The 117,222-nt window shown below is 40.4% G+C and overlaps 3 protein-coding genes and 1 pseudogene across 4 annotated transcripts; 2 read left to right on the forward strand and 2 right to left on the reverse strand.

Annotated features, from left to right (window-relative positions):
- Positions 1-559: 559 nt before the first annotated feature.
- LOC116898877 (OX-2 membrane glycoprotein-like) lies at positions 560-29,951 on the reverse strand. The gene is made up of 6 exons (XM_032900249.1): positions 29,408-29,951; positions 26,889-27,227; positions 25,952-26,251; positions 13,230-13,341; positions 11,587-11,714; positions 560-2,283 (listed from the first exon to the last, which is right to left on the reverse strand). Exons 1-6 carry the CDS (start codon positions 29,469-29,471, stop codon positions 2,222-2,224), a joined length of 1,005 nt encoding a protein of 334 aa, XP_032756140.1. The 5' UTR covers positions 29,472-29,951; the 3' UTR covers positions 560-2,221.
- Positions 29,952-30,069: 118 nt separating this feature from the next.
- Positions 30,070-31,592, reverse strand: LOC116898303 (annotated as a pseudogene).
- A 422-nt stretch (positions 31,593-32,014) lies between these two features.
- Slc9c1 (solute carrier family 9 member C1) lies at positions 32,015-103,349 on the forward strand. The gene is made up of 28 exons (XM_032899293.1): positions 32,015-32,132; positions 34,119-34,372; positions 35,368-35,468; positions 37,215-37,343; positions 38,477-38,642; positions 41,401-41,526; positions 42,862-43,023; positions 45,527-45,626; positions 46,793-46,936; positions 47,972-48,146; positions 49,325-49,406; positions 51,047-51,213; positions 52,805-52,930; positions 62,227-62,324; positions 64,391-64,510; positions 67,219-67,414; positions 68,873-69,058; positions 77,315-77,464; positions 78,826-78,877; positions 80,187-80,335; positions 83,730-83,855; positions 84,992-85,090; positions 88,596-88,778; positions 95,134-95,265; positions 95,383-95,568; positions 97,454-97,580; positions 101,524-101,576; positions 103,155-103,349. The coding sequence occupies exons 2-28, from the start codon at positions 34,225-34,227 to the stop codon at positions 103,215-103,217; spliced, it is 3,546 nt and encodes a 1,181-aa protein (XP_032755184.1). The 5' UTR covers positions 32,015-32,132; positions 34,119-34,224; the 3' UTR covers positions 103,218-103,349.
- Positions 103,350-108,278: 4,929 nt separating this feature from the next.
- Gcsam (germinal center associated signaling and motility) lies at positions 108,279-116,831 on the forward strand. 2 transcript variants are annotated; one of them, XM_032899294.1, is made up of 6 exons: positions 108,285-108,348; positions 110,821-110,889; positions 112,755-112,811; positions 113,713-113,759; positions 114,987-115,015; positions 115,880-116,831. In XM_032899294.1, the coding sequence occupies exons 1-6, from the start codon at positions 108,320-108,322 to the stop codon at positions 116,195-116,197; spliced, it is 549 nt and encodes a 182-aa protein (XP_032755185.1). In that variant the 5' UTR covers positions 108,285-108,319; the 3' UTR covers positions 116,198-116,831. The 2 variants fall into 2 exon arrangements, with proteins under 2 accessions (XP_032755186.1, XP_032755185.1); XM_032899295.1 differs by lacking the exon at positions 110,821-110,889 and having other exon boundaries at positions 108,279-108,348.
- Positions 116,832-117,222: the final 391 nt, after the last annotated feature.

The raw sequence follows: 117,222 nt of genomic DNA on the forward strand, positions 1-117,222 counted from the left end.
GACAATTAAGAATAGCATCACACTAAGACAGGGAAGATAGAGCCTCTCAATTTCCTCTGTCACATAATCTACACTGCTTCATGGTCCCCTCTGCTTGATAGAATGTGGCAGCCCAAGTTGAAAGAAATATTGGAAGCACATGCATACTCACAAAAGAGTATAAAAGTCCTATGGTCATGTACTGGCTAGTTTTGTGTGTCAACTTGACACAAGCTGGAGTTATCTCAGAAAAGGAGCCTCAGTTGTGGAAATCTCTTCATGAGATCCAGCTGTAAGGCATTTTCTCAACTAGTGGTCAAGGTGGGAGGACCCAGCTCATTGTGGGAGGTGCTGTCCCTGGGCTGGTGGTCTTGGGTTCTACAAAAAAGCAAGCAAGCTAGTAAGAAACATTCCTCCATGGCCTCTGCATCAGCTCCTGCTTCCTGACCTGCTTGAATTTCAGTCCTGACTTCCTTTGGTGATGAAACAGCATGGAAGTGTAAGCTGAATCAACCCTTTCCTCTCCATCTTACTTCTTGGTCATGATATTTGTGCAGGAATAGAAACCCTGAGTAAGACAGGTCATATAATAGAAATTCTGTATTGTAAAATTTGTACCTTAGAAGTTCTATAACAAGAAAAATTGAGAGTGGCATAGTAAAAAATGAATATTGTTAGTAGATAAAACACTAAACATACATATTAAGAAGACTAGAAGATTTCTGGACTGCCAAACAAGTATTCGAGGAAAGGCATGTTATAGACCTAAGTAAAAGTGAGATTAAATTAACGGAAGAAAATTCTAAAACCTTCAAAAGAGGTATAACATATAAATCCTTGGCGCATGTAGAGTCCAAAAGAAGGCATTGGATCTCCTGGGAATTACACACGGTAACTTAGCCTGCCTGTGGGTGCTGGGAATCAAACCTGAGTCTTCTAGAAGAATATAAAATGCTCTTAACTGCTGGACCATCATTCCAGCATGAAAAAATTAATGTTTTAAAATTATTATAATCTGAATTCAGTGTTGTCTTTTATGAAAGTTTTCATCTTAGTGTATTATTTTAAAGACATTTTAAGTTGAAGGGGTCTTATATAAGGTTTATAAGTGGCAAGTACACAATTTGAACAATTGTAGAATAAAATATGTAGCCCAAACCTAAATTATTTTCTCAGATTTTGTAATAATTTTCTATTATTTTTATTGTTTAAAAACAATTTTAAATTAAAACATATTTTGATTCTATTCTTCCACTCTCTGAAGTCCATTCAGGTTCTCAACCCCCTCCTACCCAGACAACTTTAAGTTCTTTTTCAAAAAATAAACAAAAAGCCAATGCAAAACAAAATCCAAGAAAACAAAAAACAACACCCCAAGCACATCCCTACAAACGAAACAAAACAAAACAAAAACCCCCACAAACTGTAACCTAATTAAAGCATGCAGAATAACTATCAACAAAAAACAAAAGTATGGAGTCTATTATTGGTTGGTCAGTTCCTGAACATGAGGCCTCTAGAGAATGGTTGATATACCCAGGGTTACTCTATTGGAAAAACTGCTCTTCCCTTTGCCAGAAGGTGTAAATGGCAGCTTAGCATTCCCTTTTCCCCCTAATAGCTAGGCTTTCATTCACTCACTAATTCACTTTTCTCAAAATACAATAAAATAAAACAAATACTATCACTTCGAAGTTGGACAAGTAACAGAAGAAAGTGAGGTCAAGAGAAGGCACATGAATCATAAACTCATTTGTTTGCACTCAATGGAATCTCATGGAAACACTAAACTAGGAACCATAATATGTCTGCAAAGGATCTGGGGCAGATACTATGTGTAGTCTCTGTGCATGCTCCTTCAGTCTCTGAGTTCATTTGAGCTTTGCTCATGCTAATTCAGAAGGCCTTGGCAGGCGGTGGTATCACGCACCCATAATATCTCAGCACTCAAGAGGCAGAGACAGGCTTATCTCTGTGAGTGTAAGCCCAGCCTGGTCTCCAAAGAGTTCCAAGATAGCCAAGGTTACACAGAGAAACCCTGTCTCAAAAACAGAAAGAAAAAAAAAATAGAAGATCTTGTTTTGTGGTGTCCTCCTCTGTCTGCTCTGCCTCTTAGGCTCTTTCCACCTCCTCTTCTGCAGGGTTTCCTGAGCTGTGAGGAAGGAATGAGTTTGATGGAGACATTCGATTCAGCACTGAGTGTCCCAAGGTTTCCCACTCTCTGTTTAATATCTGTGAGTCTCTATAGTCGTTCCCATCCAGCGGGAGGTTGCTCTTCTGATGATGACTGTACAACACACAGATCTATAAGAACAGCAAAATATCAGTCAGAGTCATTTACCACTATGCCTCCCCCCTTTTAAGGCCTGTATTGTTTGTTGGCTTTTACCCTTGGTTATCTGGACACAGGTTGGTCACCCAACCATTGCTCAGTATGGGTTTCATCTCATGGAGTAGGCCTTAAGTCAAATCAGTTATTGGTTGATTGCTTGGACAAGTTTTGTGCCACCACTGACCTAGCATATCATGCAAGCAATACACCATTATTAAGCATTTGAGATTAATATGTATATCTTTTAGTAGCATATAGAATACCTTACTATACCAAAGATTTTAGAATGTAGGGGTGAAGACTCTATATTGGGGAATACCCTTGAATTCATTGTCACAGGAAAAGACTTTCTAAACAGAATACTATAAACATAGGCCGTAAGATCAACAATTACTAAATGAGAAAATTTTGAATTTTCACGGTGAACAATAATTTCATTTGGAGAAAGTGGCAGCCTATAGAATGGGAAAAGGTTTTTTTTTTTCTGACTATACACTAGATAGAAGACTAACACTCAAAATTTATAAGACTCTAGATATCAAAAACCAAATAGCCCAATCAAAAATTTTCTCTATATAGAGAACTCTCAATAGAGAAAAATTAAATGGCTGAGAAACAATTAAAGAAATGTTCAACATCCTGCCATCATGCAAACGCAAGTCAAAACTGCCTCGAGATTCTATCTTCCATCTGTCAGAATGGCAAGATCAATAACACGAGTGACAGTTCGGGCTGAGGAGGATGGGACTAAGAGGAACACTCATCCATTGCAGGTGGGAGGCCAAACCCACACTACCATTGTGGAAACCAATATGGCTGTTACTCGGTAAGATAGGATTCATTCCATCTCAAAATCCAACTATCCCATGCTCCTACATATACCCAAAGGATGCTTCATCTCACCACAGAGTCACTTGCTTAAATATGTCACATTACTACTCTAGTCAGAATACAGAAATTGGAAACAATATAAATGTCCCTCAACAGAAGAATATAAAAAGAAAATGTGGTACACATAAGCAATGGAGTATTACTCAGCTATTTATAAAAAATTACATTATGAAATTTTCAGGTAACTGGATGGTACTAAAAATAAACATCGCCAGTGTGGTAACCCAGACCCAGAAAGACAAATATGGTATGTATGAACTTATACGTGCATATTAGCTCTTAAAACAATGTTAACCATGCTCCAGTCCATAGAACCAGAGAGCGTATGAATAGGGTAAGGGACTGGAGAACACATAGATTTTGTTAAAAGGGGAATAAAATAGTTTTGGATTGAATGTTAAAAATAAATTGGAGATTGGGAGGGGAGATAGATTAGTGGGAGGGAATATGTGGAGAGACAGCTAAAATTGAGGGGTATTTGAGGAATAGTATGGAAAGTTAATACACTAGAAGCTTCTTAAAACATACACGTATATGAAAACGGTTTAAATGAAATCACTAAATAAGAAGGGATACAGAGACCCAACTGCTCATCTCTTGTCACCAAGCCAAGCTTCCAGTACCAGGTTTGGATTATATCTCATTGACTTGTTTGTGGGGTAGTGAAAGACACCCTGGTTCCCGGTTAAGGAGGTTTGAACCCGGGAGACCCTGAAATGTACAGTAGGAGTTCGCCTGACTCCCAGGAAATCAAGTGGGTCACTAGCCTGCAGCCCTCCATAGATTTGTGACCATCAGTCACGTAAGGGCAATGCCCCAAGCCCCTTCGCAGGTAGAGGATGTGTCCACAGGTTCAAGATACGTCTCCATTATTTTGTCTTTTTTTTTCTCCTGGAGCTGAGGACCAACCCAGGGCCTTTTGCTTGCTAGGCAAGCACTATACCCCTGAGCTAAATTCCCAACCCCCAGATCTCTATTATAATGAGGTACCTAAAGGCCTGGAGGCTTAGACAATGAAACTTTCCTTCCCAGACACTCCTCCCTGCAAAAGGTATTTAATCTCAGGTGCACTCTGAGAAGCGGAGGAATGTTTTACTCATCCACCTTCCAGACAATAAACACCTTGAAACCATGGACTGCCTCTTTTCCTGGGAACCACCACCGTGGGGAGCCATAGAGAAGCCCTTTGCCTACAGAGCTGCTGACTAATCTCCCCAGAAGACCTTCCTGCGCTCTCAGTGGCCTAGCTACCAAGGCCAAGACTGCTGACTAGCCAAGGACTCCCAGCAGGACCTGCCTGAGCTCCCCTTCCTTTCCCCTCCGCCCAAGGCTAGATCCAGCCCCGCGGGCCCCGACTCCATTCTCAGCTCTTCAGCAGCATCCCAGCGGTGCCTGGATACCCAAGAGCCTGAGAATCCAATGGTCCCGGGGCCTCCTTGCAGGCCCCCCGGGGAAATATCCCTCCCGCGCCTGCCCCCCACTCCCCGCCCCAGCCAGCTCCAGTTGTGTGCTGGGCTCAGACTACGCTTCCCCACCCCACCTCCCCAAGCAGTGTCCTGTGGCTTCTCACAGACCAACACCACCCTGCAGCAGAGTAGAGTAAGCACAGTCAAACTTCCCACATCCAGTCTCCCTGAGCAACCTATAGCAGAGCAAACGCAGGACAGCATTAATCCTATAGTTGTTGGCCAAAGGGGTTCTAATGACCCAGGATGGTGTCAAGACTATATAGGGTTTTTTTTTTCTCCCACAAACTCACATCAAGGCCCAAATGTTGAAAACAAAACTCATTGAACATGGAAACTTTGAACCGGTGCCTACACAGGTCCTAGACTTTTTCAAGTTAACAAGAGCTTGTGTCACCCTTCTGCCCATTCTCACATCACTACTACATTCTACCATGGACCACTTTCCTATGCCTGGCACCGCCTAGGCTTGCTTCTCTGTGAAGGTGATGCATTATGTATGATGCATCTACGCCTCCTTTTGCACAGATACATCATCCTTCACCCTACTGCAGGGGAGAAAGTGTGCTATTGCATATACTTACAGCTTCTTCATTTCCGCTGCTGTCTGCAGGCCCAGAACATAAATAAAGCTTAGGACTGCTAATTTACAGTACTGATAGTGACATACTATTATTGACTGATGCTTGATCTAATGATCAATCAGTTGATTGAGACAGAGTCTATTTCTGTAGACCAGGCTGGTCTGCCATGCCCTGTATAACCAGGCTTGATCTCAAACCTGCTTCAATCAATCTGCCATTGCCTAGCAAGTACTGGGAAGACAGACGTGAGCCGCCACACTCACGTCTGTCTTGGAGGTTATTTTTTATGTTAGTACCACCAATATTTTTGCTTATAGATGTCATTTCATAAACACATGCTAATAAATGTGTTTTTGTGGTGTGTGTGTGTGTGTGTGTGTGTGTGTCTAACCTATTCTATTCTGCTACTTTTGATTTTTGCCATAGAATCCATCTTCCCATCCTTTTATGGTAAGCTTCTCTCTTCACTCGTTATTCCATTGGCAGTTAAATGATATTTTACTGGTTGTTGTTTTTCTTTTATTCTACTAAAGTATTAATTCTAGATTCAGGGGCTGAGTTATGAAATAAGAAAGAAAAGAAGAGATATGGGCAAGCATTCAATCCCTAGAAAATTTATTATATCAGGACTAACTGAAAACACATTTTCTAATAAATAGAAAAGTGAATCATGGGGTTGGGGATTTGGTTCAGTGGTAGAGCGCTTGCCTAGCAAGCACAAGGCCCTGGGTTCGGTCCCCAGCTCCGAAAAAAAGAAAAGAAAAAAAAAGAAAAGGAAAAAAGAAAAGTGAGTCATAAGTAGACTACAAGATACTGAAAATGGTCAAGTACGTATCACATCTATTATTGTCTAAAGTTTGCAAATAGAAAAATAATTCAGACAAACCTGCATGGAAAGGAATGGAGATTAGAAAGTACGATTACGAGAGTTGAGAGAATTAATCTAAGCTATGTATTTGGAAACACTTTTAAAGTGGCATTAAAAAGGAGACTATGTGGTGACTCGCTCCCGGGTCCCCTCCAACCCTGTTTGCAGCAAGAAGTGCCAGAAAAAACACTGTGGCCTGGCCCCAGCACTCAGGAAGTGAGTAGGCAGGTAGAGGAATGATGGGAGAGAAAGAAGCTATCAAACAGGTGGTAGAGAAAGGGAAGACTAGAGAAGGCCAGTGGTTTGTGACCTATGAACTCAGGTGGAACAGGAGACACAAAGTGGGTTATGGCGCCTGTTCCTTGGGAAATGGCAAATTATACCATCCGTCAACAGAACTAGTAACAAGCCCAAGTGCCTATAGGTCCGTACCTTCTTCTTTTGAGAAACTGGCCACTATGAGTCACTGGGACTCACAGAGCTTTTAAACTGGCATTAAAAATGAATGTATGTGGTGGCCTGCATACAGGTACCCTCCAACCCCTCCAATTCATCTTCCCAGGTGAGGAGGGAGAACAATACCTGCAAAGTGGAGATCTACAATTGGCAGGAGATGTCCTGCTGTGTTTCTGTCTCCTCATTCTCCAATCTGCTAATCTTTCTAGTTGAATGTGGTGGCAGTTTAACCATGAGTATGGACGACTCTATGTTGAGTTATGGTTTAACTACTCTGGTTTGACTTTGCCCAGAGATATATTTCCCTTGAGTTCTTTGTATATATTGGGTGTTAGCTCTCTATCGGTTGTAGGATTGATAAGGATCTTTTCCCAATCTGTGGGTTGCCATTTTATTCTGTTGACAGTGTCCTTTGCCTTAAAGAAGCTTTGCCATTTCATGAAGTGATCTTAGAGCATAAGCCATTGGTGTTCTGTTCAGGAAAGTTTCCCCTGTGCCTATAGGTTCAAGGCTGTTCCCCACTTTCTCTTCTATTAAATTCAGTATATCTGGTTTTATGTGGGGGTCCTTGATCCACTTGAATTTGAACTTTGTTCAAGGAGATAAGAATGGATCAATTTGCACCATTTGAACCGGCACCATTTGTTGAAAATGCTCTTTTTTCCACTGGTAGGTTTTAGCTTCTTTGGCAAAGATCAAGTGACCAGAGGAGTGCTGACTCATTTCTGGGTCTTCAATTCTATTCATTGATCTACCTGCCTGTCTCTGTACCAGCACCATGCAGTTTTTATTACTATTGCTTTATAGTACAGCTTGAGCTCAGAGATGGTGAGTCACCCAGATTTTCATTTATTGTTGAGAATACTTTTCCATATCCTGGGTTTTTTGTTATTCCAAGTGAATTTGAGAAATGCTCTTTCTAACTCTATGAAGAATTGAGTTGGAATTGCGATGATGTTTCTATTGACTCTGCTTTCGGTAAGATGGCTATTTTTACTATATTAATCCTGCCAATCCATCAGCATGGGAGATCTTTCCATCTTCTGAGGTTTTCTTCTTTTTCTTTCTTCAGGGACTTGAAGTTCTTGTCATACAGATCTTTCACTTGTTTGGTGAGAGTCACACCAAGACTATTTTATATTATTCTTGACTATTTTGAAGGGTGTTGTTTCCCTAATTTCTTTCTCAGCCTATTTATCCTTTGAGTAGAGAAAGGCTCCTGATTTGTTAGAGTTAATTTTATGTTCAGCCACTTTGCTGAAGTTATCAGCTGAAGGAGCTCTCTGGTAGAATTTTGGGGGGTTGCTTATATATACTACTATATGCAAATAGTAATATCTTAACTTTCTCCTTTGCAATTTGTATTTCTTTGTTCTGCTTTGGTTGTCTAATTGCTCTGGCTAGAACATCCAGTACTATATTCAATAGGTAGGGAGAGAGTTGGCAGCCTTGTCTAGTCCCTGATTTTAGTGGGATTGCTTCGAAGTTTCTCTCCATTTAGTATGATGTTGGCTATTGGTTTGTTTTATATTCCTTTTATTATATTTAGGTATGTACCTAGAATTCCTGATCTCTCAAATACTTTCAACATGAAGGGTATTGTATTTTGTCAAAGGCTTTTTCAGCATCTAATGAAATAATCATGTGTCTTTTTTTTCCTTTGGGTTTCTTTACATAGTGAATTATATTGACCGATTTCCATATATTGATCCGTCCCTGCATCCCTGGGAAGAAGCCTACTTGATCATGGTGAATGATTGTTTTGATGTGTCCTTAGATTAGGTTTGTGAGAATTTTATTGGTTATTTTTGCATCGATATTCATAAGGGAAATTGGTCTGAAGTTCTCTTTCTTTGTTGGGTCTTTGTGTGCTTTAGGTATCATTGTAACTGTGGCTTCATAGAAAGAATCGGGTAGTGTTCCTTCTGTTTCTATTTTGTGGAATTGTTTGAGAAGTATTGGTTTTAGGACTTCTTTTAAGGTCTGATAGAATTCTGCACTAAAAACACCTGGTACTGGCTGTCCTTTTTTTGGGGTGGGGGACTGCTTCTAATTCCTTAGCAGTTATGGGACTGTTTAGATGGTTTATCTGATCCTGATTTAAATTAAATTTGGTACCTGGTATCTGTCTAGAAAAGCATCCATTTTATCTAGATTTTCCAGTTTTGTTGAATATAGACTTTTGTAGTGCGATGTGATTATTTTTTGAATTTCCTCAGTTTTTGTTCTTATGTCTCCCTTTTCATTCCTGGTTTTATTAATTTGGACACTGTCTCTGTGCCCTCTAATTTGGCTAAGGGTTTATCTATCTTGTTGAATTTAACAAAGAACCAGCTCCTGGTTTTCTTGATTCTTTGTATAGTTCTCTTTGTATTTTTTCTTGGTTGCTTTCAGTCCTTGGTATTTCCTGCAGTCTACTCCTACTAGGTGTATTTGGTTCTTTTTGTTCTAGAGCTTTCAGATGTACTGTTAAGCTGCTAGTGTATGATTTCTCCAGTTTCTTTTTGGAGGTACTCAGAGCTATGAATTTTCCTCTTAGTACTGCTTTAATTGTGTCCCTTAAGTTTGGATATGATGTGCCTTCTATTTCATTAAATTCTATAATTTCTCTTTTTATTTCATCCTTGACCAAGTTATCATTGAGTAGACAGTTGTTCAACTTCCATGTGTATGTTCTGTTGTTTTTGTTGTTATTGAAGACCAGCCTTAGTCCATGATGATCTGATAGAATACATGGGATTAATTCAATGTTCTACACCCTCCCACACCAGTAAATAATTGAGAAAAGTCCAACAGTTAAATCATATGGAGGCATTTGCTCAGCTTAGGTCCCCTCCTTTGACATGATTCTAGCTTGGAGAAAGTTGGAATCAACTATCTTAGAAAGTATTACACGTGAGAGATGATCAGGTTATTGGAGAACTATCAGAATATATTGTAAGACTTTGAATCTGTAACATTTAGCAAGGATTTCAAACACAAATTAATTTACAACACCAAGAAATTATCTTAATCACTAAGAGCCATCAAAATTTCAATTAAAAGGAAGTGTCATTCATGATAGTGAACAAGAACAAAGAACCATGACATTGGGTCAGCAGAAATTACAAAAATTGTATACAAAGAAAAATGTGGGCTTTCCTAAATAGGAATGTGGGCTTTCCTAAATAGGAATAATTCCTATGAATTAACATATAACAATATAAAATGAGAGAAATTACACTGAAAGGAATGGCAGCCTTCCAACAGTACTCTATAGCTAAAACCCACAACTATCCAATAAATTAATCATTGAAGATGCACACACTGAAAAAGAATCCTTGTATTCTTAAATTGGAAAACCTCAAATAATCAAAATAACTGTTCTATTGACAGTGATGCAAAGAGTTGGTATAATTTCCATGACCTTCTCTCTAGAACTAGCAGAAGAATCCAAGATGTCTGGAACAGTGAAACCTCATCCCTTGTCAGAGTCACTGTACCTCTTGACTTCAAAATACACCATGAAGAAGTAATTCATTACAACAGCATGGCATTTGCAGGACACAGACTCACTCATAAATGAGCAGAACAATAGACACTGTGATAAATCCATATGTCTACAGAAAACTGATTTTTCAATACGGGTACTAAGGACATACTCAGATACACTGAGAAAGAACAGTGGGCTTTTTTTAAATGAAATATTGTCAGAGAAATAGAATTGCCTACAAGGAAAAGAATTATCAATAACAACAAAGAGGCCCTCTTCAGAAAAGAAGAAAATATTCACAAACTCCATATCTGGGAGTTTGATATTTGAAGATACATAAGGAACTTAAGAACTAAAGAAAAATAAATTACTCGATTTTATGGATAATAAGCCTAAATAGACATCTATCAAGGGAGTCATACAAAGTGGCTAATATAAGGAAAAAAAGCTTACCATCAGTAATCATCAGGGACATACAAATAAAAGCTACCAGAAGAGAGCAGCTTACCTCATAAGAGTAGTTACCAAATAGTTATCAAAGAAACCAAAGAATGGGGCTGTGTGTATGTGAAGAAAGGAAACTTTGCTTCTTGTAGGTGAAATGTAAATTAGTATGGTCAGGGGACAGTAAGAAGGCTTCTATAAAAGGAAAAAAAACAGAAGTGTTATATAATCACGCTATGCTGTGTGTGTGTGTGTGTGTGTGTGTGTGTGCTCACGTGTGTGTGATATACACACAGAAATATGGAAAAGGAATCATTATATCGATTATGTTGAGGAGACAACATCTGGATTCCCATGTACTCTGTGGTACTATTCACAACAGATGAGAAACGAAGTAATGCCTGTTTATAACTGAAGAATAGATTAAGAAATTGTAAAGCATACACCTGTGTGAATATTATTTAGCCATAAAAAGGAAATTCTGGCATTGTCAACCACATGGATGTAACTAGGTGCTCATCCGCATTAAGAAAAATAATCTATGAACATAAAGACAAGTTCTTTATAATCTTGTTTAGACAAGGAACCTAAAAAATTGTGTCATAGAGTTGAGAGTAGAATGGTAGTTATTAGAGGCTGGATTAGTAGAGGGTAGGAGGAATAAGGAGTGGTTGATCAACAAGACTAAGTTATGGGTAGAGTTATGGCTAATGCACAGAAGGGTAATTATAGATAATGATTACAAGCTGCATTTTTAAAACCTAGAGGAAGAGATTTCAAAATTTTAAACATAAATGATAAGCATCTGTTTAAACAGATATGTTTAACCTGTTGTCAAAATGCCTTAGTACTCCATAGACATCTATAATTTTTATGTATCAGTTCAAATAATTCTAATTTTAATTTCACAACTTAAAGACATTAATATTTATAAAACCTCACTTGAATTTACTGTTTCCTGGAATAGGATTATGTATAAAAACAAGTATTTCTCTCAGCTTATTTCTAAAATGATAATTGCTGCTAGCCAATGCATGATTCAATTTGAAATGATAAACATAAAGAATATCTAGTGACATAAAAATATTACATACTTCCAATTAGATCTGTCTGGTGGTGTTGGCTTATCAAGTTCTCGGTTTCTTCTGATGGTGGTGTGGGTATCAGAGTTGGTATTGTGTTAGACATCTGCGGTGGTGATGGTTCAGGCAAGTTCTCTGACCTAGAGATACCATGAGAATTACAGAAATAAACTGAATACTGACCAAACACATTGGCAGCACCTTGCAATCACAGGCTATCAATTAAAATTAAAGACATTCATATACAAATCCTATTGAACACTTGACCAATATATTAGAACTTGCAAAATGTTTTTAATTTAACATAATGAGAGCAATAGTTTATGGTGTGTCTCCATAGAGGTCAGAACCTTATATCATAAAACTTATCCTCTGCTCCACAACCCTCGATTCACACATGTAGATATTTAATTAACATACTCCCTAGGATATAAAGTAGGCATTTAAAAATCACAGCGTTCAAACAGAGCTCTTAATCCTCTCTGCAAAGGTTATTCTTCCTCTACTTTTGCACATATTTGTACAAGATTTATTTAATGCTAAGACCCTTACCATGAGCAAGATAAGTCTTTCCTCTTTCTCCATAGCTGTCACTCAGGACATCTTCCTGTTCTAAGTATAACCTTAATCCTGCTCCCTCCTCTTTTCTGTTCCTTCTTATAAAGAGTTATCATCTGTCATCCAGACTAGTGCAACATTCTGTTCAAGATGCTCCTTCGTCCTTTTCTTCTAAGGCATCTCTTCCACATGCCAGTGAGAGAGACCTCTGGATTATTATACATGAGAGTGCTTCTTTGATTTATATGCTTCTGTGGCTTGAGATGGCACAGAAATTTCACAATATATTTTTAAATTTAAATATATGACAGGAAAGAGATCGCATGCTAATGGTTATGTCTATAGTCTCTGTGGTCACTACCTAGCATTTCCTGTTTACATTTACCTCCCATCACCCATGGCTGACCACCAGGGCAGCAGGAAACATGGCTGTGTATTTTATTCTATTAATCCTACAAAGTAAGCTGTTTCACCCTATGCCTCATCGGACCTACTTCAGGCTTCTAATTTCATCCTCTTTTGTTTGTTTTGTGGTTTTGGCACTCAGGTCCTCTCTCTACTGGTTGTCCTGACCCTATGCTCTCTCCCATGGAAATCTATTCTTAATAATAAGTCTTAAACTTGGACCGAAGAAATGGCTCAGCAGTTTAGAGCAATTGGTGCTTGTTCTGAAGACCCTGATTCAGTTTCGAGCATCCATATAGAATTTTCATAACTGACTGTAACTTAAGTTTTAACTCCCTTTTCTTGTCTCCACATACACCATACACACACACACACACACACACAGAGAGAGAGAGAGAGAGAGAGAGAGAGAGAGAGAGAGAGAGAGAGAGAGGCAAAACAAACAAACACATAAAAATAAACAAATACATTCTTTAAAAAGTCTTATACTTAATTTACTATTTATAAAATGCCTGTCTACTTTTATTGACTATCTGATGTCTGAAAATGTCCAGCACATAGAAATGAGTTTTCCTTGAATATTCTCTTCTTGATAGATTTTTCCAGACCCCTTAGAATTAAAAAGAAAAAAATCCCCAACTAGATCTATTGTCCTTTATGTCTCTGTCACATCCAGTTATACTATGTCTTACCTCTTCTTTTGGAAATGAATATAGAGAACGACACTGATGACACATGAAACGAAAGACAAAATGATGAATGCTATTGTTGCTACCATCCAGTTTACAAGAGGATTCGTGGAACCTGAAAAACAAACCAGAACATCTTGTTTCTCTGCTTAAGCTGTGCTGCTATCCTGGAGCCTTAAACTTGTAAAGCTTTCTTGTCTTGCTACAGCTTCATTGCCATCAGACTAATTCTATGAGAGGCTTTGTCATTACCACGGAATGAAAAGTAAGATCCCAGATGGCTTCTCTTTATAATTAGGAATGCACATGCTTTTCAGCGAAGCACTGTGGCTTCACCCTTGGCTGTGCCTATGAGATTTTATCTAGTTTTTACTATTCTTTTCCAACAAGATACTACATAGCCATTTGAGATAGGTGGAGGAGACTGAACGTGAAGAATTTTGCACAGAAAAATGAATTTTTTTCTGAGGTAAGGTAACCCCAGCAGAAAAAACTACATAAGGAATTTCACCAGAATGAGAAATTCACATCCCCAATATTTAACATAAAAATAAGCAAGGCATAACCTTCTTCTCCACTGATAAATTGCTTATTATTGACATTTGCATTTTAATAAATAATTAAAATCAACCTTAATAAAACAAACAAAATATTTATAGAAGATACTTATGGCATTTAATTCATAAAATCCAGTTTTATGAATTGGGAAGAACTGACCAACCTTAGTTTCAATATAAAAACAAAATACAAATAATTATTTCTAATATTTCTTGTGAATCCTTATAAACAGCATTAATATAAAATGGTTAAATGAAAAGCAGCAAAACTATTGACATAGGCTTCAATGTGAGGAAACAGACCTAGAACACATGTAAAATAAACAGAAGAATGAAGCTCCCGGGATGAAGGATAGAGACAATGAGTGAAAGAAATGATGGAAGACTTTCATGCTATTATTCCCAGATACAACTGAAAGGAAAAAATACTTCCTCAAAATAGGTAATGAAGAAAAGTCTTTTTAAGGACAAGCAATTTTAGCCCATCAACCTCCAAGTTTGGGTGGAGCAGGGGCTCAGGGCTTTCCACCTCCTTCTGTTGAACTGTTCCCTACTGATACATCAGGGAAACGGGAAACCTTGCCTCTAGTTGTGTATCCAATCCCCTGGTGACACCCACTCTCCAGTGGCTATTGCCACTAATGGCCTTGGTTAAAATAAGTGAGTCATAAGGCCAAAAGTCATGAACCTGGAAGAGTAAGCCATGGGAGGAAGAGGTGTGGAGTAGCATGATTGGAGTGGGAGGTACATAAGAAAGGAAAGTCAAGGAATCAGAATTCATTGTCTATGTGTGTGCGAGTTCCAAAGTTGTATCTTAACTAATAAAAATGAGTGATTTCTGAGAACAAACTTTAAATTAAAAGCTTGCGTCTCAAAGGAAGGAAAATACCATCAAAGTACTTGAAGAAGATGTTTATACAGTCTCTCAGATAACATGAAGAAAAGAAAAATAATGGATATTAAGATGAAGTAAAAACTTAACCTAGATTGTTAAGCATATTTTTAAGGAGTTGTTTAAAAAATGAAACCATTGAAAGAACTAGAGGAAATTTTCCATGAATGAGAATACATTCAGAATTTGCTGATGCTTAGTGGTTGATTCTCCTTGGTTCCTGGGCTAATGTGACCACATTATGGGAAAGTTACACATTTCTCACTAGTTTTTATAGTCCAGCTGTTAATCATCCTATCCTAATATTGAAATAGAGTAGACTAGGTCTCATTAACCAAATTATATCATTGCCATCTATCACCTCATTCTCATTATAGGAATTTCATGAGAACTGTCAATATACAGGAGTAGGAACATGACTGATGGCCAGAAGTTTACTGCACTCTTGTGTCACCAAGTGAGGGCCTACAAACTGGAAAAAAAAGGGAAGGGAAAATGCACAGAACTTCCTTACCCTTCTTTTGATTTTCAGGAGCTGCTTGTCTTGTCCATGTAGTTCGAAGCATGCTACTATTTTATTTGATTTTATTATAGAATTCAGAGAATGCTATTCTATTTATCTCAAGCATAGTGCAATTAGAATTAGTTTTGTGGTCTATTCAATCTTTTAAGCCTTCTTCTCCCTTGAAGAATAATTTGGATCTCTTTGTTGTAGATTCTGATAGTGAAGCTCCTTATATGTCAAATGTTCATACGTAAAGCAGAATTTTGCCCCAGTGGTGTTACCATAGGTTGGCATCTGAAGTTCAGCAAACATGAAGACCTCAGCCTCTACACACATATGTCTTTCAGATTCTAGGGTATTTCCAAGGAAAAAGTGGAGAAGGTGAACCCCTCTAACACATTTCTCCTACTAGCAATCTTTGCTTTGTAATGGCAAAGGTCATAAGAAGGGGAATATTTCACTGGAATGGGTACCTGTTTTCCTTAGCATTCTGTAGCCTGAAATACATCCACTAATTTGAAAAATGTCCAGAAATCAATATCAAGGTAAACAAGGCTCAAATGAAAAGCTGGTGGTGTGCAGACAGCACAGAATTTATGAAGCCCTGCAGCTGAGTGCTTTGGTGGCCACTGGCAATCCAATGATGTTTTGTTTCATAAAGGTATTCATAGTTCCAAATAATTTGTTCATATATCAGTGTAGTAATGCACATGGCAAAGTAGTTACTAGCTCTCTAGGCTATGGAATGGCATTTCTTCTTGACAATACAGAATAGTGAATGCTGATTGGCCTGCTCCAGAATTCTCAGGTACTAGGGAGTGTCTTTTGCCATAAATCAAAATAACATCTTGGAAGGTAACTAGAAGAAAACTACAAATTCTCTTCCAGTTAGAAAGTATAGAGTTGAAAATCTGAGAGAAGAGTGTGTTAATACTCTTGACTGTTGAAAAAAATCAGAAAAAACTTTTAATTAGTGAAAGCCTTGCTATTTGGTGATTTTGTTAGGATACTCCTGATATGTTCAAATGTTATCATATTTTTACAGTAGGTTAGTCATATATTACCCATAATGTGGAGTAATAAGTATTAATTATTACCAATATCATGATTCACTCAAGCCTGTTAACAGATACAGCCATCAGCAATGGGTGATTTCCTGATGGGTGATTTCCACTGCTATTATCTCGATTGCCCATGGGGACAAGGCTCCTTATAGTGCTGATAGTGTTGGTGAGTTGGAACAAGAAACAAGCTGGCAGAACAAGACTTGTGGGGCTTGGAACACAGTAAAGCTAGCTTGGTGGCAATGGTAATATTGGTGGAAAGAAATTATCCTACAAACTATGAGTAAGAGGGGGCTAATGTATAAATAATTAGAGAAACTTAGAATAGAATGATGAGATGTTATTGTTGGTATTATGTCTTAGCTCCACCCTCACAGCTACCTGGAACAGCCAGGTATGCTCCACCCCACAGTTGCCTGACTATAAAGGGGATTGCTTGCCCCCTCCTTCCCCTCTCACTCATCTCTTTGTTCTCTTCTCTTTCCTGTTCTCCCCCTCTTCCCTGTCCCTTCTCTCTACCCTCCTCCCCCCCACATGCTTATGACTGGCCTTTCCTCTCCTCTCCTCTTCTTTTCTCATTAAACCTCTCCATGTGAACCATGTTGGCTTGGTGTGCTTTGTCTGAGTGTGGGCCATGATTTAAACCCTAACTGGTGGTTCGTACGTGGTTTTTGATCTCCCTGTGTCTACAAGGCCTGGTGTCCTGCCTCCGCTGACTGCAGGGCAGAAGATAGCCCTTTCCCACAGCGGGCCTCCGCAGCCACCTCTGTCCTCAGTCTGAGGTCTCTAGGCTTGGGCCGGGTGCTCACCTGGGCTATGGCAAGGAGGAATGGAGACACATGCAGTTGCTGCCCCTCCTAAGCCACACGTGCATCCCTCCGGTTCATTAGTTTCATCTGCTTTGCTGTTGCACACCACCACCTGCTGGCTGCTATGGGACTCAGGACTTCCACCACTTGAGTTACTGCATCAGTTACTTCAGCTGGCTCGCAAGCAGACTTCTCCGTGAGCCACTGCCCTCAGTGGTTCACCACATTGTGCCAGCTTTTGCCGCTTCACCACAAGGTTCATCAACCACAAGGTTCAACTTTCCCTGCTACCAAACTGCAGCTACAATTTCCGCACAAACAACAGCAGATGGGTAGGCCTATTCTGGTTGGCAAGGAGGACCCCGATTTCCCAGATAAAGCCTGGCCAGTTTTTCTGAGATTATGGGAATTTCCTTAGACTAGGGATAGGACCTCAATTACTGGGTGGAATTTCCCTTGAAAGCAGTTCCTCATTCCCCTTTCACACCCCTCTTGCTCCAGGTTCTCACTGACATGAAATCCCAGGCCTGGGTAGGAATGCTTCTGGAGGGTCTGGGACCCGTCGTTTATGGCCTCCAGATGTCTCAGTGATGACTGAGACACCTGGCCTGGCAGAGTGCTTCCGTTATTGAGATTAATCCTTCTCTGTGTTCCTCTTGTAGCCCCACCCAACTCCTCTTAGCTATGAAACAGGCACCAGATGACAGTACAACTCTTGGCCCAGCTAACAAACTACCTCCTCTTCGCTGCAGGCCTGCTTCCTCAGTTTCTCCTTCTCACCAGGTTACCCCAGAGTCTCCTCGATCGACCTCTCCAGACCCCTCCCCTCCTGTGCCAGCTGCAGGATGCTTCAATCTCCCTACACTGGCACTTACTTTCACCCCTCCTATCACCCTCTCCAAGACCATAGCAAAACCCCCAAACCCTTCATTGCCAGAGATATCTGACTGAGCACCAGTCCTTCGGTTGAGAGAAGTAGCCAGTGTAGATGGGCTCATCACTGAATGAACTTTCTCAAATAGTAAACTGACTGGGTTCCTACACCTCTAACTCATCCACCTTTATTAAAGAGTTCCAGTACATTACCCAGTCTTATAGCTTGACTTCCCAAGATGTACATATGATCCTTACTAATAATTTACTTCCAGAGGAACGTCGGTGACTTTGGGAGCAGGCGAAAATACATGCAGACAAGATACATCAGACAGATGGAACATACCCTATGGGATTTGAGGCAGTACCTGATCAAGATCCCCAATGGAATTATAATTCCACAAGTGGTATCCTAGCCAGAGATAGGTTTATAACCTGTCTCCTGGCCGGTCTCTGCAGGACAGCCTTAAAGTTAGTGAATTTTGAAAAACTACAAGAGGTCATCCAGGAAAACCCATTTTAATTTTTTTAGAACACTTTACAAAAGCTTTATTGCAATACACTAATTTGAACCCTGAAAATACAGAAGATAAACAACTTCTGATGACCTATTTCTTTTCTAAGAGCTATCCCGACACAAAGGGACAAACATAAAAAGCTAGAGAGGAGGGCCTCTAACTCCACAGGCAGTAGTTTTGGTGCTGGCCTTCAAGGTGTACCAAAGAAGAGATGAGAAGGCTCACAGACTAAAATACCATATGCTGGCAAAGGCTGTCTCACCAGCATAAGCCACTGCCCAGAACTTCTAAGGCGAAGGAACCACCAGGCTCCTGCTACAAGCATGGTTGACAAGGTCATTGGATAAGGGCTTTCCCTAATTTCCACAAGTCAAGGAGCTATGTTCTAGGTACCATCAAGAGGGACACTAGATGTTGATTGCCCTCGTGTTGCTCAGGACAGGGGGACATCACATTCACAGAACCCTCCAGATGATCTCCTAGGTTTGGCTGTGGACGGCTGAAGGGGCCTGAGTTCCCTGGACCTGACCACTGCCATCACCAGCAGAACCGTGGGTAACCATCATAGTAGGTGGGTAGCCCATCTCCTTCCTCTTGGACACTGGGCCACTTACTCGGTTCTAACGGAGTTTTGGGGGCCCACATCTCTCTCCCATTTCCCTATTGTTGGGGTAGGGGGACCTTACCTTCCTCACCAAACCCCACTGCTTGGCTGCATTTTTAGGGGTGTACCTCTCACCCATTCCTTTTTGGTAGTACCAACATACCCAGTCTCCTTATTGGGAAGGGATCTTCTAGCTAAATTGGGAGCTTCCATTTCCTTTGCTCCATCCATTGGCCTGAACTCAAGCTCTCCAGTGTTAAGACATGGAGATGCAGCTCCCAGGCAGGGTCAATAAGGACTGGTGACAGGTGCAAGTAGGGGCTGGAATGTCACCCTTGAGAAGAAAATGTTTTTCTCACTTGACCTTAAACTGTGTTCTGCTGTGTCCTGTTTCTGGGGAAGCAGTTCTCATGCTTTCTTGGTAAAGGCAAATATACTTTGATAATAAGAAGAGGGGTGACTTGTTATGTGAATATTTTGAGAAGAAACCTTTGTTTAGTCGTATTTCTTTGTTTAGTCTTGCCTCAGTTGTTCCTGATATCGTGGGAATAACGATTTTATGGTATCTTGCCAAAATGGAAATTGTAGTAATGCATATTCATATCTATATAAGGATTAATAAAGTTTGCAGCTGTGTGCAGTTGCTTCTGCCTTTGCTCTGCACCCCCTGTGTCCTGGTTGTGTGCAACTGTACCCAGGGCCCCTAATATACTAGACATTGACACTCCAGCAGCCCCTCTGCTCCTTCTCCTAGCTAGCCAACCTACTAACACAGACATGTTGTTTTCTTTATTAGCTTCTCAGGTAGACCCACAAGTTTGGGAAGTCTAGAACCCCTCTGTTGCTAAGCAGTCTTTCCAAATAGGATCTGGAAACTGCTTTCTCTGTCTTTTTGTCATGGCAAACTGTTTTAAGACATCCAGGACACGTTCTGTAGGACAAATTCTTCCTCTGCTCCACAAAAATACTTATCTTAAAGAATGTTCATGTTGTTATCTCTGCTGTAAACTTATAAACTACAGGAAACCCACTCAGACCTACCTCTCGTGGGCCAAATAGACTCCACCCAGAAAAGTTCATCTGCCTAAAGTTCCCACTTACTGCCTCTTCCAAAGAGTGGGATTCCTCTGGGTTTCAAATGTACATCTAAGAAAAAATGTTTTCCTTTCCTCCCAAATGTGCTTAATCTTATTCTCTAAACACACACACACACACACACACACACACACACACACACACACACACACAGTAGTAGTCAGAGATTATGATCACCCTATTCATGCTCCACCATCCTCTATAATTTTCTTTTTTAAATTAAGGCAAAATGGGGGGAATGTTGGTATTCTGTCTAAGTTCTACCCCACAGCTACCTCTTACTTTGTTCTCTTCTCTTCCCAGTTATGCTCTGTCCCTTCCTCTAGTTGCCTATGTGCTGAGAATGAGAATGAGGTACCACTGACTGTACCTCCATATCATGTTCATGGAAATTTGGTTCTTAATCCAGATGAGGGGATTTATGAAAATAAATCCTAACAATTTGAGACTATGAACAAAATCAATACCTCCATATCATGTTCATAAATTTATCTTAATATGAGGGGATTATGAAAATAAAGCCAGACTTTAGACTATGAACAAAATCAATACCACTCTTTTGAAGTTATGGAAACACAGTTAAAAGAAACCAAGAATCTCCAACACTTGATCTAAGGGTCTGATGAAGATCGAAAATGACAGTCTTCTACTGCAGGAAATGGAGGTTCAAAGTTCGTTAACTGATGAATAGTTACAAAATCATGGAAACAAAAGACCAAAAAAGGAAAGTTGTAAAACAATAAAAGGACTAGTGTAAAATTAAAACCGTAAAATAATAAAAGTGGTTGTTTTGCAAGTGAATAATATGGACCACTTTGAGTTCCAGAGTCACCTGGTTAGCTTGAATCCAAACTTCCCCGTGTAAATATTAAAAAGATCTGGATAAATTACTTAAAACCTTTTAATATACGAGAGACTATCAGTCATAGATCTAGTAAGAGAAAGCATCATCCAAGTGTCAGGTTAGACTCTTAGGAACACATTTCACCAAAAATGTACCAGTTATCAAGTTCAAAGTTAAAACAGAGCAGTTGAAAACCAGGCAGAAATGTAAGCAATCACACTGAACAATAAAACCTGGAGGTAAATATTGTCCAGGGATAGAGCATGATATCTACTTTAGTGTTAAATCTCCATAGTTACAATCCAGGAGAGAGGAATGAAGCAGAAAGGGGCCTCTGCTTTTCAAAGACTTAAGCATATATTTCCATTTTTTTTTCAGGGCTAGAGATCAAACCCAGAGTCCTACTCATGCAAGCAAGCATTGTCTCACTGAGCCATAACTCCAGCCCTTTCTTGCTTACTCTTAACAAGATTGAGAAAATTATCCCTTACCACAAACACTCAGACACAGCAAAAGTAAATGTCCTTTGAAGGATAATATTACAAAACCATTCACTTTAAAATTTTATGTACAATTCCATTCACATGAACTATATATCATATTTGTGTATATGCATATATGCATGTATGTTATATGTCTATGCAATATGTTATATGTGAATATACACATGTGTGTATATGTATATATGGATATGTACATATGATATATACATGCATGCATGTATGAGACACAATTTATAGGCTTTCTTGATGTGGGAACATAAAGATTTGATAGATATTAAAACATATAGAGTATTACATAAATTACCCATTCCTACCTATTATATAACTATATTGGTTTTGAAAACAGAATAATAAATATTGGCAGCGATGTAAGCAAAACCCAAATAGACTTACATGGCTGTTAAGAACTTAAAATAGTTTGACCCCTGGCAGCTTGTGAAAATACTGGACATTTTATCTATCATATAACCCACAAATGCGCTTCGGGTTCATTATTACCAGGGAGCTGAAAAATATCAATATATGTTTATGTAAAACCTTGTGCACAAATGCTCAAGAGGAATTTTTCACAGCAGTCAGAAATATAAATAATTCAAGCACCATTTAACTGATGAATTGGAAAATGAAGAGTGGTGCATCTATACTGGAGAATACTTTTGACTCATGAAAATTGAATTATTGATACATGTCACCATGAGTAAACACTGAAAACCCACTTTGTGGAAGCCAGCAATCCAGAATAGCCACATACTGTAGAATTGCATTGAAAGGAAGTAACTGCAGTCGATGAATCCATCGGCATAGAAAATACGTTAGTGACTGCCAGGTAGTAGGAAAGCCATTTGCTTTATTCATTGGGGATTTTTGCTACTGCAAAAGGTGTTTGGTTTCTTCAGGAAGTAGTGGAGAGGTTCTGTAATTAAACATCCAAGGTTGCTGCAAAGTAATTAGAAAACACCAACAAGCTACAGATGATACCCTTTAATATGGCGACTTCTATCTTAATAAAAACAAATTGCCAAGGGAGCAGGAAGACCTTGGCACACAGAGGTGTTCTATGATGTCTTTACTAATGGCTGTTAATTTTGTAAATATATTAAAAGTTATTGGCTCCTATTCTATCACTGAATTGTATGCTCTACAAGTGATAGGAAAACACAGTTGTTAAAAACAAACAGGAAACTTAAAAATCTCAGTTGTGTCTGCACTTTCATGGACATAGAAAAGAAACCAGAATAAATCTTGAGGTTAAGAGTGAAAAACTACATAGCCCCTTATGTGAAGAGATAATAGTCATTTCCTACAAGAGTAATGAAAAATAGTAACCTGCAGATTGGAGGCCTTCAGAAAGGTTGTGTTAGTGGCACCTGCATTTATACCTAATGGGCAGGCTGAAGAAAGAGAATTGAAAATTGAAATCTAGCCTGGACTGTAGAGTGAGCAGAGTGAGTTCAAAGCCAAACCCAGCAACCACATAAGATTTTAAAATAAATGAGAGAGAGAGAGAGAGAGAGAGAGAGAGAGAGAGAGAGAGAGAGAGAGAGAGAGAGAGAGAGAGGGGAAGGAAAGAAGGGAGGGAAGGAAGGAAATGAAGAAAGCAAGGAAGAGAAAAAAGAGAAGCAAAAAGAAAAGAAACTCTGAAGACACTCCAATTTTGGTTTTGAGCACCTGTCTGGCATATACAAGGCCCCTGGCTTCCAGGAGACAGGGCGGTGAAAGAGGACAGTAGAACAAAGTATTTTTATACACATTCTTTGTGTGATAACTTAACAAAGAGAAAAGTTAATGAAACAATATCAAAAGGAACAACCTACAAGACATGCTTAGGTCATGGTGGCATTCCCTTGTGAGTAGCTGAAGGTCATTGTAATGAGGGTGAGTCACTGTGACAGCACCACAGCACCAGGGATTTTCAGGAGTTCCCTTTTGTTTACATGGTGCATCCTACCCTGCAAAGCCTTCCAGTTACTGACCAGCTCTGTGTTACATGTTGGTCCCCCGTGTTGGGTTTCCTAGCCTTTTACTAGAGCACTTAAGTCACCTGTTAAACTGTTTGTTATTTATAAATAAAAAAAAGATGAGAAGAAAAATCATACAAGCCACCAGGGTGGAAAGTGTGTCCCCAAAGAGCAGTACCCAAGCTGAGAACTTGCTCTAGACAAGAACTTTCTGAACAGAATCCAACAGCACGCGGTCTACCCCAAGGACAGATAGATGGGACTGTGTGAACTAGAAAGTTTACTTCATAGTAACAGAATCTATCAGAACAAATGGTCCACAGCCACATTTCATTTCAGACATGAGCTAACACCCAGAATTTGCAAAAGAACTGAAAAACATACAAACAAACAAACAAACAAACAAACAAACACCCAAGTGGCCAGTCAAAAAAATGGGCTAACAAAAAAGAAAAAACACCAACGGTCAAGTGTGTGTGTGTGTGTGTGTGTGTGTGTGTGTGTGTGTGTGTGTGTGTGTGGTATATGTGCTTGTATATCCGTGTATGTATATATATATACTTATTAGTTTTATTTAACATCCAATTTATGATCATTTCATATGAATGAGTGTTTTGTGTTTTGCCTGAATGTTTCTTTGTGTGTGTGTGTGTGTGTGCGTGTGTGTGTGTGTGTATGCATGCAGGTCTAATTGTGGTTAAAGTCTTTTTAAAAAACTTAGAAAAGAGAATGAGAGAGAGTAATATTATTAGGTGATGCAGTGGGATCAGGGCACATGGACCCCTGAGTCCTGGAAGAGGAAATAAATCTTGAGTGAGGAAGCTCTAAGGCAGGAGGTCTCAGTGGCAAGGACATGGTGAAAATGGGAGAGAAGAAATCACAAAAACTCACTTGGTTTTAAAATGTTCTAATATGATATACTGATTTGGACAAGAAAATTATTCCTAATGATATTTGCCTATCCTTGCAGACCACAGCCTAGCATAACTGTTATCAGAGAGGTTTCATCCAGCAACTGATAGGAGCAGATGCAGAGACCCATCGTGAAACACTGGGCAAAGTTCTAGGAATCTCTTGGAATAAAGGAGGAAGGTGGTAGGAATCAGAGGGATCAAGAACACCAGAAGAACATGGTTCACAGAATCAACTTCCCGGGGTTTATAGGAGCACACAATCTGGGGGCCTGCATGAGTATGGACTGGGTCCTCTGCATACATGTTATGGTTGTGTAGGTTGGTGTTGTGGGACTCAGGGCTGTCTCTGACTCTTTTGCCTGTTTTTGGAATGCTTTCCTCCTACTGGGTTACCTCATCCAGCCTTGATGTGAGGGTGTGTGCCTAGTCTTATTGTACTCTGTTATGCTATGGGAAGCCTGCTCTTTTCTGAAGAAAAGTAGAGAAGGAGTGGATTTGAGGGAGAGAGAATCGAGGAAAGAAGGGAGGGGAAAATGTGGTGGAGATGAAATATATGAGAGACAAAATTAATTAATTAAAAAAATAAAATTTTAAAGTGAGGAAAATCCAATGGCTTTCACCAAATTGATGGAAAAAAAAAAACAAAACTACCTAACATTAATTAAAAGATTATGAAAATACTTTTTAAAAAGTATTTGGCATCGGTCCCCAGCTCTGGGGAAAAAAAAGTATTTGGCAGAAAAATAAAAATGGCTATCATTGCCTCCAAAGAAAAACCAAGACCAAAAACTATGAACAAAAAAAAACAAAAAAAACAAGCAAGCAAACGCAGTATGGCAAAGAGCGTGTTTATTGAACCCTGCTGCAGTATGCAGGGTTAAGGTGGAGAATGTCCATTCTTTGATTTGTTTTGTTTTTTTTAATAGCATCTCTCTCTACAACACTTGTTGTCTTGGTACTCACTTTGTAGACCTGGCTGTCCCTGAACCCACAGAGATCCTTGTGCTTCTAAACCTCAAGTGCAGGGATTAAAGTGTGTGCTACTGTGCCTGGCTTCATTGTTCATGCCTTAATCATGTGTGTACTTTATACTGATTGACTTCTTCCAAAATAGCTTATTTGTATGAATACTTTTCATAATGGATTTTTTTAAAGATAAATATCTCTCCTCTCTCTTTCGTGTGTGTGTGTGTGTGTGTGTGTGTGTGTGTGTTTGTGTACATGTGTAAATGCATGCTTGTTTGCATACATGTATGTGTGTGTACATGTATGAACTATGGAAGCCAGAAATAAACCAGAAAAGCCTTCCAACTTGTGACATTTTAGCCTTGTTAACAATATTTTGCTTGTCTTAGAGAACTGAACTGAGAGCAGAGACTCACTGATTATTCTAGGCTGTCTGGCCAGTGAGTCCCAGGATTCAGCTTTGCTTGCCTGCCTAGCATTGGAAATACAAGGACACACCCACAACTGGCTTTTCATGTGGGCATCAAACTTGGGTTCCATGCTTTCATGGCAAGTGTTTCACAGACTAAGCTGTTTTCCCAGCACCAGCTGCCCCCTTCGACTTCCCTGTCACTTTTACTTACCTCCTTGATTTCCTGGCAGAGGGACTATCTTCTCTTCATGTCTTACTGGGTGAGTCATGGACACAACCACGTTCTGAAGACCCAGGGACCTCGCAGTTTTCAAAGAGATGCTGTAGATTTTAGTGACAGCCACTGTGGCATTGGGGTTCTGAACAAGGTATTCTTGTTCTGGGTGTACTGTGACTTGTGATGGGTAAATGGAGATTCCAGGGGCAGGCTTTCCCACAGCAGAACAACGAAGGCTATGAAGATCCTCAGAGCCAGGTATAGACTGGAGTTCAGTTACTAGTTCAGATACAGCTGAGGCAAAGAGGAGGAAACAAAATTACTAGAAAGACAAGCCATACCAAATTCTCTCCTGTGAGAGAATGGCATTTCCCCCCAATTTCTATATGACACACAAATGCTGAAAACACACCCCTATCTGATACCTCCTCACACACGTCATAAAACTTCCAGCACTTTCTTCTGTCCACTGACTGCTGTCTCAACTTCCATACAACTATAAATTATATTATACACATCCTCATCACTTTCCATTTATAGCAGCATAATGCAGGACTTGCGTTCTTACTAGTACTGTGATTTTGCTTATTTGAAGAATGTGGAATACTAATGCCCTTAGTTCTATTGTTCCTCTCAGGGGTCTCTATCTTTTCTCACAACTTCTCCATTTAGTAACTACACTCTGTACTCTTGTAGGTTTTCTCTTCTTAACTGAAGCCAGTGCAGCATAGCTTAAAGAAATGAGGTGGGAGACAGCACTGCCTAAGTGCGCCATGCCCATTGGCCTCCATTATTTTTCTCCTGTCTAAGTAACTTGGATCAAACATCATCAGCCTTCATTATCTATCTTCCTTAAGGGTAGTGTCCTTAAGAGCTATAACTCCATGATGTCTACCCCCATAATGGGACCCTTGAGGAAGGTGTTATATACTTGAAATGTTAAGGCAGGTTTGTTCTCCATGGCTGATGTGTGGAAAAGTGTTAAACAGGCACTTGTAGCAGGCTTCATCTTCAAATGTCACTCCTTGGATAGTCATGAAGGAGGTGCTGGGTTCCAGCATCTTGCACTGCAGCCTGTTTACGTATGGTGGGAGAATCTTTTCTCCATATTTGTGACTGTAAGTGCCAATATTGTGAGGCGAAGAGTCTTGGATTTTCTGCCAGGTAACTTGCAAAACATCTGCCAAACTGGTCAAATTGCAGAAGATGGTAACATCTCTTCCCAGGATAGCTGTTTCATAATTCTTATGCTTTATTCTCTGTGAAGACTCTGAAAAGGAGGTTCAGCGTTAAGGAAAGTATGCACGTGTACTACCCCAGAGGTACTAACAGCACTTCTCTTTGCCTTATGATAACCATTTTCATTGCCTCTTCTACATACTAGGAAATGGCACTCTCTAGACTGAGATTACAAGCAAATTTGTATCAAATCGTTTTCCAAAAGTGCAGTGGATCTGAGCTGTACAAAATCATGAGGAACCTCTTCAACACATGAGACACGTTAGTTAGAGAAACCCTGTTTGTCAGGAAGTTCTGTGCTCATGCTTCACATGGGCTGGTCTGTGGGACTGTGGTCTTCTAGCAATAGCATTATTTTCCTTTCCTGCACCTTAGCACTTTCATCTCCGTAACAGCCTTAACTGACACCACCTGACTCACAGTCTTGAATCGAATGAGAACACAAGCTCATCTGACAGTTAAAACCACTACAAACGTTTTAGTTTTCCTAAGTAATTTGTTCCTTGCCTGCAGAGAAGGATTAAATACACAAGAAAACCAAAATTAGCAAAAAGTAGGAGAAGAAAGAAAGAGTGAATGAATGAATGAATGAATGAGTGAATGAATGAATCAAGCTGTCCATCACTGATGCCATAACAGTTCCTGTACTGCTTAGCCCCTCATTATCATTCGTTCCCAGGCTTCCTGTGTCTTTACAGTTGGAGCTATACCATGACAGGAACCTTTCTCATTATCCATTTTGTTTACAAACATATTCCTTATCGGTGTCAGGGGTCGAACCCAGGCCTGCCTTCATTCTAATGAAAAACTTTATCATTAAACCTCAACCCCTCTTTTTTTTCTTTTTTTTTTTGTTATTTTATTTATTTACATTTCAAATGTTATCCTCCTTCCCATAAACTTTCCACAAACCCCATCTCATCCTCCACCCCCTGCTTCCATGAGGGGGCTCCTGCAACCACCCACTCCTGCCTCATCGCCCTAGCATTCCCCTATGCTGGGGCATTGAACCTCCACAGGACCAAGGGCCTCTTCTTGCATTGATGCCAGATAAGGCCATCCACTGCCACATATGCAGCTGGAGCCCTGGGAGCTCTGGGGATTCTGGTTGGTTGATATTATTGTTCTTCCTACAGGGTTGCAAACCCCTTCAGATCCTTCAGTCCTCCCCTAACTACTCCACTAGGGTCCCCGTGCTCAGTCCGATGGTTGACTGTGAGCATCTGCATCTATATTGGTCAGGCTCTGGCAGAGCCTCTCAGGGTACAGCTAAACCAGGCTCCTGTCAGCAAGCGCTTCTTGGCATCAGCAATAGGGTCTGTCAGCCCCTCTTTTGAGTTGACCATGTTTTTTTTTTGCTTCCTCTCCTCAAATATTTTTTAAAGACTATTCTAGGTTTTTAACTATGCTTTTAGTGGGGATATGCACCCTTGAACAGAAGGTAAGGGGTCTTTGGATCCCCTGGAATTTGATTGGCAGGCGCTGTGAGCCTGGTGATGTGGGTGCTTCCAACAAAACCGGGATCCTCCAAGAGAATATTATTTGCTCTTGACTCTTAATCCCTGAGCCACCTCCATAGACTATTAACCCCACTTCTTAAAGGTTCATCATAGATGTATATAATCACCTTAACATGAAGAAAACTGATGGTTTAAATGCTCTTTATTCAGTCACTTAGTATGAGCCAAAAATAATAGGATGATGTTACATACATTCTTAAATTAGGTCAGCTTGCAGTGATAGACAAATCCATAAAGCAGATTATTTTTATAACAAAAACACATCTTAATGAACGTGAGTCTGGAGACAAGTCGGTCTCAAACTTAAAACATATATATTCTGCTCAACTGTGAACCCGGCCATGATTCCGAGAAACAGATAGAAGTTGCAAAGATACCCTTTGTGTCTAGCAGGTCTGCTACCTTTACAGTAACACAGAACAGACATATTTCCAGGAAACTATCCACTTTCAGCAAGAGGTGCACACCTCAGAAGTTCATTCACACCGTTCCCTCACCTTCTATAGTCATTGTTTCAAATATGCTCACACTGTATGATTTGCTAACTGTGGGATTGTATCCATCTATGGTTAGCACACAGAACCAAGCACACATCCCTCTTAACCATTCATAAAACAGTACATGGCCTACCAGGTAGTATTTATTTGCCATTGACTTCCAGCTAAATATCTATAAAAGGAAATGAAGTTACCTGATTCTTGCTCACAGAGAGGAAGCAGTAAGAGATGGAGAATGCAATGGAGTAAAAAGTCCATTGAATCTGTTGACGGAGGTCTTCGCTAATCTTGTTCCCCTGCTGATTGAGACAAATATTTCCTCATACTTTTCCCCACCAAATCATGGTTGCTCATTAAGACATCATTCTTCCACATAACTTAATGGAATGCTCTTCCATTGAGACCCACCAATGACCATCTGTCAAAATCAATAATCTTTCTACAAGCATAAATATTCTTATTTCATTTAATAATCTAATTCTATCTCTTTTTTTGTAAATACAATTCAGGATTTATTAAAAAAAAAATCAGAGCTGTCCTGCTCTTCTGTTCTAGCACTAGAGAGAGGGCCCTACTGGGAATGAAAAGAGAAATTAGTCTAGAGGCAGATTTTTATAACAGCCCCTCCCTTTGCCAAAACCTCCCACAACCTCTATGGCTCTTGGGAAATCGCACCTGAACAGGCACCTCAGCCCGGGTAGAATGTAGTTGGCCTTGACCAGGAGGGGAAGCAGGCCCTGGGATCACGTTTCTAGCCCTTGATAACCCTGAGACCTGCTTCCCCCAGAAGCCGGTGCTGAAGCACCAATTGAGGGGTAGGGATGACGGTGGTGGTGGTGGTGGTAAGGAGAGTGATCTAATAACCTAGGCAAAAGAAGCTGAAAGGAGGTCCGGCCCCCAATCCAGTTGCAGCCCATGCCTGAGATCCTGTCCCATCTCCCTTCCCACTTGAACCCAAAAGGATCTTCTCTCGGCTGAGGATATTTCAGGGCAGTTCGACAGAGGCATGGATGAAAACTGCATCATCCCACATGTAATTTCGCTTTCGGATGTCCTGGTGGGAAATAAAATTTGGGTTAGCCAAAGCCCAGAAAAACTCTCATCCAAGGAGCCTTGCCAAGTGTCAGGCTTTTGGAAGTTCTTCCAGATTGGATCAGGGTGGAAGGTCTCAATGATCTGCTGTGGCTTAGCCAAACCTGGGTCACTCTGATCCAGCAGGGAAAAGGTGACCCGGCGGGCAAAGGGCCACTCAAGGAGATTGTTAAAGGCTCCTGGCAACACACAGATGTAGATGGAGAGATGCGTGCCCTCCCCACTGCCATTGGCATTAAGGAAAGCGATTGGCACCTGCAGCTTGTAACCGTACTTATATGTATAGAAGGCTGGGCTGAAGCACTCCAGGTTAGGCTTGGCCTTGGCCTCTTGTAGATGACGCCCTGAGTTGCCAATCTTGCAGATGAGCACTCCATCACTGCCTACGGGATAGCTCTTCCAGCTCTCTGCGCAGTTCCTGCAGCTCTTGCTGCTGTTGGCTCACCAGGGCACGCATCACAGCCAGAGGAGGCTTTACACTCTCCTCCACGTGACGTCCCATTGCCAGCTTAGGGCACCCGTGCTTGCAGCCAGACTCTTTGAAAGGGCAGAGCATGAAGTCAGTATTGCAGCTATCCATCAAGTGGATGGGGAGGTCCTCCCGAGCCACAGTGCCCACTCCACATTGGTTGGGGCAAGGAACAGGCAGTCTTTGGCACTGGTACTAATGACTCTGAATGGTGTCATAAACCTAGTACAGTAGGCACAAGGCTGGGTGTGCTTGGGGCACTCAGAAATGACATGCTGGGCCAACAGCCTCATCATGTGGGCACCACACTTGTTCTCACAGTATACACTCTCTTCAGGGCACACAACCTCGTGACTCTCGTAGGCCTCCCCACTGAAGTCACAGCCACAAAATTTCACACCTGAGGCTGCGCTAAGGGCAGTCCTGCTGCAGGTGGGCGGGCAGGTCATGCCGGCTCAGCTTGACCGGGCAGCGATTCGGGCAGGGAACTCCATTCAAGCTGCAAGTGTTCAAGTGGCCCTGTAGATTATGAAGTGTCCCATCCCAGCGACAGCCCTCCTCACTGTGGATGCAGCATAGAGCCAAACCTAACACCTGCACCTCCAGACCCACATCTGGGTAGATCTTGGCATAGTCCAGAGGAGGCTGGTCCTCGGGGCAATTGAAGACTCCTTCACTAAGGAACTTCTGCGGGTAATGTCACAGAAGCAGTGGCCACAATTTGACACCTGCACAGGCTTGCACAAGGGTTTCCCACACAGTGGGAACAGCACCAACCACTGGGGCTTTTCCAGGAACTTGTAGGCGAAGCTGGGCATAGTGGTCTCTATTTGTCTTGATTTCATTCTTCTGTTCCCAGAACCAAGTCCCCAACCCAAAGCTTCAAATCCAGCAACCAGAAATTCTGCATTCAAAATATCTATAACCTCACCCTATCCAGAAGACTTCCTCTTACTTGAATTCAGAGAAAACACTGTCCATGTGTTCATGGCCAGAAACTCACTATACTACGGCTTAAATATACATAATATATTTACTGTATTGCAGTCACTGTATTTACATTTTAATGTAAACAATACATTTACTGGAGGATTGTTTTCTCGATCCCTTATTACTTTTCTAAATAAGCACAGCTTTAAAATTTTCAATGCCTTTAATAGACAGAAAATGGATGCTGTTTCTATGAGCCAATCAAGTCAGGAGTTATGGACCTCCAGCCAGTAGGCACATAGCAGGGGCGGGGCTTGGAATAAGTAACTGTCAGTGAGGTTGCAGTTGGTTTTGGACAGTTCTGGAGTGAGAGGGAGTTCCTGGCCTCCACTTCTCACATTCTCTAGGACACTCCTGTGCCCTGGATGGTGAGCCCTCCTGTTTCTCTTTCTGGAAGTTGACCTTTCCAACTGGTGCTTGTTCTCTGGACCACCTCTGTTTGAAGATCAAAGGAAGCCACTGGGTTTAGCTTAGAGTCTTGGCTCGCTCTTGTGCTTTCTCATTACAACCAAAGACTGTAAGACCAATGGCCTTAGGGCGAATTTCTGTCTCACCCCTTCACTGTTAAACTTTTTATCAGGTCTTGAGAAAATACTCACCACCACATGGATAATGACTTCATATTGATGACGTACCCAGTAGCCATGCCCTAAAAGAAAGTGGGGTGGAAGATGGTGAGCCTGGGCTGTTCCTTATGAGTTACCAGCACTGTTGAGCAGAATTCCCTCCCTGTTCAGGGTCAGTGAGTAGGGAGGGTGTTTAATGTCTCAGAGTTCACTAAGCAGACGTTGGGACCTTCAGTTGTATCCAACCCCAATTGTGAGGCTTGCTCATGTGAGTAGGAATCCCATCACACACTGTCTGAGATAGTTCCTTCTCTGCCTTCCTACAAGATGGTAATGATGGGGGGAAAAAGTTTTCATGGACAAAGTGAATGGATGCAACTTCCACGCTATGAGAAAGGGAGTCTCTGAGCTTTGGTTGGCTGGCCAGTAAGGGTAATGTACACAACAGGGTGGACATTAATATCTCCACAAACAAAACCAAAACATTTCCTTGGTGAAATAATGTCTGAAACTATATAGGGAAATCATAATGGCTGAAACAATGTAGGGAAATCATTATTTTTCTCATAATGAGACTTGGACTCATAAATTTATTGAAATACAGTAAACTGATTTACTCTGAAGAAGTTTTGGTTGCATTTTAAATCTAGTTGTTATTTCTGTAGCTCTTGTACACATATCTTTAAAACATTAAAGACTAGTCATAAATTGTGTTAAACTTAATCTGGGATATCCCTAAATTTCAGTAATAATCAAAATGCAGAATAATTATATAATTTTTTGGGAACTGTTTGATTAGAATTAAATGTTTTAAAATGATTTAAAAGTGTTTTATGGAACTATGTCTTCCGATATGCAGTTCAGAACCAGAGACCCCTTTGCTGTATTAAATTCTGAAAGCAGGCAGAGAAGGTCAAAATGGAACTTGTACAGTTCCCAAGCCCCAGGATGCACTCTGGATCAATTAATTCACCTCCGAGGGAAGTAACCTCAGGATCAGCATCAGGATTTTTTTTCTTTTCAGTTTTCCAAGTGATTCATGCTGCTGCTGAGATGGAGTCTTACTGGAGAGACATAGCTGAGAGCCGTTGCTCTATTTCCAGATCAACCTCAAGCTCTTGTTTTCTTTTGTGATTTTTTTTTATTATTTTGAGGTAGGCAATTGTGTGTGTGTGTGTGTGTGTGTGTGTGTGTGTGTGTGTGTGTGTGTGTGTGTGTATTTGAGGTTAACTAGGACATGAGGAGTCCTTGCCCCAGCCCACAAGATAAGATTTCTTGAAAGCAATTAAAAACCTCCAATGTGAAACTGTCTGATCTTGGGAAGAAATAAGTTCTCTGTTTGTGGCTATTGTTCATTGTTTTAAACTCTTATCAGACTCATGGCCCGATGGTGCTCCACACAGGATAAAAGAAAGTCCTGGTTTCTATCAGTAAGGTCTGTTAGCTGTACTCTGGTTAAAATTTACCTGAAAGTAAATTTCACTTCCTCAAACAGTTGCATAACCTACACTAGCTTGTGGTCTCAATGGAGGGAGAAGGGTTCTGTGAAGGATTCCTTTCGGTAGTTGAACAGGTTCAAAACCGACAATGGCTGGGGAGCAGTCAGGACTGAGAATGGATACAAGGCATCACTGGCTAGCGCCTATCCCTTGGGATTGTGCAGTTTACATTTCGTTCCAGTAGAAAGTGTCACAGAAAGGAGTTGCATTCCTAATGTTTAAGGGCCATGAGTGAGGACTCAAGATACTTAAAGGAGAAAAATCACTTATTTCTCCTTATTTCTTTTAGAAGGGCATTAGGAAGACACCAAGAAGAAAAGTCCTATTCCCTTTGATCCCCTGTGAGTTTTTCAGAGACACAGAGTTTGAGACGCTGACTGTGATTAAATACGGGAATGGAAGAAGTTTTTGAGAATCTAACTACAACCCACAATGTCAAACTGAGTAATGCATGGCTGGATCTTCTCAAAAGCGTGTTTTTGAGCACTCCCCAGGACCTCCCAGAAATCATCTTGATACTATCTTTGATCTGTACGATTGGAGGTAAGCTAAGACCCGTCCCCCCTCAGTCTAGTCTATCTTGTAAGCGATATCAGATTGAGTTAAAGAAAGAAAGTAAGAGTGGTAGGAAATTAGAATTGTATACCTAGTTACATACATTTAATATAATACATTCAGATGAAAGAATTAAGCAGCACCTATCCTTGGAAAGTGATGGCATAGCTGTCATCAGTGTCCTTCACCTCTCTCAGATTAAAACACTTACAGCACAGTTACTACTATTCAAGGAGGAGGAGGAAGAGAAGAAGAAGAGGAGGAAGAGAAGAAGAAGAAGAAGAAGAAGAAGAAGAAGAAGAAGAAGAAGAAGAAGAAGAAGAAGAAGAAGAAGAAGAAGAAGAAGAAGAAGAAGAAGAAACAACAAACTGGAAATGGTGTTTTTCTTTACTTTCTTTGACATGTTTAGAAATTATACTAAAAGAATCAGAAAAAAAGTAAATGGAAGAAAATATACTGATACCTAACAGAGGATTGAGTGCAGCCTTTTCGCAGAAATGGCAAAGAAAACCAGGAATGTTACAAGTTACTGTGGTTTTCTTGGATTTTTTTCTGTTGGGCAAATTGGTTTTAGTTTGAGTTAATTATTCTTTTATTGGGGAATTGAAAACTAAATGAGCATCGTTTGGTTTACAACCATGATAGCAGTTATAAAAACGATTGCAAATACGACCCAAGGACCAATGGATGTAGCAATAGTTAACTGTTAAGTTATAAATAGTTAATAGTTAAGTCTCTAAAGAAATGCAATCAACCCAAAAAAAAAGTTATCAGCTAGTGTTGACATTGATTTTGTGCCAGCATGAATGAAGGTCTTGATCACATGTAAACAGTAATTAGTAGTAAATATCATTCTATTTCCTTGATATTTAGAAGTAGCATAACATATAATAGTAAAAGTCAGTAAATATGACATTATCTTGTCTATTAGTAATGAGTATAGATTTTACATGGTTCATCAGTAACAAGTATACTTTTTGCAGCATTTTTGAACATGCATCTGAAGGATTTTCCAATTCCTCTTCCTGTGATACTATTTTTAATTGGATGCTGTTTTGAAATTCTGAGTTTTGCATCTACTCAGGTATGTATAATAAATGAATATCAACATTATATCTAAGGGTTGCATAAATGCAAAGAAGGCTAATGAATTTTTGAAAAAAAACAAAAACCTGATCTCCTTCCATTTAAACAAGCAAATGATGTTTGTAATATATTAATAATAATAATAATAATAATAATAATAATAAACCACACTGAAAGAACAGAGCCCACAGTTTGGAAGCACAGAGATTGTTGGAAGTGAATATGTGCACAACTACTGAGGATAGATCAGAATTCAGAATCCTAGACAAGAATTTGGCCAGGAAGATAGCATGGAGTTTCAATCACAGTATTCTGGTAGTAAGATCATTCCGATAATGATCCAATACTGTTGCAATAGTTAAAAAATGTTTTATATGTTTTGTAGAAGACATGCTTGTCCCTGAAAGGGGCTTAGAATAAGATATATAAAGAAATAGAAATTGAGTCTATTCCATGAAATGGAAATGACAAAGACAAATGAGATTTAGACACAGAAGTGACAACATTAGAACAGTTGGGATCATGTAGACAGAGGAGAATACTTACTATAAAAAATGTAGACTGTATTCCTGATGCATTAAACAGTGCTCCCACCCAGAAATTTGAGGAAAAGCTTTTTTTATAAGAGGACAAAACAAGAATTGTTTCCATTGTGCAGGCTCTGTGATCTCAGTTTCTGCTACTAAAGGCCTTCTCCATACATGAATGAAAGGCGCAGCTGTTTCACAGCCTATATATGAAATGAACAGTGAGTCCGATTTAGCCCAAGGGCTGTATTTAGCCAATGACCACTTTAGTTGGTCAATCCAATGAGTGTGAGAGCTGCTCTGAAAATGATGGATTTTTTCAGACATAGCCAGTAATGTTAAGAGAGTCTGTCTATCTGTACAAGGACAAAAACTAAACTGTTCACTTATCTAATCCTAGATAATTCTTTTGACATAAATTCAACTCTTAAGTCCTTCCAATGTCTCCACCAGGGGAAGATACCTTTTGCCATGGAACTGTGACCTGTCTAAGATAGGATTCTGCAAGCTAATAAGCCAGCTTGCCACAGTTTCGATTTCTGAGAAAAAGCAGGGAACTGGGCCAGAAGTAAAGACTTTCAGAAGAACAGCAGTTATGGGATTGTAAACTTTATCCTGTGCCTGTTCTCAAAACCCTGATAGCACAGGCTAAAGCCAGAGAGGCTAGCTGAAGTCCACACATGTGGTAGGCTGCCCCACAGAAGAAAGATGAATGCTCCTAGTAGAACATGCAAATATCTACAAGCATCAGGATAGATGACCCCCCTTGATATTTCACTACTCACACGAACTTCATCTCTGTTCCAGCCTAGACCTCTCATTCTTTCACAGATTGTGATTGAACATGGCTTTTTCATAGCTCCTGGGACTCCATGGGATCATTTACTCATTTGTAGATTCTTATATGTAAGAACCCACTTACTTAAAATACTTTGTTCTCCTCTGTTTCTGTAAACCTGCTATATGGTCTTTACTACCTGTGTCAATGTCCTCTCCCTGAGAAGGGCCCAGGGATGTGTATTAGCTTTCCTCCATTATGTGTTTCCATCTGCCAATCAGATGCAAAGTTGCATATCACCCAACAGAATTGCTTCAACCCCATACTGTATTGTATCTTTCTGAAACTTTCTTTCTCTGTTGCTAGAGAAGGCTCTCGGGCATGTGTTCTATGCTAATAAAGGGCAAATATGTGTGAATAATCAATTTTATATGACTAGATCCAGTTATATGCAGATGCCATACAGTGGATGGACCCAGACATGTTTTTTGGGATATTTACACCAGTAATTATCTTTAATGTTGCATTTGACATGGATATATACATGCTTCAAAAGTTATTTTGGCAGGTAATAGTTTTGCTTTTATATTACACTAACCATGTTAATTATGTTCGGTTTATAATATTTTATCCCAAAATAGAAAATAAAGAGGATGGGGAAATTATAGTACATCAGAGTGGTGAATCTAGAAAGAAACAAACAAATTGCCTTAGGGTTTTATTGCTGTGAACAGACCATGACCAAAACAACTCTTATAAGGACAATGTCTAATTGGGACTGGCTTACAGGTTCAGAGGTTCAGTCCATTATCATCAAGATGGGAGCAAGGGGCGGGTGGAGCTGAGAGTTCTACATCTTCATCTGAAGGCTGCTAGCAGAAGACTGAATTCCAGGAAGCTAGAATTAGGTTCTTAAGCCCACGTGCACAGTGACACACCTACTCCAACAAGGCTACACTTGATAATAGTGCCACTCCCTGGGCCAAACATATACAAATCATCACACATATATCGGCAGTGTTCTAGAATATTGGAAGCTCAGGAGAAAGTTGGAGAAGGGAAACAATTCTGACTATTTTACTGCAAAATTTGACACTCATGATGTTAGTTCTGGAAACCTGTAAGAACATGACAATAAAGTATATTGTATCAAAGAGGAATGAATTTGATGAGCAATGTCCTATTTTAAATCCCTACCATCTAACACTACAACTGCTAGGAGCAGTGAAAGTGCAGAGGGAGACCCACAGAAGCAAGTGTAACCCAAATCCCAGCGGCATCTGAGTACCAAGAGGAGAGGGCTCTATTAATGAAAGCCACTGAGATAAAACTCATCTGGTCACAAGCTGTGCATATATATCTTCCAAAGCTTTCAGAAATAGTTCTGTAAAAGGAAGGCTCTGGCCTAAACACCATCAGAAGCAATGCATTTTAATTTAAAACCAGGCACACCGAGTTCAGACAATTGACCAGAAGGAACGGGTAATGGGGGAGCAGTAGCTGCAGAGAACTGTGGTACATGTTGGCCCAGAAGACCTTTGCTCAGCCACTTCCTGTATCTCTATTTAGGTGGGGCAGGTGGGGGGTGTTGCTCTAACAGAGCGAGCTAACAAACCGCTAGCCAGTCCTCTCTCTGGTCTTCTGCTTTCCAAAACAATGCAAGAGAGATCTGATCTCTCTACCGCCAAAATGTCTTTGCAGATATTATTAATTACAATTCCTGGATTTATGATTAATTACACCTTAATACTGTGGTATCTGCAGTCTGTGAATAAATTATCTTTAAAGACCATCCCCTGGCTACTGTTTTCAGCTGTACTTATCAGTTCGGATCCTATGCTTACTTCAGCCTCCATAAGAGACCTTGGTAAGTACCCCTCTCTGTTCTCTTCTCCTTTCCTATACTGAGGACAGATTTTGTAGCTAACTCATCTTCATCTGAAGCTCCTTTGTCAGAGATGGATTTCACCACATGCAGTGGTGTGGTAAGGGGATGGACGATGTGGAGGCCTAGCACGTATTGTGCAAGTGATGCTTAGTAAAGAAGGAAAGACCAATGAGGAGCTTATCTCGCATCTAGAAAGAGCAGTTTCCCATCTTGGACTAGGGTCATACAAGTATCTCCCTTGCACTGACAGAACAGTTTGTACCAGCACTTTATTATGTACACACTGTAGTCGACTTTCCTTTGCTCGATACTTACTATCCTTTGAAAACAGCCAATAGGATAAGGCCGCTTTAAATGCCCTTTGTAGTCACTGTCAACATTAATCAAAAGCCAGAAGAATAACAAACAATAAAATTACACATCATAGAATTGTTGCGGTATATACTATTTAGAACAGACTACACATCAGTAGCTAATTTGCAGCTTGGTCTTTATATGGGACCAGTAACGAGTGGAGCAGGGGTCGTCTCCGATTCTGTTCCCTGCCATTGGATCCCCTTCCCCTTCTGGATTGCCTTCCCTGGGTAGGCTTCAGTAGGAAAGGTTATACCTACTCCTGCTGGGACTAGATGTCCCAAGGTGGGGTGGTACCTATGGGGTTGGGGTTCTCCCTTCTCTGAGGAGGAGAGGGAGCCACAGGAGGAGGGACTTGTAAGGGTGGGGCTGGGAGGAGAGGAGAGAGTGGAGCTGTGAAAGGGATTTAGAGTGAATAAAATAATTATTGGAGAAAAAAATTTCCCATCAAGGAGGAAAGAAGTAAAATATCGAGTTAAATCATTCGGAAAAGCAAAATAATACAGTTTTTTAGTGTACAGGAAAAATGACCCAGTTTCCCCATTCGATCACTTTTTAATAATGGACAATAGAAATATTATTTTAAATCAACTATTAATATGGATTAATCATGGGTACCTACACACACACACACACACACACACACACACACACACACACACAGAGTAACAACACACATATTCTCATCAATTTATTTTCTACTCTCTGGCCAGATAAATGGGACAGGGATGCTCTTAGAAAATAGAAATAGAATATGAGAGACACGTCAAGTGTAAATACATGAAGAAAGAAGAGCTGAGTCTTGAAGACAAGGAGATTAATATGGTCAGGGGAGAATGTGTTTATTTTATTATATGCTGTGATACTGAGAATGGAATTTAGGTTTTGCAGCATGATAGACAAGTGTTCTGCCATGTGCTACACCTCATGAGAGGCTTTAAAAATATATACTTAGCTGGGTGGTACACACTAGGCATCCTTGAACATGGGAGAGTAAAGCAAGAGAAGCATGATGTCAAGACCGGCCTGAACAACAAAAGGAAATACTGTCTCCCAGTCAATGCAAGCCCGAATCTGTCATTAACCGTGGGATCTCATCCTCTTGAGACTACACCTCCAGGTCCCTACCTTTTGTGGATTTCACCAATCTAACAGTTTCTTATTCAAAAGACATACATTTGTATGACATCCAGTTCTGGACCTATTTTAATCTCTGAATCTTGTAATCTAGTATTCCACTGAATTTCCCTTGTCTTTTTTAAAATGACAATAATCTAATTGGTGTATTCTGGAAGGCTGATCTCACAAATTTCTATCAGTTTTGGAGTTTTGTTGTTCTTCTAAAGTTGAGTCTTTCAAAAGTATTTGTAAAGGGTGCCTTTCTCTTAGCAGCATTTTACTTGATCTTGAAAAGCAACGGTTTGCGCTTGTGAGTCCACGGGAATGTGCAGTGAGGCACTAGTGGGTATGCACCCGTGAGGACTGAGAAGAACCTCAGACATCATCCTCCTGATTGGCTCTCACAACACTTGAGTCAGGATCGTTCACTATGGAAGCTCACAAGTTTGGTGTGGCTGGTCAGTCAGGGAGCCGGGGAACTGGCTGTCACCCTCTACCTCCCTAGTGCTGGGGTTACAGGTGCAGAGGGACAGAATTTTCACATGGGTTCAGGAGCTCCAGCTCAGGTCCTCATGCTCGTACACAAGCAGTATACTGAGTGCACTGTGTCTCTGTCCTCTAAATATTTTAGAACTCTATAAATATGACTTTTTATTTATGCACTTGTGTAAGTCATGCACGGTTGTTTACTGTTCACAGTAAACCAATCTACCCAGGCTGTAGAGTGCAGGTCCGTACAGGACATACATTTGCATTGTCTTCTTGAGATGTTTTTGTTTTTGTTTTTGTTTTTCTTAACTCCAAATTTGTTATTCCTTTTCAAACAATCACTGTTTGCTTAACTAGTTGTATTTTATGAACTAGGGTAGTTATACAATAGTACGTTTCACTGAATAATGAACACCCTAAAATGTGGTGGCTTAAAGCTACTGTTTATTACCTATACAACGGACTGTAGTTAATTTAGCGTTTGATTATGATAGTAGAGACTTAGAGTTGGTAAATAAATAAATTTACTTGTTTTTTTCCCAATGTGACAATAGTTTAGGTGACACAAATCCATAGCTAAGAACAGGTCTAGAATTGGACTCTCTATGTCATAAAAACACATCTTTTGAGTACAAAATTGCTAGCTTGGAGAAATCCACAAAAGATAGGGACCTGGAGGAAGAGGATCTGGAAGCTGAGAACCCATGGTTAATGCATGCTAATAACAATTTTATTCTTTAATATTGATGCAGCTTTATCTTCTTGACATGTGTAGGTCTTTCCAGAAGCCTCACAAATTTAATTAATGGCGAGAGTCTACTGACCTCAGTGATATCCTTGATTATATATAGTGCTGTTGTGCAGATCAGTTTCAAGTCAAAGCATATGAACCATACCCTAGGTAAGGATATTTTTCTAACGTCTTAAAAGCTGAATTGGTTTCTTAAAGCTTCTTATGTATTATCTGATTATAAATTATGCTTATAGAAAGTAGCAAGTGTTGGCAGGGTGACTTGACCTATACGACCTATACGTAGCATGGTTTCTCACCACTGCTGTCACTCTGCTGTGGGATCAGGTGAAACTTCCCATGGGGCCATTGGTGAGAGCAGCCTTCAGCAGGCATAGGACAAACAATGAGGTGACAGGATTTTCTTGTTACTACTGCAGTTGTTTTGTTTTCGTCTGTGTATCCCCCCCCACCAAAAAAATAAAACCCAGATAAACAAAACAGCTTAGAAAATAAGCCAGTGGTTGCTTTTTATTGTTTCGGCATTTGTACATTATCCAGTGTCTGTTTCCCCAGGTCATGGTAGCTAGGAAACTAATTAGTGAGTAAACTTTCAAATATTTGAGCCTATGGGGGTTGGAGGCATTCTCATTCAAACCACCCCATCCTACACTAGGATAATGCTACAGAATCCAGTGAGTTAGAGCAGTTTGTGTTATGAAGACTGTCCTTCATGTTTCCCAAACCATCACCTCCTTTTGTATAATTTACTTATTTTCATTTTATGGACATTGGCATTTTCCTTGCGTGTATGTCTATGTAAGGGTATCTGCATTTCCTAGAACTGGGATTACAGAAAGTTGTGAGCTGTCATATAGGTGCAGGGAATTGAACACAGGTCCTCTGGAAGAAAGTCAGTGTGCTCAACTGCTGAACCATCTCTCCAGCCCCCATTCTCTCCTCTTTTTTTTCCAGTGGCAGGAAAAAACCGTGCAAGTTTAGAACTCAAATGCATACAGGGCCATTCACAGAATTCTCCGGTTATACTCTACTTATCCCCAGAGATATTCCTCTTTCTACTAGGCAGATCTAACATTCCTTCCTTCCTTTTATCTATGGGAATGATTCCAGGTTTCATACAAGTACTACTATGCAGACTGAATGAGTTATTTCCATGTACTTAGAAAAAAATAATTAAAAATAAGAAACATAATAAATGTTGGTGAGTACATGAAGAATAGGCACTCCTATGGACCATTGGTATAAATTAATTCAGCTATAGGATCCTTAAGAAAGGTCCTTAAGAAACTACAAACAGGACTAACATATAATCCTCAGGGTCTATAAACTGTGAAGTTGGTGTCTTGAAGGGATACTTGTATGCTGATGTTCATTTTAACAGAGCTAATTTTAGTCATGACAGAATGAAAATTTGACTAGAACATTATTTAGTAGGATAGCCAAGTGAGTTCCATGAATGGTTTTCATTTCTCTATTTTCTTATAGCCCATAAGGTCATGTCTACAGCTTGGTCATATCTTGTGGAAAGTTTCATCACTGGAATCCTAATTACAAAAGCGATTCAGTTATGGATGGCTACCATCTTTGGTGATGACGTCAACCACATCACGCTCATCTTCTCAGTTCTATACCTCATCTTCTATGTTTGTAAGTAGGAGGGCTCATGCTTTACATTAAATTATGCAGAAGGGATAGACATTAAAAAACACAAAGAATAGGTAACTATGAAAAAGCTTGTGAATTATCTCAAGTGGAATATTTTTGTTCAAATAATATATCAAAATGTTTAAAAATGTGAACGCCTGAATCCAGAGGACAATGTACCCAGGTATAGAAAGTCAATTAAAAACAAGGAGGGATTTGACAAAGCCACAGTTGTAATCATACTTTATTGGACCATTTCTAAAGAAAGTTTCATAACCAGTTGTACAAAAGCTATGAGTGTAAAAATGAGTCACATACTTTCCTTACATGATATAGAGAGTTTACCTACCAGAACAGACTGCGTATCATTTGCCGAGCCAATGGCTCCCAATCTTCCTAATACTGCAACTCTCTAATACAGTTTCCCATGCTGTGGTAACCTGCAACCATAAAATCATTTTTGTTGGTATTTCATAACTGCAATTTTGCTACTGTTATAAATTATGATAAAAATATCTGATACACAAGATATCTGATCTACGAGCATCCCCCCAAAGGGGCTGTGATCCACGGGTTGAAAAACACTGTTCTAAGCCCCCCATATCTGGAAATTCTGATGATTTTACATTAGCAAAAGTTTATTAACTATTAAGGCATAAACATTGGGGGCCTGGACTTACACAGAAAAATATAAAAGTTACTGAGCTCTACAGGATTTGAATAAATTACAATGGAGAAAGTCTTCCATTCAGAAATTCTAGAAGTAGGTACTTTATGTGAAGAATGTTCCCTATTAGATAAATATCAAAGCATTTAGTAAGTCTATAGCAATTAAAATGTAGTTCTAGAAATACAAAATTCCTAAGTCAATCAAATAGACAGGGCATCCCAGAACTGAGCCAAATATGTACATGTGAGAATATTCAGAATATTTCTTAACTTTAAAAACATATTTTAAGGTGTATTAATTAATTAGATCAAGAGGGAGCCTTTCATAGATCTGCACTGCTGGGCAATCCCATTTCAGAATGACACATGTGTGGATGTGTGTATTGGTGCCAAGATATATAGGAGTTTGCTGAGCAAAGAATTACTCCTAAGAAGAATTCTGACTCAATTATTTAAAATCCCCAAACTCTACAAGATTTCTTTGCAAACTCAAACACCTTAAGACTCATTAAAATATCTATCATCTCCTTCCTCATGGCCTTCTTAGTTTTTGCCTAAAAGCACAGTCACTTCTGGGAAACTCACAACAAAGTCATACTGCATGGTTCATGATTCTGTCAGATCTGATGGCTCCCTCTGTTTCCTCATGTTCTATCTTTCCTGCCTCATCTCTGCTGTTTGTCTCAATGTAAATATTTCCTGAGCATGGGTGTATGCTAGTGGTTATTTGGGGCTCTCATTCCTTAGTCCAAAGCTTACCGAATTATTTCTTTCTGGGAAAATTTAATGTTTGTCCTAAAATAAATCCCAATTTATAAATTGCTCTTCTTCCTTCAGTTTAGTTATTATTTTACTTTATTGTTTTGATTTGAGTTTTGGTTTTGAGGCAGGGGCTCACTATATAGACCTAGCTGACCTGGAATATGCCAGCACGCCCAGGCTGGCTTTTTTAAACTCATGGAGCTCCTCTGCCCTCTGCCCTGCCTCTCTGCCTCCGCCTGCCTCTGCCCCTGCCTCTGCCTCTGCCTCCCGCCCCCGCCTGCCTGCCTCTGCCTCTGCCTCTGCCTCTGCCTCCTGCCCCTGCCCCTGCCTCCGCCTCTGCCTCTGCCTCCTGCCCCTGCCTCTGCCCCGGCCTCTGCCTCTGCCTCTGCCTCTGCCTCTGCCTCTGCCTCTGCCAGGGCTGGGATTGCATATTTGCACCATCACACCTAGATCCCAAAAAGTCTTTATAGTTATATCAGCAGTCTTAGAATGGGATTATGAATCTTCTCTTTGTGTTGTACCATATAATTAAAGATTTTACATGACTACTTTCTACTTTTAAAAAAAATTGACTGTTTTCTATACTCTTCGATAAATGCATCAATAAAAAAAAAAAAAGGAGATCCACATGGGAGTTGTGTTTTCCCCAATTCCTAATTCTACCACAAAACATACCTCTTGCACTATCTTCCAAACAGAAAGTGTATGAAGTGGGTTAGCCCTTACAGAATTCAACAGGTCATCCTTTTGACTTTTGATTCATTTATCCAGCATTCCTTTGAAACATTGTCTGTTGAGGATACTTAGGCTGCTGGCATAGATGAAGAGATATTTAAACTGGTGATGATATGAAGCCAAAGTAGTGTAAGGACATACATCACATAGTTTACTACACAATGGGATGTGTACCTGAAGAGGAGAAACTATGAACAGCAGTAATAACTTGTAATGTTTTTAGGTGAAACTAAGTTGGGTAACTTCTGTGTAAAGCCATGATATCTGACATTTTCCCATTCAGTAGAGATCATGTTACCATTGAAGTTGATCCTTTTGTTGTTATTCATTTTAAAATTAGGTGAGCTAATTGGAATGTCTGGAATATTTACTCTGGCCACCATAGGACTTTTTCTAAATTCTACAAGTTTTAAACCAGGAGTTGAAGCATTTCTCCTCGAGTGAGTGGCTCTCCTGTTTTGACTTTGTTTTATACACTGGAAGCTATGAAATTACAACAGTAATTGTATCTGCATGGTGTGAGTAAAACACTGATATGTAAAATACCCCACTGGTTTTTCTGTAACATTTATTGATGCATACTTTCAGACAAAGCAGGCCACCTGATCTTGAGTTTCCACTGTGTGTATTTTCCCCCTAACTCACGTCCCTTTTAGTGAAGATTTTTGGCTGCTGTGTCTTTATGACAAATTACCATTATTCCTGGCGCTGCCGATAAACATACACTCTTCTGGCTTTTGGTTCCCAAGCCTTCTCCCCTCCTGTGTTCTGCCTACCATCTTACCTGAGCCACTTATTCCATGGTCATATAAATAGCTACTGTGTAATCTCAATCCCAGGGATCTAAACAAAATGTAGCATACACCAGGCCCTATTCTTAAAGTGGTAGAAATCTAAGATGATAGTGGTAAGTCCTACTGCATACTTCAACAACCTCTACTTTCCATCTTTTTATTATCCCCTCTCATTCCCCACTTCTCACAGTTCTGTAACTCCTCAGCCAAATCATTGATGCTATCCCCTGTAACTGTCACACCGGCCATACTGTAGACTCAATTCCTCCTTACCAAGGCCACTGTAACTACTATAAGGCTTTTTATCTCCTTTACCTATGAACTTAGGCATTTTCATGGCAAACTTGCGACTTTTATCCATTTTCTGCCATTCGCCACCCTCTATCACCACCACATTCTATCAGTTAACATTTTATTATTAGTGACTTTAAGACCTAAAAAAATTTTTATTAAAAATAAATAAGTAAATAAATAATTTTTTATTATCTGCGAATTCAAGTTACATGAACCATGGTGTCTAGATGTTCAGTGACTCTGTTGTGTCAGGTTGCCTATAACTGCAACCTAAATATTTCTTTCAGACTCAATGGGGGAAAAAGGTTACTAATTTGCACCAATTAATTTAAATTGTTTTCAAATCACGTGTTTACCTGCATGATGTTCTTTTCTTAACAGTTTACTTTTAACCTATATTGAACGTTGATGAATTCCTTGTTCAGTTTCACTGATGATTGCATAATTTTTCGTGTAGGTAAGCTTTATAATGAACAAGTTAACTGCAACTATATTTTATTCTTCTCAAAAAAATGCAGATTCTGGAACTGCCTGTCCTTTATTGGTTTCCTTATGGTGTTCACTTTCATTGGACTTCTAATCCCTGCACACACATATTTATATATATCATTTTCTGATGTGTATTACTCATTAAATATCTACTTCACGCTGATTGTTTTAAGGTAAGAATGCCAGGTGAAATGTGTACATAGGAAATTATTTGAAGAATGTTTTATAAACTGAAGAAATGATTTTAAACCTCAGCCTGAACAGTTAGTTGACCTAACCTTCTCAAGTGGTCATTGGCAAAGTAATAATGCCCAGGGGTTGTATCAGACAGGTTTTTAATGAATTTTAGATCAATGTAAACACTCTGTAAAATTTCTGAATATAAAAAGTTCATAATGTACTAAGATTCATAAGAAGCAAGTACTATTAATGTTTGGCATATTTCACTCAGAATTTTCTATCTTTATACAAGGGTAGAAACTTTACCAAACAGGAAAAAAATCGTATCTTGTCATTTTTGCTCAATATTAGGTTATCATTTCTTTGAATTAAAAACTTGAAATGGAAACAGCTCTTTAAAAAATTAGAATTAAAACCTCCTTGTAAATCCCCTGCCCGGCAATGATTTTTCCAGTTCCCTCTTTCCAGGCTTAAAAGGCAGAAAAATCTGCATCAAAAGGAGACGTACACCAAGAAAGGAGGCCATAACTGAAACCTCATCTGTCGCTCAAATAGTTCAAATTCTACTTCCATCTGGCAAAATCAGTTAGTCGCTGATAGCCACCAACTACTCGCAAATATTTGTCCCAACTGGTCATACAAAACAGGAATGACACGGGGGATGGGAGAGAACTGAACAATACAGACAAAATGATCAAGATGAAAATCTGCAAAGCAAAAGAAAAGAAGGACGTTTCCCCCTGATTTTCTGCTTTCCACTTCTTATTGTAGCTTTGAGCTTACCAATAGTCTAACCTTCAGCTTCCACTCATAGAAACATGACCCACATGTGATGTGAAATTATCCTAGCGCTCAGTCATGCAAAGACATGAAAGCCAGTCATTCTCCCTGTGTGCCTCTAAGACATACCCCTTCCTTTGGAGTCACAACAACAGTGTGTAAAAGATGGCTCGCTGGGAATGCAGTAGATTAAAAGAGAAAGACACGTCTACAACAAAAAGAACTAAAAACCCGTTTTGTTTTACCAGGCTTCTGGTCTTTCTGCTAATGAGCCCCATTTTGTCTCGACTTGGTCACGGGTTCAGCTGGCGCTGGGCGTTCATCATGGTCTGGAGTGAAATGAAAGGAACACCGAACATAAATATGGCCCTTCTGCTTGCCTACTCGGACGTTTCTCTTGGTTCCGAGAGGGAAAGATCTCAAGTAAAGAAAGCTTTGTTTTCTTATTTGGGTATTTGATGGGAGCTGTTCAGCATCGATTTTGTACTGCAATCCCCATAGGGCTTCCTGAGGTTGAGGGTGGGGGTGCTATCGTTTTTTGTCGTTTGTTCATTCCGAGAGAGTTGTGAACTCACTTACAGGAAGAGACAAGACACAAAGACTTGAGCAAGGATTTTAGCCAAGAACCTGCAGACTAGCAAGGAAAATCAAATAATTTTCATCCCCCTTCCAGCTAGAGACACTCAGTCTCCTTCATAGATCTAATGGGTTTCAGATGATGGTGAATTAAAAACTATAATTCATTTTATTTTTTTCTTTTCTTTTATTGGATATTTTCTTTATTTATATTTCAGACGTTATCCCTTTTCCTGGTTTCCCCTCTGAAAACTCCCCATCACATCTCCCTACCCCCTGCCTTCATGAGAGTACTCCCCTACCCATCCACCCACTCCCTCCTACTTCCCCGCTCTGGCATTCCCCTACACTGGGGCATTGAGCCTTCGCAGGACCAAGGGCCTCTCCTCCCATTGATCCCCAACAAGACCATCCTCTGCTACATTTGCAGCTGGAGCCATGGGTCTCTTCGTGTCTACTCTTGTGTTGGTGGTATAGTCCCTGGGGAGGTCTGGTTGATCGATGTTGTTCTTCCTATGAGGTTGCAAATATCAGCTGTTGCAAACAAACGCTCGATTGTTTTTATTTATTTATTATAGAATCTGTTCATTCAAGGAGATAGTTGGATGATAATTGACTTTATCTCCTTGTATCACTCTATATGCTTACCTTTAATAATTCTAGAATGCAAAAACATTTGCCAGGTAAGGATGTCTAAGTAATGTCCTATCAGAACATACTAGAACATACTGTATTGAATGTTAAGGTGAGATTGTTACAAAGAACTTTGCAGATCCCAAGGACACAAAGAAGACACAGTCCTGAAATTCATTCTTTTTTCTTAATTCATGACTGAAGATGCATATGTACAAGAATATAGTGGGTTACCATACCACTTCTCTCATGCCTGATACACAATTTCCTTACTTGCTACAATAAATCATGTGTTAGCATAAAACAACTAGTTCAATTTATACTACAGAATATAGAATATATTGTAATGCTACCCTGACTACGACTTACTTAATACCTTTTTTCAATTCTAGATATTATTCCATGGCGTGTCAGTATGTGTAATCACCCTGATTGTCAATAGATTTATTTTGCCAATGGCAGTTATTAAACTAGGTAAGCCCTACTGTTTACAATGGTGAGAGAAGAAAAAAATTATTCCAAATACTCTAAGAAGCACTGATAAGAAAATATCCACCTAAATACAAGTCAGTGTTTTCTAATTGAAGAAGAAATTGAATTGATGTATGAGATGCATAAATCATTCAGGCTAATAGACTTATTTTAAGAGATTTTTTATGTTAACCTGGTATAGTTAAAGAGCAGTATAAGTTCATCCAATTATTCAGAAAACTTTTTAGTAAGAATGTTCTAGATAGTAGACACTATTGTAAGAAGTATTACAATCTGAAGACAGGTAAGATTTCTATGCTGGCAGAGTTTACACCGGAATAAAGAAAAACAAGCTGTGAATAAATCAATTTATGAAGTTCACAGATACACTAAAATAAATAAGCTATATGGAAAATAAAATAGAGATGATGGTAGGTCCTGCTCTCCTGAGGAAACTAGAGACTTTGCTCAAGGACAGAGGCAGTAGACAGATGTGACCCTCAAAGAATAAGGCAGCTAATTCATCTGACTAAATCATTTGCCCGTACGATCATGGATGCTGTGTTTCAAGAACTTGAGTGTGAATGTCTGAGAAATGAGAGAGCCAGTAACATAAGTTCTAATAATATGAAGTGGGGCTTCCACAGGAGAATGAAGGGTTGACATTTTGTAAGCTCAAGGCCACAGTATCATAGGCCCTAAAGAGGAAAAGCATCAAGCTACAAACAGTACTGTTTCCTTACCTAGAGAACTGGAAGGAAAGACTCACCCTGAAAATAAATAAATAAATATAGAGAAACAAATTAGATAGATAGATAGATAGATAGATAGATACATAGATAGATAGATAGATAGATAGATAGATAGATAGATAGATAGATAGATAGATAGATAGATGGATAGGTAGATAGATAGATGAATAGATAGATAGACAGCAGACAGACAGGCAGGCAGATAGATAAAGACTAGTGAGTACAAAATGCTGAGCTATCTTTCCCTAGCATATAGTAAACATTCAATATTCACTGTAAGTACAAAAACCTTGAACTGTTAACATTCTTGCCATTAAAGAGTTTATGTAGACTCTTTAATGTTCAGACATAAACATACTTGTGTACTTGTGGTAGGGCTGGGAGATGGATCTGGATAATGTATGTGCCACATAATTTTAAAGATATGAGTCTGGATCCCTAGAATCCATGCTCCCACCAAAAAAAAAAAAAAATAGCCAGATGTGGTGGCACGCACCTATAACCCTAGCGCAGACAGACACAAACAAGCATATTCCAGAATCCTGCTCACTGACCAGCCACTGTAGCCCACACGGCCAGCTACAGGTTCGGTCAGAGACCTTGCCTCGAAAACCCAGAAGAGGAAGTGATTGAAAAAGGTATCTCATTGTCAACCTGTGGTCTCCACATACAACCACGCAAGAGAAGTGTACCTGCGCACACATGTACACATGCACACCATACACACACACACACACACACACACACACACACACACACAAACACACACACACACACACACCCCACAAATGATTAGTGTTGGTAGATAAAGAACAAAAGGATATTTTACAACTCATATGAAAAAAAAATCATGTCTTTCTGTTGTTTCTACAATGTGTTCTTTGCCCTAAGGTCTTCGTGATGTCACATCAACAAAATATAAATCGGTTTATTATACATTCCAGCACTTTCAAGAGCTAACCAAATCCACAGCCATGGCACTCAAATTTGACAAAGATCTTGCTAACGCTGACTGGAACATGGTTGACAAGGCGATTATACTTCAAAATCCATATGCAGTAAGCATATAATAGCTCTCTATTCCACTAGACTAAATATGATTAAGTCATATGTGTTAATTCAAATTGAAAACACTTACAATTTTTAAATTGTTGAGAGGTATATTGGTCGCTCCTCATTTTTATAATAATAAGGGTACCATCTTAATATTGTGGTTATTGCATGACAAAGCAGAAGTCTTGACCAATCTGAGTACATAGGACATACATGTAAATTAATAGGAGAGAGGAACATATTGGCATTGCCTTTTAAAGATAATGTAAAAGAGAAGAGGAACGTGAGCCTTGGAGAGCACCCTCTCTTCACAAGATCAGGAGGGAGAATCCCTTACTTTTTCATAATTTATTTAGGTTATTGTGTGTGCTAAGCACTGGCTACAGCCTAATATTTGGTTAGTGGCATTTTATATAAAATAGAGTCCAGGGTCAGCAACAAAAATTTATCTATGATTGAAATAGCACTTTTTAATCTCTGAGCAATACTTAAGAATCTCTCAGATCAGACTTAGCCATTTTAAAGGACTCAGGACATCAGTCTGGGCAACAAGAGAAGCTGACTCAGAAAAAGTCCAGTAGTATTCAGCACAGCACTGAGTCATGGCCACCACAAGGGAAATGCTAAAGTATTCCTGGGTCTTCCCAAGGCCATTCTTCTCTTCTCATGTCCTGTGCTGTGTAGGTTTTCATTGTGGTCTTTGTCTGGGTCCGATTAAGTGAAGGGCCTGTTTTGAGGAGTGCAGAGTTTTGGTCTCTATGAAGTGAGATTCCAAGTCCATTTCATATTCATAATGTGTGCTTGAAGATATACCTGGGGACTCAGAACAGAGTCCTGTCCTGGAATCCAAGTGAAATTTCTGCTTAGACAAATACAAGTTCATTCCAAAGCTTTCTTCCGTTTCACCGCATCCCTTATTAGGGCATTTTGCTGACCTGTCTTCATCAGGATCACCTGGAACACCACTGAGCTGCCCGATCCCCCTGTGGAGTCTGATGCACACTGTAACACCGGGCATTCTCACCCCACTGCCCATCTATCTGGTCATACGGAAGTTCCCAAGCCACAGTTGATTAGTTTCATAAGCAGAAGGGGAGTACCAGCGTTGTCCTCTCTGTGGTGCAGCCCTGATATGATTACTGAGTCATACATGGATCCTGGGCCTCACACTCAGAAGACCTGGCTTAAAGTCTAGCTTTTAATTAATCCCCTTTTTTATTGGCCTTTTTAAATTTACATTTCAAATACAGCCCATATACAGTCGCTTTTTTTAAAGCAGTGGATAGAAGCAGGAGCCTTGCTAAGCAAAGCTAAGTCACACAGGGTGACTGTAATCCTCCTGCCTCAGTCTCTCTTGTGGGTGGAATTAAAGGTCTCTGTATCTGTATCCCTAGGTTTGTCTGTCATTGTGAGTAAATAAATTTCTCTAAGCTTCAGTTTTTCTCATTGGCAAATTTCCCACATTTGTGTCTCTTTAATATGTGTTTACTTTTTTCTGCCTTGAATGATTTTTTAAATTTTAATTAATTTTAATTTAATTTAATTTATTTAATAATCGTGCATCACAGTTCTGCTTCTTTTCATTGGCTTTATTAGTTAAACCAAGAAGAAACAACGGAACATCAGAAGGTGAAATGTCCTGATTGCAACAAGGAAATAGATGAGACCCTTAACATTGAAGCCATGGAGCTGGCCAACAGGCGTCTCCTGTCAGCGCAGATAGTTAGTTCTCCTCTACACTTCTCTAAACATGTTGGGATCCAAAACTGTACTGAACAGGTTTTCCCTTGATTAATACATTTTAATTACTTCCATGTACACAACTCAACAAAGGCATGCTAGTATAAAAGCTATTAAAAAAATCATCATGGGGGGGTTTCAGAAAGAGAGAGACTAGTGGTGGAGTAAAAAAGTCTAAGAAAGTAAGGAAAATGGAAGAAAAGGGGGAAAAAGGGAGAAGGGAGGGAATGGGGAAGGAAGGAGAAAAAGGAAATCTCAGTGTACTATATATGTATGTATAATATATATTATTTCCAATATATTCTGTGTTATAGACTATATATCATATATATTCCCTACCTATTACATATATAATATATATAATATATAACATATATAATACATATTATATAATATATACTATATATTATATATTACATATAATATATATGATATATATAATATATTCCCTATCTATAGCAGAAAATATTGGGAATAATATATAACACTATATATGCTATATATGTTTTATGTATTATATATATTATAACATAAATTTAATATTATACACATGCATATACAATATATTATATATGGTATAATCATGCTATATATTATATATATATGTATATAAATATAAAGGCATTTAGTTTGGAAGTTTCACAGATGCATATGGCATCCTTCAGCTGTGTTTAAACAGCTGGTTGCTCCATGATACTATCCTTTCTGATTCTAATCCCAGTATTTTCCACCAAATCCTCGAATAAATGCAGTTAGAGGCTATTGTGCCTTCATTCAAATGACAGTTAAGGATCAGAGAAGCTCTGTAGTGAAGATGTGAACAAGATCTAGGCAGTTGCTCTTAGCGTAGTTTCAGCTTCCTCACCAGGTCAGGATCTTGAGCACACGCACTATGCCTCACTCTTTCACAGCATCCATGTTCATTCTCCTTACGTGCAGAACCCGTGGCTTTCAACTATTGCAGCCATTCAGGATTCTAAGCCGTCTGCTTTCTCACCCGGCTTGGGAAATGGGCAGTCTATAAGGTCTGAGTTTTCTCTCTGTAATCAAGGCAGACATGCAGATGTGTTCTTGTAAGTCCCCACTTACTCAAGAACTTTGAAGCATCAGTGCCATGTCCATTGTGGATGAATGACATGGCTGCCAGGTACTGAATCCCACCTGCAGCCTTCACACTTGTCACACCAGAGTAGGTGTCACCATCTGCAGGGCAAGCCTGTCCTCTCCCACAGTTAGGTGAGCAGTGGGAACATTGTGTTGTTATTATTTTTGGTTTTGTTTTACTGGTCTTTTTTTCTAGCTCTTATTTTATTAGCTCTCTGAAAGCTGTTACTCCTGAGTGCCATGGTCCCTGACTAATGAAGAAAAGCCAGGGGTTTTGCTTGAAACTCTCTCTGAGCAGCTTTTAAAGCAAAGACAAGAAAATGCCCCTTCTTGAATATATGGCAGCATAAAAAGGGCGTAAATGTGGGTGAGAAGGAAACTGGAATCAATAGACAGGAAGCAGACCACATTTGCAAATGGAAGGGGCTTTAGAAAGAAGGCGAATGGTGCTGGCGCCTAACCCTGGATAGTCAGGGCAGCCTGGCTTACTGTCTTTTACCTAGGATGACTTACTGTTTCCTTTGATTGGGAAACCAGGAAGGGAAGTTTGAAATTAGGCTTTAACTCTGGGGGAAAAAATGGGAATGCACGCCACGTAGTCTTACAGAACTCAGGAAATTAAAATCACTTTTGTAGTTTTTCTGTGAAAGTCCCCAGATCGAAACATTCTAGTGTAATAGAAAAGTCTTTAAGCTGGAGTTTGCAAACCACGGTGTGGACAAATCAGCCACTGTACAGCTGCGTAAATCTAACTGGATATGCTAGGCACGATCTTGCAATCGGAACAGCAGACTCTTTTCAAATTGCTTTTCCAAATGCACAGCTCGGCCTTCCCCGTGGCCATTTACTTCTCTCTTAAGTAGATTGCATCCTCGAACCATCTATCTTCTAGAAGTCCAAGCCTCCGCACTCACCTAATTTTTCTGTGTCTCCTCGATGCGCTTGCCCTGATCACACGTATGCAGACACGTTTTAGCCTGTTCGTTATTCGCCCGACTTTGCGACGTGCTCAGCTTCTCCAAGTGGGCTTCCCACACAATTTCTGCGATTGCTCTTCTGTCCCACAGCTACCCACCACAGCTTGTTTCCTGTTCCATCCCTGTTTCCACACGCATTCCATGCATGTGCACACACATACACAGAGTACTTCCTCAAAGTTCAAAAGCTATGAGACATTTGCTTCACGAATATCTTTTAAACATTATATTATTAATTGTTACTTTAAAAATTTTTTATTGAAAGTGGATTTTTTTTCAAACAGTGTATTCTTGTTATTAGTTCCCCTCCCCTGTCACCCCCCAGATCCTCTCCCATCTTCTCACCTGTCCTTTTTATTTTTCATTAAAAACAGGCATTTAATAATAATAATAATAATAATAATAATAATAACAATAATAATAACTATCAGAATATGGTAAAACAATCAGAAGAATATCAGAGCCAAAGAAAAGCCCAAGAAACACATATAGAAGCAGAGACACATTCGCACACAAAGAAATTCCACAAAAACACAAAATTGGTAAACATAATATATAAGTAAAAAACCTGTAAGGTGAAAACAAATAAAAAACATAAATAAAGCATTATGAGACAAAATCCTCCAAAAGTACCACTGGGTTTGTTTTGTGCTGGCCAACTCCTGCTAGGCACGGGTCCTGCCCTTAAGTGTGGTTTAATGCCCAGGGAGGCTCTGCTAGAGAAAACTAATTTCTTCTTTTCAAGAAGTCATCGCCTGGAGAGACCTTCTGGATTGGGGACAGTAGCCTGTGTCTATTTTCTGTCGCAGTGCTGGGACTTGATCCGGCTTAGACTTCACGGGTCCCGTGCATGCAGCCACAGGCCTGGGACTTCATGTGTGCGTCAGTCCTGCAGTACTTAGAAGACTTCTTTCCTCAGTGTGTTCCATCTGTCTTCTCTTACAATCTCTCCTCCTTTTCTTCCACAAAGTTCCCTGGCCTCCGAGGGTAGAGATTTGATGGACACATCCCGTTGAGGACTAAGCATCCCCAGGTCTGTCACTGGGAACGTTATCCTGCTGTGGGTCTCAGTTTTTGTTCCCATCTACTTCAGGCGGAAGCTTCTCTGATGCTGGCTGAGCAAGACACTGATCTCTGAGGAGAGCAGAATGTCATCAGGAGTCATTTTGTGTGCATTTTCCTTTCGCATGGTGGTTCTCAAACTGTGGGTCACAACCCCTTTGAGAATCAAATGACCCTTTCACGGAGATCGCATATCAGATATTTACATTACGATTCATAACAGTAGCAAATTTACAGTTATGAAGTAGCAACAAGAATAATTTTGTCGTTGGGGTCACCAGGACACGAGGAACTGTTTTAAAGGGTTGCAAGCATCAGGAAGGTGTGGAACCACTGCTTTAGCAGAACAGCAGTGTTTGGTCTTCCCTTTGGTTAATGCCCTATCTAGTCTCAGATTTCTGGTCAACCAAGCAACGTCAAGGATGGGATCCATCGAAAGGAGTGCGCTTTAGATCCAACCAGGTAGTGGTTGGTTACTCCCACAAGCTTTGTGCCAATGTTACACCAGCCTCTCTTGCAAGTAGGCTGCCATCGTAGATCGCAGGGTTTGCATCTGGGTTGGTGGTAGCTTCCTTTTCCTGTAGCGTGCAGAGTAGCTTGTAGAACTGTGAACACTAGTCCGTAGAGATCAAGGCTCTAGCTAGGAATTCTCTCTATTTCCCTATGTTCAATGAGTTATGTAAATGTTGTCTTCAGCTATAAGGCCTTACCAAGAGTGTGTGGAGATCAATAACTAGTGTTGGCAATGGGGGGGGGATTATTTGCATATTTCCATGGTGCCCCATTTGGCCAGCAATTCAATTAGATGTATCATATTCCAAGCACTGGAGGTTTTCTTTGGAAGAAAAAGATTCCTAGTTGGCACTTTCTTTCCTGTGTTTCTTGGTGATTTTGTTTGCATGCTTTTATATATAAGTATATTTTAAGAAACTTCTACTGTATTAAGTTTCCATAAATCCCTCAAATGACCCTTAGTTAGCTCTCTGTCCCTCTAGTCCCTCCCTCCCCCATCTCACCCTGTATCTCCCAATCTGATCTTCCCTCTGGATTCTTCACTCTCTCACCCAACCCCATCCATCCATAATTATCTAGGAAAGAGGGAAAGCTTTTCCTAGGAAGAAAAAATAGAATAAATTTTACTTTTAAATAAGAGTTCACTTTCCTTCCCATGTAAATATAGTAAAGTAGCAATACCCCAAAGATTGTGATTTATCATGACATCTACTACTGTATGTCTAATACTGAATGACATAATGTGAGGCATAGAGTTGATCTCCATACTTGTTCACTTAAACCTCTCTGGACAATGTCTATGTAGTTTTAAGAAAAAACAGTTAGGCTACTTGAGGTCCTTAAGTCTGTTCTTATCTAGGATCGCTCTTGCTGTTTCGGCTTTCATTTCCCTGCATTCCTCTCCCTGATGACTTTCCTTCTTTTGTACATTGGTTGGTTTGTTGTTGCTGTTTCTGCTGTTGTCCTCCCCCTCCCCCTCCCCCTCCTCCTCCTCCTCCGCCTTCTTCCTGAGAGTTAAACTAACTTTAAACAGTATAATTAGCTGGGCGTGATGGCACACGCCTTTTGACCAGCACTGTGGAAGCAGAAGCAAGCTAATCTCTCTGGGTTCCAGGCCAGTCTGGTTTATAGAGTGAGATCCTGACTCAAAACAAGCAAACAATGGCATATCTAACTTTATCATAAAAGCTGTGAAAATCAGTAATTGCTTAGCTACCATTTCTAATTAAAAGCATTTACTATAGACTAGTTTTTAATGCATTTCCATTTATTTTCATTTTTCCTGATTTCATTTTTTTCTTCTTTCTTTTTTTAATTTACATTTCAAATGTTATCCCCTTTCCCAGCTTCCTATCCATAAAGCCCCTAACCTATCCCCCTCCCCCTGATTCAATGAGGGTGTTCCTCCACCCACCTAACCACCCCTTCCATCCTCCCTGCCCTGACACCTCCCTACACTGGGGCATCAAGCCTTGGCAGGACCAAGGACTTCTCCTCCTATTGATGCCCAACAAGGCCATCCTCTGCTGCATATGCAGCTGTACTATGGGTCTGTCCATGTGTACCTTTGGATGGTGGTTTAGTCCCTGGGAGCTCTGGTTGGTTGGTATTATTTTTCTTATGGGGTTGCAATCCCTTCAGATCCTTCAACTCCTCCACTGGGGACCAGTGCTCAGTCCAATAATTGCCTGTGAGTATCCCCCTCTGTATTTGTCATGCTCTGGCTGAGCCTCTCAGGAGACAGCTATACCAGGTTTCTGTCAGCTTGCACTTCTTGGCATCAGCAATATTGTTCAGCTTTGGTGGCTGTATATATATGAACTGGAGCCTCAGGTGGGGCAGTCTCTGGATGGGCCTTTCCTTCAGTCTCAATTTCAAACTTTGTCTCTGTATCTCTTCCTATGAATATTTTTGTTCCCCCTTCCAAGAAGGACTGAAGCATCTGCACTTTGGTTGTCCTTCTTGACCTTCATGTGGTCTGTGGACTATATCTTGGGTAATCTGAGCTTTTGGGCTAATATTCACCTATCAGTGAGTGCATACCATGTATGTTCTTTTGTGTTCTTTTTCAAGGGGCGTTGAATTTTGTCAAATGCTTTCTCAGCATGTAATGAAATGATCATGTGGTTTTCATCTTTCAGTTTGTTTATATAATGGATTACGTTGATGGTTTTCCGTATATTAAACCATCCCTGCATCCCTGGGATGAAGCCTACTTGATCATGATTGATGATGGTTTTGATGTGTTCTTGGATTCGATTTGCAAGAATTTTATTGAGTAATTTTGCATTGATATTCATAAAATAAATTACTTTGAAGTTTTCTTTGTTGGGTGTTTTCTATGGTATCTTTTGCCCCTGAAATTCTCTATTCTATCTCTTGTATTCTGTTGGTGATGCTTGCATTTATGACTCCTGTTCTCTTTTTTAGGTTTTCTATCTCCAGAGTTGTCTCTGTTTATGATTTCTTTATTGCTTTTATTTCCCTTTTCAGATCCTGGATGGTTTTGTTCACTTGTGTGGTTGATTTTTGTGTTTCCTCTTTCAGGATTTCTACCTGTTTACCTCTGTTGTCCTGTATTTCTTTAAGGGAGTTATTTATGGTTTTTCTTAAAGTCCTCTAACATCATCATGATTTATAATTTTATATCAAAATCTTGCTTTTCTGGTGTATTGAAATATCCAGGGCTTGCTGTGGTGGGGGAACTGAGTTCTTATGATGCCAAATGGCCTTGGTTTCTGTTGCTAAGGTTCTTGCCCTTGCCTCTTGCCATCTGGTTATCTCTGGTGTTAGCTGGTCTTGCTGTCTTTGACAGTGCCTTGACCCTCCTGTAAGCCTGTGTATCCAGCACTACTGGGAGACCAGCTTTCTCCCCATGGGATCTGAGAACAACGAGCTGTGGCACAGGTTCAGCACAGGGCACAGACAAAAACGAGATGAATCCTGTCCCAGAATGCTCCTTGATTCCTGTACCCTGAGGGCTTGGAGTGAGTCCCTGGGAGCAGAAGTGGTGGTATTTCCTATGCTTTCAGGTGTGCCAGCAGTTCTGGGAGACCAGCTTTCTCCCAGTGGGATCTGGGTACAGAGAGCTATAGCACAAGGTCAGCTCGGGTGTAGGCCCTGATTTCATTTTTAAAGAAGAAAAGTAGCATATGGGGCTCTGTGCTAAAAGATGCGATTACAAAGAATAATTTAGTTCAGTGTTCCAAAAAATTTTATTTCTTTTTTTGCAATTTTCAATCTTCAATTTTATATTTTCCTTAAAGTAATTGCAATAAAATAATTTTATTACAGAGCAAATAGTTTCTCTGTAAATAGCCAGCTTTTTATAAATATGCCTTCTTAAATACACATCCTTCAGAACATTGATATTATATTTACCACTGATATTTTCAACATTTCTAACCATGAATATCTTTACAATTTAGTCCCCAATGATTTAGTAGTTATGTCTGCCCAAACTTTTGACATTGCAAAATTGTATTATCATCTACAATTTCATACATTTCATACTTGAGTACCATACAGTCAAGTTACAAACAAGTCTCTCTCTCTCTCTCTCTCTCTCTCTCTCTCTCTCTCTCTCCACACACACACACACACACACACACACACAGAGAGAGAGAGAGAGACTCCACACCGCAATGTTCTAAGTAAGTCTATTAATGTATATTTTACCTGAAATTTATGAAATTAATTATAACTTTTTTCCACTCAAATGTTTGCAGAGTTATTTTTATTTCATTGGAGTTTAGAATGTTTTTAAAGCCATGGCTTGAAGGAAGTCATTTACATTTTTTTTTATTTCAGGAAAACACAGCATTTCAGAGCCCCTAAAACAAATGCAGAGACTCTCCTAAGAGTCTTGCTTTAATTACTATTGTGTGTGACTCAGAATTGTATCTTTCTACTCTTTCCTCTCCCCACGTGCAAAAGAAGAGTCTCAAGATGACTGTGTGACCTCTGTAGCTCTTCCATTTATCTGTCCCTCAATTATTTTTACAACCCACTACCCCTGTATCTTCTTGATTTCTTTCCTCAAATGTTTGATTACCGTTATTACACTCTGGTTTTTGATATTGTGCCTCTGTGCTGCCGTTTTATTAAAAAAGAAAAGTTCTTTTTCCCAGCAGGTCGCCCCCTCTGCTCAGGTCATTCCACACGGTTGGAGTTGATAGTCACCTTAGCCAGCTTTGCCTGTTTCCTGTAATGTGGTCGATGTCATTTCTGCTATCTCTATTCTCAGACTGATACCAGTAATAACTGGTCTCTTTCAGTCTTCAAAACTTGGTCATTCAGATCTCAACTACTTCTGACTAATTGAGAGAATGTCTTCTCTACTACTGTGCATTAGAAAGTATGGTGTAGCCAGAGTCACACAGAATGGTGGTGTGTTGTAATGCTGATGGGAGGCGAGGCTTCAAATTCAGATAAGTCTGGGCCTCTAACGTTACCTTGAAAATACTGCCTTTTGCGTCTGTCAAAAATAGACTGGACTAGATTCCTCGTGAAGTAAAACATGTATAGACTAATTAATTCAATAAGAGTTGCTTTCTATAATCAACTGTTTTCATTTTTTTCTAGTGCAAATAATCATTTAAAATTTTACCTTGCTCTAGTATAACCACTTTGCCATGAACATTTCTAAGATTTAATGGTATCCATATTACTTTTGACTTTCGCAGTTCTTTTTCCCCACAAAGTACTATTTTTAACTTTAAGAATAATGAGAACATTATTTTAATTATATACTTTGCATGTATGTTAATGCTGTTTAAGGAAAGGGCTGTGGCTCTGTTGAATTCCTGTTGCTATAGACACGTCTTTAGTAGTGCTGTGGATTAAGCGGAGGTCCCTGATATCCTAGGCAAGTGTTCAACCTTGGGACTTCAGCCCCAGTCCTAAGAGTAGCATTGTAACCCCTCATCCTTCCAGTTAGTGGATGTCTCTTTCTAGTACCCTCCAAGAACAAAATAGTTCTTGGACGATTGTATAAAAAAAAACAAAAAAACAAAAAAACAAAAAACCATACACTACAGATCCAGGAACCTTCCACTACACTACATATCCGAGTTTAGAAATCTCTCCTATCCAGTAATTCTTAGCTGTGATTGGCTTGCTTTCATTTAGGTACAACACTCAGTGATGGTTCACACAGCCTCAAATACAGTCCCCAGAGCTCATAGAGCTTTAATAAACAATGGTGATGGCTTCCCTTATAGACAGGAGACAGCAAAGCTGGGTTGTGAAATATTTGGGAAAATGGAATAAAATAAAGATGAGCCAAGATGGTTTCAATCTTTTGATTTCTAAACACCCTAATACATGAGTTTCACGGTGGGGACATAGCTTGCAAAAGCCCTAGAGTTATTTTTCACAGAACTCTCCTGGGAAAGTTGGTCAAAGACACGCAGCACAGTTCCAGAGTTTCCAATTGGTTCTACCCAAAGCCCGGCCCTACGCTGTGGTAGCAGTGGCCTGCATGCTGCAGAAAGATTCTTTCTGATAGTATCCTACATCATTTAGGGACTTTGTGTTCTTTTTCATGCATTATTTTTCTATCAAGGGGGAAATAGGTTGTCACTGTATCCACATATTAACCTTAATCACTACTTCTCTTAGGCAAGCTACCAACGACAGTACAGGAATGAGATTCTGTCCCAGAGTGCAATGCAAGTGTTGGTAGGCGCGGCCGGAAGCTTTGGTGAGAAGAAGGGAGAGTAAGTATGTTGTCAAGAGAGGGCTTCTACCCTAAACCACTCTGCGTGGGAGTTTCCATGCTTCTGTGTTGTAACCCCGCCCCCGTTCATAGTATCCTTTGCCAAACCACCCCCTGCACTGCTCTGCGCATCACACCCAAGTCTCCTCCTTTCCACGTCCCTCAGGCTGGTGTTTTTGGCAAGCATCTCCCGAAAGAAATAATCCTTGTTTCTCTTTTCTTTCCCACGTGCAAAGCTAAACTGTAGCAAACTATTTTTCCTTTTAGCCTCCCTGAATACTTGCACAGGGGCCAAGTGTCCCTTCATCTCTGCAGATGCATCTTCCCAAGGCACAATGTTAACACCTTGCATGGTCTTCGTGAGCTGGTACTGATTCCCTTAGATCCATCATTGAAGGAAAACTGGTGTCGGGGAGCACCCTCAGGTCATCTTGGGTAGGGAAATGTAGTATCTAATTGGGAGTAAGGGAGCAGTTATACTGCAATGCAGTTGACACACACAGTGTCTACCCAAAGCCCAGACATACCTCCCAAACCTACATCTGCCCCTGAATGCTGAAGAAACTTAAATCCAGCTAAAATGATGCCAAGGCCATTTCCAGAGGCTACTTTGACATATCCACTTGGCTCATCATCCCACAAAGGAGCCTGGGCTTTGGTGCTCATACATCCTAAAGGTGATGTACCAACCTTGTGTCCACTCACATGTGGGAGCCCAGATAGTGAAGAGAAAATCTGTGATCAGAAGAGAGTCATGGCTCTTCCATAGCATGAGACATGCACACCAGACATAAATACTCCATGGCTCCTGCTAAGACTGAACCCCCAGTGAACTAGACTGTTGGGGGGGGGCGGCAATGGGGGAGGGTGGGGAGGGGAACACCCATAAGGAAGGGGAGGGAGGGGATGTTTGCCCTGAAACCAGGAAAGGGAATAACACTCGAAATGTATATAAGAAATATTCAAATTAATAAAAAAAATAAAATAAAATAAATAAATACTCCATGGCAGCCCAAGCACAGACTTCTCCCAAGAGCACACGGGTTTTCATTTTCAGCCAATCTGTGCAAATCTTTACAATACTTTATGTGTCAAGGTAGAAAGATAAAGCATGTGTTATTTAAAATTTGTGTTTCTTAACACATATTTAAGTATATCCATGTATGACACAACATTTGTTCTCTAAATCTGTGCCTTTCAAATGGGTGGAGGACCTTTGTAGAATTGAAGAGCTGGGCAAATGGATCTTTTTGAAACAATACAATGCCAACATTCTCAGCAGAGAAGACAGATATACAGAGCACAGTGGAAACTTTTAAATGACTGAAAAAATGCCACCCTAAACCCTTCATTATTACCTTGGCCTGGGAGCAGGGAGGCAGATTAAGGAAAATAAAGCATCCAAAAGAGGGTAGGGGGAGCCTTGGTCTTTTACCTTTAAATCAAGCAGTATGGCAGAAGCAACCCATGCCCAGAGGGCTGGGAGGGAGTTGACACAAAGAGGGGGTAAAAATAAATTCCTTATATAACAAGAGTGCTGACTAAGCAAGACCAAGTCACCACTTACAGATCAGGGCTACTCCAACAAAAAAATTAAAAGAAATCCTTGTGACGTTGACCTTCCCAAGTTAACATGTGTACCTTCTTATAGTTACTTAAACATAAATACTTGCCTTGAAGGGAAATGGGTGAGGTGGGCTAGATGCTTTATGTAGTCCTGAATTATCCCAGCCTGACATGGATGTTTCACCCCTATAAGCAAGCATAGTGCTGAGATAACTTCTTTACTTCTGAAATAGATTATGGCATCTAAAATGAAACCCTTGACGTCAATATTTGAAACATGGTTGACTGTTAAGAATTCTGGTACTTGTAATCCTTAATAATCGGAATTCTCTTTAATAAGTTGGTCTCACATCTTGACTCCACAGGAATGTATCTATAATTTAAGACTTGGAACCATGCTATGAGAGGTTTTGTTTAGTAATTATAACACAAAATATATTTAATGATATTTTCTCTCTCTCTCTCTCTCTCTCTCTCTCTCTCTCTCTCTCTCTCTCTCAGATATATGAGTCCTGAGAACATAAAGAATTATTCAGAAAGCAAAAAACTCCTCTCCTTTCTTAGAAAATTACTACTCAACTGGGTATATAATACTAAAAAAGATAAAGGGGTTCCATCAAGGTGAGTAATCCTGAAATCAGAAATGTGGTGGTATCTTTGGAAACTTAGTTTCTTTTTAAAGTATAATCTAAATAGCTTGTAAACCATTTTGAACTTGTTTATAATTTAATTCCTTATACACATACAAAAAATTACTTAAGAGAAGGGGAGTTGTAAGAGTGACATTTTTCTTGTATTTGGAAATTGGGGTGTTTTGTATTTTTAAGATGCTGTGTATGCTAGGCAAACATTCTACTACTGTGCTAAATATTCTCTTTTTAATTAGCATGTTAACTATATATAGTAATATATTCCTTGCGACATTTTTATACACATAAATATGCACTGCTGTTGCCCATTCTTGTTACCTTCAAGTTCTCCTAAACTAACTACTCTTCTACTTCACATCTCTCTCCTCTTTGTGTGTGTGTGTGTGTGTGTGTGTGTGTGTGTGTCCCCCAAAATGAGTTTCCTTAAGGTTGTTTTTGTATTTCTATTGCTTTATTGAAACTCCATGACCGAAAGCAACTTGAGGAAGAAAGGATCCATTTCATCTTATAGTTTGTAGTCCATCGTCCATGAAAACCAGAACAGGGACTCATGGTAGGAATGTAGAGGCAGAAATTGATCCTGAGTCCAAGGAGGAGTGCACCTTGCTCAGTCTGCTTTTGTATACACCCCAAGACCACCTTCCTGACCAGGAGTGGTGCCACTCACAATGGGCTGCACCACACAATTGGCCCGTGGACAATTGTGGTGGGAGCATTTTCTCAAGTAAGGTTTCTTCTTCCCAAAGGACATTAGCTTTGTCAAGTTGACAGAAAACTACCTGGACAGTTGCTCGCTAGAGCCAGAGTGGAAATTTACTCACAGGTACATGGGTAGGAGTTGTTTACAGGAACACTTGCTCCTACCCTTTTTTTTTTTTTTTTTTTGGAACTGGTTTTGGGAGAGGCAGAGATTAGCAGGTCTTTGGGTTTTGGTAACAGGACAGAGGGTTATGATTGACAGAAGGTTTCATCTCAATTGGAGGAAGAAAAGCTAATTCTTTCAGGCCAGAGGAGAGAGGGAAAAAGATGTTATACCCCCCCCCCAAATAGTCCAATGATAGGCTAATCTCATCCCGTGAAACATATTTATTCTGTTTTCTCATATTTCTGGATGAAGTGGATATTTAAAAAGATTCAAGAATATTGCTGGAAAAGGGGTATCTAGAAAAACAATGGGTCTAGTCAATACATTCTCAAACAGTTCTGTCTGTAATCCTTCTACATTTGGTTTTTGTTTTGTTTTTTTGTTTGTTTGTTTGTTTTTAAATCTGAAAATGCCCAATTCAAGTATGAGGCAGGGAAACCTGGTTCTTATGGGAGCTGTGAAAGGAGAAAGATTACAAGGGTTTGTGGTGGGAGTCTTCACAGTAGCTAGAAAGTCTGTGATCTACGAATTACAAGCAGTGACAAATCTGAAGAAATGTTGCTCTCATTCTCCCATCGACCCTTAGCTGCATACACATCCACAGGAAAGAGGTGACCCTATTCTCCAGAGATTACAGACCGTCAACATCTGCATGGCCGTAGTCTTCTGCAGATCTTGTGTAGTGATATAGCTCCTGTGAGTTCAGGAGTACAGCAGCTGTTAGGCCTGAAGTCGGTCTTCTACACTCCTCTCCCCACTGTCTCTGGCCCTTCTCCCATGATCTCCCCTTAGCCTCGCAAGGGGTGATATAGATGCCCCCTTATGACTGAACATTTAATAGTCATCCATTTTTTGTAAAAAAAAAATTGTATAAGGGAGCTTCTCCAAGCAAAGCTGAGAGCAACAGTGCCTATGAACATAAACATGGCTCTTTAATGGGCTTGGGTGGGTACATATGTCCACTTAGCACAATGACAGCAGTATTTGCCACTAGGGCCTACAACCTTGCCACCCACAGGCTTTTGACAATACCAGATATAAATTCCCTCTCCGATTAGAAAACAAATGCTTGGCCCCCAAGCAGTCTCACAGTGCCCTGGTTGGTTCACCTTGTCTGGCCAGCCCAGCCAACATTGTTTCATTCAGTTTTCACAGCTAAGCAAGACTGGTCCTGACGTGTTTTTCCCAGAAGCTCCATGGCACCTTCTGAAACTATGAGAGCTAGCTGGCAGGAAGGAAACTCTGTCTCAGCTTGATTTCTCTATATCCTGTGACCAAGGCATTTGGGTCAAGCAGTAGGGTCTCTCCAACTACAGTGCATAGGCACCCAGTATCTATAGCAAGTGTATGTATTTTTTTTCCTGGAGTGGGGTTGGGGGAGGCCACAGGGACAAGAAGGACAGGAGGGAGTTATCCTGCCCTTGGCACAGGGGTTTCCATTTAAAAACTTCTAGGAACAGCTTTGCCCTACCACACAAGGTATTTCCATTGAAACTCTTTTTGTTTTTAATTATCTTACCAATCATCATATTTGACCAAGGATGCAGACACCTTACTAGGGCAGGTAGGGCCTAGAATTGAGCAGAGTTCCCTGGCTCCAGTTAAGTAGGAATAGAACTGACCAAATAAGGAAAAATAATTCATATAATTCTTTCAGATTAAAATTGTGTCTTCCCGGGTTGGGGATTTGGCTCAGTGGAAGAGCGCTTGCCTAGTAAGCGCAAGGCCCTGGGTTCGGTCCCCAGCTCCAAAAAAAAAAAGAAAAGAAAAAACAAAACAAAACAAAATTGTGTCTTCCCTTTTTATTTTTTCAGATACATGTTTCTTCATGCATGCCATAGCATAGTCTTCACAAATGAATTTGAATACACTGGATACATCGCTGTATTAATGAACACATATCCTATGATAATCTGTTGGATTTCCCGACTAAAAGACATCTATCAATATGAGATAAAATGTGCTAACTACTATTTTCTTACCTTTTATATTCTAGAGGCTCTACTTAAGGTAATCTAAAATTTGTGCATATAAATGTGTCATGGGAGACAAGGAAATGTCCTGACCCCATTTCAACACTGGCTGGAGTTTTCTGGGGGAGTATTTCAAAATACTGCCTCTTCTCAAAGCACACAATTTTTTAAAGGCGATATTGAGAGCAACAGTGGAAAATTTGGAGGCTTTGGACATTGACTTTGTATTTGCCAAAATAAAAATTTAAGTGATAAAGGTCAAAGAGATGCAGAATGAGTCTAAACTACATTATTCAGGTTCTTTTGAAATATTTTTCATACAATATTTTATCTTACTCTTTATGCTCCCTGAACCCCTCCCAGATTCTAGGCAAGTCCTCTCTCTCTCTCTCTCTCTCTCTCTCTCTCTCTCTCTCTCTCTCTCTCTCTCTCCCTCTCTCCAAACAAAACTTAATAATACAAAAACAAAACAAAAAACACATAAAACCTACAGACTCTGTTTCCTGTTCACCAGCTACTCTAAGACAGAAAAGCACGGCTTGAAAACATAATGGACAAAAAGAATTTCTGAAATGAACATATTTGAACATGTAACGCATATGATGCCTTCTGTTAGCTTTAAAATGTACTGAGATAAAAGAATTGGTGCACAGGCCAAATCATCTTTGATAAAATATTTACATTTACCGAAGTTTTAAAGATATTAAAAATGACTTTTATTTCACATCATCGCAAAACAAAATTGAGAGAGAGAAAAAAAGACATCCTTTCACCAAATTAATCTTTAAATCTTGAATTGATTTAATAAAATCTAACCTGTTTGAATTACAGTATATATAATTTCCTTACTATTTTGCATCTCACATTTGATATAATTAAATAACATAACCAGAAACCTCGGGATTCTTGCGGCATCTAGGGCTGTTTGAAATTAAGACGACTTGATACAGGATAGTTTTGTATGACTTTGTCTTGCCTTCCAACTGCTGGCCAGAGACACCTCCAGTGCCATTTGATAAATCTGCATTTCACCTACACTCAAGCTGTATCACTAAGCCTGTATCAGAAGTCTTAACAGTTTTCCTTCACTAAGGGGTGGCGTCCTAAGCATCCTCTACTCGCTTGCCTGCGGGTGGTATTTCTGAAATACTGAGTCTCAGGTAGAGTAGGGAAAAGATAACTGTATTGCTTGCATTCTCATTCTGGGAGGTGCGCAATGTTTCCTCAGCTGTATTTAAGGAGCAGACCAATGAGAGTTTGAACGCGCCCAGTGATAACACAAATTGTTTTGTTGTTGCTGTTGTTGTTGTTGTTGCTGCTGCTGCTGCTGCTGCTGCTGCTGCTGCTGCTGCTGTTGTTTTGCTGGGGGGGAAGGTGTCAAGAACAGCGGGGGGGATTGGGGTGGACAGGGAAGGACCCTAAAGAGTCAATCAAAATACACTGGGGGTGGGGGAGGAGCGCAAAACATGAGTGTAATTTCTTTTTGTATCAACAGGTGGCAGCAATGAGGAAGGAATTTTTTTCACACACCTGGCTCCTGTTTGAGCTCGGGATTACCTTGGTCGGCATCCTAGATATAATACTTATCGAAACAGACTCCATTAGTTACAAATTTGACTTAACTGAGACTGTGGTCTTCATGAACGTGGTTCGACTCCTTCGTATACTGCGCATCTTGAAGGTAAGAGCAGGAAGGCACAGGACTTTGGCTTCCTTGGTCAGCTTGGAGTCAGGGAGTGTCAGTTAAAACCAGCTCAACAGGTTGAGGGAAAACATTTTCTGGCCATCTGATGTTTAAGCCATTTACCTTTAACAAATCAAGTTTTAACATTTTATTTTATGAATACTCATTTATAAATCAGTTTAACTCATAGAACTATAGGCACTCACCTGGCTTTCCCTCCTAGTGCAGAGTGCTTGAAAATTCACATTTGTGCAGATACAAGTGCATGGTAAGTAATGCCTCTTTGTACAGTTAAACCTGGGAATTAAAAGATGAAAATCATCAAAACAAATCACCACACAGACACCATATGGACAAAGTCAAATGTATATATTCACACAGGTCAAAAACCAAAATAAACACAGTTATTATTGTATAAATTCAGTGTTGCATAATCATGGTATCAAAAATTACATGCCTAATCAATGTTGCTATACCACGTATTACTACTTATATGATTATATAAGTGATTGGACAGTTGTTCCATGATTTATCAAAAGGATGTTTGGGTGCAGACACAGTCAAAGACTGTTATGTCTTTCTTACACATTCTTTTTTTTTTTTTTTTTTTTTTTTTTTATTAACTTGAGTATTTTTTTTTTATATTTTAATGTTATTCCCTTTCCCGGTTTCGGGCAAACATCCCCCCTCCCCCTTCCTTATGGGTGTTCCTCCACCCCCTCCCCCATTGCTGCCCTCTCCCCAACAGTCTAGTTCACTAGGGGTTCAGTCTTAGCAGGACCCAGGGCTTCCCCTTCCACTGGTGCTCTTACTAGGATATTCATTTGCAACCTACGAGGTCAGAGTCCAGGGTCAGTCCATGTATAGTCTTTGGGTAGTGGCTTAGTCCCTGGAAACTCTGGTTGGTTGGCATTGCTGTACATATGGGGTCTCGAGCTCCTTCAAGCTCTTCCAGTTCTTTCTCTGATTGTTCAACAGGGGTCCTGTTCTCAGTTCAGTGGTTTCCTGCTGGCATACGCCTCTGTATTTGCTGTATTCTGGCTGTGTCTCTCATGAGCGATCTGCATTCACATTTTGATCATCCGTCTTGAGTTTCATTTGTTCTAGGCATCTAGGGTAATTCAAGCATTTGGGCTAATAGCCACTTATCAATGAGTACATACCATGTATGTCTTTCTGTGATTGGGTTAGCTCCTCAGGATGATAGTTTCCAGTTCAACCATTTGCCTACTGAATTTCACAAAGTCATTGTTTTTGATAGCTGAGTAATATTCCATTGTGTAGATGTACCACATTTTCTGTATCCATTCCTCTGTTGAAGGGCATCTGGGTTCTTTCCAGCTTCTGGCTATTATAAATAAGGCTCGATGAACATAGTGGAGCACGTGTCTTTTTTTATATGTTGGGGCATCTTTTGGGTATATGCCCAGGAGAGGTATAGCTGGATCCTCAGGCAGTTCAATGTCCAATTTTCTGAGGAACCTCCAGACTGATTTCCAGAATGGTTGCAGCAGTCTGCAACCCCACCAACAATGGAGGAGTGTTCCCCTTTCTCCACATCCTCGCCAGCATTTGCTGTCACCTGAGTTTTTGATCTTAGCCATTCTCACTGGTGTGAGGTGAAATCTCAGGGTTGTTTTGATTTGCATTTCCCTTATGACTAACGATGTTGAACATTTCTTTAGGTGTTTCTCAGCCATTCGACATTCCTCAGCTGTGAATTCTCTGTTTAGCTCTGAACCCCATTTTTTAATAGGGTTATTTGCCTCCCTGCTGTCTAACTTCTTCAGTTCTTTGTATATTTTGGATATAAGCCCTCTATCTGTTGTAGGATTGGTAAAGATCTTTTCCCAATCTGTTGGTTGCCGTTTTGTCCTAACCACAGTGTCCTTTGCCTTACAGAAGCTTTGCAGTTTTATGAGATCCCATTTGTCGATTCTTGATCTTAGAGCATAAGCCATGGGTGTTTTGTTCAGGAAATTTTTTCCAGTGCCCATGTGTTCCAAATGCTTCCCTAGTTTTTCTTCTATTAGTTTGAGTGTATCTGGTTTGATGTGGAGGTCCTTGATCCACTTGGACTTAAGCTTTGTACAGGGTGATAAGCATGGATAGATCTGCATTCTTCTACATGTTGACCTCCAGTTGAACCAGCACCATTTGCTGAAAATACTATCTTTTTTTCCATTGGATGGTTTTGGCTCCTTTGTCAAAAATCAAGTGCCCATAGGGTGTGTGGGTTCATTTCTGGGTCTTCAATTCTGTTCCATTGGTCTATCTGTCTGTCTCTGTACCAATACCATGCAGTTTTTATCACTATTGCTCTGTAATACTGCTTGAGATCTGGGATAGTGATTCCCCCTGAAGTCCTTTTATTGTTGAGGATAGTTTTAGCTATCCTGGGTTTTTTGTTATTCCAGATGAATTTGCAAATTGTTCTGTCTAACTCTTTGAAGAATTGGATTGGTATTTTGATGGGGATTGCATTGAATCTGTAGATCGCTTTTGGTAGAATGGCCATTTTTACTATATTAATCCTGCCAATCCATGAGCATGGGAGATCTTTCTATCTTCTGAGATCTTCTTCAATTTCTTTCTTCAGAGTCTTGAAGTTCTTATTGTACAGATCTTTCCCTTGCTTGGTTAAAGTCACCCCGAGGTACTTTATATTATTTGGGTCTATTATGAAGGGTGTCATTTCCCTAATTTCTTTCTCGGCCTGTTTCTCTTTTGTGTAGAGGAAGGCTACTGATTTATTTGAGTTAATTTTATACCCAGCCACTTTGCTGAAGTTGTTTATCAGCTTTAGTAGTTCTCTGGTGGAACTTTTGGGATCATTTAAATATACTATCATATCATCTGCAAATAGTGATATTTTGACTTCTTCTTTTCCGATCTGTATCCCCTTGACCTCCTTTTGTTGTCTTATTGCTCTGGCTAGAACTTCAAGAACTATATTGAATAAGTAGGGAGAGAGTGGGCAGCCTTGTCTAGTCCCTGATTTTAGTGGGATTGCTTCAAGTTTCTCTCCATTTAGTTTAATGTTAGCAACTGGTTTGCTGTATATGGCTTTTACTATGTTTAGGTATGGGCCTTGAATTCCTATTCTTTCAGGACTTTTATCATGAAGGGGTGTTGAATTTTTGTCAAATGCTTTCTCAGCATCTAATGAAATGATCATGTGGTTTTGTTCTTTCAGTTTGTTTATATAATGGATCACGTTGATGGTTTCCGTATATTGAATCATCCCTGCATGCCTGGGATGAAGCCTACTTGATCATGGTGGATGATTGTTTTGATGTGCTCTTGGATTGGTTTTTGCCAGAATTTTATTGAGTATTTTTGCGTCGATATTCATAAGGGAATTGTACTGAAGTTCTCTTTCTTTGTTGGGTCTTTGTGTGGTTTAGGTATAAGAGTAATTGTGGCTTCATAGAAGGAATTCGGTAGTGCTCCATCTGTTTCAATTTTGTGGAATAGTTTGGATAATATTGGTACGAGGTCTTCTATGAAGGTCTGATAGAATTCTGCACTAAACCCGTCTGGACCTGGGCTCTTTTTGGTTGGGAGACCTTTAATGACTTCTTCTATTTCCTTAGGAGTTATGGGGTTGTTTAACTGGTTTATCTGTTCCTGATTTAACTTCGGTACCTGGTATCTGTCTAGGAAATTGTCCATTTCCTGCAGATTGTCAAGTTTTGTTGAGTATAGGCTTTATAGTAAGATCTGATGATTTTTTGAATTTCCTCTGAATCTGTAGTTATGTCTCCTTTTCATTTCTGATTTTGTTAATTTGGACACACTCTCTGTGTCCTCTCGTTAGTCTATGGCCAAGGGTTTATCTATCTTGTTGATTTTCTCAAAGAACCAACTTTTGGTTCTGTTGATTCTTTCTATGGTCCTTTTTGTTTCTACTTGGTTGATTTTGGCTCTGAGTTTGATTATTTCCTGCCTTCTACTCCTCCTGGGTGTATTTGCTTCTTTTTGTTCTAGAGCTTTTAGGTGTGCTGTCAAGCTGCTGACATATGCTTTTTCCTGTTTCCTTCTGCAGGCACTCAGCGCTATGAGTTTTCCTCTTAGCGCAGCTTTCATTGTGTCCCATAAGTTTGGGTATGTTCTATCTTCATTTTCATTAAATTCTAAAAAGTCTTTAATTTCTTTCTTTATTTCTTCCTTGACCAGGTTATCATTGAGTAGAGCATTGTTCAATTTCCACGTATATGTGGGCATTCTTCCCTTATTGTTATTGAAGACCAGTTTTAGGCCGTGGTGGTCCGATAGCACGCATGGGATTATTTCTATCTTTCTGTACCTGTTGAGGCCCGTTTTTTGACCAATTATATGGTCAATTTTGGAGAAAGTACCATGAGGAGCTGAGAAGAACGTATATCCTTTTGCTTTAGGGTAGAAGCGTTCTATAAATATCCGTTAAGTCCATTTGGCTCATGACTTCTCTTAGTCTGTCTCGTCTCTGTTTAATTTCTGTTTCCATGATCTGTCCATTGATGAGAGTGGGGTGTTGAAATCTCCTACTATTATTGTGTGAGGTGCAATGTGTGTTTTGAGCTTTAGTAAGGTTTTTCTTTTTACATTATGTAGGTGCCCTTGTATTTGGGGCATAGATATTTAGGATTGAGAGTTCTTCTTGGTGGATTTTTCCTTTGATGAATATGAAGTGTCCTTCCTTATCTTTTTTGATGACTTTTAGTTGAAAATTGATTTTATCTGATATTAGAATGGCTACTCCAGCTTGCTTCTTCTGACCATTTGCTTGGAAAGTCGTTTTCAGCCTTTCACTCTGAGGTAGTGTCTGTCTTTGTCTCTGAGGTGTGTTTCCTGTAGGCAGCAGAATGGGGTCTCGTTAGTATCCAGTTTGTTAATCTATGTCTTTTTATTGGGAGTTGAGGCCATTGATGTTGAGAGATATTAAGGAATAGTGATTATTGCTTCCTGGTTGTATTCATATTTGGATGTGAGGTTATGTTTGTGTGCTTTTCTTCTCTTTGTTTTGTTGCCAAGGCGATTAGTTTCTTGCTTCTTCTAGGGTATAGCTTGCCTCCTTATGTTGGGCTTTACCATTTATTATCCTTTGTAGTGCTGGATTTGTAGAAAGATATTGTATAAATTTGGTTTTGTCATGGAATATCTTGGTTTCTCCATCTATGTTGATTGAGAGTTTTGCAGGATACAGTAACCTGGGCTGGCATTTGTGTTCTCTTAGGGTCTGTATGACATCAGTCCAGGATCTTCTGGCCTTCATAGTTTCTGGTGTGATTCTGATAGGTCTGCCTTTATATGTTACTTGACCTTTTTCCCTTACTGCTTTTAATATTCTTTCTTTATTTTGTGCGTTTGGTGTTTTGACTATTATGTGACGGGAGGTGTTTCTTTTCTGGTCCAATCTATTTGGAGTTCTGTAGGCTTCTTGTATACCTATGGGTATCTCTTTTTTTAGGTTAGGGAAGTTTTCTTCTATGATTTTGTTGTAGATATTTACTGGTCCTTTGAGCTGGGAGTCTTCTCTCTTCTATACCTATTATCCTTAGGTTTGATCTTCTCATTGAGTCCTGGATTTCCTGTATGTTTTGGACCAGTAGCTTTTCGCTTTACATTATCTTTGACAGTTGAGTCAATGATTTCTATGGAATCTTCTGCTCCTGAATTCTCTCTTCCATCTCTTGTATTCTGTTGGTGAAGCTTGTATCTACAGCTCCTTGTCTCTTCTTTTGGTTTTCTATATCCAGGGTTGTTTCCATGTGTTCTTTCTTGATTGCTTCTATTTCCATTTTTAATTCCTTCAACTGTTTGATTGTGTTTTCCTGGAATTCTTTCAGGATTTTTGTGACTCCTCTCTGGGCTTCTACTTGTTTTATTTATGTTTTCCTGGAATTCTTTTTGTGTTTTTTGTGTCTCCTCTCTATGGGCTTCTACTTGTTTATTTATATTTTCCTGGAATTCTTTTAGGAATTTTTGCGATTCCTCTCTGTAGGCTTCTACTTGTTTATTTATGTTTTCCTGTGTTTCTCTAAGGGAGTTCTTCATGTCTTTCTTGAAGTCCTCCAACATCATGATCAAATATGATTTTGAAACTAGATCTTGCTTTTCTGGTGTGTTTGGATATTCCGTGTTTGCTTTGGTGGGAGAATTGGGCTCCGATGATGCCATGTAGTCTTGGTTTCTGTTGCTTGGGTTCCTGCGCTTGCCTCTCGCCATCAGATTATCTCTAGTGTTACTTTGTTCTGCTATTTCTGACAGTGGCTAGACTGTCTTATAAGCCTGTGTTTCAGGAGTGCTGTAGACCTGTTTTCCTGTTTTCTTTCAGCCAGTTATGGGGACAGAGTGTTCTGCTTTCGGGCGCGTAGTTTTTCTTCTCTACAGGTCTTCAGCTGTTCCTGTGAGCCTGTGTCTTGAGTTCACCAGGCAAGTCGTTTGTAGCAGAAAAGTTTGTCTTACCTGTGGTCCCCAGGCTCAAGTTTGCTAGTGGGGTGTTGCCTATGAGCTCTCCACGGCCTCAGCAGCCAGGAAGATCTGCGCCGCCCCTTCCGGGAGGTTCCGTGCACCAGGGTTCCAGATAGCTTTTGTTTTCCTCTGGGGTCAGTACTGTGTGCAGCGTGCAGTCTCTTCTGGTTTCCCAGGCGTGTCCGCCTCTCTGAAGGTTTAGCTCTCCCTCCCACGGGATTTGGGTGCAGAGAACTGTTTATCCGGTCGGTCCCTTCAGGTGCGGTGTCTCAGACGCAGTGGATCTGCTGCTCCTGGGCCGTCCTCTATGGGTACCCAGAGGCCGTATACAGTATCCTCCTGGGCCAGGGATGTGGGCAGAGATGGGCGGCGTTGGTGGTCTCCTCCGCTCTGCTGCCTCAGGAGTGCCCGCCCGACCAGGCGGCCAGAACTCTCCTCCGGGGGGCCTGGGAGCAGAGAGCTGCTGAAGGCAGGGCTTTCTTACACATTCTTAGAAATATATTGGAGACTAAGACCTAAACCAACCAGGTCTAAAGTCAATCAGCAGTATAGACTTCTGTAGTATTCTTCAGGACGATCAATAACACTAGTACACAATTTTATCTAAGGACACCAAGTCTACAGTATTCCAAATTCTACAGTTCTTTCTTTCTTTCTTTTTCTTTTTTATTTTTTTTATCTTTATTAACTTGAGTATTTCTTATTTACATTTCGATTGTTATTCCTTTCCCGGCTTCCGGGCCAACATCCCCCTAACACCTCCCCCTTCTCTATGGGTGTTCCCCTCCCCATCCTCCCCCCATTTCCCCCCTCCCCCCAATAATCATGTTCACTGGGGGTTCAGTCTTGGCAGGACCAAGGGCTTCCCCTTCCACTGGTGCTCTTACTAGGCTATTCATTGCTACCTATGAGGTTGGAGCCCAGGGTCAGTCCATGTATAGTCTTTGGGTGGTGGCTTAGTCCCTGGAAGCTCTGGTTGGTTGGCATTGTTGTTCATATGGGATCTCAAGCCCCTTCAAGCTCTTCCAGTCCTTTCTCTGATTCCTTCAACGGGGGTCCCGTTCTCAGTTCAGTGGTTTGCAGCTGGCATTTGCCTATATATTTGCTGTGTTCTGGCTGTGTCTCTCAGGAGAGATCTACATCTGGTTCCTGTCAGCCTGCACTTCTTTGCTTCATCCATCTCGTCTAATTGGGTGGCTGTATAGGTATGGGCCACATGTGGGGCAGGCTCTGAATGGGTGTTCCTTCTGCCTCTGTCCTAAACTTTGCCTCCCTATTCCCTGCCAAGGGTATTCTTGTTCCCCTTTTAAAGAAGGAGTGAAGCATTCAGTTCTTTCTTTCTAATATGAAGTACACAGAGTCCTCTAAAGGATTTGAGATCTAAGAAAACTTTGGAAATATATTCAAAGGACTCTGAATATTTACGTCAAATGGTAGACCTTGTGCATAGGAAGAGAAACTAGATGTAATCTTCATTCCTTTGAAGCAGGCCTCTAGAATGGCATAAGAATCTATACATCTTAGTACCACAGAGCAGGCTGGCTGAAAAACAATAGCATACGGGTTATTTTCCTATAGCTTTGATAAAGACACCAAGGTGGCTTAGAGAAGAAGGAATGTATTGGGCTTCACAGGGACATGAGTCTGTTGTCTGAGGGAGATACGGCAGCTGGAACAGAAGGTAAGGGCCCACATCTTGCACTATCACAAAGCAGAGAGAGCTACTGGCCAAAGTAAGCTAAGTATAAACAAAAAAAATATACGGGTAATGTTTAACGATAGTTCTTTCTTTTTTAGCTCATAACACCAAAATTGCTGCAAATAATAGACAAAAGGATGAGCCAGCAGATATCCTTCCGGTATGCTATACTAAAAGGCTACGTCCAAGGGGAAATGGATGTACTGAATATAATTGATCAGATTGCAAGTTCCAAACAGGCTAAACAGGTGAGAGCAAGCACAAACCTCCACTCTCTTCACTACCCTATTGCTGACACGCATCCTGTCCTGAGTCCACAAGGAGATAGTCTCTGAATCCTGGCTTGCTACATCACTTACCTTATTTAACTAGAAAGTCTCTAGATACTAGTGCCATATTAGCACACGAGGAGCTTCTTGGAAGATGCCTTTGCATCCATGCAAAGGGCTCAACCCTCTCTTAGTGCAGGCTCCAGGATTAGTCAGTAACTAGTGTAAAGTGAGCAGCGGTGGCCACAACATTGAACAGGGTTTCCTCACCAGCTCCAAAGCTCTTTCCTTTTTTTTTTTTTTTTTTTTTTTTTTAATTTTGTTTTTTTATTTTGGTTTTTTGGTTTTTGGTTTTTGTTTTTTTTGTTGTTGTTGTTTTGAGACACCCTGCCCTTAAAAAAAAACAACTAAGAAAAATAGAAGCCAGTGGTCTGACAGACCGACAGTGTTTAAAAAAATCTACATGTGTTCAGTCATGTGTTCCAATTGTGCAGATAAGAAATGGGGTCAATGCTTATATTCCCGTGGCTGGCAAGTGACAAACACAGCTCTCAGACCTAAATCCTAGAGTTTACTTTTTCTTCTGTTTGAAGCAGATTGGTGTTTGTACTATCGAGGTAGTATGTAGCTAGGTAGAATTCAAACTTGTCTTCATTGCAATTTGGAACACTCGAATGCCAAATTGTATGTGCCAGAAGCATAGTAAAAATATTGCACACCAAATTCATGGTAGAGCTCAAGAACAGCACTTCTTTTCTCCACCACCTGAAATTATAAGCCAATTTTCCTAAGTTGTCTTATAATCTCTCGTGAGTAATACCTAGCAATAAGACATGAGAGGACAAAGGAGAAGACACAAAGGACTTGGGTCTCTAAAATACCAACAAATTTTTGTTACAATTTCAATTCTCATGCTTTGGTCACATATTCTGTGTGTTTGAGATTGAAAACCCCCAGGGTCTTTAATTTGAAAGCTCACTGCCTAAATTCTATTCTGATCCTTAAAACATTCTCCATCCTGCATAAAAATACTTATTTTAATTTTACATGCATGAGTGTTTTTGCATGTATGTATAACTGTGTACAATGTAGATGCCGGCTACTCCTGGATCCCCTGGAACCAGACTCGGGAACAGTTGAAGCTGCTTTGTGGGTTCTGAGAAATGAACCCAGGTCCTCTGCAAGAGCAGTAAGAGCTCTTAACTGCTTAGATAGCTCTCCGTGCCCTCTCTTACCCTTGGAATAAGGTTATCAGATTAGCTTAAAGATCAGTTACAAATACAAAACTCCTTTGTAATGGTTTATTTTCCCAATGAAGATAATATCTTTTTGTTCTATAGATATTGTTAAAGCGAGTAATAAGGAATATGGAACATGCTATGAAAGAGCTAGGTAGGTACCTTCACTAAATATACTACTCTACTATACCTCAGAAAATTCATAGTCTGCATATCGTGTTCATGGAGTTCCCCAAGAGGCCAGAAGAATGTTTGACTCCTTTGGAACTGGAGTCAGACAATTGTGAGCCTCCATGTGGATTCTGGGAGCTGAACCTTGGTATTCCTCAAGATCAGCACTGATCCATCCCTGCAACCCCCACAACCTAATTCTTAATAGTAAAATGGTAAACTTAAGGAACATGATTGTGTTTTATACAGTATGTAATATTAGTGTAAAGTTATATTAACATATATTAAATGTATTAGAATAGCATTACCTTATCACATTTGCTCTCTGCCTGGAACAATACATGTTTTAAATGTGTGTTCAAAGAATCCACACTACCACACTAAGGTTCTGTATATCATTTGCAGACTGATTAATTTCCCTTCCTTCCAAACCAGCTATTGTGCCTTCATGAGTGACTCAAAGAATGTTGCCAAAAAGACTCATGACTTATGGGTTGAAATCAGAATAGAGTTCGAAGGTTTCTCTGAGGAGTGCAGAGGGCTTAATGCCCACCTGGCAAGAGTGTCACCTCTGAATCATGCCAAGTTGTACTTCTGGTATAGAGAAAACCCTGACTAGAACAACATCCTAATAACATAGGGTTCACATTTGAAAAGAGGGCTTGGAGGGAAGTGGCTGGCAGCAAAAGAACCCAGAGAGCCCAGGAGTGGATCCTGAGAGAGCTGGGTGGCAAAAATCACAGGGCAGAGAAGTGATCATGACCAAGGGAAAACCCACATGTCCAATGTGAGTGGGGTAAGGTTGGCATCCAGAAATCCAGAAAACACAAACAAAAAGACACATACAGTGTGTCTTCTAGATTCGCCAAGAAAGCATGAGGAAAATGACCCAGAAAGAGCTAGTATAGGATTTACTTGGAAACCATAGATGAACTTGTAGCACATACTCAAAGATCCTGTTTTGAACCGAACAAGAAAATGGATCGTGAATACCGGACTTGTGCCCCAGGCATGCTTCCAGAGATGGTGGACCAGCGCAACCATTTGTGTAGGGCAGGCAGGGCTTTCTGTCCCCTCTCCATGGGCTCAGCACAAAAAAAAAAAAAGAACAGAACCTCATCACTACTGGTGAGGGTAAGAGATTAATGGCAACAGACCTGCTAATGGGATGCTTGCCCCGGGAGGAAAGAAAGTTGCACTTTTTGAACTTAGATGTGAATAGTTACTTAGCTTTGGGTCCTGATTTAAGACAATCTTCTCGTTTTACCTGAAAATATCGCATTGTTCTTCAGGCTACCTAGAGTATGATCACCCAGAAATCGCTGTCACTATGAAAACCAAGGAGGAGGTTAATGTGATGCTCAATATGGCCAGAGAAATTGTCAAGGCTTTCAGGTCCAAAGGAATTATACATAAGGTGGAAGGCGCTGAGATCAACAAGGTGAGACCTCGAGTTCTCAGAAGAAACAAGCAGGTCTGTGAGTGGCCACAGAGAGGAGGAGACTGGGCTGTTAAAGGTTTCAGTTCCCTCATGCTCCGTGAATGCGAAGCGCGTGCAAACACACTAGACTGTCCGAACTTCGCAATGATAAACGTGCACCTCAGGATGGTCACAAAAGAGCTTCCAAAGAAGGTACATGAAAGAAAAAAAAAACCAAAACAAAACCCAAGTGCTTCACTATGAAAATAGACAGAGCAAAAATAGCATAATAATGTAAGACCGAAAGAATTATGAGTGTTTTAAAAAGACAAATAGAAAAAAATGGCAGAATGGCAGAAGCAAATCTTGTGGGGAGTTAGAAGAAAGGGAGGTATAGACATAAATTTTTAAGGACAAATATTTACAGAAATCTACCTTAAATTTATATTAAGCTATCCAAACAAGAGGCAAATATAAGTAGGAAAGCTAAAACTAACACAATCAAACCACAGGCTATTTTCAGAAAATAAGGAAGTTGGACCTTTACCTAGAACCATGCATTTAAAATAATTGAAAATGCATCCATGGCCTAAAAATAAAACCTAAGACCATAAAATTAAAAGAAAAAAAAAACATAGGGCTAGAAGTCCATCACCACCTAGGCTGACTTCTTGAAAATCCAAACCATTTTAAGGTTGATTACATCGTTTTCTGAAAGGCAGGATGAATTTATATGCGCTGACTACTCAGTATAGATTGAGTGCATGGTTTACATGGTTTCAAGGCTTATTACTAACTTGGATGCAAGTTCCAGCCAAAGGTCAGGTTCTGGTCGTGAGAGGTGTTTGCAGCAAAAGCTATTCCCACACAAAGTGTTCACATAAACGATTAGAAAGGGCAGAGAATCTTACCAAAAGCATGAATAGTAGATCTGAAACCAATATAAAAAGGATACTATTCAGTGGCTATTTTAAAGAGATACTTAACACCTCTACTAATCAAAGAAAAAAAAATATATATATATATTATCAGGCCTGCCAGGGCTATATAGAGAGAGTTTGAGTCAGAAAAGGAGCAGAAGGAAGAGGAGAAAGAGGAAAGAAAGGAAGAAAGAGACAAAGAAAGAAAAAATAAAGGAAGGAAAGAAAGAGGAAGGCAAAAAAGGAAAAAGAGAAAAGAAAATGAAATAGAAACTATGGTTTGGAGAGATAACTCTCTCCTCCTCCCTCCTCCTCTCCTCTCTCTCTCCTCTCTCTCTCCTCTCCTCCCTCTCTCTCTCTCTCTCTCTCTCTCTCCTCTCTCTCTCTCTCTCTCTCTCTCTCCCTCTCTCTCTCTCTCTCTCTCTCTCTCTCTCTCTCTCTCTCTCTCCTCTCTCTCTCTCTCTCCTGTCCCTCTCTCTCTCTCTCTTCTCTCTCTCCCTTCTCCCCTCCCCTCCTTCCCTCCCCCTCCCTCTCTCTCTCTCTCTCTCTCTCTCTCTCTCTCTCTCAAAACTTATTTTTTCATGGCCTGGGACATTTTTTGCATTGATTAATTTATTTATTTACTTGATATCTCGATTGCTGCCTCCCCTCCTCCTGGTCTCTCCCCCCACCACACACACAGTCCCCTCTCTCATCCCCCTCTCCTTCTTCTCCTCTGAGAGGGTGGAGCCCCACCCCTGCCAGGAGGATGGTTCATCGTTTTAACTGCACATATTGCTCTTGTAGAGAACCCAAGTTCTGTTCCCAGTACCTGTGCAACTCACCACAGTCTGTAACTCCAGCTCCAGGAAATCTCACATCCTCTTCTTGCCTTTGTGAGCATGCACTTACTCAGTACACACACACACACACACACACACACACACACACACACACACACACACAGATAAATACATACATGCCCATACATCAATACACACACATACATACATACATACACCACACACATAATGCACATATACCAACATGCACTCATACAGAATTACACACATAATTAAAATTAAAAATAAATCTTACAAAACTAGACCCTGAGAAAGCTAGTGCTGAAGTTCACTGGTACAGTGTTTGCCTACCATAAACAAAACCCTGAATTCAACACTTGTGCTATAAATATGTTAACTACACATATTAAAAGAAAACCAGCTGATTATTGTAGGGCATGCCTGTAAAGGAAGCTCTTTAGAAACTGGCAGGAGGATCAGGAGTTCATGATATTCTTCAGGTACATTTGGATTAGAGGCTAGGCGAGACTACATGAGAATCTCTCACAAAATAAAGAAAAACAGAACTAAGGAAATCAAAACCAGTAATGATATATTTGCTTATCAGCTCATAAAATGCAAAAACACATTATTCGTGCTCAATCAAGTTATGATAAACTAAAATTAAATATTAGAGAACTAATGAAAATCAGTTCAGCTATCATAAAGAGCAAATCAGAAACTTAGGTTGGAAAATACATTCCTGAGAGGGTATCCTATGCCCAAATGGACTCAGCAGACCAGATGATAAAAGACATGTATGTATGTATATATATATATATATATATATATATATATATGTGTGTGTGTGTGTGTGTGTGTGTGTGTGTGGCAGTAGTTAAAGTCATGAACTTGAGTGGGAGTGGGAGAGATTGGATGCAGGAGGAGAGGTGGAAGGGATTTAAACACAGCACTTGTGTATAAAATACTCAAAACATGCATACATAGGAGTGTGTGTGTGCAGGTAGTCACAGTGTTGAAGAGGGATTGGATCCCCTGCAGCTGGCCTTACAGGTAGTAGGGAGAAGAAGCAGAGGGATCACATCCTTAACCTCAAACATGAAGCAGAGGAAGCAAATTGATGTGGGATAAGCTAGAAACTCTCTAATCCGACTCCTAGTGACACTCTTCATTCAGCAAGGCCACACCTCTTAAACCATCCCCAAATAATGTCACCAACTGGGGATCAAGTCTTCAAACATGTGAGCCTATAGGGGACATTTCTCACTCAAAGCACCACAGTCCAGAACGGGAAACTGTTACATGCTGTGGCTTGGGTCTGCAGCGCCCTCCAGAGCAGAGGGTAACTAACACAGTACAATAAAAAGTTGCTCCTCCTCTTCCTCTTCCTCTTCCTCTTTCTCCTCTTCCTCTTCCTCTTCCTCCTCTTCCCTCTTCCTCTTCCTCTTCCTCCTCTTCCTCTTCCTCTTCCTCCTCTTCCTCTTCCTCTTCCTCCTCCTCCTCTTCCTCCTCTTCCTCCTCTTCCTCCTCCTCCTCCTCCTCTTCCTCCTCCTCTTCCTCCTCCTTCTCCCCCTCCTCTTCTCCTCCCCCTTCCCCCCCCTTCCCCCCCTTCTTCCTCCTCCTCCTCTTCCTCTTCCTCCTCCTCCTCTTCCTTCTCTTCATTTTGTATACACAGTTTGGTTCACCTTTTTTTCTTAAATATTGTGTTTCTAGTTAATCATGGCCAAAAAGAAACAAGTGCTTGAGCTGCAGTCTGTTATCCAGCCACTTAATGTTGAAGAAGCCCCATACTATATCCCATGGCTCAGTGAAGATCCTGAAGCCATAAGCTTTATTCAGGTAAAAGTTTCACCTTCTGATAACACCTTTAATACAATGGCAAAGAGCGATGAAAACGGTAAGGATCTGACCATGATACTTGCTAGCTAAAACCCTGAAATTGCCCTCTTGCTATCTATAGGCTATAATCATCATCTCTCTGAATGCAACCCAAAGCCCCAGTACAAGCTGCCTCCCACCTGCCTCTCCACCTTCAGCCTCTGTTTCCCACATGTCACATGCCCTTTATTTTGTATATGCTGAACTATTGATGGTGCCACACACACTAACCCCTCTCCCAATTCCATTCATCTGTGAATTCTGTGTGATTTCTTGAAATGTTCACTTCCTAGACCCTTTTCCATCCACCCTTACATGTTGCACTCCTGCAAACTACCAGACATAGTCAGAGATCCAGGTTCCCAGGCTAATTTCTCACCAAAATTCCATCGTGTTGTCTTTAGTTTGAAATGAGAAACGTGCTATGCATGTTTGCTATGCGTGTGTGTGTATGTCATATTGCAAGTAATTTTACATCTCTGCCCCTGCCCCGCCAGATTTAGCTCATTCGTCTTCCTTTTCTTTCTTTCTCTTTTGTTTTTATTGTTATGATTTCTGAGAAAGAATTTGCTATGTATCCCAAGCTGGCTTGAAAATCTCACTCATCTTGCCTCAGCTTCCCAAATGTCAGATTACAAGCATGAGCAACCAGGCCTGGCTTTGTTCATCTTTGGAACATCCACCCAATCATTCTCACTGATTGCCTGCGGAATGGGTGCATCAATAGACCTCACGCGTTTTAATGTTATTCTTTTCAGTGCTCGTTCACTTCCAACCTTAAACTTCCCCTTAACTATTCAGAACAGGTTGTTATATACTTAGATTTTAGAGCACCCGAGACATGGACACATCCTTAACCTTATCTACCTGTGACTTTTCACCTAGACGAATCATTTTCATTCTCCCACTCCACTCTTATTTCTAGATTATTTTTCCTCATACATGTATGAGATTTGGATAAAAAATTTATATTTGTGGATCTCCAAATTCCCCTGTGTGCATTTATAATCCTCTTTTCTCCCACAAAATTGGAACCAACACAATCTCTTAGATCTTATTGAGTCTTTACTTGTATATATTTCTTTTCTTTTCTTTAGGAAAAAGCAAAAGTTGTGACATTTGACTGCGGAAATAACATATTTGAGGAAGGTGACGAACCAGAAGGAATCTATGTAATAATTTCGGGCATGGTAAAGGTAAAGCAGGGATGCTTACAAGTGTGGTTGTGAACATTCAAGTGGTTTATTTTTAAGAAAAAAAAAGAACTTTGCAAAATGAAGAATTTATGACTTTTCATGTTATAAAGTGAAGACATGCTTTTTATTACATATTTATTAATCATTTTATTCATTTGCATTTCAAATGATGTCCTCTTTCTTGGTTACCACTCCACAACAGCCCCCCCATCCCATCTGCTCTCTTCCCCCTCCCCTTTACCTCTGTGAAGGTGCTCCTCCACCCACTTACCCACTCCTGCCTCACCGTGCTATAGCATTACCCCTATGCTGGGGCATCAAGCCTCCAGCATAGGACCAAGAACCTCCCCTCCCATTAATGCCATATAAGGGCCATCCTCAGCTACATATGTATCTAGAGCCATGGCTGCCTCCATGTATACTCTTTGGTTGGTGGTTTAGTCTCTGGAAGCAATGGGTGGTCTGGTTAGTTGATATTGGTGTTCTTCCTATGGGGTTGCAATCCCCTTCAGCTCCTTCAGTCCTTCCCCTAGCTCTTCATTGGGGTCCCCAGTCTGATGGTTGGCTGTAAGTATCTGCATCTGTATTGATAAGGTGTTGGTAAAACTTCTCAGGGAACAGCTATATCCAGCTCCTGTCAACAAGCACATCTTGGCATCAGCAATAGTGTCTGGTATGGTGTCTCCAGATGGGATGGATCCCTAGGTGGGGTGGTTTCTGGATGACCTTTCCTTCAGTCTCTGTTTCCCTTTTTGTCACTGTCTTTCCTTTGGACAGGATCATTTCTGGGTTAACAAATTTGACATGGGTGGGTAGCCCCATCCATCAACTGGGGGCTGTGCCTATCTATGAGAGGGGGTCCCTACAGGTTCTATCTCCTCTTTGTTGCATATTTTGCCTAAAGTCATCTCTATTGAGTCATAGAGGGCTAATAGCCAAAATATACCAAAGAACCCAAGAAATCAGACTCCAGAGAACCAAATAGTGGTTAAAATAAGTGACCTCAAAAGTTCCACCAGAGAACTACTAAACTTGATAAACAACTTCAGCAAAGTGGCTGGATATAAAATTAACTCAAACAAATCAGTAGCCTTCCTTTACTCAAAGGATAAACAGGCTGAGAAAGAAATTAGGGAAATGACACCCTTCACAATAGTCGCAAATACCATAAAGTACCTCGGTGTAACTCTAACCAAGCAAGTGAAAGATCTGTATGACAAGAATTTCAAGTCTCTGAAGAAAGAATTGAAGATCTCAGAAGATGGAAAGATCTCCCATGCTCAGGAATTGGCAGGATTAATATAGTAAAAATGACCATTTTGCCAAAAGCAATCTACAGATTCAGTGCAATCACCATAAAATTCTAACTCAATTCTTCATAGTGTTAAAAAGAGCAATTTGCAAATTCATCTAGAATAACAAAAAAAACCAGGATAGTGAAAACTATCTTCAACAGTAAAAGAACTTCTGGTGGAATCATCATCCCTAACCTCAAGCTATATTACAGCAATTGTGAAAAAAACAAACAAACAAACAAAAAAAAAAAAAAACCAAACAAACTGTATGGTGTTGGTTCAGAGACAGGCAGACAGATCAATGGGATAGAATTGAAGACCCAGAAATGAAATCATACACCTATGGTCAATTGGTCTTTGACAAAGAAGCTAAAACCATCCAGTGATTAAAAAAAGAAAGCATTTTCAACAAATGGTGCTGGTTCAACTAGAGGTCAGCATGTAGAAGAATGCAAATTGATCCATTCTTATCACCATGTTCAAAGCTTAAGTCCAAGTGGATCAAGGACCTCCAGATAAAACCAGAGACACTCAAACTAATAAAAGAAAAAGTGGGGAAGAGCCTGGAACACACGGGTAGTGGGGAAAATTTCCTGACAGAACACCAAATGCTTATGATCTAAGATCAAGAATTGACAAATGGGACCTGATAAAATTGCAAAGCTTCTGTAAGGCAAAGGATACTGTCATTAGTACAAAATGGCAACCAACAAATTGGAGAAAGATCTTTAACAATCCTACATCTGATAGAGGACTAATATCCAACATATACAAAGAACTCAAGAAGTTAGACTCCAGGGAGTCAAATAACCCTATTAAAAATGGGGTACAGAGCTAAACAAAGAATTCTCAGCCGAGGAATATTGAATGGCTAAGAAGTACCTAAAGAAATGTTCAACATCTTAGTCATCAGGGAAATGCAAATCAAACCAACCCTGAGATCCTACCTCACACCTGTCAGAATGGCTAAGATCAAATCTCAGGTGACAACAGATGCTGGCAAGGATGTGGAGAAAGAGAAACACTCCTCTATTGTTGGAGGGACTTCAAGCTGGTTCAACCACTCTGGAAATCCGTCTGGAGATTCCTCAGAAAATTGGACATTGCACTACCTGAGCACCCAGCTATACCATTTCTGGGCATATACCCAAAAGATGCTCCAACATACAACAAAGACACATATCCCACTATGTTCATAGCAGCCTTATTTATAATAGCCAGAAGCTGGAAAGAACCCAGATGTCCAGAAGAATGGATACAGAAAATGTGGGACATTTACACAATGGAGTACTGCTCAGCTATTAAAAAAAATGACTTCTTGAAATTCTCAGGCAAATGCATGGAACTAGAAAATATCATCCTGATTGAGATAACCCAGACACAAAAGAACACACATGGTATGCACTCACTGATAAATGGATATTAGCCAAAAAGCTCAGAATACCAACAATACAACCCACAAACCAGATGGAGCTTATGAAGAAGACCCAAGTGTGGATGCTTCAATCCTATATAGAAGGGGTAACAAAATAATCACAGGAGGTAGAGGGAGGGAAATGAGAGGGAGACAAGAGGGGTAGGGGAAAAGGGGGGCAAGATCAGGTATTGGAACTGTCAGGAAAGAAGTACAGAGGGTCAGAAAATCGCATAGAAATATGTACAATGGGAGATGGGCAACTGGGGATAGCCACTAGAAAGTTCCAGACACCAGGGATGAGAGGGTCCCAAGAGATTTTTTCTTAAGAGAGCAGTTTTCCAAGACCAGATACAATGGCCAACAACCTGCAGATTTCCAAGCCATACCTTTCTTTCTGTTTATTTGTCTGTTTGTTTGCATCAAACTGCCCCTTCCTGGTCCCCCTTTCACTGAGACCCTACCCCATCCCCCATCCCCTTCTCTTTTAATAGATAAAACTACACAAAGGACCATCTTTGAAGATGTAAATTTATCAACTGTGGCTCTTGTGTTTATATGAGTGGGAGATTCAAGCCTTTAAAATGGGTACAGGTTGGCCTACAGAGAGAAGTCAGAAAGAGCCACCTGTTTCAGAATATTCTGTATGAAAGTCACTGCTAAGTTAATAACTTTACTTTAAGGGGAAATATTTCCAGGATGATGCAAATAGAGTGTAATTGTTAAGCCTGAAGCAGGAAAATGTAGGTGACAGAAATTCACCAGCATATTCGTTTTTTTTCTCTTTTCTTAACAGCTTAAAAGGTCAAAGCCACACCTGGAGATGGATAGAGTGTCCTCAGAGTCAGAGGTTGCTCAGACTAGAAGTTATACACTGCCTCACACAGAGTATCTGCTCAGCGGGGAAATAATAGGAGAGTTAAACTGTTTGACTAAAGAACGGATGCAATATTCTGCCACCTGCAAAACTGTTGTGGAGGTTGGAACAGCTCCTTGCTCTTACTGCTGTATCTCATACAATGTCTGCTATCGAACAGAATATTTTAGTACTTAGCATGTGTCTAGGGGCCAGTGACAATGTGCATTTTTAAATAGAAATCATAAAGGAACACTCATTATTTACTAATGGATACTTTACATAATCGTTAGTTGAAAACAACCTGTTCCTACGCAGATCACTCCAAACCAGAACAGTTCCCACAAGAGTGGTATTTTATTGAAAGGGGGAAAGAAACGAGAAAGAGGAGAGAGAGAGATGGATCGGGTCTCTGTCTTTTATCAGGGCCTTGATGTAGTTAACCCAGGTGATGACTCACATAGATGATGCACTGGAGGGAGTGTGCAGCCGTTGCCATGGTAACAGAGGCAGGAGCACCCACCCCCATTGCCTAGGGGTGACATCATCACTGGATTCAGAGGCTAGCTGGAAACAGCTTCTGATACTAACAGTAACACCCTAGCAAAATAGTTTCAAAAGTGAGCCTACCACAATGAAAGAATTTAACCAGGAAGTTTCACTAAGATGTGTATAGAGTTTAGGTCTAAGCAAATTCTTACTTAAATGAAGATTTTAATCTGTGTGGGGTTTTTTTTTTTTATTTGTGAATTCATCACAATAAAATTGTCTTTATTAAAGAGGACAAGAAAAGGAAAAGAATGGGCCATAAACTGTAAGACAAGGAAAGTGGGGAAGAGTCAGCTCTGGAATGTATTGGTAGGAAGGCTGATCAGAGTGGATTAAAAAGGCTCCTGCCCACTGGAGACATGACTGAGGACAAAATCATCAGTGTACCAGGAGCCCCCAAAAGAATAATGTTCACCCATGAAAGCACTGGAAAGAAACAAGACGAGAGGCTCTTTAAACCTGTAGGCAAAACCATTATCTGGAAATGGTTTTCCAGGAAACACAAGGAGACAAACAAGTCAGTGAAACCAAGAGGAGATCATCTGATTTATCTACAGTGCAGGACGTTCTGAAGGACAAATGACCTGACATTTTCTCAGGTCAGTGGCACGAAGTGGGAACAGGAAAAGAGAGAGAGAATATTAGTACAAATGGACACAATAGATGTAACACCCATGTGCAAATGCTCTACTTCCAATAAACCAAGTATGAAGAGACATATTGGAGACAACTTGGACATTTTTAATATGAATGAAGTATGTGATGTTTTTATAAGGGATTCTAAGTGAAGAGACTTTAAAGTGTGGCTCTAAGAGCCTTCAAATATTATTCTAAGCATGGAGATGTTTAACTAATATTAAAAGCATTTGCTGTATATTTTAGGGATAGAGTAGGTAAGACTGAGAAGGTTATGGTAAAAGAAGAAATTGAATTTTCACAGGGGCACGTGTTTCTTAAAGAAAAGATATTTTATAAGTGGAAAAGAGGCTTGAAAGTCCAAGGGTTGCAGATGGATAGAGTTTGCTATCTTGTCTCTGGATTAATGCTCAAGGGCCAATATTTTTCTTCATATTTTAGCTTAGGTAGTTAAAGCAGGGAGAAACAAGCATAGTGTTGGTGGAGTATTTCAACTGAGTTGGCACTTGAAAGAGTTACAGAATGTCTAGGTATCAGTCACAAGTGATTTAAATGTGATGCTTATGTGTATATATATGTATCAGCTCATGTCTGTGTATGTACACACACACACACACACACACAAAATCATCATTATCATTCGGAGGCTAGTAATTCAGGCATGGACTTCATGCTGCTACTCAGTCTCTCCCAGAGCCTTTCAGATCTCTTTAGATAGATTTTTTTTTTAAGTAAAGTAATCACATCTATTATATTTTAAAAGCATCTTTAAGTAGCGGCACAGTAAAATACATACAGGTAACATTCTGCGTGACTAGCATTTGAATAAAAACCCTAGCAAGCATTTATAAAGGCACTGTATACATAGCAAACCCACCATAACTGAGCACAAGACCTCACCAAATTCATGGGACGCTGTTTTCCATCATGATAAACAGGCATGTCCAAAGAGAAGTCTGAAAGCCTTCAGAAGAGAAATCAATAAGGTTGGCCATGCACTAGTTATTTTGAACGGTCCATTTGACACAGTCTGGGAAGAGAGAGTCTTAATTAGAAATGACCTATATCAGGCTGGCATGGTAGGCTGGCATGTGAGTGCATCTCTAGGGGTTTGTATTGATTTTTATCCGATGGAAGATGAAGCCCTTTGTTGGTGGCCCTGTTCCCTAGCCAGGGGTCAGTAAACAGTAAAAGAGAAGAGAGCTTAGCTAAGAGCAAGTAAAGTAAGCAAGATGAGTTTATTCTCTCTCTGCTCTTGACCATGGATGGGATGAAACCAGTTGCTGGAGGCCCTGCATACCTTACCCAAAATGATGGATTATTACTTGGAATGAGAAGCTAAAAACACCTCTTTGGCCAGATAATGATTTTTTTTTTTTTTGGTCAGAGTATTTTATCACAGTAACAGAAAAGAAAGTAGGACAGCCCTTAAACGCACCCTGAGCCCTGCCTCCTACAATTCTCCAGTCACCATGCAGAAAGTAAAGAGCCCTACAGAAGACGGTGAGTTTGATGAATTGTGAAATTGTATTCAATAAAGTGACTGAAATCATAGGCCAGCTAAAGCTACTAAGTAAGACCAAGACCTTGTGTCAAAACAAATAAACAAAGATAACAAAACAAATACTGCCAACATTTAAGGACGTTAAAGGTTCAGTTGTCAGAAAGGAGATTATTTCAAACCACTAGTATCCAACTAAATGAATAAATAACAGAAATAACAGACCATGAAAGCAAAGATTGAGCATAAAGTGGCCTTCTGCTGATCTGCCCCGCCAATGCTGAGTCTGAGCCCTGCCTTCCCTAGGTCTACTGTATAAATGTAAGAGGGAGCACTGCATCTCTAGCTCTACTGTGTCAGTGCTGAGGGGGAGCACTGCCTTCTCTAGATAATACTGTGTCAGTGATGAGGGGGGAACACTGCCTTCTCTAGATAATACTGTGTCAGTGCTGAGGGGGGAACACTGCCTTCTCTAGCTCTACTGTGTCAGTGCTGAGGGGGAGCACTGCCTTCTCTAGATAATACTGTGTCAGTGCTGAGGGGGAGCACTGCCTTCTCTAGCTCTACTGTGTCAGTGCTGAGGGGGAGCACTGCCTTCCTTAGATCTCTACTATGTCAGTGCTGAGAGGGAGCACTGCCTTCCTTAGATCTACTATGTCAGTGCTGAGAGGGAGCACTGCCTTCTCTAGCTCTACTGTGTCAGTGCTGAGGGGGAGCACTGCCTTCTCTAGCTCTACTGTGTCAGTGATGAGGGGGAGCACTGCCTTCTCTAGCTCTACTGTGTCAATGCTGAGGGGTTTGAAACTATCTACACTAAATCCAAAGTGGAGGTAGTTTCAAAATTAACTTACTTTCATGTTACTCTGTTTGGAAGCCACCTAACGCCATCTATTAATTAACCCAAGCAAATTATAAATGTCAACCTTCACTGAGCCTCAGTGATCAGATAATTAATAGCTCCCTGCAACAAATCTCAGCAATTCAGAGGAAGGGAGGGGACTCTGTAATCTCTACAGAGTGTCATCTGGAATCATAAAATTTTGAAAGCTTTTTCTTGAGATTATAATTTTTGCACATACAAAGAAACATTAAACAGTGATGATGGCATGAAAATAAGGATAAAGTATGTGTCGTATAAAACATGTTAACGTTGCCCAGAGGATGCTCTGAGCTGACAAGTCGCTAAAGCACTGAGTACAGTTAGAGTCAACTCACTCAAGGCGAACATACATAATTAAAGAGAAACTGCCCTTAAACATAGGAGAGATAGGAAATATCAACACAATATAAACATGAAATAAATGGTCAAATGGAGAGTTTAAGATTTGCTCTACACAGATTGAGACGAAAGTTTAAAAACAAATTGGGATGGGGATGATAGAAATGATGTAAGAAGGACTATCAAAGAGACCTGAGTCTTGAAAGTAAATAGAAAAGCAAGTGTGGTGGTCAATGCATTGTGAGTTAGAAGTGAGCCTGGGCTAAATACAGAGACCCTGTCTATAAAAGAGAGATGGGGTGGTGGGAGAGGAAAGAGTGAAGGGGAGGGAAAGGAAGGGAGGGGAAGAGAAACAAGCCAACCAACAAGCTATGCGCTGGCTTCTGCCCGAATGGTGTCAAACCCTCCAGGGATTTATTTTCACACCTATGTGAAAATCCATTTCAGCACTTCAGTGCAACTTTACAAGAACTGAGAAAGTCAAGTGAGAGGGCACAGCTTAACCATAAGATGCACCAAAGAAGGCAGGAAAGAAAAGCAAAAGGACAGGTTTCTTCCAAATTTGTGAGGTCAGCATTCACCTGAACACTGAAACCAGAAAAACAGAAAACAAAAATAGAAGAGCCACAAACCAGTATTCATGGCAAATACAGACACAAAATTCTCGAAATAAGGCTGGAAACCCAAAGACAAAAGCACCGAAAAGAGATTCTTTATCACAACCAGGTATGATGTATCCCAAGTATGCTCATGTGATTGAAGATGTCCAAGTCAGTCAAGGTGACACCCTGCTGCATCAAGAGCACAACAGTCAAAATCTCAAGCTCCCTCACAAATAAACACCTCATAAAATTCATCAGTAATCCATAATAAACAGCCTGAAAAGTTAGAGACAGGACAATAAGCAAAGGATAAAGGCAGATTGTGTACATATACCTATATACATACATGCATGCATGCATACATACATATATGCATGAATGCACGCATGCATATACTTAGCACAAAGCTAACAATGTAATGAAAAGGAAAACCTGAGAGGTCCCTTTCTCCTATTACACATTTTCATCATTTTCACTCAACAGAATACTGGAGCCGGAGCCACAAAAATCAAGAGGACAAAATAAATACCGGGTATCCAGGTTGGAAAGGATGTGGTCCGTCAGTGACCGTGAAATGACCTCATGCAGAGAATATGCCCCGTAACCATGTGAAAAACTGTAGAACTAGCCAACAAACCCAACAAGATCATAAGATATAACATACAAAAATAAGTGTGTTACTCTAGGCTAAGAGTGAACCATCTAAAATAGATGTCAGAAGAGCAATCTCAGAATAACTGCAAAGGAATAAATTTGGTGGAAAGTGAAGATCTTTAGAATAAAAATAAGGCATTGAGAAGGTCACCAAAGGATGGAAAGACAGCCTGTGTGCCTGGAGTGGGAAAATCAATACAAAGAATCTAAAGGAAGAGGGAATCAGCATCCTGTGGAGAGACACCTATTTCTCCATGTTTATTGCAGTGTTATTCACGAGTCTAGAAATGAAACCAACCACAGTGCCCAGCAACTGATACTTGGTTTAGGAAAGCATACATACCATGGAGTGCTACTCAGCCTCTGAAAAGAAGGATGGGCTCGAGAGATGGCTGACTCACCGGTACAGGAACTTGCTACCAAGGCTGATGACCTGAGTCCCATCCCTGGAACCCACTGGATGGGGGGAAAGAATTTACTGCAGGTTACCCCCCTGATTTCTGCAGGTGTGGATGGCAGCTGTGCAAATTAATTAACTTATAGCATAAATGTCATTCATTAAAGCAATAAAAAATGTTTTAATGAACGAGATTATACTTTTGCAGCAGCATAAGTGATCTGGATGAGGACTGTGCAAATATTAGAAACCAGGAACAGAAAGAAAAATAGTGCGTGTTTTTTACCTCCATGCAGAATGTAAAACAGCAGGCTTGTCTGGGAAAGCACAGAGGGGTGGTTACCAGACGTATACGGAAAAGGAAGGTGCTGGTCAAGGGCACACTGTAGTTCACTGGAAGAATAGACTTTAGTATTCTTTGTACTGCATGGTGAATGCAGTAATAATAATGTATATGTCCAAATGGTTAAAGGACTAGATTTGTAATGTCCTGGACACAAAACTCTGCAAGTAGGCATGTTAATTAACTTGATTTCTTTCTCATTGTCATGTACAGCTATTATTTGCCAATGAAAAGAATAAAGATAAATATGTAAGATGGTGATTGGTATTCTAATTTCAAGATGTCCAGATACCGGATTCCACCCAGAAACACAGTTTTAAGAAAGAAAAACAAACAAACAGACTAAAACGTTCTTCTTGGACGATGAAACTTTCTAGACTTGTGTCTTTTCAAGTATAGAAAGACTTTTCAAGTCCGAGCTATAATAAAGCTAATGAATGCATTTTATGAGATTTCTGGGCTGTAACATGCGTCTTAGTTCTTAGCTTGAATGTCACTGTATGGAGATGACAGGCATTTCTTCAGCCACAGGCTTACACAAATTGGTCACATTCTATCTTCCTTTTTTTTTCCCCAGACGTATTTTATTCCCATTAGCCACTTGTATGAAGGCTTTGAAAAAAAATACCCTAACATGAAATATAAAATGTGGCAAAAAATCGGACTTGCCATTACTGCCCAAAAGATCCGGGAAAACTTATCTTTTGAGGTAAGAGGGGTCCTTCTGAATTCTTCCTACTTACCCCGGTCCCCAAGCAAACCTGCACAAAGATAGGGGCAGAAACTGACTGTAAGCTAATGACACAAGGCTGCGCTTCTCCTTAAGGACTGGAACTACAAGATGCAGTTGAAACTCTGCAATGTCTTCGTAAGGGACATACCCAAGACCACAAAAACTGACATCTATGATGAAACGGTAACCCATGTTGTCCTCATCCATGGATCTGCAGAAGACTGCCAGTTGCGAAAAATTTATAAGGCACCTTTCCTAATTCCCGTGACATGCCATCAGGTACAGAAACACCAAAAATGCATTGATATTGGAAAACCTGTCACTGCCCTTGAGCTTTCTGCCCTCCCTTCTCCTTCTTTCCTCCAGCCCGCTATCCCATACTTACCCACAGCCATGCCCATTCACTTAGAGTTCATTGACTGCTTTTGCACTCAGTGACCTAAACACAAGCTTTTCCCGTCCAATGCCTATGCCAGCAAAACTCACCAAGGAATAGCATTTTGGCCACAGTTACAACGAAACACACCACAGTATAGAATTTTGGCCACAGTTACATTTTAGTGCGGTGGCACCTAGGAAAAGAGACCTGACCACTTTCTTCATGCATTTCAGAAGGACTGTATCAACAGTACTCTAGAAGGTCCTGAGAAACCCCACTAAATAGAGTGGCGGCAATTTTGTTCCAACTCAGAAGATAAATATAAAAATGAACACTTTGCTATTTAAACTGTTAGGAGTTCAAAGGGACTCTTTGCTCCACAATCCTTGGTTTCCTAGCAACCACAGCCTGACCATCTCCATGGCTTCCGTTTCTGCCTTTGGCTCTCTGTTCTCAGCGTTTTCAATACCTGTCACCATCTTACCATCTCCGAATCTCTCCACAACCCTTCAGCAGCCTTTTTGCAGTGGCCACTACCATTGCTAGAATGAGAATTCCCAGGTTCCTGATTACTTTTTGCTCAGCTACCTCTGTTGGCTGTATCTGAAGTAAGACCATAAGTAGGAGAGAGATTTTAGACCTAACATTCCAATGGTAAGGGAGAACATACAGGAAACAGGCCTCCCAGACTGACTTTAAGAAGCTAAGAGATAGTTTGTTTACATAGGAACGGGAATAGGACACTCTTGCAGTATACTAATGACAGTCCTCTCTCTCTCTCTCTCTCTCTCTCTCTCTCTCTCTCTCTCTGTGTGTGTGTGTGTGTGTGTGTGTGTGTGTTCCAGTTGTACCAATGACAGCCCTTTCCTATGCACCAATCACATGTCTTTATGACTAAACACAAACTTTGCCCAGAGTCACTGGGGAGGGCTCCCTCTCCTGCTTTCTGTAAGAAAAGCTAAAGGATGAACAGGTCGCCCACCACAAGCTGACAGAGGCTTGTTTTGCCTGAAGTGGGATACTGTAAAACTGATGCAAGTTGCTTGGAGAGGCAGTTGGTTAGAGCATCAGAGCAAGGTCTCCTAAAGGAGCTGGAGCTAAAGGTTGAATAGCAGCTGTGGCTGCCATGGTCCATGCAGTCAGAGTGGAGTTCTCTCTGAAGGATCACAGGAGTTACTAGAACAGAAGCTGTGGGTCTAGCAATGCTGAACTCAAGACTATAAGACATAAGGCAGAGTCTGCCGACTGCCAATCAAAATGTCAAATGGCCCTACCAGCTACCACTAGATCAAAAAAGGAAAGAGTAGTAAATGATGTTTACAATAAACGCTGTTGTGGAATGAGCACCCTCAACAGTGTCCCCCAGGTATAGTCCATATCCAAGCATCCTTAAGAATGACTTGGAACAAAACGTCATCCTAAAGATCAATAGTACTCGCCTATCGCTCTTCAGGTAAAAGGCAAAATCTGGCCATTTCTGATAGCTAGCAAAGAAAATATGTCTCCAATGCTCTGCTAGAATAGGCAGCAGCATATTTAGTGTGGTTTGATCTTCAGGTGTCAGAAAAGAAAGCAAATTGAACCAGTGCAGTTACCATAACATCTGTGTGAAATAGAATTCCCAAATGCATCCAGGAAGAGTGTATGTGCAGAACCAAGTGTGGTGGCTGACATCAGCCATCCCAGCAGTCAGGAGGCTGAGGACTTAGGATACCAGCTTGCCAGAGTAACATGTAATTGCATAACAGGCGTTCAGAAATTAATATGGATTCCGTTAACTTTTAGATACAAGGCTTAGAAGAGTTCACAAAAGTAATGATTATTCAAACTTCGGTTGCTGTGAGAAAATTCAGATGGAACGTAAAAAAGTACAACCCACCTCGAAGGATTTCAATGAAACCAGATTCTACAGGTGAGCTAGCTATGTTGGGCATGATTATAAGGATGTGCGTTCCTTTCACAAAATAGCAATGTCTGTGTTTGGGAACAAGGACATGCATTCTGCCTAGAGTATTGAGGGTCTCCCTTAGCTGCCATATTTGACATGCTAAACTTCCCATCGCTATGACAGACACATGAAACAAACAACTCCAGTCTGTTCTTTACCTGCTCTGTTGCCATAGGTTTCTCTGGCAGATAGGGAGTAGAGTGTGTATAATATCATGGAACCAGAAGCCTGAGGGCGTGGAACTTGTCTTTTTCCTCATGACATCTAGGAGGCAAAGAGACCAAAAGAAGCCAGGACAATATATTCTACACATCAAGACCTACAATGGTATCCCATAACCCCAGGCAAGGGAAAGAAGCAGGAAACAGACTAACATTCAAGTATCCTTAGGGGCCTGCAACTTTAGTTCTCTCAGCGTGTCCCTGCTCCCTGCACATTCCAAGTTCTTTTATTCTCATTGCCCAGTAGTTTAAAGCATCTAGTCAAGATGAAAGTTACCATATGTATGAGACAGAGAAGCTAAAACTGCATATGAAGGGCTACTTCACTGTACTCCAGGCTTGGACTCTGAGACAACATCTGGAGAAGCCTATAGCTGGTAAAATTGACTACTCCTGGTAAAAGAAATCTTGAGGTCCAGTTTCTTTGGCTTAAATGCCTACAGCCCTAGTCATCTCTGTTCTCTGTAAGTGTCTTCTCAGACACACCAGAAGTGTACTTTAACTGCCCCTTCAGGTGTCCCCTAACTAATCAAGTTACCCTTTGTGAAAGCCAAAATCAATTATCTTAATATTCAATATCAGAGTTACAGTTAGAAATGTTTATGTTTCATCTATAAGTATAAGCCTGCATAACTATCAAAATAATAAGAAAATTGGTGACAGAATTGTCAGCTCTTCCTCCAAAAGAAAATGTCAGGTATATCAATAGCAGATAAAATATGGTTTACATTCTGAATGGCAGGCATATGAATCACTGGATAGGGTTGGCAGAAAGCCTATTCTTTAAACAAATTTCATACGATAAAAACAATGCTACAGAAAATATCATCCTGAGTGAGGTAACCCAATCACAGAAAAATACACTTGGTATGCACTCATTGATAAGTGGATATTAGCCCAAATGCTCAAATTACCCAAGATGTATAGACCACATGAAACTCAAGAAGGATGTCCAAAATGCAGATGCTTCACTCCTTTAAAAGAGGAACAAAAATATCCATAGGAGGAGATAGGGAGGCAAAGTTTAGAGCAGAGACTGAAAAAATGCCCATTCAGAGCCTGCCCCACATGTGGCCCATACATATACAGCCACCAAAACTAGATAAGATGGATGAAGGTAAGAAGTGCATGCTGACAGGAACTGAATATAGGTCTCTCCTGAGAGACACAATCAGAACACGTCAAATACAGAGGCGAATGCCAGCAGCAAACCACTGAACTGAGAACGGGATCCCTGTTGGTGGAATTAGAGAAAGGACTGAAAGAGCTTGAAGGGGCTTGCGACCCCATAAGAACAATGCCAACCAACCAGAGCTTCCAGGGACTAAACCACTACCCAGAGACTATACATGGACTGACCCTGGGCTCCACCTGCATAGGTAGCAATGAATAGCTTGTTGGGGCACCAGTGGAAGAGGAAGTCCTTGGTCCTGCCAAGGTTGGACCCCCAGTGAACATGATTGTTGGGGGAGTGGTAATGGGGGGTGGATGGGGAGGGGAACACCCATATAGAAGGGGAGTGGTAGGGGTTAGGGGGCTCATGGACAGGAAACGGGGAAGAGAATAACATTTGAAATGTAAATAAGAAATACCCAATTTAATAAAAATGGAAGAAAATGAAATAAAATCCAGGATAGTTAAAACAATCCTGAACAATAAAAGAGCTTCTAGGGGTATCATTACCTCTGACCCCAAGTGTATTACAGAGTAATAGTAATAAAAACTGCAGGGTATTGGTATAGAAACCACATACCTATGAATACTTGATATTTGACGAAGAAGCCAAAACTGTACAATGGAAAAAACAAACAAACAAACAAACTATACTATAGCAAATAGGATTATTTAGGACCTACAATACCTCATCAATTAAATGGCATAGAAGATTTACAAGTTCATCCCCTTCATTAGTGATTGTTTTCATTATTTTTCTCATTGCTGTGACCAAATACATAACCAGAAGTAGCTTAAAGGAACCAAGGTTTATGCTGGCTCCCAGGCGAATCGAATTCATCACAGCAGGGAGGACAGGATGTGGCAGTGAACGTGAGGTGCTTCGGTTACTGTGCATTCACACAAGAAGCAGAGAGCGAAGAATGAGGTGCTCAGCTTGACATCTGCTTTTTCCTCTCTTTTTCCTCTCTTTACTTATCCCTGGACACCAGCCCAGGAGATGAGGCTATCATGCTCAGAGGGGTTCCTCCTCAGTTAAACCTTTCAAGAAATGTCCTTAAAGACACATCCAAAAATGTCTCTTAGGTGATTTTAAAAATCACCCAAGTTTTACAAGGACTACCCACCACAGTGAGATTTTAAAATATATGTATGAAACTCACTTGTGAAAAAGGAATAGTAAATGTGATATATTTTTTACTTTATTGGTACTAGTATAAGTTAATGAAATTATAGAGATTTTAAAAATAATAAGCTTTATAACCTTTGATTAAATAATGTGCTTTCTAGACACTTATTACAAAGATATAAAAGAGTATAAAAAGGGAATTGGGCATCACTATAAAGATAAAATATTAGAGTTAGTGAAACTATATAATAAATTACAATTTAATAAAAAATTAACAATTTAATCAAGAAGATTGATTATTACATAATCATTAAAATAATAACTTTTCATGTTACAATGTAAAAAGACCTGTGGTATATGTCAAGCAAAACTACCAATGCTATGCTGTTAATTCTAAGTGAATTTTATCTTTATTACATTCTGTTGGTGTATACTTAAAACTTTTTAATGTATTATAATTCTGAGTTTGTACATGTGTGTGTAGGTGCTCAAGGCAGGTAGGGAATAAGAAATCACTGGAGCTGGAGTTGTAGGCTATTGTGAACTGCCCAACATGGGTGCTGGGGACCGAAATCCAGAACAATACATGCTCTTAACTTCTGAGCCATCTCTCCAGAACCCAGATATATGCATCTTTGTGAACATAAAATCCTGTCCTCATATGGGTTCCTACTAGCCATAAGATCAAATACTTGTAGATTATGGTCCTCGAGCTGATACTAACTGCTCTCTCTGCAGCTGCCACTTCTCAGTCTCAAAACCCTAGACATGCCAAACGACAATCGTTCTTCTGAAGCAAAAGACCCAGTGGTCTCTAATTCTTGGGCATTTTTATGTACTATATCTACTACCTAGGACCCTCAAACTACCCCACATCTCTCCATTCATGGACTTACTGCACGTTTCTTTTCAACATCTTTCTCCTCTCTCTGTCTCTGTCCCTTTCTCTGTCTCTCTGTCTCTGTCTTTGTCTGCTCTCCCCACCAATCTCTTTGTCTCTCCCTCAAGAATCATAAGTGATCATCTCACTGCTAGCCTTCTTTCGTGTTTCTTTGCCTGTACTTTCTGCTGACTAAAACTCAAAGAAAGTGTGGCTTTCACATGGGTTCTCATTGCTAACATAGGCCTTCCCAATACATATTAACATCACAGTGTTAAAGGACATTAAAAGCATAAATGTTATTTTTCCCCAGATTTTCACTTCTCCTGTGCACTTGTTACATATCTTTACAATTAAAGCCTGTAAGACACTTTAAGAAGTGACCTTTCATTCCACTGGTGTGAGGTCGCAGATTCCTTGTGTTTGTAATCCATATGGGATCATAGATGACCTATTTAAGTGTGACTACCTCCAGAGATGGAATAACTCTCTCTTCCTTTGCAGAATCAGTTGAAACATTAAATGAAAGTTCTGAAGATGATGAGGATAAAAAAGAGGTGAGAGCTGTTTGTTGGTTTTTTTTTTTTTGAGTTTTATTAATTTAAAAGAAAGTCTTCAATTCATGGAAACTACCAATGCGTTAATAGGTAAAGGACTTTACCTATTAACCATTTTACAGATTTGGATATGAAAAATTTCCCTTTGCCCAGCACATGACAGGCATTGCTAACATACTTTCGTGTGAATATTATACAAATGACTAACAAATCCAAGAGATAGCAGGATATTTGCATGCTAGTGTCAGCAAGGATAGTATTGGCTGCAATCTGAGCCCCTTTAACTCTATCATGTGCTGAATTTGGCCAGATTCAAAGGCTGCCACAACTTCTACAACTACCTTTGCAAAGCATCTAGGATTTTCCAGTCTGAAAGCAGCCAGCCTCTAGAATCACCATTCTTGATGAACACAGTGCACAGTATTCTGATCTCTTCTGTCCTGAACTAAACTAAATTTCTCAGAAAGCCTCATATACTAACCTTCTAGGCCTAGAATAACAAAAGAAAACTTCAATTAAAAATCATATAAGGAAGAGAGTTAAGGTAAAAATACAAGGTAATTCTAGAGTATAAGTATTAGTTACTTGCTAAGCTTACCAAGCTTGTAGGACTCAGCCCCCCGACATATTTTGGAGATAGAAAACAGCCAGGGAAGCTAGTGTTCTTGTACCTGTTTTCAAAGAATGATGCTTGCCCATCAATTTAAAAGAAAAAAATTAGCAGAAACTTGCAGTTCTAGTACTTGAGAATTCTAGTACTTGAGAAGTTGAGGCAGAGAGATAAAGACTGCATGATATTCTTTCAAGAGACAGCACTGAGAGGGTGAGGGTTCAATGAAAGACAGACAGCAGTCAGTTGAATGTATAAAGCATCCATCCCATCAAGCTGGTTGTTGACTAGATGTTTTTATTCCCAAGTGTTAGATGGTGCTTATGTTTGGGGACTACTACCTTGTTCCTTCTCACCACTATCATTCCAGATCATGGTTTTCCTTGAAAGGGCAAGATAACCCCTCAAAGTTCCATCCCACCAAGAGACCCCTGTTCTGATCCTCCAGGATGGAATATTTACAGTGATCACTGCAGAGTCCTCTGTTCTAAACTGGCTCCCACACCAACACTCCTTTGTCCATCAAACCCTTGTGTTCTAGTTTCCTTTCTGTGGTTGTGACAGATTACAACAGCAACTTGGAGAAGAAAGGAATTTCATTCGGCTTATAATTTTATATTGTAATCCAGCTTTGATGGGAAATAAAGGCTAGAACTTCACATCAGGAAGACATAATTCATACACACCATCTTCCTTGCTTGCCTATTCTCAGCTTGATTTCTCTACTCCTGAGTAGTTCAGAACCCCCTGCAGAAGGAACAAAACTGCATACACCAGACTTGACTCTCCATCAAGTAACTTAACTGAGACAGCGCTACACAGACATGCCCACAATCCACTGCAATGTAGACAATCCCTTGTGACACTCTCTTCTCAGGTGATTCCAGACTGCATCAAGTTGACAAAGCTTAGCCATTATAGTTTCTTAAAAGACTTAAAATTTGATTTGTTTTCCTATCCAATTTTAGAATGAAGAAAATGAGGAATATTTAGAAGATATTATTGACATCTCAAGTGTCTCCAAGAAATAACCTGGAAAGAAAGTTTAGTCAGTCGCCTGAGTTTCTCACCATGGCAATGAAAACATATATTTATGGAGATAGAGACAAGCCAAAGTTTATATGCCTTTTGTGTGATAATGTGAATTAAAGTACCTTGCACTAGTCAACCAACTCTACAAATGATGGTATTTCTGTATTTAGATAGGGTAAGGATAACTTTAAAGTAATACTCTACAAGACTTTCTTGTAGGCTTAGATTTTTTTAAACCTACTCTAATAAGGATTCTCAAATACTTCGACCCCTCTTCTAGCCCACTGTCCAAAGATAGGGATGAAAAAATGATAAATAGGACAAGGAGATGTGGACCTGTTTAGAAAGTAGTATTTTTGGGGTGATTCCAATCTTGATTTGTCAGGATACCAGTAGTCCAATTCAGTAGTGTCTTAGTTAGGGTTTTACTGCTGTGAAGAGATACCTTGACCAAGGGACTGGTACAGAACATTTAATTGGGGCTGGCTTACAGGTTCAGAGATTAAGTCCATTATCATCAAGGTGGGAAAATGGCAGAGCACAGGCAGGCATCATGCAGGCAGAACTGAGAGCTCTACGTCTTCATCTGAGGGCTGCCAAAAGACAGACAGCTAGGATAAAGGTATTAAAGCTCACAACCACCATAGTGACACACCTACTCCAACAAGGCCACACCTGCAAATAGTGCTACTCCCTTTGCCAAGCATATACAAGCCATCACAAGTAGTGTCAGGATCGGCAGCAGTGGCATCATTCAGCAGAACCCTCTAGGCCTCTGATGAATCTGCACAAGTCAGTGGGAGCGACCAGGACTAGCTGAGCCACCAAAAGTTCTCAGCCGTGCCTCTCTCAATGAAGTGAGGATCAGAAAACATAAAGATGTGAGACCAATGAAGTGTTGCAAAACTAGCTACACAAGTATGCCACTACTGTCCATTGAGTCCTATTTATACTCCAAACATCATGTGTCCGTCCATGGGCCTTGCTTCAGCAAAATACCATGTGAGTCTGCATCACAAGTCAGTATCAGAAACTTCTGCTTCACCTTATAGAGCCCTGGTTTTCTCTCTCTAGCTGACCACTTATTATCAAAATACCACTTAACTGGCTCCCAGTATATCACTCCACTCCTCAGGCAGGTCGTCTCACAGCATCAACCACAAAGAGCAGAGAGAATGCACACGGTCTCGCTTGCTGCCTTCTGCTCAGCCAGGTTTCTTCGGTATTAATTCAGGACCCAGCCCATGAGATGGTGCCATACACATTCAGTCCAGGCCTTTGTGCCTCAATTAACAAGACAGTGGTCCCACAGACATGCTCATTGCTCACGTTAATTTAGGGAACCCCTCAATGAAGAGCCCTCTCTTTGGTGATTCTAGGTTTTGTCATAGGGACAGGTAAAACTAACCAGCACTGGGTGTATGATGTGTTTCACTATACCAAGTCAGGAATGTGATCGTTATAGTAACCATACATGGTAGATATATTTATTCACCATTTATGAGGGACTAAAGTAAAACAGTGATTTTAAGTAATTTGCAGAAAATGTCACAGCTTCTAGGATATGGAACGTGGACTTGAAAATAAGTTGTTACTCTATACATTAAGCCAATATGGTGCACCATAAATAGATACTGAAGAATTAATAAAAATCTAAATGCCCATCTTCAGAATCAATATTTGGAAATTCTGAATGCTATGCCAACAACTCGTGATGGGGACATAGGATCCAAGTGTAGAAACTGCTGTCACCGATGGGTTTTTGAACACAAGACAATGAGGTCTGACCCTTTGGGTAATCATAACTAGTCCTTTCTCAGTGTCAAGGACAAAGCAGCCCTTGCAGAATTGTTTTAGAGACTCCATTGGTGTGCCCTGCCTCTATGTTCTTAGCTGAGACACAAAGAATTAAGATAGAGAATAAAACACACACTTGTATGTATACACAGGAAGATACACAAACACACATGCACATGTCCATATACACGTGTACGTATACACCATTATTGCTGGCGGAGCTTACAAGTCAATGTGGTTGTTCTTTTTGATAGAATTGGAAGCATAGATTATTGCAGGCATATAGCATTAAGCTTGATGCACAGCTTGGAACAGGGAGCAGGGTTAATCCATTCCCAAAATGTATCAGGAAGGAGAACTACATGAAGACTACCCAGATTATGCAGCAGAATAACAGAAGAGAAGGAGGTCGAAGAATGCAATGACAAAGAATGGAGAGTCCCATCTCAATCCGGGACAAGCTCCAGGAGAGGGGAGAAGTGTTCTCTACCAACAACAGCTCATGAGGAACATCACTGTATTTACACAGGCGAGTTAGCCTCGTTTTGAAAAGGAAGCAGTGGCATTTACAGAATTCAGATAAATCACTTGACATCTTCACTATGCAGTGGACTCACTACACAGCTGTGAGCCTGTTTAATCTCGTGCCATTTGCTAGGCTGCTGAGGTTGTCTCGGTCCTATTTTGGAAATCTATGCTACTGAAGAGAAGTATACAGCCACAGTTTCAATGACTGCCAGTGTGTGGCTTGAAGCTTGGTCTGGATTGTAAAGAACTTCCAAAAAAGGACTCCAACGTAGGAAGTGATCCTGTCACAGAGATCTAGATCTCTGCCACACCCTACGCTCAACGACAACCCAAAAAGAATGTGTGGATCTCTTTTATCCCTCCTACAAAATACAGGAAATGGTAGCAAAATAATCACAGAATTCACACATAAAAAGAGCATGAGTTTGTGACTGTCCGAAAGCCAGCAAACTAAAGCTATTCGGGTCTTGTTCCTTATCATATAAAAGCATAGTGGGATAGTTCTTACACTGGTGACTAACTCCCCACACAAGAGCAAACAAGAAGTAGATAAGGGCAAGGATCTCAGTTCCTAAATCTAATTTCACCCTCATTTCCCATATAAATATCCAGGTTTTTGTTTCTAGTTCAGTTGAGTACCGTTTCTCACAGATCTTAAGTACTGAAGTAAATGCTGATGGAAATAGAGAACGGCTCAGAGATTTCTTTTTTGGACTTGTAACACTTTCATCTGCGCAATGGAAGCAGTTTATTTAGCCCCAAGTCTGGACCACACTAACAAGAGTATGTAGTAAATGCCCAGCTCTGCCTCTCACAAAATCAACACTTTCTTTCCTGGTATCTGAGATCTCCACAGCTCAATGTCCTCATCTAGTGGTCGGAAGTAAAACTGAAACTTGAAAAAAAAAAACAAAAAAACGAAAAAAAAAAAAAAAAAAAAAAAAAAAAAAAGGGGGGGGGACTCAATAACCCAAAATGACAAACTGATTTGCAATCCCTGCCCCTAGTGCTTTGACTCTAGCTGTAATAAACATTTGGAGAGGATTAGGAGGTGTGGCCTTTTGAGAGTGGGCGTGGCCTTGTTTCAGGAGGCGTGTAGCTGGTGGGTGGGGAGTAGGGTGGGTTTTGAGCTTTCAAAATCCCAAACAAGGCAAGGTCCTTGTTCTCTCTGCTACCTACTACAGCTCCCAGGCCAAGTCTGTCTGTTTCCCACAGTAATGAATCTTCTGAAACTGTAAGCAAGCCCCCAATTAAACCCGTTCTTCTATATGAGTCGCTTTGCTCCTATTGTCTTTCACAGCAACAGAACAGTAAGACAGTTCCCATCCTGCTGTTTGCCTTAGTTATGACTTCTCTATTACTAAAAGTCAAGCAAATAAATATATTCCCTCTTTTTTGCTCACTGTTGTGCCCAAGATGCTCAGCACACAGTAGGTTCTCAACATATACTTGTTGATCAGATGAACGAACGAGTAATCAAAGAAGAAACAACCATCACACAGAAGATTAATTAAAAAAACAAACAAACAGGAATGAAAACATAATTGCAGTGACAGGATTCGATATAATTTCTATACAGTTAATCCATCCTCGGTACCGTTCTGTAAATAGTGAAGAAGGCACAGTCACTACAGTCAAGACGAAAAGCAATTCCTCTCCTGATATCATTGTGCCACCTAGATGTGCATGGGAGTGGGGCTCTTGGCGAGCACTGCAGGAGGCACTCGGGTTAGCTAGAGCCAGGGCCCCCTAAAGTGCAAGGTGTCTGCTGCAAAATGGACTTCTGCCTGTAGGGGGCAGCCAAGAGCAATCGCAATAAGGCTCTGTGGGGAGGGAGTGTCTGATAGCCCTGACCAACAACTCCTGAGAGGGTTTATAACGTGTAGTGCTGCAGTTTCAGATCTTTGACTCCTGAAGGGAGTTGTCAGACCAGATGTGAAATTTATATTTAAACCAATATAGGAATATTTATACATAGGCTTCCATAATTATCGGCGTTTTAGTACGGCTTCTTATGACTTTTTCAGCCCTCCTTGCTGTTAATTTACCCTCCTTCTCCTGGATTTAGCACCGTCCACTCACACACTAATTAGAGTGCTCCCACTTTTCCCATTTCCCACAATAAATCATTTTACCCTACAATTTCCCTAGGGGCTCCTTGGCCCCTTCACTCCACACTGGTTCCTTTCAGCTTCCCTTTGTTTGTTTGTACAGCTACTCCAGTATATGTGCTCATGAGTAAATTTTGAAAGTCTATTTATGTCCAACTAGACTGTGGCTTGATTCTGTCTTCCCTTTTGGGTTTTTTGTTTTGTTTTGTTTTTGTGAGTGGTGTGAAGTATTTGTTGTTTCAGGCTTTTCATTTTCTTTCTTTCTTTCTTTCTTTCTTTCTTTCTTTTTTAGGCAACTCTCCTCTCCCATTTGACTTTCTTTATTAAGCATAGGTGTCTTCCGTAGAAAATCTCCCATAGTTCATCCATTAGGATACACCAGGGGTTCCCTAGTGGTTACCACCCTCCCTAACCAGCCGTTTCTGCTTTGGTTAATAGCCTGGTGCATCAAAGCCCTGACCTTTCAGGACACACGCATGTGCCTCTCATCTTCCCCTCAGCCCTCTTCCTCCTCCGTTAGGCACCTCCTCTTTCTGGCTCTCTGCACGGGTGGCCAGAGCTGCTCTGACCCTACTGTCAGTTGGAAACTGCCAGTTACGAGCACGGTGCAAGACCAAGGTGAGAAGGAAGTGGAGACTACCAGAGGGAAGGCGCTCAGGAGACTGATGGGGAACTGTCTGCAGAGGACAACCAGGTGAGCTCCCTGGCTCCTGAGAGTAGAGACCTGAGCCAGAGGTGAAAGAGAAAAGGAGGCCACTCTTGGGGTGAATGGACTAGGAAAGGGGTGTGACAGGAATTGAGTCTCTCCTGAGCTATACACCATGTCACATCCTTACAGGTTTTCACACATACAGACAACCCCAACGTAAGAATAGGTGAAAAGCAAGAAAGACTTCATTAAAGCAGGACTCCTGTCCATCTAAGAAATGAAACTCTCCTGCGGCTGGGGGAAGGCATGTTTTCTTAGGCCCGAGGTGTTCTTGAATAAGTTATAAGTGCCCACCTTAAGGGGAGTCTTTAGAAAGTTAAAATAAGCGACACATTTCCTGCCACAGTGAGGCTGCAGTTAGTGCACTTATAAGCAGGTTAAGGAAAAGGTCGTGTCACTAGGGAGAAGACTTGCATTCATGTTCCTGGACTTTGGTCTCCTCATTTTTAAATGAAAATGACAGTATAACCCTACCCAGAGGTTCCAAGTGAGGAGCCATAGTCACTGACAGAGAAGGCTTCAGGGATCGGGGACTATTCTCAATTTTCAGAGCAACATTTTCATTCTAGCAAAGAAAGCACATGTGAAAGAAAATATGATTACACGAAATAATGGAGTTTCTATGGTATAAAGTTAGGTGATCTATAGACAGTAAGCTGGCGGGGGTCTTACTTGCTGCCTTGGTCTTAGATAGCATATAAAGGAGAACATAGAAAAATGAGGACTCGCAAAATGCCACTCACCCAAGTGATGCTTGGGAGTATTTGTGTCCTTTCCTGAGAGCCAGTGTTTGCTCTAGACTCTCCCGCCCCCCAACCCCCCTTCTAATAGCCTTCTGTGAGATTATGAATGGCCGCCCTTATATCTCCCTGAGAAATCTGCTAAAGCGTGGATTGCTTCCTATTTTCTGCTCACGGCCTTGTGAATTCCTGGTTCCTGCCTTTGTTTCTGGTACACAGCGGGTACTCAGTGCAAGAGGGATGAGTGGAAGCTTTCCCAAGGAGAGAGAAAGCAAACTGAAGATACGGTATAGATGAGGAAACCATGAGGGATGGCACACAGGCACTTTCATGTCTCGGAACTTTGCTGTGTTGTAACACCGATGCATATCTATTATGAGAAGGCGAGAAGCATAGAAATACAGACAGAAGAGGGTGACGTGAGCTGGGAACCACACTCACAATTACAGCGTTACACCCACAGTCTCTGTGTTAGCTCCTATGGCCTAAGTCACTTGTATTTCTTTATCCACTAAGAGCTAGTACTCCTTCAATTCATTTTTGTTTGAGTTTTAGTACATTTTCTTTCTGAAATCAAAAGCCATTTGTATCTTTAATGGGTTTTTCTCATAAATATTGCAAAATATAATATTTTTCTAGTCTGTGGTTAGATTTTTATTATTCTGTAATCATTACACTTTAAAGATGGTCCAATTCATTGTGGAAATTCCTTATATTTCTTTCCCCGTACTCACTTGTAGTAGTCTTTCCTTACTCATTTTATGTGGTTTATTAGTTTATATTTATTCTTAGGATAGCAGCCCATGGTTCAGATATTATTATCCTTAAATAATTTCCCAATTATCCCAGCATCCCCCCTCCTGTGCAAGCATCTGTGGTCCATCTTTCTTCTGTTATCCCTGTGGGCACACAGCTTACTATGTCTCTGCAGATCAGAGAATAGAAAATATCTCTTCCTCACAGGAAGAGCCCAGGGTCTCAGAGAAGAGCATTTTCCCAAAGAAACCCAGGCTTTCCCCCTTCTCGGTTGTGGATGCTAAAACAAGTTGCCTAAATTTTGTCCCCAGATACCTTGTTAATAAATAGCAGGACAATAGTATCAACCGATGGACTTGTTCTGAAACCGAATGAAATATCACACATGAAAAGGCTGGTGCATACTAAGAAGTACTCACCAATTTTATTTCTTCGTATTCTCAATTTCAAGCAAATGTTTTAAAAAAAGTTTAAACAGAAATTCAACCCAGTGAATGATTTTATTGTCTCTATTTTATTTTTTTCTATCTATCTATCTATCTATCTATCTATCTATCTATCTATCTATCTATCCCTTTCTATCTATCCCTTGTTCTCTGGATTTCTGTGAAAGGCTAACTCCCTGAACCCCATTACTTGGGTGCAGGCCCTGGGACCTCAGTGACTAAGAAGTCAGGCCTCTTCCTGTGAAAGAATTCTCAGACTGATAAGGATTTTCAGGAGTGTTTTTAGCATCATAGGTGGGCTGTTCCTTGCAGTGCTAGAGATGTTAGATGTGACACAGGCGGTGTCCCGTGCTTCAGAAGAGACCATTCATAGACAACAGGGAAATGAGGGACATGCTCAGGTGGTTCAGGATTGCACATAAACAAAAGAAACAAAACAAGGTGGGAGAAACATAAAACTAGAGTAGAAATTATGAAAGGGAACACTTGGTCTATTTCTGAAATTTAAATCTTAGGTGGCAGCTGGACATGCAGGAAACACCTTGGAATCTGAGACTGCAAAATGCCAAGGGGAGACCTTGCAGGTGAGAGTATACGCTCCCCACCTCCCAAGAAGAAAGAGTTATCAGGGCTGAGGCTACACATTCCCCAAAGCTGAGGCCCACTGCCAGCCATCATGGTGATGAGTGTGTGAAGAATAGACAACAAGACTTCTTTACACTGAACGGGAGACATGCTGCTATTCTAAGAGCCTCCTGTATCCTTGGCAACAGGAAATTAGATGCCTAAATCCCTGGTATAACTTGAAAGAAAGATCTGAAATCCTGTTGCTTCTTTGTTTGTGGAATAATGTGGCTTTGTGCTCAAATCTCTACCTTAGCTTTGTCATGTTAAGCCTTGTGTTTCTATTTCGGGGCTAAATGCATTCTCCCATGCCATGAGGTTGAAAGGCTCATGGAGAGCTGCCTGTGTAGGCCAGTGCTGCGAATCTACTACAGTCTCATGCATCCCTCCTGGGTGGTCTTTTGAGTCCCCAGTCTTAGGGAACAATGAAGGAAGGAATCTTGCAGTGTCTTAGTACCTGAGGTCTCAGAACTCTAAATTTTGGCAAAGCTTGTTGTTCTGTGACCTACCAAAGTTGGCAGCAATTTTCAGTGTTCTAGGAAGTACATTTGAGAGAGGACATAAAAACAAGCCAAAAATCTAAGACCATCTAAGAGGCAGGGACCCAAAGGTTCTTCCCATCCAAGGCTGCATTTCTTCAATGCAACCAAGCTGAGAATCACTTTTGAGAGATGTCATTGGCCATTTATTTAAGTATGTATGTCACATGATGAAAAATGAAAGAAAAGAATGGGGGGATAATGGCAAAAGAGAGGGAGAGAGAGGAAGGGAAGGAGGGAGGGGGGATGAGGGAGGGAGGGAGGGAGGGAGGGAGGGAGGAAGGGAGAGATCATAAACTTGATAGTAAGCCTTATGAGAAGACAGGCGCCTGGGACCTTTGGCATCTATATGTTATCACATAGGTTTGTCTCTGCGATCCACAGTCGCAATCCAGCTTTTCCTGTGCTACCCTTTCTGGGAGAACTCCTGAGCTAGTTCACTGGCAGGCACATCTTTAGATGTTTCTTTCCACCTCTCTTGAATATGTCGTAATCAACTTACCCAAACTCACCCCAAACCAAGCACTCATATTAAAATGTAAGACAGCATTGCAAGGAGCTGCATAAAAGAAGTGCAGCTCGCAAACATCATCGCCTTTGTATGATCCTTATAGCTTCAGAAAGTAAGTAAATTTTATAAATTAAGAAAATTCTGGCCCCAAATGTTTAGAATATGGATCTAGTAACTCAAAATTCAACTGTTCCCCTCCCTTTCGCTTCCTTATTCCCTTGGTGAGCCTGTTTTCCACACATCAGTCAGACTCAGGAGTTTCCTTATGATGTCGTTTAACAGCAGAAGAGGAAGGTGAAAACAAATGGTTTCCAGGGAACAAAGTACACTAAGAAGAGAGAACTATGGCCATGTCCCTCAGCACCAAAGTCTCTGATATCACATAATTGTTCAACCAAGCTGGTATTCCCACCCACGGCCACAGGTCTCAGCCAGCCTTTCCTGGGATGCCCCTTTGGGGGAAACTACTTGAGAAGTTCACTGTGGGCACATTTTTGAATGGTATTTTCCAAAAGTCTACAGGCTTGCACCTTGGTTTTCTGGAGATAAATCCATCGCAGTTTGCCAAGTAAATCACTAGAATTGTGGGTTTTAAAACATTTTGCTTCCTTTACTGAGGATAATATAGAAATTTATCCCTGGTTAGAAATTGATGGTGTCATAGACTTGTGTCCAATTCACCTAAGAAATAAGGACAGCAAAAACACAGGGAAAGAAGTCACCTTCAGTAAAGCTTGAGAAACCAGGGTCAGTGACTTCTGGTCATCTCTTTCAGATATTTCAAGGGCTGGAGTTGTTGTCACATCGTTGAAGGATGTTCCTGCCTCCCTTGGTAAGTGAAGTGTTGCTCCGAGGAGTTAATTCCCTACCTGTGTCCTCAATGTGGGACTTGTACCTGTGAGCTAACCTTCCTCTTTGTGGCTACACCCAAGTTTGGTACCAAGCTGAAATACAGTCACTGAGAATCAGTCAAGGAAACAGCCCCTGGTGTGTGGCAAGAATCAAGAATAATTGCCTCATGGGTGGTAGCTTCTTCTCACAAGGGTAAGCCTCAGATGCAAAAATGAAACTGCCCATTAATACTAAGAGTATTCACATTGTAAGGAAGTACTCATTTTTGCCCTTTGCGTGGAGAATATGTACTCCAGGTGATAATTTATTGCCCAACCTGAGACACTCAAGGAGAGTAAAAGGATTGCTAAAAATGGCTAAGTGGTTATTAATGACAGTAAGCAGTCTTAGCATATCAGACCTGTGGCCATCCTTATAGTAGCTGTGTCTTTGTGTCTTTGTCTGCCATACGACAATGGGTTGCCAACATATTTCTAGGGGACCTTCTAAACAGTGTACTCTAATGGAAAGTGTTTGGTTTTCTGCTTGTGTGATCACAGGTTAGTCTTGGGACTGAAAACTGCCTGCTCCTTCATTTGCATGGTAAAAACAAAATGGAAGTTTGTGTCAGAAACATTCCTCCCAAACTGTAGCCTCTTGACACTGCACATGCACAGATCACGTTTCAAACTAGAAGCAAGTGAAGGAGGGAGAAAGGAATATATTTCTGCTTAAAATAATCTTAGGTTTTCCCTCTTACTCTTTCATTCCTATCTGTTAAAAGAAGTATTATCAAAGCACAATATAATTATTAAAGCAAAGGTTGAAGCTGAAGTTTCATAATCTAATGTTTTAAAAGCTTCTGAATATTGGGACAACCCGTCTGCATTCCTTTCTTACAGGAAAAACATAAGCACATTTAAAGCCCGACAAGAGTCTCCAAAGCAAAGTAAGTCATAATTTACCCATCATGTTTACTTCTGATGCAATACATTTCTAAAATGTCCTTTCTCTGTGTTCCCCAAAGCCCAAGGAGAGTATCCCTACTATAACCCTACATCTAGTGCTATGATTTATCCAGTTCTATGTTTACTTGTTGTTGTTTGTTTCTATTAGGCCCGGGTCTCATTGAAGCGGGGAATGATTTTATGAACTCCATATTCCTCAATCTTTGCCCAATCTGGAAACTGAAGGAACTTACTGACAAATGTGTCAGCCAGAGCACAGAGAGGCAGCTCAATGTTTTGGTCCTCCCCTTAGGAGCAACAGGGAAGGATGGAGAAGTTTTCCCAAGATGAGGGATAAGCATGAACTCTCTTCACAAGAAGTCATGCCAGCAGACCTCTCACAAGGCTGTGGGGACAGATCAGTGCTGAAGTTAAAGTCACATGACTTCATGAGTGGTTGGAGAGTGACAGCAAATACAAGAGAGAGAATAAGGAAATGTGGGTGTGAAGATGGACCCTAGCATTTCCAGAGAAAATTGTGTCTTTCCCTCACTGGGTTTAAAGTGGAGAATACAGCTCACCACACCTATGCACTGAGTCTCAAGAAAGAGCTCTGTGCATCTTGTAGTGCTCCCAGGGTCCCAATAAACACCAATTTCCATCAAAAGAAAACATAACTGAAATGAGGCCACAGAACCCTTTCTTCTAGTGGCAATTGTGAAGTCCCACGTGGACATAAAAGTTTGCAGTGATGTGAGTATTAGGAGACATATAAACCCATGAGCCACATGGTACTGCCACCTGTGAACAGCTCTGCCTCCATTTTTTTTTTTTCTGCTTATTTTGCTTGGATGCCAGGCATGGGAAGTGTGCCTCTGCTTTGTGGCTGAAGCAGTCAGTTTGGAGTAAAAGATCTTTTGAAAAACTGTCTTGCTTCCTAAATGTTAAGCATCCAAGTTCCCTGTTCTGAAAACTTTCCTCAAGCACCAGTCCCTATGCTACCACCATTCTATATTACCTGTTAGAAAGTATACTCTCTTATCTGCTGTGTGGGAACGTCATGCAGTCTCATATGCTCTCTGCCTAGACTTGAGAGGGCACACTTGTTTCTGGTGTGTCTGCCTCCCAAGTGTGTTTTACCAAGTGGCATACACCAAGTGTGTTTTACATAGTGGGCATTACCTAAGGAAAGAGACCTGTGATTCATTGAATGTATTTTCTTTCTACAGATGAAGGGATGACTTCAGCTCCCATTCAGGTAATAAGAACCTTTCTATCCCAGCCTGAAAGAAACACTGTAAATGCCAGGGCTGGAACCCAAAGCCATTTGCAGTGCCGGGTGGCAGAAATATCAGCTCTCCTGTCACATAACTTGCTGGAAGGCGCTAACATTTGCTGTGCACTTTGTTGATGACAGGCTATGTGCTGAGCTTTTGACAGGCATCTAATGTAACTGTCACAACCACCCATATTATTGCATCACAGTACTGCTGTGTCCTCTGACTTCACAGAAGCAAACTATAAAAGATTAAGTTATATCCTCCAAAGCCAGTGCTTTGGCAACCTTCTCTCAAGTTAATAATATGAGAATCTGCAATGAGGAGCTTGTGGATGTGGTGCAGTTTGTAGAGAGTGTTTATCTAGTATGCAGTGAGCACTAGGTTTGATCCCTAGCTCACAGTAAACTAGCGGTGATGACAATGACACACATCTTCCCATAGTGAGCATTAAAGTAGAGGATTAATAGTAAGAGGATCAGAAGTTCAAAACTGTCCTATGCTACATTTTGAATGGGGTACAGGAGACTCAAATAATTTCTTAGTGAGTAGTTAAATGTTATCCAAGTACATCCAATGTTCTAAGACCATGGGAAGTATACAAGGTGGTCAGGCTCACTGTGGAACCCATAAAGCCAGCTACATGCTTTGGATGACGTGAACTGTCCATCTACAAGTCCGGTGTTTGGAATGCCCCTGCAGCCATTTAATTAAGGTGACCAAGGAATGAAGAAGGCAGTGGTGCTGGAATATAGATTTGTCCCCAGCAGACCTGTGTTGTTACTGAAGTATAAATAGAATGGAAAGAGGTTAGATCTTCATAGTGCCTTTCCTTTGACCTGTAGGACAATGCTAATGAGACCTACACAGAAGAGTTATGCTACATCCTTGTCGATCACAAAGCCCTCAGGGGAAGGCCATCAGGCAAGCCTGCTGAGGGGTTATATGAGAACGTCTCTAACAAGGTGGACCAACACAGAGAGTCGTCAAGAGGAACAGAGACTGAGTACTCAGTTCTTCGTTTCTCTTCTACCTCTCAGCCCCTACCTTCCACAGAAGATGAATATGAACTTCTTGTACCCAGCCGATTCTCCTCATATGCCAATCAACAGCCACAGCCTCTCACAGCCCCCTTTGAGACCCACTTTTCTCATCTACAATGAAGTGACTAGTTAGAGTTTCTTTAGCACTGACAGGTAAAAGTAGGAGTTCAGGACTGTAGTTGAAGCAGTCATGGGTCATGGAGATCTTAGCTTATTTCTTCTGGAGGTCTTTGGCCCAGCAGACTCTGCAAACCGCAGAGCCTCTCAGAGTCTGACAATAGCCAGCATTCAAAAATTAGTCAACTGTCTTGAACATCACATTGAAAAAGAGAGTAACCACCTTTGTTTCTAAGTGGTGTTAAAAATAATCTGTGGTAGGAAGAGGTCCCAGTATTGACAATGAGGTGTACCACAAAAGGCTCTGTTCTTCTCACTAACTTCTCATGAATCATCCCCACAACTGTACTCTACAGTCAGGGGACTCTTAGTCATCGTGTTCCATGACCCCAGAGAGAATCCCTCATCACCGTTAAGTTCCAGCTCAGCACCACTTGCTATGGAAACCGGGAATATTTTCTTTATTCCATGAATCTAAGACATGTCCTTTATCTAGTGTCCTTGGACTCACGGTCCCCATGACTCAGAATTTCTCGTACCATCATTAATATAATTTTAAACAGTATTTTTAAACTTTGACCTTCTCATCAGACTTGTCTTTCTCCTATGGCTCAGGTAAACATTACCAGAACCTCCTCCACGCTAAGCAAGTGATCTGCCATGAAGAGAAATACCACATAGAAATACCACAGTAGAAATACCACAGTGCCAGGGACTGAGAGAATAGGAAGTTTCTGGAGAGCCAACTATCTTCTCTTTTTACTGAGAGAATATTGTTTGCTCCATGGTACATTTTGGCTGCCTACTATATATGGTACAGTAAGTTGGTCCATAAATGGTCTCATGTCTGCATGGGAGAAGTAACACAGACCTCTTCTCTATGAGCACCCCTCTATGGCTTGATTCCTTATTTTCCATTATTCTTTTCTTTAGTATTTCTGGATTCATGTCCATCCTAAGTTAGTCAATTATGCACAATCTACTGACTGGCCTAATCTAGCCTGCCACCTGGATTCTTGTAGATAAAG

This window comes from Rattus rattus, chromosome 4 (assembly GCF_011064425.1).
Source record: "Rattus rattus isolate New Zealand chromosome 4, Rrattus_CSIRO_v1, whole genome shotgun sequence".
Taxonomy (NCBI): domain Eukaryota; kingdom Metazoa; phylum Chordata; class Mammalia; order Rodentia; family Muridae; genus Rattus; species Rattus rattus.

Bases quoted from the DNA above. Each gene is read 5' to 3' on its own strand.
- LOC116898877 (XM_032900249.1), bottom strand. From the start codon at position 29,471: ATGGACTTTTTACTCCATTGCATTCTCCATCTCTTACTGCTTCCTCTC. The intron at 27,228-29,407 runs GTAACTTCATTT...CCTCCTTTTCAG, and splicing joins TCTCTGTGAGCAAGAATCAG to AGTCTTCACAGAGAATAAAG. The intron at 2,284-11,586 runs GTATGTAATATT...CTGTTCTTATAG, and splicing joins CCAGACAGATCTAATTGGAA to ATCTGTGTGTTGTACAGTCA.
- Slc9c1 (XM_032899293.1), top strand. From the start codon at position 34,225: ATGGAAGAAGTTTTTGAGAATCTAACTACAACCCACAATGTCAAACTG. The intron at 43,024-45,526 runs GTAAGTAGGAGG...TTTTAAAATTAG, and splicing joins ATACCTCATCTTCTATGTTT to GTGAGCTAATTGGAATGTCT. The intron at 64,511-67,218 runs GTGAGTAATCCT...TTATTTTTTCAG, and splicing joins GATAAAGGGGTTCCATCAAG to ATACATGTTTCTTCATGCAT.
- Gcsam (XM_032899294.1), top strand. From the start codon at position 108,320: ATGGGGAACTGTCTGCAGAGGACAACCAG. The intron at 108,349-110,820 runs GTGAGCTCCCTG...TTTAAATCTTAG, and splicing joins TGTCTGCAGAGGACAACCAG to GTGGCAGCTGGACATGCAGG. The intron at 112,812-113,712 runs GTAAGTGAAGTG...CCTTTCTTACAG, and splicing joins GGATGTTCCTGCCTCCCTTG to GAAAAACATAAGCACATTTA.